Genomic DNA, 114,391 nt, shown 5'->3' with positions numbered 1-114,391 from the left:
TAAACAGTTCAAGTGAACACGAACTGTAAACAAACTAAGGAATAGTAAGGAGTCGTGTACACTCGTTAAAACTAATCTGTTTTCCGAAATGTGGACATGCCTCGTAATAAGAGGTCTACCGAAAGCACTGGTTAGGTACTTCCCTAGAGGGCAATAATATAATAGCTGATCAACTAACAGCAGATAACTGAAGTTAACAGAACTGAAATTATGCGAATCATTGCTACTCTATTTCCCTCCATCAACATACAATAAGTGACCTGAAATAGCCTAAAACATATTATTATAACTCCTTTCCACCAGTGATAAAGTCAAAATTAGTGAGAAGTCAGAACAGTTAGAATACATTAAACAGCTAACTGTTTTTCGTCACTGTTAACGTTTCTCACATTTCTCACATTTCTCAATGGTCACCTAGCTAAAATGGGAAATACAGATGATATCTGACTTACGGCAACCAGTCTCATCTGAAGCGTCCCGACAATCTTGTCGACCATCACACCTCATTTGTTGTTCAATGCATTCACCAGAAGAACACTGATATTGACCAGGACGACAACGAGGAGCTGTTGCAAAATAATTTCATTGGCAAATAAACATACTTCAGTTAATTTTCACCATGAACACTTCATCATCAAAATCATTCAACATGAACACATGCAAAACAATCACTGAGGCATAAATCTTCTCTCAGTATTAGATCGGTGGATCAATGCTACAAATTCCCTATAGAATAGTCTCTTATTTCAAACAGTGGTTACATACATGTGCTCAGCCTTTAAGTCGATTGGTTACTACACATTCACCAACACAACCATTGCATTTTGACGGTTATCACTAACTGCTGCATTTTCTCGCACATATTCTACCATGTGATCTAGTTCTGAACACAATAATATCACACAGTTCTGGAAATAAATGACAATTTGAAAGGTGGGATTTCTCTGGAAAACACAATCCTCGTTATCGTCACCATTCTGCATATCTCTGTCTCTATCATCATCAGGATTGTCGTCCTGACCATCACTGTCTTTTCTTATTCTACTTACTCTTCTACGATGTCATTGCCCGAGTCACCATTGTCCTTATCGACGTCATCAACGACACCTGAGCAATGTCACATGACGAGCGTATTCTAGAGAACATCTTTTCTTGTTGCCGTTAATTGAAGAATCCCGTCATTCCGATATCCAGTGATTAGTGAATTGTGAGCGTTGAGTGAGATCACTCCAGCTCTGAGAATAAGTTTCGTCCACAATCTCGACTATACAGCTACCTACAGATACACGCAGAGACATATGAACATTTGCAAGATCAGGTGGACCTGTTCATCATTGACTGGACGATTTTCATACTGACCGAGGGAGCCGGTGACAACTCAACCATCCCACAATGAACGAATAATCTTCTCAGTGTTGTGTGGTCTGAACAGTGTGATTTCAACGTCTCAACGAGTTGAGACGTCGCAGTATCATTCGGTTGCTAATTGGGATATAACAACTTTCCAACCGTACGCGATACACCCACACTCCACCCACAATGCTAGTTAAGCAGTAGAATAAATCAGAAGACCAATTATTAAAATTGTCGTCTCCTGTAAACAGTTCAAGTGAACACGAACTGTAAACAAACTAAGGAATAGTAAGGAGTCGTGTACACTCGTTAAAACTAATCTGTTTTCCGAAATGTGGACATGCCTCGTAATAAGAGGTCTACCGAAAGCACTGGTTAGGTACTTCCCTAGAGGGCAATAATATAATAGCTGATCAACTAACAGCAGATAACTGAAGTTAACAGAACTGAAATTATGCGAATCATTGCTACTCTATTTCCCTCCATCAACATACAATAAGTGACCTGAAATAGCCTAAAACATATTATTATAACTCCTTTCCACCAGTGATAAAGTCAAAATTAGTGAGAAGTCAGAACAGTTAGAATACATTAAACAGCTAACTGTTTTTCGTCACTGTTAACGTTTCTCACATTTCTCACATTTCTCAATGGTCACCTAGCTAAAATGGGAAATACAGATGATATCTGACTTACGGCAACCAGTCTCATCTGAAGCGTCCCGACAATCTTGTCGACCATCACACCTCATTTGTTGTTCAATGCATTCACCAGAAGAACACTGATATTGACCAGGACGACAACGAGGAGCTGTTGCAAAATAATTTCATTGGCAAATAAACATACTTCAGTTAATTTTCACCATGAACACTTCATCATCAAAATCATTCAACATGAACACATGCAAAACAATCACTGAGGCATAAATCTTCTCTCAGTATTAGATCGGTGGATCAATGCTACAAATTCCCTATAGAATAGTCTCTTATTTCAAACAGTGGTTACATACATGTGCTCAGCCTTTAAGTCGATTGGTTACTACACATTCACCAACACAACCATTGCATTTTGACGGTTATCACTAACTGCTGCATTTTCTCGCACATATTCTACCATGTGATCTAGTTCTGAACACAATAATATCACACAGTTCTGGAAATAAATGACAATTTGAAAGGTGGGATTTCTCTGGAAAACACAATCCTCGTTATCGTCACCATTCTGCATATCTCTGTCTCTATCATCATCAGGATTGTCGTCCTGACCATCACTGTCTTTTCTTATTCTACTTACTCTTCTACGATGTCATTGCCCGAGTCACCATTGTCCTTATCGACGTCATCAACGACACCTGAGCAATGTCACATGACGAGCGTATTCTAGAGAACATCTTTTCTTGTTGCCGTTAATTGAAGAATCCCGTCATTCCGATATCCAGTGATTAGTGAATTGTGAGCGTTGAGTGAGATCACTCCAGCTCTGAGAATAAGTTTCGTCCACAATCTCGACTATACAGCTACCTACAGATACACGCAGAGACATATGAACATTTGCAAGATCAGGTGGACCTGTTCATCATTGACTGGACGATTTTCATACTGACCGAGGGAGCCGGTGACAACTCAACCATCCCACAATGAACGAATAATCTTCTCAGTGTTGTGTGGTCTGAACAGTGTGATTTCAACGTCTCAACGAGTTGAGACGTCGCAGTATCATTCGGTTGCTAATTGGGATATAACAACTTTCCAACCGTACGCGATACACCCACACTCCACCCACAATGCTAGTTAAGCAGTAGAATAAATCAGAAGACCAATTATTAAAATTGTCGTCTCCTGTAAACAGTTCAAGTGAACACGAACTGTAAACAAACTAAGGAATAGTAAGGAGTCGTGTACACTCGTTAAAACTAATCTGTTTTCCGAAATGTGGACATGCCTCGTAATAAGAGGTCTACCGAAAGCACTGGTTAGGTACTTCCCTAGAGGGCAATAATATAATAGCTGATCAACTAACAGCAGATAACTGAAGTTAACAGAACTGAAATTATGCGAATCATTGCTACTCTATTTCCCTCCATCAACATACAATAAGTGACCTGAAATAGCCTAAAACATATTATTATAACTCCTTTCCACCAGTGATAAAGTCAAAATTAGTGAGAAGTCAGAACAGTTAGAATACATTAAACAGCTAACTGTTTTTCGTCACTGTTAACGTTTCTCACATTTCTCACATTTCTCAATGGTCACCTAGCTAAAATGGGAAATACAGATGATATCTGACTTACGGCAACCAGTCTCATCTGAAGCGTCCCGACAATCTTGTCGACCATCACATCTCATTTGTTGTTCAATGCATTCACCAGAAGAACACTGATATTGACCAGGACGACAACGAGGAGCTGTTGCAAAATAATTTCATTGGCAAATAAACATACTTCAGTTAATTTTCACCATGAACACTTCATCATCAAAATCATTCAACATGAACACATGCAAAACAATCACTGAGGCATAAATCTTCTCTCAGTATTAGATCGGTGGATCAATGCTACAAATTCCTATAGAATAGTCTCTTATTTCAAACAGTGGTTACATACATGTGCTCAGCCTTTAAGTCGATTGGTTACTACACATTCACCAACACAACCATTGCATTTTGACGGTTATCACTAACTGCTGCATTTTCTCGCACATATTCTACCATGTGATCTAGTTCTGAACACAATAATATCACACAGTTCTGGAAATAAATGACAATTTGAAAGGTGGGATTTCTCTGGAAAACACAATCCTCGTTATCGTCACCATTCTGCATATCTCTGTCTCTATCATCATCAGGATTGTCGTCCTGACCATCACTGTCTTTTCTTATTCTACTTACTCTTCTACGATGTCATTGCCCGAGTCACCATTGTCCTTATCGACGTCATCAACGACACCTGAGCAATGTCACATGACGAGCGTATTCTAGAGAACATCTTTTCTTGTTGCCGTTAATTGAAGAATCCCGTCATTCCGATATCCAGTGATTAGTGAATTGTGAGCGTTGAGTGAGATCACTCCAGCTCTGAGAATAAGTTTCGTCCACAATCTCGACTATACAGCTACCTACAGATACACGCAGAGACATATGAACATTTGCAAGATCAGGTGGACCTGTTCATCATTGACTGGACGATTTTCATACTGACCGAGGGAGCCGGTGACAACTCAACCATCCCACAATGAACGAATAATCTTCTCAGTGTTGTGTGGTCTGAACAGTGTGATTTCAACGTCTCAACGAGTTGAGACGTCGCAGTATCATTCGGTTGCTAATTGGGATATAACAACTTTCCAACCGTACGCGATACACCCACACTCCACCCACAATGCTAGTTAAGCAGTAGAATAAATCAGAAGACCAATTATTAAAATTGTCGTCTCCTGTAAACAGTTCAAGTGAACACGAACTGTAAACAAACTAAGGAATAGTAAGGAGTCGTGTACACTCGTTAAAACTAATCTGTTTTCCGAAATGTGGACATGCCTCGTAATAAGAGGTCTACCGAAAGCACTGGTTAGGTACTTCCCTAGAGGGCAATAATATAATAGCTGATCAACTAACAGCAGATAACTGAAGTTAACAGAACTGAAATTATGCGAATCATTGCTACTCTATTTCCCTCCATCAACATACAATAAGTGACCTGAAATAGCCTAAAACATATTATTATAACTCCTTTCCACCAGTGATAAAGTCAAAATTAGTGAGAAGTCAGAACAGTTAGAATACATTAAACAGCTAACTGTTTTTCGTCACTGTTAACGTTTCTCACATTTCTCACATTTCTCAATGGTCACCTAGCTAAAATGGGAAATACAGATGATATCTGACTTACGGCAACCAGTCTCATCTGAAGCGTCCCGACAATCTTGTCGACCATCACACCTCATTTGTTGTTCAATGCATTCACCAGAAGAACACTGATATTGACCAGGACGACAACGAGGAGCTGTTGCAAAATAATTTCATTGGCAAATAAACATACTTCAGTTAATTTTCACCATGAACACTTCATCATCAAAATCATTCAACATGAACACATGCAAAACAATCACTGAGGCATAAATCTTCTCTCAGTATTAGATCGGTGGATCAATGCTACAAATTCCCTATAGAATAGTCTCTTATTTCAAACAGTGGTTACATACATGTGCTCAGCCTTTAAGTCGATTGGTTACTACACATTCACCAACACAACCATTGCATTTTGACGGTTATCACTAACTGCTGCATTTTCTCGCACATATTCTACCATGTGATCTAGTTCTGAACACAATAATATCACACAGTTCTGGAAATAAATGACAATTTGAAAGGTGGGATTTCTCTGGAAAACACAATCCTCGTTATCGTCACCATTCTGCATATCTCTGTCTCTATCATCATCAGGATTGTCGTCCTGACCATCACTGTCTTTTCTTATTCTACTTACTCTTCTACGATGTCATTGCCCGAGTCACCATTGTCCTTATCGACGTCATCAACGACACCTGAGCAATGTCACATGACGAGCGTATTCTAGAGAACATCTTTTCTTGTTGCCGTTAATTGAAGAATCCCGTCATTCCGATATCCAGTGATTAGTGAATTGTGAGCGTTGAGTGAGATCACTCCAGCTCTGAGAATAAGTTTCGTCCACAATCTCGACTATACAGCTACCTACAGATACACGCAGAGACATATGAACATTTGCAAGATCAGGTGGACCTGTTCATCATTGACTGGACGATTTTCATACTGACCGAGGGAGCCGGTGACAACTCAACCATCCCACAATGAACGAATAATCTTCTCAGTGTTGTGTGGTCTGAACAGTGTGATTTCAACGTCTCAACGAGTTGAGACGTCGCAGTATCATTCGGTTGCTAATTGGGATATAACAACTTTCCAACCGTACGCGATACACCCACACTCCACCCACAATGCTAGTTAAGCAGTAGAATAAATCAGAAGACCAATTATTAAAATTGTCGTCTCCTGTAAACAGTTCAAGTGAACACGAACTGTAAACAAACTAAGGAATAGTAAGGAGTCGTGTACACTCGTTAAAACTAATCTGTTTTCCGAAATGTGGACATGCCTCGTAATAAGAGGTCTACCGAAAGCACTGGTTAGGTACTTCCCTAGAGGGCAATAATATAATAGCTGATCAACTAACAGCAGATAACTGAAGTTAACAGAACTGAAATTATGCGAATCATTGCTACTCTATTTCCCTCCATCAACATACAATAAGTGACCTGAAATAGCCTAAAACATATTATTATAACTCCTTTCCACCAGTGATAAAGTCAAAATTAGTGAGAAGTCAGAACAGTTAGAATACATTAAACAGCTAACTGTTTTTCGTCACTGTTAACGTTTCTCACATTTCTCACATTTCTCAATGGTCACCTAGCTAAAATGGGAAATACAGATGATATCTGACTTACGGCAACCAGTCTCATCTGAAGCGTCCCGACAATCTTGTCGACCATCACACCTCATTTGTTGTTCAATGCATTCACCAGAAGAACACTGATATTGACCAGGACGACAACGAGGAGCTGTTGCAAAATAATTTCATTGGCAAATAAACATACTTCAGTTAATTTTCACCATGAACACTTCATCATCAAAATCATTCAACATGAACACATGCAAAACAATCACTGAGGCATAAATCTTCTCTCAGTATTAGATCGGTGGATCAATGCTACAAATTCCCTATAGAATAGTCTCTTATTTCAAACAGTGGTTACATACATGTGCTCAGCCTTTAAGTCGATTGGTTACTACACATTCACCAACACAACCATTGCATTTTGACGGTTATCACTAACTGCTGCATTTTCTCGCACATATTCTACCATGTGATCTAGTTCTGAACACAATAATATCACACAGTTCTGGAAATAAATGACAATTTGAAAGGTGGGATTTCTCTGGAAAACACAATCCTCGTTATCGTCACCATTCTGCATATCTCTGTCTCTATCATCATCAGGATTGTCGTCCTGACCATCACTGTCTTTTCTTATTCTACTTACTCTTCTACGATGTCATTGCCCGAGTCACCATTGTCCTTATCGACGTCATCAACGACACCTGAGCAATGTCACATGACGAGCGTATTCTAGAGAACATCTTTTCTTGTTGCCGTTAATTGAAGAATCCCGTCATTCCGATATCCAGTGATTAGTGAATTGTGAGCGTTGAGTGAGATCACTCCAGCTCTGAGAATAAGTTTCGTCCACAATCTCGACTATACAGCTACCTACAGATACACGCAGAGACATATGAACATTTGCAAGATCAGGTGGACCTGTTCATCATTGACTGGACGATTTTCATACTGACCGAGGGAGCCGGTGACAACTCAACCATCCCACAATGAACGAATAATCTTCTCAGTGTTGTGTGGTCTGAACAGTGTGATTTCAACGTCTCAACGAGTTGAGACGTCGCAGTATCATTCGGTTGCTAATTGGGATATAACAACTTTCCAACCGTACGCGATACACCCACACTCCACCCACAATGCTAGTTAAGCAGTAGAATAAATCAGAAGACCAATTATTAAAATTGTCGTCTCCTGTAAACAGTTCAAGTGAACACGAACTGTAAACAAACTAAGGAATAGTAAGGAGTCGTGTACACTCGTTAAAACTAATCTGTTTTCCGAAATGTGGACATGCCTCGTAATAAGAGGTCTACCGAAAGCACTGGTTAGGTACTTCCCTAGAGGGCAATAATATAATAGCTGATCAACTAACAGCAGATAACTGAAGTTAACAGAACTGAAATTATGCGAATCATTGCTACTCTATTTCCCTCCATCAACATACAATAAGTGACCTGAAATAGCCTAAAACATATTATTATAACTCCTTTCCACCAGTGATAAAGTCAAAATTAGTGAGAAGTCAGAACAGTTAGAATACATTAAACAGCTAACTGTTTTTCGTCACTGTTAACGTTTCTCACATTTCTCACATTTCTCAATGGTCACCTAGCTAAAATGGGAAATACAGATGATATCTGACTTACGGCAACCAGTCTCATCTGAAGCGTCCCGACAATCTTGTCGACCATCACACCTCATTTGTTGTTCAATGCATTCACCAGAAGAACACTGATATTGACCAGGACGACAACGAGGAGCTGTTGCAAAATAATTTCATTGGCAAATAAACATACTTCAGTTAATTTTCACCATGAACACTTCATCATCAAAATCATTCAACATGAACACATGCAAAACAATCACTGAGGCATAAATCTTCTCTCAGTATTAGATCGGTGGATCAATGCTACAAATTCCCTATAGAATAGTCTCTTATTTCAAACAGTGGTTACATACATGTGCTCAGCCTTTAAGTCGATTGGTTACTACACATTCACCAACACAACCATTGCATTTTGACGGTTATCACTAACTGCTGCATTTTCTCGCACATATTCTACCATGTGATCTAGTTCTGAACACAATAATATCACACAGTTCTGGAAATAAATGACAATTTGAAAGGTGGGATTTCTCTGGAAAACACAATCCTCGTTATCGTCACCATTCTGCATATCTCTGTCTCTATCATCATCAGGATTGTCGTCCTGACCATCACTGTCTTTTCTTATTCTACTTACTCTTCTACGATGTCATTGCCCGAGTCACCATTGTCCTTATCGACGTCATCAACGACACCTGAGCAATGTCACATGACGAGCGTATTCTAGAGAACATCTTTTCTTGTTGCCGTTAATTGAAGAATCCCGTCATTCCGATATCCAGTGATTAGTGAATTGTGAGCGTTGAGTGAGATCACTCCAGCTCTGAGAATAAGTTTCGTCCACAATCTCGACTATACAGCTACCTACAGATACACGCAGAGACATATGAACATTTGCAAGATCAGGTGGACCTGTTCATCATTGACTGGACGATTTTCATACTGACCGAGGGAGCCGGTGACAACTCAACCATCCCACAATGAACGAATAATCTTCTCAGTGTTGTGTGGTCTGAACAGTGTGATTTCAACGTCTCAACGAGTTGAGACGTCGCAGTATCATTCGGTTGCTAATTGGGATATAACAACTTTCCAACCGTACGCGATACACCCACACTCCACCCACAATGCTAGTTAAGCAGTAGAATAAATCAGAAGACCAATTATTAAAATTGTCGTCTCCTGTAAACAGTTCAAGTGAACACGAACTGTAAACAAACTAAGGAATAGTAAGGAGTCGTGTACACTCGTTAAAACTAATCTGTTTTCCGAAATGTGGACATGCCTCGTAATAAGAGGTCTACCGAAAGCACTGGTTAGGTACTTCCCTAGAGGGCAATAATATAATAGCTGATCAACTAACAGCAGATAACTGAAGTTAACAGAACTGAAATTATGCGAATCATTGCTACTCTATTTCCCTCCATCAACATACAATAAGTGACCTGAAATAGCCTAAAACATATTATTATAACTCCTTTCCACCAGTGATAAAGTCAAAATTAGTGAGAAGTCAGAACAGTTAGAATACATTAAACAGCTAACTGTTTTTCGTCACTGTTAACGTTTCTCACATTTCTCACATTTCTCAATGGTCACCTAGCTAAAATGGGAAATACAGATGATATCTGACTTACGGCAACCAGTCTCATCTGAAGCGTCCCGACAATCTTGTCGACCATCACACCTCATTTGTTGTTCAATGCATTCACCAGAAGAACACTGATATTGACCAGGACGACAACGAGGAGCTGTTGCAAAATAATTTCATTGGCAAATAAACATACTTCAGTTAATTTTCACCATGAACACTTCATCATCAAAATCATTCAACATGAACACATGCAAAACAATCACTGAGGCATAAATCTTCTCTCAGTATTAGATCGGTGGATCAATGCTACAAATTCCCTATAGAATAGTCTCTTATTTCAAACAGTGGTTACATACATGTGCTCAGCCTTTAAGTCGATTGGTTACTACACATTCACCAACACAACCATTGCATTTTGACGGTTATCACTAACTGCTGCATTTTCTCGCACATATTCTACCATGTGATCTAGTTCTGAACACAATAATATCACACAGTTCTGGAAATAAATGACAATTTGAAAGGTGGGATTTCTCTGGAAAACACAATCCTCGTTATCGTCACCATTCTGCATATCTCTGTCTCTATCATCATCAGGATTGTCGTCCTGACCATCACTGTCTTTTCTTATTCTACTTACTCTTCTACGATGTCATTGCCCGAGTCACCATTGTCCTTATCGACGTCATCAACGACACCTGAGCAATGTCACATGACGAGCGTATTCTAGAGAACATCTTTTCTTGTTGCCGTTAATTGAAGAATCCCGTCATTCCGATATCCAGTGATTAGTGAATTGTGAGCGTTGAGTGAGATCACTCCAGCTCTGAGAATAAGTTTCGTCCACAATCTCGACTATACAGCTACCTACAGATACACGCAGAGACATATGAACATTTGCAAGATCAGGTGGACCTGTTCATCATTGACTGGACGATTTTCATACTGACCGAGGGAGCCGGTGACAACTCAACCATCCCACAATGAACGAATAATCTTCTCAGTGTTGTGTGGTCTGAACAGTGTGATTTCAACGTCTCAACGAGTTGAGACGTCGCAGTATCATTCGGTTGCTAATTGGGATATAACAACTTTCCAACCGTACGCGATACACCCACACTCCACCCACAATGCTAGTTAAGCAGTAGAATAAATCAGAAGACCAATTATTAAAATTGTCGTCTCCTGTAAACAGTTCAAGTGAACACGAACTGTAAACAAACTAAGGAATAGTAAGGAGTCGTGTACACTCGTTAAAACTAATCTGTTTTCCGAAATGTGGACATGCCTCGTAATAAGAGGTCTACCGAAAGCACTGGTTAGGTACTTCCCTAGAGGGCAATAATATAATAGCTGATCAACTAACAGCAGATAACTGAAGTTAACAGAACTGAAATTATGCGAATCATTGCTACTCTATTTCCCTCCATCAACATACAATAAGTGACCTGAAATAGCCTAAAACATATTATTATAACTCCTTTCCACCAGTGATAAAGTCAAAATTAGTGAGAAGTCAGAACAGTTAGAATACATTAAACAGCTAACTGTTTTTCGTCACTGTTAACGTTTCTCACATTTCTCACATTTCTCAATGGTCACCTAGCTAAAATGGGAAATACAGATGATATCTGACTTACGGCAACCAGTCTCATCTGAAGCGTCCCGACAATCTTGTCGACCATCACACCTCATTTGTTGTTCAATGCATTCACCAGAAGAACACTGATATTGACCAGGACGACAACGAGGAGCTGTTGCAAAATAATTTCATTGGCAAATAAACATACTTCAGTTAATTTTCACCATGAACACTTCATCATCAAAATCATTCAACATGAACACATGCAAAACAATCACTGAGGCATAAATCTTCTCTCAGTATTAGATCGGTGGATCAATGCTACAAATTCCCTATAGAATAGTCTCTTATTTCAAACAGTGGTTACATACATGTGCTCAGCCTTTAAGTCGATTGGTTACTACACATTCACCAACACAACCATTGCATTTTGACGGTTATCACTAACTGCTGCATTTTCTCGCACATATTCTACCATGTGATCTAGTTCTGAACACAATAATATCACACAGTTCTGGAAATAAATGACAATTTGAAAGGTGGGATTTCTCTGGAAAACACAATCCTCGTTATCGTCACCATTCTGCATATCTCTGTCTCTATCATCATCAGGATTGTCGTCCTGACCATCACTGTCTTTTCTTATTCTACTTACTCTTCTACGATGTCATTGCCCGAGTCACCATTGTCCTTATCGACGTCATCAACGACACCTGAGCAATGTCACATGACGAGCGTATTCTAGAGAACATCTTTTCTTGTTGCCGTTAATTGAAGAATCCCGTCATTCCGATATCCAGTGATTAGTGAATTGTGAGCGTTGAGTGAGATCACTCCAGCTCTGAGAATAAGTTTCGTCCACAATCTCGACTATACAGCTACCTACAGATACACGCAGAGACATATGAACATTTGCAAGATCAGGTGGACCTGTTCATCATTGACTGGACGATTTTCATACTGACCGAGGGAGCCGGTGACAACTCAACCATCCCACAATGAACGAATAATCTTCTCAGTGTTGTGTGGTCTGAACAGTGTGATTTCAACGTCTCAACGAGTTGAGACGTCGCAGTATCATTCGGTTGCTAATTGGGATATAACAACTTTCCAACCGTACGCGATACACCCACACTCCACCCACAATGCTAGTTAAGCAGTAGAATAAATCAGAAGACCAATTATTAAAATTGTCGTCTCCTGTAAACAGTTCAAGTGAACACGAACTGTAAACAAACTAAGGAATAGTAAGGAGTCGTGTACACTCGTTAAAACTAATCTGTTTTCCGAAATGTGGACATGCCTCGTAATAAGAGGTCTACCGAAAGCACTGGTTAGGTACTTCCCTAGAGGGCAATAATATAATAGCTGATCAACTAACAGCAGATAACTGAAGTTAACAGAACTGAAATTATGCGAATCATTGCTACTCTATTTCCCTCCATCAACATACAATAAGTGACCTGAAATAGCCTAAAACATATTATTATAACTCCTTTCCACCAGTGATAAAGTCAAAATTAGTGAGAAGTCAGAACAGTTAGAATACATTAAACAGCTAACTGTTTTTCGTCACTGTTAACGTTTCTCACATTTCTCACATTTCTCAATGGTCACCTAGCTAAAATGGGAAATACAGATGATATCTGACTTACGGCAACCAGTCTCATCTGAAGCGTCCCGACAATCTTGTCGACCATCACACCTCATTTGTTGTTCAATGCATTCACCAGAAGAACACTGATATTGACCAGGACGACAACGAGGAGCTGTTGCAAAATAATTTCATTGGCAAATAAACATACTTCAGTTAATTTTCACCATGAACACTTCATCATCAAAATCATTCAACATGAACACATGCAAAACAATCACTGAGGCATAAATCTTCTCTCAGTATTAGATCGGTGGATCAATGCTACAAATTCCCTATAGAATAGTCTCTTATTTCAAACAGTGGTTACATACATGTGCTCAGCCTTTAAGTCGATTGGTTACTACACATTCACCAACACAACCATTGCATTTTGACGGTTATCACTAACTGCTGCATTTTCTCGCACATATTCTACCATGTGATCTAGTTCTGAACACAATAATATCACACAGTTCTGGAAATAAATGACAATTTGAAAGGTGGGATTTCTCTGGAAAACACAATCCTCGTTATCGTCACCATTCTGCATATCTCTGTCTCTATCATCATCAGGATTGTCGTCCTGACCATCACTGTCTTTTCTTATTCTACTTACTCTTCTACGATGTCATTGCCCGAGTCACCATTGTCCTTATCGACGTCATCAACGACACCTGAGCAATGTCACATGACGAGCGTATTCTAGAGAACATCTTTTCTTGTTGCCGTTAATTGAAGAATCCCGTCATTCCGATATCCAGTGATTAGTGAATTGTGAGCGTTGAGTGAGATCACTCCAGCTCTGAGAATAAGTTTCGTCCACAATCTCGACTATACAGCTACCTACAGATACACGCAGAGACATATGAACATTTGCAAGATCAGGTGGACCTGTTCATCATTGACTGGACGATTTTCATACTGACCGAGGGAGCCGGTGACAACTCAACCATCCCACAATGAACGAATAATCTTCTCAGTGTTGTGTGGTCTGAACAGTGTGATTTCAACGTCTCAACGAGTTGAGACGTCGCAGTATCATTCGGTTGCTAATTGGGATATAACAACTTTCCAACCGTACGCGATACACCCACACTCCACCCACAATGCTAGTTAAGCAGTAGAATAAATCAGAAGACCAATTATTAAAATTGTCGTCTCCTGTAAACAGTTCAAGTGAACACGAACTGTAAACAAACTAAGGAATAGTAAGGAGTCGTGTACACTCGTTAAAACTAATCTGTTTTCCGAAATGTGGACATGCCTCGTAATAAGAGGTCTACCGAAAGCACTGGTTAGGTACTTCCCTAGAGGGCAATAATATAATAGCTGATCAACTAACAGCAGATAACTGAAGTTAACAGAACTGAAATTATGCGAATCATTGCTACTCTATTTCCCTCCATCAACATACAATAAGTGACCTGAAATAGCCTAAAACATATTATTATAACTCCTTTCCACCAGTGATAAAGTCAAAATTAGTGAGAAGTCAGAACAGTTAGAATACATTAAACAGCTAACTGTTTTTCGTCACTGTTAACGTTTCTCACATTTCTCACATTTCTCAATGGTCACCTAGCTAAAATGGGAAATACAGATGATATCTGACTTACGGCAACCAGTCTCATCTGAAGCGTCCCGACAATCTTGTCGACCATCACACCTCATTTGTTGTTCAATGCATTCACCAGAAGAACACTGATATTGACCAGGACGACAACGAGGAGCTGTTGCAAAATAATTTCATTGGCAAATAAACATACTTCAGTTAATTTTCACCATGAACACTTCATCATCAAAATCATTCAACATGAACACATGCAAAACAATCACTGAGGCATAAATCTTCTCTCAGTATTAGATCGGTGGATCAATGCTACAAATTCCCTATAGAATAGTCTCTTATTTCAAACAGTGGTTACATACATGTGCTCAGCCTTTAAGTCGATTGGTTACTACACATTCACCAACACAACCATTGCATTTTGACGGTTATCACTAACTGCTGCATTTTCTCGCACATATTCTACCATGTGATCTAGTTCTGAACACAATAATATCACACAGTTCTGGAAATAAATGACAATTTGAAAGGTGGGATTTCTCTGGAAAACACAATCCTCGTTATCGTCACCATTCTGCATATCTCTGTCTCTATCATCATCAGGATTGTCGTCCTGACCATCACTGTCTTTTCTTATTCTACTTACTCTTCTACGATGTCATTGCCCGAGTCACCATTGTCCTTATCGACGTCATCAACGACACCTGAGCAATGTCACATGACGAGCGTATTCTAGAGAACATCTTTTCTTGTTGCCGTTAATTGAAGAATCCCGTCATTCCGATATCCAGTGATTAGTGAATTGTGAGCGTTGAGTGAGATCACTCCAGCTCTGAGAATAAGTTTCGTCCACAATCTCGACTATACAGCTACCTACAGATACACGCAGAGACATATGAACATTTGCAAGATCAGGTGGACCTGTTCATCATTGACTGGACGATTTTCATACTGACCGAGGGAGCCGGTGACAACTCAACCATCCCACAATGAACGAATAATCTTCTCAGTGTTGTGTGGTCTGAACAGTGTGATTTCAACGTCTCAACGAGTTGAGACGTCGCAGTATCATTCGGTTGCTAATTGGGATATAACAACTTTCCAACCGTACGCGATACACCCACACTCCACCCACAATGCTAGTTAAGCAGTAGAATAAATCAGAAGACCAATTATTAAAATTGTCGTCTCCTGTAAACAGTTCAAGTGAACACGAACTGTAAACAAACTAAGGAATAGTAAGGAGTCGTGTACACTCGTTAAAACTAATCTGTTTTCCGAAATGTGGACATGCCTCGTAATAAGAGGTCTACCGAAAGCACTGGTTAGGTACTTCCCTAGAGGGCAATAATATAATAGCTGATCAACTAACAGCAGATAACTGAAGTTAACAGAACTGAAATTATGCGAATCATTGCTACTCTATTTCCCTCCATCAACATACAATAAGTGACCTGAAATAGCCTAAAACATATTATTATAACTCCTTTCCACCAGTGATAAAGTCAAAATTAGTGAGAAGTCAGAACAGTTAGAATACATTAAACAGCTAACTGTTTTTCGTCACTGTTAACGTTTCTCACATTTCTCACATTTCTCAATGGTCACCTAGCTAAAATGGGAAATACAGATGATATCTGACTTACGGCAACCAGTCTCATCTGAAGCGTCCCGACAATCTTGTCGACCATCACACCTCATTTGTTGTTCAATGCATTCACCAGAAGAACACTGATATTGACCAGGACGACAACGAGGAGCTGTTGCAAAATAATTTCATTGGCAAATAAACATACTTCAGTTAATTTTCACCATGAACACTTCATCATCAAAATCATTCAACATGAACACATGCAAAACAATCACTGAGGCATAAATCTTCTCTCAGTATTAGATCGGTGGATCAATGCTACAAATTCCCTATAGAATAGTCTCTTATTTCAAACAGTGGTTACATACATGTGCTCAGCCTTTAAGTCGATTGGTTACTACACATTCACCAACACAACCATTGCATTTTGACGGTTATCACTAACTGCTGCATTTTCTCGCACATATTCTACCATGTGATCTAGTTCTGAACACAATAATATCACACAGTTCTGGAAATAAATGACAATTTGAAAGGTGGGATTTCTCTGGAAAACACAATCCTCGTTATCGTCACCATTCTGCATATCTCTGTCTCTATCATCATCAGGATTGTCGTCCTGACCATCACTGTCTTTTCTTATTCTACTTACTCTTCTACGATGTCATTGCCCGAGTCACCATTGTCCTTATCGACGTCATCAACGACACCTGAGCAATGTCACATGACGAGCGTATTCTAGAGAACATCTTTTCTTGTTGCCGTTAATTGAAGAATCCCGTCATTCCGATATCCAGTGATTAGTGAATTGTGAGCGTTGAGTGAGATCACTCCAGCTCTGAGAATAAGTTTCGTCCACAATCTCGACTATACAGCTACCTACAGATACACGCAGAGACATATGAACATTTGCAAGATCAGGTGGACCTGTTCATCATTGACTGGACGATTTTCATACTGACCGAGGGAGCCGGTGACAACTCAACCATCCCACAATGAACGAATAATCTTCTCAGTGTTGTGTGGTCTGAACAGTGTGATTTCAACGTCTCAACGAGTTGAGACGTCGCAGTATCATTCGGTTGCTAATTGGGATATAACAACTTTCCAACCGTACGCGATACACCCACACTCCACCCACAATGCTAGTTAAGCAGTAGAATAAATCAGAAGACCAATTATTAAAATTGTCGTCTCCTGTAAACAGTTCAAGTGAACACGAACTGTAAACAAACTAAGGAATAGTAAGGAGTCGTGTACACTCGTTAAAACTAATCTGTTTTCCGAAATGTGGACATGCCTCGTAATAAGAGGTCTACCGAAAGCACTGGTTAGGTACTTCCCTAGAGGGCAATAATATAATAGCTGATCAACTAACAGCAGATAACTGAAGTTAACAGAACTGAAATTATGCGAATCATTGCTACTCTATTTCCCTCCATCAACATACAATAAGTGACCTGAAATAGCCTAAAACATATTATTATAACTCCTTTCCACCAGTGATAAAGTCAAAATTAGTGAGAAGTCAGAACAGTTAGAATACATTAAACAGCTAACTGTTTTTCGTCACTGTTAACGTTTCTCACATTTCTCACATTTCTCAATGGTCACCTAGCTAAAATGGGAAATACAGATGATATCTGACTTACGGCAACCAGTCTCATCTGAAGCGTCCCGACAATCTTGTCGACCATCACACCTCATTTGTTGTTCAATGCATTCACCAGAAGAACACTGATATTGACCAGGACGACAACGAGGAGCTGTTGCAAAATAATTTCATTGGCAAATAAACATACTTCAGTTAATTTTCACCATGAACACTTCATCATCAAAATCATTCAACATGAACACATGCAAAACAATCACTGAGGCATAAATCTTCTCTCAGTATTAGATCGGTGGATCAATGCTACAAATTCCCTATAGAATAGTCTCTTATTTCAAACAGTGGTTACATACATGTGCTCAGCCTTTAAGTCGATTGGTTACTACACATTCACCAACACAACCATTGCATTTTGACGGTTATCACTAACTGCTGCATTTTCTCGCACATATTCTACCATGTGATCTAGTTCTGAACACAATAATATCACACAGTTCTGGAAATAAATGACAATTTGAAAGGTGGGATTTCTCTGGAAAACACAATCCTCGTTATCGTCACCATTCTGCATATCTCTGTCTGTTGTGGACGATAGATCCGGAAACTCATATTTTTATATTTTATTTTATCGATAATCTTATCAATTAAATGTTAGATATTTTTTATTGGGGTCAATTGATGAACTATCGATTAAATGCGCAAAAAGTTCAATTGATGAACTCGTTGATTATTGTTTAAAAATTTTCTATGACAATATCGGTTGTAAATAATTGTATAAATACGCTTGATTGTGTGCTAGACTTGACTTGACTTGACTTGTTATCTACTGTTTGTCTGTAGAATACACTTTCTACACCTTACCCAGACTTATTCATCAAGTTAGCAGAGTTGAGGACAACGAACTAGAATAGCTATCGAGTCGCTGAATCATTGATCCTTCGTTCGTTCGAGTAAGACGCATCAGTAATAGCATTCAAGGAATAACGAAACATAACAAATTAGCGACGGTGGTTTTTCAATTATGGACCCTGCCAAACTTGAACTGTAACTTGAGCAGCAGCTGAAATTGATGCAAGTGTTGATGGAGACCTAGGTTACGCCTCCTTTACAGTCAAACACGTCTAGTCCAACCACGGCACCATCAGTAGATGGCATCGCAAATAGCATAGCTGAATTTCATTACGATCCTGATGCTAATGTTACTTTTGAGATGTGGTTCAGGCGTTATGAAGATCTATTTAAATTTGATTTCGCCAATCAAGATGATGCTTGGAAAGTGCGGCTGCTACTTCGTAAATTGGTTGCAACTGAGCTAGACAAGCATTGCAATCTGATCCTGCCTTTAAACCCACGTGACCGATCATTTGCAGACACAGTTCAAACATTAAGCCAACATTTTGGCGATAACTCGTCACTGTTTAATACTCGTTATCGATGCTTGAAGCTAACTATGAACGAAGATGATGATTTTCTTACGCATGCGGGCGTCGTCAACCGTGAATGCGAACGCTTCCGGTTAAAGTCCTTAACTGAAGATCAGTTTAAAGCCCTGATCCTTATTTGCAGCCTACAGTACCAAAAGTTCAGTGACTTACGAACAAGGCTACTAAGTCGTTTGGATCAAGAGCCGAAACTCACCCTGAGTGATATAGCTAATGAATATCAACGTCTCATTAATCTTCAACGAGACACTTCTATGGTCCAGAGTGGTGGGTCTAGCCGATCTGAAGTACGAGCGGTGCAACAGACACCTCACAAAAACAAATACGTCCCCGCTTCATCCAGTCCATCTCACTCCAGCTCTAGACGACAGACTAAAGCAACTCCTCCTGCTCCTTGCTGGCAATGTGGTGCATGGCACTACGTTCGAAACTGCTCATTTAATCAACATCGATGCAAGAAGTGTGAGGTTATTGGTCATAAGGATGGGTTTTGTCTGAGGAAGAAGACTCCAAGTCAATCCAGAAATACCAAAAAAACCTTTTCTAGATCCCGCACCAATTCATTGAGCTTAGTATCTTTGTTTCAAAGCTCACCACCAAGTCAGAGAAAATTTATTACTGTTAACATTAATGTGCATTCATCTAGATTGCAAATAGATACAGCATCAGATGTCACTATCCTCTCTCGTAAGACTTGGATCAAAATGGGCAGCCCAAACTTGCAGCATACAACGCAAAAGCCTCGTACTGCGTGTGGCAATTACCTTAACCTGCTAGGAAAAATGGAATGTACAGTTACTTTCCGTGATTTGGCATTTGTTGGGGTATGCTACATAACGCCAGCTGATCTAAATTTGCTCGGGTTAGATTGGTTCGATCACTTAAATTTAGCTGATGTCCCGTTGAATACCATATGCAACCTGGTATCACAACCCCAACTGCGACAACAACCACATGACTTGGAATCATATACGAGGACCCTAATGACGCAGTTTTCAACTATTTTCCAACCTGGATTGGGTCGCTGCTCTGTCATGAAAGCAACACTTCGATTGAAAACTGGGGCTAAGCCTGTTTTTGGCCCAAAGAGACCTGTCCCTTATGGAACATTACAAACAGTAGATGAAGAATTGAACCGCCTTCAACAACAAGGAGTTATCACTCCCGTTTCCTACTCTGCATGGGCAGCACCTATCGTGGTTATTAAGAAGGCCAACGGCACGATGCGTATATGTGCTGACTTTTCAACAGGTCTCAACGCAGCTCTGGAACAACATCACTATCCCCTGCCTGTTCCCGCAGACCTATTTACAATGCTGAATGGGGGAAGATTTTTCGCTAAGCTGGATCTAGCTGATGCTTATTTGCAAGTGGAAGTAGATGAAGCATCAAGAGAGCTGTTAACTATCAATATTCATCGTGGTTTGTTCCAGTATAACCGTCTACCTTTCGGGGTCAGAACTGCACCATCTATTTCCCAACAACTGATGGATAACATCCTATCAGGTATCTCGGGAGTCGCGGCTTATTTGGATGACATTTTAATTATAGCAACGACATTGGAACAGCTACGAGAACGCACGACATTGGTACTGCAACGCATCAGTGACAACGGGTTCCGGTTACGCCCAGAGAAATGCCAGTTTTGCTTGCAGTCGGTAAAGTACTTGGGGTTCATTTTCGATGCCGACGGCCGCAAGCCGGATCCTGAGAATATCCGAGCTATCAAACTGATGCCCACTCCCACTAATGTCTCGGCACTACGTTCCTTCCTGGGACTTGTCAGCTATTACTCAGCGTTCATTCCATCGATGCATGATATTCGCGCTCCACTCAATAGCTTACTGCAGAAGAACAGTTCTTGGAACTGGACTAAACAGTGTGACACTGCTTTTTGTAAACTCAAGTCCATTATTAGTTCGGAATTGCTGTTGACACACTACGATCCAGCCATGCCGATCATCGTAGCTACAGACGCTTCAGCGTATGGCCTAGGCGCTGTTATCTCCCATCAGTTCCCGGATGCATCGGAAAAAGCCGTTATGCATGCATCCCGCACACTAACCCTAGCAGAAAAAAAATACAGTCAGATGGAAGAAGAAGCGCTTGCGCTTGTGTTTGCTGTGCGCCGTTTCCACAAGTTCCTGTACTGTCGGAGATTCACGCTTCTCACAGATCACAAGCCTTTACTCGCAATATTCGGGTCGAAATCTGTCATTCCAGCTCATTCAGCAAATCGTCTTCAGAGATGGGCTTTAGCACTTTTGGGGTATGATTTCGAGATCTACTACCGACGCACTCAACAATTCGGTCAGGCGGATGCCTTATCACGGCTCACTAGTGACCAGTTGGCGGCTGAGGAAAACACGGTAATCGCATCTCTGCTAGCGGAAGACCACGCCGAATGTTATCTGACAACCGCAATACGAACTTTACCGGTATCTGCAAAGGATATACAAAATGCTTCTAAGAGCGACCCCATCATAAACAGAACTATGAGCTATGTCACCAACGGTTGGCCGTCTAAGAAGTTTGATGGTGATATAAAACAGCTGTATCAGCGGCGGGATTCTCTATGCATTGTAAACGACTGCTTAATGTTCGGAGATAGAGTGGTTGTGCCAGAATCCCTTCGTGCAAAAGTGCTGAAACAGTTCCACCTTGGTCATCCGGGGATTAGACAAATGAAATCCATAGCCAGGAGTCATGCATATTGGCCGCTAATGGATCAACATATAACAGAATTGGTTGGGAAATGTATGTGATGTCAGCAAGCGGCAAAAATGAACGCCAAAGTTCCACCAGTTTCATGGCCACAACCTGATCATCCTTGGTCCAGAATACACGTCGACTTTGCAGGCCCGATTAACGGAACCATGTATCTAGTTGTAGTCGACGCCCTTTCGAAATGGCCTGAAATCAACCCTATCATACCGCCAACGTCAACTAAAACAATACAGATCCTCACAGAATTTTTCTCCCGAAATGGTATACCAGACGCTATTGTATCTGACAACGGTTCACAGTTCACCTCAAGCCAATTCCAGTCATTCTGTCAACGACTAGCCATAAAACACTTACGCTCGCCACCATACCACCCGCAGTCGAATGGGCAAGCAGAAAGGTTTGTGGATACGTTTAAAAGTGCCTTGGCTAAAACAAAAGGGGAGGGGACGCCAGCAGAAGCGTTGCAAAATTTCTTATACGTGTATCGAACAACACCAAATAAGACGTTGCCGGAGCGAAAGTCCCCAGCAGAGATCCTAATGGGAAGAAGACTGAAGACGATCCACAGCCTGATGAATCCAAGTAATGCAACTACACCAGTACGGACAAAGTTTGAAAAGCGATCCACGTACGAAGTGGGAGGTCCTGTGTTTGCCCGTGATTACAGACCGACTCATAGTCCATGGACAGAAGCGCGAGTGGTCAGAAGAGTTGGCCGACTCATGTACGAAGTTGAGGTAGGCAGTGACAGGTGGCAACGCCATCGGAGTCAGTTACGCAAACGGTTAGCCCCAGACCGCCCATCAACAGAATCAAATATTTCTCTTGACATCCTGCAAGACACATTCAACTTACCGGCAACCCCACCACAAAAAAAACCTCAAAAACAAACTGAAACACGTCCCAGACGGTGGCCTATCCGAGAACGCCGAGCAACAGACAGGATGCAGGTTGACCCCAGTAAAGCCCGCTACCAAAAAGCGGAGGAGTGTTGGGGACGATAGATCCGGAAACTCATATTTTTATATTTTATTTTATCGATAATCTTATCAATTAAATGTTAGATATTTTTTATTGGGGTCAATTGATGAACTATCGATTAAATGCGCAAAAAGTTCAATTGATGAACTCGTTGATTATTGTTTAAAAATTTTCTATGACAATATCGGTTGTAAATAATTGTATAAATACGCTTGATTGTGTGCTAGACTTGACTTGACTTGACTTGTTATCTACTGTTTGTCTGTAGAATACACTTTCTACACCTTACCCAGACTTATTCATCAAGTTAGCAGAGTTGAGGACAACGAACTAGAATAGCTATCGAGTCGCTGAATCATTGATCCTTCGTTCGTTCGAGTAAGACGCATCAGTAATAGCATTCAAGGAATAACGAAACATAACACTCTACCATCATCAGGATTGTCGTCCTGACCATCACTGTCTTTTCTTATTCTACTTACTCTTCTACGATGTCATTGCCCGAGTCACCATTGTCCTTATCGACGTCATCAACGACACCTGAGCAATGTCACATGACGAGCGTATTCTAGAGAACATCTTTTCTTGTTGCCGTTAATTGAAGAATCCCGTCATTCCGATATCCAGTGATTAGTGAATTGTGAGCGTTGAGTGAGATCACTCCAGCTCTGAGAATAAGTTTCGTCCACAATCTCGACTATACAGCTACCTACAGATACACGCAGAGACATATGAACATTTGCAAGATCAGGTGGACCTGTTCATCATTGACTGGACGATTTTCATACTGACCGAGGGAGCCGGTGACAACTCAACCATCCCACAATGAACGAATAATCTTCTCAGTGTTGTGTGGTCTGAACAGTGTGATTTCAACGTCTCGACGAGTTGAGACGTCGCAGTATCATTCGGTTGCTAATTGGGATATAACAACTTTCCAACCGTACGCGATACACCCACACTCCACCCACAATGCTAGTTAAGCAGTAGAATAAATCAGAAGACCAATTATTAAAATTGTCGTCTCCTGTAAACAGTTCAAGTGAACACGAACTGTAAACAAACTAAGGAATAGTAAGGAGTCGTGTACACTCGTTAAAACTAATCTGTTTTCCGAAATGTGGACATGCCTCGTAATAAGAGGTCTACCGAAAGCACTGGTTAGGTACTTCCCTAGAGGGCAATAATATAATAGCTGATCAACTAACAGCAGATAACTGAAGTTAACAGAACTGAAATTATGCGAATCATTGCTACTCTATTTCCCTCCATCAACATACAATAAGTGACCTGAAATAGCCTAAAACATATTATTATAACTCCTTTCCACCAGTGATAAAGTCAAAATTAGTGAGAAGTCAGAACAGTTAGAATACATTAAACAGCTAACTGTTTTTCGTCACTGTTAACGTTTCTCACATTTCTCACATTTCTCAATGGTCACCTAGCTAAAATGGGAAATACAGATGATATCTGACTTACGGCAACCAGTCTCATCTGAAGCGTCCCGACAATCTTGTCGACCATCACACCTCATTTGTTGTTCAATGCATTCACCAGAAGAACACTGATATTGACCAGGACGACAACGAGGAGCTGTTGCAAAATAATTTCATTGGCAAATAAACATACTTCAGTTAATTTTCACCATGAACACTTCATCATCAAAATCATTCAACATGAACACATGCAAAACAATCACTGAGGCATAAATCTTCTCTCAGTATTAGATCGGTGGATCAATGCTACAAATTCCCTATAGAATAGTCTCTTATTTCAAACAGTGGTTACATACATGTGCTCAGCCTTTAAGTCGATTGGTTACTACACATTCACCAACACAACCATTGCATTTTGACGGTTATCACTAACTGCTGCATTTTCTCGCACATTTTCTTTCGATATTTTCTAAACATTTTGTAATTCCTGGTTTATATCCCTTTTTTGGTGTATTTGTGCGCATATGGTCTCTGTATGATTTTTGAGTAGTCTTTTGTTTATTGAAATTTTATTTTTGTTGCTCTGTTGGTGTTTTTATAAGTCTCTTTTCATTAGGAATTTTTACACGAATATTAGCGATTTAGTAAATGGTTGTAACTAGACGTTGATCTTCCTGTAGATTTACATTTAACGGGTGAGTATTTCTATGTGTGTTATATATTTTGACTAAACACCTCATTTATATCAGTAAGATTCAATAACTCATTATCAGGAGAACCTCAAAGCTTCGGAAAAAGATAACCAACGTTTTAATTCTTTTTTCTATGGAAATTTTACTACATGTGAAAACTAGGTTTGGTAATTGGTAAATTTTATTCCAAAATCCTAGATATTTCATGATGCATGAACTTGCGTTCAATTTCTCTATAATAGGATATATCTTTTTACTTAATTTCCATACAGCAAAATTCCATTACTTGTTTAATAACACACTCTTCTATAGAAAAACATATTTCTGAACTTACGGCAACCAATTTCATCTGAGCCGTCTCGACAATGTTGTGTACCGTCACATCGCATTTCAGGAGTAATACACTCACCCGAAGAACAAAGAATGCTAGGTGGTTGGCAAACTGAAACCAAAGTATTTAAAAATATATGCAATAAACTCCCGAAATCAATGCTAACTTCATATGCACCACATATATAAACTGAAAATATTATTCTTTTGAAATATTTCTAATCATATAAATCTGAAACTTACTTTCTCTTTCATAAATGCTAATGTTTGTATTTGTTTCTTGTTTTCTAGGTATATTACACATCTAATTACTATTATGCAACTGTCATTCAATTAATTGAGCGATATTTAAAATTGTGAAAAATAGTTACATTATTAACATCTTGAGTTGTTTGGAGCAATTCATTATAATGCTTAATTTAATAGTTGAGTTCATGAGTCAAATAAAGCTAGACCACCACGGAAAACGTGGAAGCACTGGACGGCCGTTTCGTTCTAGTATGGGACTCTTCAGTACAATGGAAGATGGTCGTGCGATTTCGGGGATTAGTTGATATTAGACACTAATACCATTGGATGCCGGCTCAGTGGTCCAGTAGGTTAAGCGTTCGTGTGCAAAACTGAAGGCCCTGGGTTCGAATCCTGCGAGCGGGATCGTGGATGCGCACTACTGAGGAGTATCACAGTAGGATGAAATGGCCATTCAGTGCTTCCAGGTTTCCAACGGTGGTCTAACATCAATCGGTTCATGATCTCAATCAAAAACTTAATAATCTCCACAACCCCTATACTGATAACATACCAAAATGGCTGCAGAAACAAATGAATTTCAATGGTCAAATATGATCACAGGATAGACATAACTCATCTCCCATTGCAAAACATTTGATTAAGACTGGTCATAAGGTTGATATCAAGTCAGCATTTGTAGTGTTGTACAAAAGCGTTCAAGGACGTGTACTAAGATTTATTGAAGCCTTGGCTATACGGAAACTGAAACCCCATTTATGCGTTTAAAAACAATTTGTCCTTACTTATAACCTACCTTGGTAATACTGATTTATTATCCAAAGTGGTAATCACATTTATTGTGTACTTTATTATTATTATTTATCTTTGTTACGGCCCACCTTTAACATGTTCGGTTGACCTTTTAATTTTCATATAAAAATGTCTTAACAAGTATACATGTGATCAAAATATTCGAAATGTATTGCGCAAATATATCACATAATTCAGATAAAATTCGTCTTCTCATTCCATTATCGAAACTAAACTGTGCCACTAAAGAAAAAGTGAAAGTTATTGAGGAAATTTTCCAAAATGTACGTAGTTACCAAAAAAGCATTTTTGATAATCAGCTGTTAAATGCACATTGAACTAACCACAATTAATTTCATCAGATCCATCGGGACATTGAGTTTGCCCGTCACATCTCTGAGATTGTTGTATACAATTTCCGTCATAACACATGAAGTATCCTAATCCACATCGATCGGTAACTACATTGATTATTGCAGTTCTAGGGCTTTCATCGGGAAAGTAACATCTGTAAGATAAAACAATGAAAGACGTAAACTATGGTAGTCAGTCAACCAAATACAACAATAGAAAAAACTATTTTTCTATTATTACTAAGAATTTATGAAATAAATTAATCAACTTACTCAATTCTTGTATCATTGGCTTCTACTGAAAGTCCATATGGTGCCTTAATAAGCAGAATACCTGGAGATCTCTCAATGATAAATCGAGGATCGGACTCTACATCTTGACCACTATGTACAAAACGTGCATGTGGCATTCTGGTCCCTGGTAAAATAGTTTGACATTTAAGTGAAAAAGGTTCTGATGGTTTAACTACAATACGAGTTGGAATCACAGTAAGTCCAGCATCTACAAAGAAAAATGAAATTCTGAATTACGATTAAAATATGAGATAAATATGTATAAAAAGTAGAGACAAGTTTGCAAAGATTATATACATGATAAAAGCTAATTATTCTTATTATGAATGATCAAGTTTATAAATTCCTTGGCTAAATGAAATTTAAAACTAATTACATAATCATAAACTTTAAATAAACTATCATTATCTGTAAAACAAAAATGGAACACATTTGACGGATAAATAGATATATATATAAAAAAATAAATAAGTACTCACTGCAAAAACTGCTACCCTCATCTGACTTATCAAGACAGTCAGCTTTACCATCACATATTGAAGAAGTTTGAATACATTGTCGAGTTCTACATTGTGACTGACTAGCAGTACAAATATCCATTATGTATAATGTAACTTCTTTATAATTGAGTCCTGGTAACATACAACTGAAATCATTAAGATTATGAGTATTTATTTGTTTAGAAACAAATATACATATATAAACTGTGGAAAGAATTTTACTGGTGACAGTTCTCAAAATATGCTCCTGTTGAGAATATAGATATACCATAAGTATTTAGTTGTTAAATTGAGCCAAATATTCAAAAAGGATTTTTGAATATAACATAAAAAACACCTAAATCACACTGAATCCCCTGTTCATGAATTAAATAAGAAAGTATGGAGCTCTGTACATTCATCATTTTGTTAATTAAGTTTATGTAGCAAAAAAACACAACTTTAACTAGTATACTTTTCGATTGAAATCATGAGTCAATTGAGGCTAGACCAGCATGGAAAACCTGGAAGCACTGGATGGCCGTTTCGTCCCAGTATGGGACTCGCCAGCAGTGCGCATCCACGATCCCGCACCTCGTGAGCCGGTGTTATTGTTAGACATTAACACCATTGGATGCCGGCCCAGTGGTCTAGTTGGTTAAGCTCTTGGCGCGAGACTGATAGGTCTTGGGTTAGAGTCTCGCCGGCTGCGGGATCGTGGGTGCGCACTGCTGAGGAGTCCCATGCTAGGACGAAACGGCAGTCCAGTGCTCCCAGGTTTCCCATGGTGATCTAGCTTCAATTGACTCATGATTTCAATTCAAACTTAACAGTCTCCAAAACAGCTAAACTGATAGTATACTTTTCGTTATTCAGTATTATACTAACTTTACCTTGGCTTATGAAGTGAAAAACCTAGCTTAATATCCTGTCAGTTTTTGAAATGTGAAAATACGTAAATAATCATTCTTAAAACGTCTTGGTAAATTTTATCTACTAAGAATATATGAACGACGTATAAGAGGTACAAATTAAACGAAAACTATTGTATTCTGAGGTCAAGAGTAAAATAAAACTTGGTTCAGTTTTCCATTTTTTAAAACCAAATTAACTTATAAAAAATTATCAGAATGAGTTTTGTGGAGATCTTAGTAAATTTCACAGGTTGAAATCATGAGTCAGTTGAAGCTAGACCACTATTGAAAACCTGGAAGCACTGGACGGCCGTTTTGTCCTAGTATGGGATCCTCAGCAGTGCTCATCCACGAACCCGCCCCCGCGGGATTCGAACCCAGGACCTACTGGCTTCGCTCGCGAGCACTTAACCATTAGACCACTGAGCCGGCTTCGCGCGCGAAGCCAGTAGGTCCTGGGTTCGAATCCCGCAGGGGCGGGTTCGTGGATGAGCACTGCTGAGGATCCCATACTAGGACAAAACGGCCGTCCAGTGCTTCCAGGTTTTCAATAGTGGTCTAGCTTCAACTGACTCATGATTTCAACCTGTGAAATTTATAAAAAATCATAACAATTCCCTTCTTGGATAAAATACTTTATTATATCTAATAAAAACAGTGACCTCAATATCATCCTGGATCAGTTCAGTGGTTGTCGTTAATCCATCTGATTCACATTGGAATCAAACTCAAAGTTTCATTTCCTCGATGTCTTTTTAAATAGAAGACAAGATGGCACATTGAAAGATTGTTTATACCGACAACCAACTTAGAACGGATGATACACGAATTTTCACAGCTGAGTCCCATTAGGCAGAAAGGCAAACTTAATTCAATCCTTATCATAAAGGTATAGGTGAACATGTTCGGAGGATAAAATAAACGAGGAACTACTCAACTTCCAACAAATATTCCTCAAAAACTATGATCCAACCAGGTTTATTAAACGTAACATGAAACCGAAATAACAATCTATAAGGATTCATACAGATTCTAGGAGAACTGAACATTGAGTTCAAAGAAGGAACCACTGTAGAAATTTTGAATGGTCGTCTAACGAAGTCCTTGAGGAAACTTTTTTATGCCACTAGGCTTCATACCATCCTTTCTAGCCCTTTCATCATTCATGGGTGTATCAAGGGTAAAGCACGCATTAGGTCAGTTCAATGTGCGTTTATAAATTCACTTGCTCATGTGGAGCAGGTTACACAGGACACATAAATCAAGTGCTTTACAGGCACATCTCCGAATATTATCCCTCATGGCTTTCGAAAGGCGAAAATAAATCAATAAACAGTTCAATATTAAAACTTCTTGTGAACTCGGGTCACATGGCACCATCTCACAAATCTTTTAAAATCATCTATACAGTCAGACGATTCGTTTCGAAAAAGGCACAATTTAATGAATCATGCAGTGTAGAGGAGCTAGCAATCAATCATTTAAAACATGAACTCTGTGAAAGAGATACACACAGGCTATTATTCTTCCGTGACACTAACAATTAATTTTCAGAAATGGTCATTTGATTTTATTAAATCCTCATGTTTTTAATCCCATTAATTTTGATTTTAGTTATTAGTTATTATCATCTTTATGTTCTTAATTTGTACTTCCCCATTCTCATATTCGTCAAGTGGCAACTATCCTTATCACATTCGATTTCACAATATTATAACCCTCGTTATTTCAATTTTGAAACGTTTAACTACTAATAAGTAGTATAAAGTTGTAAACATTCTCAGGACACTGCTCGAGAACAATTTTTAAATCATTGAACTGAAAATTGTTTTAGCATGCATCGACCTCTCTTAGATCACTAACAAAAATCAGACAGCACGGAATAGCTCTACTGACATTCATAGGTAACTCTTTCAACTGTGAAATTGAGTCACATGAGTTTGGTCCCAATCAGTAATATCAATTCCTTTACCTTTGAAATTACTCCATGCTGATGAGTCCCAACCAACAAGTCATGGTTCCCCTATAAACTATCTGAGACCATTTAAAACCATAAAGTGATGCGCATGATGTTTGGATATTTTGATTAGTCACCATACTGCAACTTTTTAGACAGAATTAGATCAACACTGGTATTGGTTATTCTTCAGTTATTAATCAAAGCAAGATAATTAGTTGAAATACAACCAGAGTAGATGAAAACCACTTCCAGTTATTTAAATAGAATAATAAATAAATAAATGACAATACCCTTGATATTTACTGTTAGTCAGATTTTAACATAATCTGAACAACCTAGTTTATCCAACTTCATCCATTCAGAGTGAATATACCTGTATGAAACATAAATTATTATCCGGTCTATGACTTTTAAGATAGTTAACTAAATAAATTTCCTTTAAATCATTAAAACAGTTTATAAAAGTTAGGTGAGAGTATAATTTATGGAGGAACCAATCGGATATAAGATAACGAGGTTTAGATTTTGGTACGAAATTCATTCGTCCATCTGGCCAAATACTATTTTGGCATTATAGCTGATGTCAGTTCGTGATGAAAACCCTAAACAAATCCTTAACCTTAACCATCAACTGTAAATCATAATTCGAATTCCTCACACTGATTTATAACCTTCATTTAGTCTTAGTTAGTAGGTGGACATCCTCAAGGTCACTTTGGCGTCGCTCAATGGTCGTCCATAAATTATAGTCTCACCTGTAGTTGAAAGTTATATTACAAGTTTTTTTTAACTAGTTAACTTCAGTGTTCAATATATCCTAACTCTATGATACTCGATATACAGATTCTCACAATACTTTAATCAACGAATAAAACTTATTATAGACAATTTCACATGTTTTTTTCTACATTTATGATTAAATGAACTGATGATAAGCATATAATTATCTCAAAACTAGGATATTTTCATATAATATATAGAGTAGTCAATAAGGTATCAAATGATATTTCATACAATACAGATAATTCTTAAACTGGTGAAATCATGTTTCAGTTTATCTGTTAATATGAAGTTTGTGCTGATGATGTCATTTGGGAGAACGATGAAAGCTCCACGACCAAACCATCCAGTTCAGAGAACAAAACTGCATCAAAATCATCCACCTGAGCTACAAATCTTCCCCACCATCTCAAAGTTGATTATTATTATCTTAATAACTAGAATTCAACTTATTATAGAAGGGAGTATTTCACAATCTTTTCCTCTCCACCAACGATGTATGGAGTCAAGTAAATATACTATTTGACTGATGAATCCCTAATTTTTACATAACTACTTGAGTTAAACATTACGAAGCAATCATTCTGAGTGATTATGTTAGAGACATGATTTAATAATTCCCATTTCATTTGTTTTTGACGAAGAAAACTTTCTTTTCGACGATTTCATTTACTTAAGATGTATGATCGTATTTATGGTTAATTTTATTTGCTAAAACAGTATTCTAAAGTAAAATGAAAAGGTGTCAATTATTTTTAAAAAAATTTGAAGCGCTATGTTGTCAAGACTTGAAAATCAGATATTGAAAGGAAATTATGTATTGATCAGCTAATGAAAAAGTGATAAACTAAAAATAATTGTCCACTTGATAGCCATTAACAACAGAATAATTAATTGTAATAATTGACAAATAATAGTTATGAAAATAGTTTGAAAGGAGTAGAAATAATACAATAAAGATGAGAAAGATAGATAATGGAAGATAGGACAGAGGTCAAGACATTGGAAGAGTGAGGGACTGAACACACTGTTGTTGTACGCAAAGGTTAGGAGTAAACTAATGGATATCAAGAACCTCTGTTATACATAAGTTTTTCATTTCCATTCCCTGTGAACCGACTATTCTGACCGTATTTATGATTTAAAAGGAGGCTTCTGGTGAAACAGAATGGCCGGAATTGACTAGATGCTCCAAGATTGAGCTTTTGACTAGTTTCCGTTATCTTTGGAGAGCCAGGGAGAGTAAGGTTCGGAGATGTGTTTCGGAAGAGCTCGCTTTGTGTGGTTAATATAACCTGCTCTACGTGACTGAGTAAACTGATAGACACACATTGATTTGGCACAAAGCGAGAGCTTGCTCTTCTCACAACTTTGAACCACTGACCTATTAGAAAATGCGAAGTCCAGTCGAACAGAAAGTTTTGCTGAGATCTTGGAAATCTTTTTTCAGAATTTCTTCTGCAGTTTCTCTCTTAAACTGAATGTTTATGCAGAGAGGCTTCTTTTGTGCTATGGAAACTGTTACATGCCGTTTCTTTGGCTTTAAATTTTTCTCAATGAATCTAGGTGGATATCCGTTCTTGCTCAGTATCTGCCGGTTTGTCAAACTTGATGTTGACTGAATATTCGGTGCAGATACATCTAATCCTCGAACAGAGAGAACGGGTCAGGTTTCTCTTTTATATCAGTCGGACCCTACTTTAAAAATTCGTGTACTGACCATTCCATCTTGGCTTTCCATATCACGATCTTTGTAGAGAACCGTCAGGTTCTTTTTTTACCAAAACATCCAAGAAGTGAAATCCTGAATCAGACTCTAATTTCATTGTCAACCTAACTGGTTGAGGATAGTTACTGAACCCGTCTAGGGTGTTGTTGACATAATTATCTTCGTTGCAAATAATGAAATTGTTATCCAAGTACCTGTTGCATGGATAAATGCTGTCAATTATTGGTCTAAGTATGGTACATGGCCTCCCTAAATTGCCTAAGAAAGAAAATCTTCTGCGTCCTATACTGGAAATGAATGACACACCATATCATGCCATCGACAAATGGCTAACTGAAATTCTAAGGCCAGTCAGAAATCAACTCAACAGATACACCACCACTGATTCATTCGATTTTTTCGATCCGATATCAAGTGTCAACGTAACCAGAAAGAAGATGACGTCACTATACATTGCCTCTTTTTTCACAGATGTACTTCTAACGGAAGAAATCTGTCTACTCTATGATTATTTTGAAAACAACAAACTCGATGTCGATGTCCTTTGGACACCGTGGTCACGCTCTCGGGTCACTAGGACCAACTCTGACCTAACTTTTTCAGGTAACTCTAGAAGAACCCTTCCACGGCGTGAGCAACCGGGAAATGGTAACCACCCCCATACCTCTAACAGCACTCAAGATCACTGTATCCATAATCAAATCGGCCAGCAGGCCTCCTTGTCTAAGAGCCCAAAATCTCGTACGATTGATGTATTCTGTGTCTCCGAAACACGCATACATGATCCGTAGGAATTCGAGATGATTAAGATAGACGTCATTTCTACCTACGCTCCCTAATATCTGCACGGATTCCAAGGGCTTGTTTGGCTTTTGTCAACTTACGTCACCACCTATGGCGAAGGTGAGATATTCATCTATTAATTAAGGGACGAGTATACTACGCAGCTGTTCGTTCTGTTCTACTTTACGGCTACGAAACAATGCCACTAAGGGTAAAGAATACTCGTAAGTTACTAGTGGTTCATTACACTTGTCTTGGAAATATTGCTTGCATCTGCTGGGATTGCCGGGTAAGTAATGGTGAGATTAGACTCAGAGTATTAGGGAATGATGGTAAATCAGTTAGTGAGGTTGTAAATCATCATCCACTGAGATGGTTGGGCCACGTGCTACGTATACCTGAACACCGATTACCATGATGCGCGATGGTGACTAGTGTTGGAGACGGATGGAAGGAGGTTAGAAGTGGTCAAACCATAGCGTGGCATCAGTTCATAAAGTCACTAACTTCTGGTCTGAGCCATGTTGTTAGATGCAGACTACTTGGTTTGGATCCATGCGATTATCGTAATCAGTAGTTGTAGACTGGGTGATATGGCTCAGAATCGATCACAATGGCGTAGGTGTATACACTCTTCGTTTTCCCTTAAACCGTGAAATTAAAGCTACTTTATTCCCTTCTTTTTATGAACTAAATCTTTCTTCGTGCATCATATCTTATATGCAATCCTTTTTTGTATATTATCATCATTCAAGTAACTACTTCTATGAATTTGGTGTTCATTTTTTGTGCTAGTGACGTATGGGCACTTGGACCTATGCATATATGTGCCTGATACAAAGTTGTAGATGATTGACTGACTCCAATACACGATGTTTAAGAACTACTTCTTCAATGCACTCTCAACGTCCAATTTAAATTTAACAATGGATCCTATCGAGTTACTGAAGTGGTCACCACTCCTCCCACTTTTAACTAACTATTTTATTGCTAATTTCAAAAACTATATATATGATTCATACGAATCACTCGATCGCTATTTACGGTCACAAAATAATTTTTTGTTCAGAAGAAATCCAAACAACTGCTCACACTGTCTACCAGCGTCAAGTGACGGCAACTTGTTTGGGCTTCAATATCAAATAATACATTCAAAAATGATAGATACTCTAATTATCTTCACCTATGAATCACTCCCATAAATATTTAGTATTAGTTCAATAGTTGAATTCATGGCTCGATCTAAGCTAGACCACCATTAAAAACCTGAAAGCACTGAACGGTACATCAACGATCCCACACTTTGAGATTAGTTCAATAAGCAATTTTCAATTTCTTATAACATCTATTTACCAAATATTATTTTATTAATGTTAATTTAATCACTGATTTTGAAAAATACATACTAATATATTAAAGTAGATTCATTACGCAAAGGTCATTGAAAGGAAATATACCTATCATCGATTTTCAATTCCTAAATGCTTAAATAAGCATGTTTGTTTAGTTATAACTATTGTACAGTTAATCTTACATTACTACTATGGGGGTTGTGGAGATTATTAGGTTTTTGATTGAGATCATGAACCGATTGATGTTAGACCACCTTTGGATCATCATTGGATGCCATCTCAGTAGTCTAGTAGGTTAGGCGTTCGCGCGTGAGACCGAAGGCCCTGGGTTCGAATCCCACTCGCGGGATCGTGGATGCGCATTGCTAGGGAGTTGCACAATAGGACGAAATGGCCGTCCAGTGCTTCCAGGTTTCCAAAGGTGGCCTAACATCAATCGTTTCATGGTCTCAATCAATAATCTTACACTGATATATCACATAAAAGAAATTGTAGACCTGATAAATATTGAAAAACATACTATAAATAAATTTATATTAGATATTATCATTGTATCACTATTCAATTATCATCATAAACGCAATTATAATCAAGTTGAAACAAAATAGAAATATATGAAACACATATGCCTTGATATTCTGTGGTAGATAAACAAATTCAAATGAAATAAAATGATATTTTAAGATAGGGAAATCTGTTACCTATTGATTACGCAATACAGCGAATATATTGAATTTCTATGGGGAAAGTATTCGTATTTTTGCAGACATTATATTTGATTAACGAAAAGAGATCAGTACAGAGATATTTCCTCTGTGTTTAAAAGTGCATATAAAAGATTTATATAACACTTTATATTTATGATGAGAATATGATAATAAGAAAAGAAAGGAAAAAAAGAGAAAAGAAAAGAATCTATTAACCATTTGATTAGTTTAACACCAAAATAGCAATAAATCAATAAATACACATTAATTAAATAAACCATAATTTCATTGAATGAAATTACAATTACATTTCTATCATTAGTTACTTATTCAAGCATCCTATATCGAATTCATAAATATCATTCTAATAGAGTTTTCAGAAACTATTTCATTCTATCCCATATTATAAACATTATGATATTTAAACAAAGGATAATGTTAACAATAAATTGTCAAAAAAAGTACTTCAGTTTTCAATAGATGTTAATGACTAGACTAATGTCTACTTCTTATGTATTCACATACTTCTAAAATATATATATTTGGATTAATAAAATAAAAATATGGGATCCATGGATCCGTATCACTCTGGTACGATCAATTTTTTAATGATTCATTTAAATAACACCTTTATTCACTGAGTTAACTTCAATACTTGTTTGGATAACAAAACAGATGACAATTTTATTGATCTGTATTTCCGATGATGTTAAATCGTTATATGATGTGTGCTACTTATATCGAGATAAATAGTATATAACGCCAATCAAAAATAGAAGACTTGTCAGTAAAAGGTTGATAAGAGGAAAGAATTGGAACAGAGAATAATGAGTATGGAAATGAAAGAATAATGAAGTCTGAGACCATTAATGAACATTGTTCAAATAAAGTATGATTTTTACATAACTATAATTTTGTGTTAATATATAATCGTTTCTCCGCATCGATATTCTCATTCACAATAATTACACAATACTAAAAATCTTAGAAGAATAACAATAAAATATGATCTTTATTACACAAGTTGAAATCATGAGCCAATTGAAGCTAGACCACCATGGAAAACCTGGAAGCAGTGGACGGCCGTTTCGTCCTAGTATGGGACTCCTCAGCAGTGCGCATCCACGAACCCGCCCCCCGCGGGATTCGAACCCAGGACCTACTGGCTTCGCTCGCGAGCACTTAACCATTAGACCACTGAGCCGGCATCCAACGGTGTTAATGTCTAACTTGTGAAATTTCTAAAAATCTCCACAAAACCCATTCTGATAATAATGATCTTTATTAGTTGGTATTTAATAATGTTCAAAATGAATTTGAAACTGTTATTTGTGAAATTAAGAATCTCAGTAATTCTCTCAACCGTTTTTTTTGTAGTTGACATTTGTTTTACTGGAACAATTTTTCCTTCTTATATGTGAAAATTCTATTTGAAATAATATAAGCAATTGAAATTTAAAATAATTTCAACGTTTCGTCCATCAAACTTGTCTGAACTTCTTCAGGGTAATCATCAAAATCATCAAGGAAATATATAACGTTTTAATAATCAAATCAGATCAAATATATACTGTGCTAATCAAATCATATTTGTATGCTGATTTTTAGTGAATAGGATAACATGAGTAAGTTAAATGCGAAACATGTGAAAAGTTCACGATGTGAAAATAAATGACTGAAACGAATTGTGTATGTGTGTATGTATGTGTAAGATTGAGTTATTAATGAATGATATTCCGTGTTGATATGCTGTTATGTAAAGGAAAACTAAAAGTGTAAATTGAAGGTTGAAAAAAAAAGTTTCTGAATCATTGAAGTGCAAGTAAAGATGAGAATCATCAGCCTGATAATAAATTCGTTGAAAAGAGATCCCTTCACTGAACTTCGTGTTTTTTAATTGTTAATCTTTAAATGGGAATTATCTGTCATCAAAAACATAATTGTATTGCTAAAAATAAATCAGATTAATTTCAGGGACCAAAATACTTGAGAAAGATCTTAACACTCACAAAGAAAGATTGGCAGCAAAACTCCTGTATATATAGGCGAACAAGAACAGGCTGAACCGATAGGATGGTCCTCAACTAACGATTACTTGGCAACTATTCGTTGACCCTATCTTTATTCAACCTGTTTATTTTACATGCATCGTTATTTTGACTGAAATTAATGTGAGCTATTTTTTAGCAATACAATTATGTAATTGATGATTCTCATCTTTACTTGCACTTCAATGATTCAGAAACTTTTTTTTTCAACCTTCAATTTACACTTTTAGTTTTCCTTTACATAACAGCATATCAACACGGAATATCATTCATTAATAACTCAATCTTACACATACATACACACATACACAATTCGTTTCAGTCATTTATTTTCACATCGTGAACTTTTCACATGTTTCGCATTTAACTTACTCATGTTATCCTATTCACTAAAAATCAGCATACAAATATGATTTGATTAGCACAGTATATATTTGATCTGATTTGATTATTAAAACGTTATATATTTCCTTGATGATTTTGATGATTACCCTGAAGAAGTTCAGACAAGTTTGATGGACGAAACGTTGAAATTATTTTAAATTTCAATTGCTTATATTATTTCAAATAGAATTTTTACATAGAATGACTTCTGTATACTCAATGCCTAATTTTTGTCAAACTATTCATTTTAATATTGACGAATATTCATATAAATATTTCTTTGTTGTTTTAATCAAGTAATTTTATGTTATATAACCATTATTTCATAATTTAATGATACTTATGAGACTATACTATATTCTTTGAACATTGAATGAAATCTCATTTGTTTTTCAACATTTTTATTTATACTTCACGGATTAAAATCATGAGTCAATTGAAGCTAGACCATCATGGAAAACCTGGAAGCACTGGATGGCACGTTTCGCCCTAGTATGAGACTCCTCATCAGCACGCATCTACGATCCTGCACCCCGCTAGATTCGAACACAGGACCCATCAGTCTCGCGCCAGGCGCTTAACCAACTAGACCACTGAGCCGGCATCCAACAGTGTTCAACCAGGTCTGTTGTGGGATATAAACTCACTGAAGACAATGGTGTACGGTGGCACAATTTCTTGTATTGGTTGAAGTTAGACATTAACACCGTTGGATACTGTCTCAGTGGTCTAGTTGGTTAGGCGCCTGTCGTGAGACCGATTGTTCCTGGGTTCGAATCTTGCGCAGTGCGGGATCGTGGATGCGCACTGCTGAGGAGTCCCATACTAGGGCAAAACGGGCCATCCAGTGCTTTTAGGTTTTCCATGGTGATCTAGCTTCAATTGACTCATGATTTCAACCAGTGGAATTTCTAAAATCTCCACAAATCCCTTCTGATTTTATTTATATATTAGAAAGAATTTATCGATTGTAATAAGTTTTTTTTAATTTTCACTTACCGAATACGTAAACCATTATAAACACTTGATAAACCATCTGTAGCTTTTATAATTAATCGTTGTTCATTTGGTTTTATAATTGTAAATCGATTATCTGATTCAATAGGTGCACCATTACCAAATATGGCAATAGGTGATAAACCGGTACGTATAGATAAACATTCAATTTCAAATGGATGAAATGCTGGGATATATATGATATTAGGTCGCATTATTAAATCCACTCCTAATTGAAAATAATTAAACAAAAGAAAAAAAATTTTTTTGAGTAAAATATAAATAATCTAACTGAAGATGTGATTAATATGATAGAGCATAATCTTATGTAATTTTATTATAAGGTTCAGTTTAGATAGGAGTAATGGTATAACTGATAAGTGAGTATATGAAACATTCTCTTAAAAGAAATATCGCATTCAACATCTAAAATGTAGATAATCAACGTTTGTGTTGCATATTTTGTTTTCATTCGAAATTGTTGATTACTTTCTGATTGTGTCATCTATTATAATGCAAATAGATCTACTGATTTCTTCATTGAATACTGGATATGTTATAGGTCGAAGAATAAGAAAATGGAATTACCTGTTTTACTGCGAGAAAATGATTTCCATAAAACTCAAGGAGATTTTTCTCATTCTAATTCAAAATGATGGGAATACGAGTCAAAAATGCTTTGATAGTTTTGTCCGGAATTACAAATGAAAGCGTTGTATAATGTAGGTTATGATATATTGAACCTCATCAAATAATAAGCAAAGTTAATAGAACTAGCAAATGACTGATAACAGATGTTACCGTTTTACATACATTTTAATGTAAACTTAATCATTCCGATATAACCATCATTTACAGATGGATTTATCAATTACATTTTGATTTCATTAATTACTCATGAGAATTTCTAACAATTTAGGATGGATGCGCACTGCTGAGGAGGGCGAAACGGCCGTCCACTGCTTCCAGGTTTTCCATGGTGATCCAGTTTCAATTGACTCATGATCTCAACTATTGAAATTTAACATTTATTTTAACGTTTCTACATTGAACTCCTTTCGTAAATCATTGGTTCACATCTAAATTTCAAAATGATACTTTTCTAGATTATTGCTTTGTAATCATTCGTTATTATTATAAATGTAAACTAAAATTTCATGACAGGATAATGATATTTCTTTTCTTTTCACATAGTTTCTATTGAATCACTTTTGTAATTCATACAAATTTGGTAAACTTATGACTGTTATGTTATATGCAATCTTATGACTGTACATATACTGTATTATATTACCGCAATAATCTCAATGTTTCTGATGACCGAATGACTTGTTTATGATTGAAAAAAATAAGAAAGAGTGACATGTTTTGGAATTTTTGATGTTTATATACCTAAATGTGCATGAGCTAATTTTTACTTATCTTCTTTGTAGAGTATAGAAATAATGGAGTTAGTTGTTTTTTTTAAAGGTTAAATTGTTTTTATAAGCTACTCCTTAGAATGATAGTCTTTTATGTTGATTTGACATGAACTGAGTTGTTTGTATTTCATAAATCCGTTTATGACTGACCTTATTATTGGACAGTAACACTGATTGATATAAAAAAATATATTGCTTGAAATTTGAAAAAGTTTTTAAACATTATGATACCGTTTCTTAATGAAATTCAATACATGATTATAATAAATGTAACTGTGGATACCAAGAGACATACACATATTTTATGGCCATAACGACTAATACGTTTAGTAAAATGTTGTATACTTCTTGTTTTCAATATGGCGTCTGTGATACATATATATATAATGTTGAAACAAGATAATCATGGGAATACAATGAATATCCCTATAAAAATGTTAAGAAGACTTAGAATATATTACAGTTACTTAAAAGTATTAAGTCAAAGCAATAATCTCATGAAATGATATTTTCAGATTCCCCTATTTAAAACAGCAATTATGTATGTATATGTAAGTAATACTGAGCAAATATGCTAATAGGATCAACCAAACACGTGGACTTATTCTTAAATCAGGACTTGAAAGAGAGTGATGTATTACTAGCAATGATGGAAATGAGTATTTTAATCAACTACACACTAGTGCTCGTTACTTGCTTAATTTTAAATATAATTCGTTGTTATGATTTACTTCTAAAGACCACATAAATATTTGCTAACAGGAATTTAGGTGACTTCATTGAGGTCTAAACAGTTTGTTAATACAATTTGTTTCAGATAACACAGCACTTAAAGCACCCTCATTCTAAGCTAAAAATATTCCTTAAAACCTTAGATGATTTTGATTAAATATTATAAAGTACTTGATCTTGAAACGTGGTTATCATCATAGTAGATGAATGAGATGAGTATAAACGTAAGCGAGGACAGATTTTTACCTGATATAATTTCTCTGCTGGTTTTGTTTGTTACCTTTTCAGTCCTACATTTGTAAGCATGGTTCTATGTTGAATAGTTTTATCATTATTACTAAAAACGTTGATTCTAATCACAATTCATGAGTGTTATTCACACACGTCTATCATTTACAACTTGACAAAAATGATAATGACTGTGTTCAACTTATCGATTGAACATTTTTCAGGTTCGATAAATCATATCCTTTAATGGTCACTTCTTTATTTAAAATTATGTAGTCAAGATGCACATAGAGACTAACTAAATCCTAAACTTTATTCACTTAATCATTGACCTATAATTTATCACATATATATGATCACATATTTTCGAATATAAAATCATTGAAAACATTCCCTTAGTTAAATAAATTCGTTTGGAACTTAATGTATTATTTAAATTAATTCAAGAGATGTTCCATAAAGTTACCAACATGAAATATCTTGTTTTCACCGGAGATGTGAAAGTTGGGAGCTGCTGGTTGAAATGGTTTATTATAGAAATAAATGTGAGGTGACTATGGGTTTCTTTAAAAAAACTATCGGCTAATTGTAAATATTTTGTTGATGAGAACTTAATTATTCCAAATATCGATCAATATTTGTTAACAATGCCTTCCGATGTGATAAAAACCCTCTTGTCTTGTATCAACTATGAGTGCCCAAGTAGATGTGACAGAATAAAATTTATATTTATCGTCTTAAGACTATCGTAAAATAAGGGTAATGGAAAGGGCATGAAATACATTTAGATATTATCACTTGTACTAGTGATCAAGAAATGTTTATTCTCACTTTTCGAATAGCTACGTTATGTGTTATGTACTCCAGTGAGAGCAATTGTCTAGAAAATAAACTACTCAACAACCATAAATTGGGTCTCTATAAGACTTAAATACCAAGGTAGAACGTTTTTCTTTAGATGACGGCCTGACATGGCTATTAAAAAAAAACAAAGTAATGTCACATGGCTTCCTAGTCATCACATAACGTATGGAAATTGATCGATTGTATTGACCGTTTGAGGAGAAGATTACTAAAGCTACCAAATGTTATTCACAACAGACTATTATTACTAACTCTTTAACAGAAACAGCGTAAAAAACAAAACAACTTTTTAGGGCCTTATCTATCAAAAATTATAAACGGAGACGGATCATGGCTAGCAACGGAACCCAGGATGCACGTTTAGTCCTATTTGTAGCTCGTCAGTTGGATGTACCTGCTGAGGAGTCCCATACTAGGACGAAACGGCCGTCCAGTGCTTCCAGGTTTTCCATGGTGGTCTAGCTTCAATCGACTCATGATTTCAACCTGTGAAATTTCTATAACTCTCCACAAAACCCATTCTGATACAGTAAATCATTAGAAGTGACAATTGGTGATCATAGTCTACGTTTCATGAAATTTCAGTGTTATCATCATAGCAAAATTACTCTTGACGTTTCATATAAATGACTGAGTACATCAATTACACACATATTAAAAACTGCCGTGTGGATACTGATTTATAATCTCAGCTGACGGAGTAATGTAGTCTACTTTGTATCTGCGAAGATAATTAACCTATGTTTCACTTGATCGTATATATTCCTTTCCTATTTTGTGATCTTTAAAGAAATGTTCAACACCCAGTATGTTTGATCATATCTAACAGTGGATGTTAAGTCGTATGTTACATCTTATTTTAGCCTCCTTTAATTGAATGGGATTCGAATCTTATTGTTCAGAAAGAAATTTGAAACCATTGATTTTTTCGTCTAAACTTTAACCCATTTTTCTCAGAGCAGCTGAGTTCAGATAGTCATTAACTTGTTAATCTGGTATAAAGCTGTAAGTAAGGGTTTTAGTTTTTCTATTATTGATGTCAATGGACTACAATTGATTATTCTTTACTGTTATGTATACGATCTGAGCGGATTGTCTCGATATGATCACTTACTTACAGGTTTTAATAAAATAAGATTACTGTTTAAAAATTTTTATTTCTTCTAGTTTAATTTAATGACCCTCCATAAAATTATTTTAAATGTCTGGGAAAAATTATTATGGATAGATACAAAGAAATTAACATCGAGAATTCATCATTATGCACCAAGCTAAAAAAAATAGTTTTTTTGTTAAAAAAAAAATGTACCATTTCTTGGATGTTGTTCGTTCAGTTCATTGAAACCTTGTAGTTCTAAATAAATAATTATGATTATCATTCATGTTTATAATGAGTTCAATAGTAAATTCACTTTGTATTGTTTGGCTTGTATCTTCCCATTGAGGTTTAAGACTGCGATTGATCAGTCTGTCATTGGCAATGTGCATACTGTGCATACAAGTCAAACATTACCAAGTGAATTTCAGCTCACCCATTACAGAAGCAAGTGGCTATCAGGACTCAGTAGTTGAGTGGATAACGCGATGGCGTTTGAAGTGAACGGTACTGGGTTCGAGTCCCAAAGTGAACATAAACTCTGAGATGCAGGTACATTCAGCTGACGAGTCCCAAATAGGACGAAACGCATGTTCTGGATTCCACTGCTAGCCACTAGCCATCTTTGCTTACAAAAGGAGTTCAGTAGTATTTCCAACTTTTCACTTATGATAATTGAAAAAAATGTTCATCTGTGTAGTATATTACATTCAAATGATAGAGTATTTTATGTTTACAATTGATTGATCACTGAGCTGTGATCAATGTCATGTATGTCAGGTCCTTCTTAGTGCAGATAGTTCAATGGTAACGTCTCTGACAATGTAGCTGGATAACATAGGAACGAACCCGCCTGGCAGTATCAGCTCCTTCAAGATTGCAGGTACACCTTGCTGAAGATTGTCAAGTAGCACGAAACTTAGGTTTACCTATTGAATAACCCCAACTACCATTTTATTTCAACATAGTGTTTGATTTCAATATATATATCTTATCAATATAATTAATTAGATTAGCACTTAAGTTTGGTGATAGCTTAACATGAGTAAAACAATGAACTAAACAATTAGTGTAGTAAGAAACAACTAATTTCTTTTTTCACGTGAAATTTAGGTAATAATAATTGCTAACTTTTGAGGAATTCAAGACTCTTTTCAAGTGGCTATGCAGAAACATTTAATTCCTGGTAAAATAAATCCAGGATTTTTGAATAAAGTTTTATTAAGGCTTACCTGTACCATCGTCAATAGATATCGTACTGTTAAAGGTAAGTACCATACTGTCAAGTCGGGCAACACACTGATACCGACCAACATCATCTGGGGTAAATCTCTGTATATGGATATCTGCTTGTCGTCCAATAAGCACGCCATCTTTAAACCACTCATATGATACTAATGGGGGTGTAGGAGAAACAATGCATTGTAGGTGTACAGCATCATTATATCTGAAATATGTAGGTGACTGAATAATTCGAATTGTATAGAGTCTGTCAGGTTCTGGAATTTCTGTTGATGTCCCGGAAACAACCAATTCTACACTCTAATAGATTGGAGAGAGAAAATCAATCACGAATGTCAGCTAAAGCATTATTAATTTCAACCTTTTTCATAATGCTAACATTAAATATCCTTTATTAAACCAGTAATCAATCAAAGTAGTCTAGCAAGTAATATGCCACTGTCCTTTTGACTCTCAATAGCTTTCCAGATTGAAAATTAAACGAGCCTTCTAAACTCTTCAAACTAAATCCATATCATAGTTTTATATCTATTTCGATAAAATTATTTGTTCAAACTTTATTCAACTCATGATAACTTGTGACTCTGTTCACCACGATGTGGTAGTTAGATGGTCCCAAATACTGCTACTTTGTTATCAAGACTATCGCCTGAATTCCATAATTGGAAAAATAATTTCTGAGTATTTGGTTTGAAATTTGTTATCAGTTCAGCTATTAGGTAGATGGTAATGGTAATTACGGAATATGATTAATTGATAGGAATTCCGTACTGTTTTAAGCATAAAATTGAGTTTCTGACATTTGGTTATTTAAAATTGCCAAAACAATTATCTCTAAATATTATTAGGGAAATTAAATTTTAGTGAACGTACTTGACGTAAAATAATTTGATTCGGTAGTAAGATTTGGCATGTGTATCTACCTTGATGATGAGGTTGGAAACGTTCAAATACTATATTACTAGAATCGGAAACCACCATTCCATCTGGACCAAGCCAATTAATTCTAGCAGCTGAATTTGGTGGTCTTGGAGAACACTCCAATTCTAATCGTGCATTTAAATAAAGGGGACCAGAAATTTCTCGAATTACAACAGAATAAGTTGGTTCTACTTCACCATTTCGACCTGTAATAAAATTCAATAGTTTTAATAATTACATTTAAAATTTTTAAGGTTTTCTTTTCGCGTTTTTGATACTTAGAACTACATTTTAGCTTGTTATTTCTTCATTAAAATCTTACAGATGATATTGAGTTCATCAAAAGGGGGTTAATTGTACTAGCAACGTTACCGTTGTCTGTCGTATTTTTGAAGAACATGACAGTGGACTTGGGTGAAATGAAAAAAATAATAAGTAGAAATACGTGTAAATCTTCGTGAAATTAAACAGGTAATGTAGCTTACCGATTTTTTACATTAAGTTATGTGTTTCATTTAACTATTCCTGTTAAATTAAATTGAATTATAATCATTGACTGTTAGGTACATGAAAAACTGATTAAACAACTTCATATGATCATATATTTTCCAATTCTTACCATCCATAGTAATATAAGTACTCAGATCTCTCTGATAGCCAGAATTCAATCCAGTGATACGAACTGAATACCGTCCAAAATCTGAAGGACTTTGAAACTTGATACGTAAATCTGGCCCCATCGAATCAAGAATTGGATTCATTTCTGTGTCTAGCCACTGGTATATAAAAGTTTCACGAGTAGTAAGATTTGGTTTAGATGAATCAACTGGTACTATACGGCGATGTGTAAAACCTCCAATATTTAAGTCCTCCTCTATGGTTGTAATCTGGAAACGTAGTGCTGAAGAAGAACAAAATGTTAGGAATCATGGACTGTAGAGTTTTACTGTTGAATACCAGTCTATAAAAAATAAATTCTTTTCATACATTATTGAAAATTCACCTATATTATCAGTGAAATCTAATAGTGATCTTGAAGTATACATTTAAAGTACACTGATTAACAGTTGTAATGAATTACGAATAACTATGATAAACAAAAGTCTAGATCAAATAAATAATCAAGTATGAATCCTCAGCTACAAAATACCTTTCTGTAGTTGAATAATGATATTATGATAGCAATAGTAAATATTTAGGTCTTAGCTAGTTCATTACTAATAGAAACTTCATTTCTCAGTACAAAAGTAGAAAATCATTAAAAACTAGAAATTACTGAAAGCACGAGTTTGGAGAAATCTTGCGATTCAGTGTAGTTTCCCTTTTCCGGTACCCATTTTTGTTTCCGAATATTTATTGAACCACGCGACTCTTGCTACATTTTTTGGGGTTTTGCTTATCTTCCTTTTCCACAGTAAATTTATCAACGTACTTAGCAATGAATAAATGTTTCAAGTCGAATACAATTCGCTTACAATTTACTAAACTTTCTTTTCTGCTTTAGAAGTAAGACGTCTTTCTTATGCCCCATAAAATATAATTGTACATATTTGAACAAACTAAACGTTGAGAATATAAACAGTATCATCAATCTTACGTGCTGTTGTTACAATTAGGCTATTCTCGACTTGTAATCTCCCTTCTTCAACTGGACTAGCCACACATCGGTAAATACCTTCATCTCGTTGTCTTGTTATATAGTCTCTTTGAAGAAATGCGGAATTAGATATTAAACGACCATCTGGACCAAACCATTGAAAGTTATACTGAGATGGCTTTGCACTGACCACTTGACATTCTTGCAAAATATCACCTGTTTCTAAAACTTCTAATACGTTTCCACGAATTCCTGGAAATATTACACCGGCACCTATTCGATAAAAGTAATACCAAAGATTTGACATTATTACAGACTAATATTTCGATATGTTTATAAACAGAATAACTTGAGATACTTATAAAGTAGTTGTCTATTTCAGAATATTACTGATACTGCAGTAAACAAATGGGCACTGGGAATACTAGTAACTGTTAGTTTACGAAACGTTTTTAACGTCCGCTTGGTAAAATCTGACCAAAATAACACAGTTCAAGGTATTTGTGTATTTTAAAAAAGTTCATCCGATTTTTAAATAATACTGATGACTAAAATTCACAAAAATTCTTAAACAACTTTAAGTGAATGAAGCAAACCATCTGTGGCATCAATGAAGATTCAGTCAGTCAGTCAGTAACAACGTAGAACTTCGTACGTACGTACATCAGTTCGAGTTGCCACACCACATTAGCACAGAGATGCAGTTGTCGACTCAAATTCCGTAGTGGTAGAGGCAGTAAGACCATAAGCAGTAATCGGAAACATTAGGGTTTGAAGATGTTATTCAAGGAGTATAATACAGTGAAATAAATTTGGAAAGAAAATAAGGGACATGAAGAATTCAGAGGATTAAAATTTGAGAGAACACAAAGAGTGGATGCACTTGCGCCATTGCAAACGATTTTGAGCCATATCATTCAGGGTCTCTAACCATCGGTTGCTATCAATGAAGATTAAACACGATGTATATGTCAACAACCACAGATTTATTTCGAGTAATTTTTTTCTATGGTAATAACTTAACCTAGAGGAAAAGTAAATAAGTTGAACTGTAGTTTTCCAACTAAAAATTAAGTGAGGAGACAAGAGCGATTAAATCAAAATCCCTGATAGTCTCGTTAGATTAACAATTTTGCATTTGTCGTTTCTATGTTTATAATATTTAAATGAAATTAGAAAAAGATTATCTTCCTTTAAAGCTTACGACAAATCGTGAATATGACAACATTAAGTAAGCAACTTATCTAATCTACAAGATATTATATAATCGAAATCTAGACTATGAGGAAGAAATTGAAAATTTGTCGAATTATTTACCACATCAGAAAATCATAAAAGCAATTGAATATTACCGATTAATTACAGATGACATGACCATGAGATTAGTCTGAACAATTTAAGAAATCAACAAGTCGTAGAATTTCCGTAATCTTTTGGCAGGAGAAACTAAAGTACGTGATTTAGACAAGCTATACAATATTACCGTAAGCAAGTAGTATATTAGAAGCAAATATGATTATAAAAGTATCTGAAATTAATGAACAAAATTATGTTTCGATATCTACTTCTATTTTATGTCTATACGTTTCACTTAAGCTAAAAAAATCAGATAAGTTTATTGTTTTTAACATGTATCCAGCTTTATTACTTTACTCATGTATTATCAGAACAGGTTTTTATGGTGATTTTAGCAATTTAATAGTTGAATTCATGAGTTAATTAAAGCTAGACCACCATGAAAAACCTGGAAGTAATGAATGACCGTTTCGTCCCAGTATGGGACTCCTCAGCAGTGCGCACTCACGACAATGGTTAACGGTAGTGAAATTTCATGGATTGGTTGAAGTTAGACAATAATACCATTGGATCTCAACTCAGTGATCTACAAGTTAAGCGTTCGTGCGCAAGACCGACAGGTCCTGGGTTCAAATCTCGCGGGGGCGGGATCATGGATGTGCACTGCTGAGGAGCCCCGTACTAGGATGAAACAGCTGTCCAGTACTTCCAGGTTTTCATGGTGGTCTAGCTTTAATTCACCCATGAATTCAACAATATATATATATATATATATATATATATATATATATATATATATATATATATTGAACAATATTGTTTGAAAGATATGTTCTTCAATATTCTAAATCTTTTAATTACTGAATTTGAAAAATACGAATAATCATACCAAAGTTGAGCGTACCACGACAGAACACTGGAACTAATGTATCTAAAACAACAATAGGGCACGTGTTGAATTCAAATTTAACAATAACAATCCTTATTAAAAGTTGTATGTCAGCTTATTAGCCAGAAGCATTTTGGTCTTGTGTATGTGATGTACTTAGGGTAGTACCTGCACTAGTATGTTCTTTTAACGAAAAGGCTTTTCCAACTTTGAATTCAGCGAATCTTTTTAACTAGTTCTATCAAACTATTTCACAACAAAAAATACACAGAAAAGGTTTAATTTCAAAAATATGAAAGCGTTAATTATGTGCACAGTTATCCCCATGAGATAAGTTTTTTTTAAAAAAATTGTATAATTAATCAATCAAAAAATGTTTTATTAAATATTGAACGACCGATTGACGATTGTGTTATATCCGGTACGAGAATAAATGAATGGTATCGCTAGTAATCATTTATGGACAAATATCATATGTATATTCTTATTGTATGACTATTAAGTAACTATATTATATGTATATTAATATTCCTTTCATTATAGGCTTTTATTTCATCTATTGATTATTATCATACGATTTACCATTCTTGAAATATTCATAATCTATTAGTAACAGTTTCTCAAAATCACAGTCACTTTTGGCATGATTATGTACAAATGTTTCTATTTAATGTTGTGATATGGTTTGATTTTAGTTGTATATATCCCAAGAATGCTTGAAAGATATGATTGGTATGGAGAAGGTTGATATTGGCGTTCTGGACTAAAGCGACTAAATTAACAGAGTGGCTATTATTCTCAGTAGACCAATAAAAACCCTAAGCTGCTTGTAGAGGTTCATGCGTCATTAGTCTGGGTGTTTAGTTCAACGTATCGTAATTGGCAATCGTATTTCACCATAATCGTATAACTAAAGATATAACAGATTGCCAAAGGTCTACACTGTAAGTTTTAGCTTTGGAAATAACTACAGAAATGGAAAAAAAGTGCTAATTTTTATAATATCAACCCCAAAATATGAACTGCTATAACTTTAGCAGTTTTTACAATGAATACTGTACTGATTCCGATACATAATCCAATATGTCATCATATATTCATATGTAAAGGTATTGGATACAAAATAAGGGCTTGATTATACCTTGAGGATACCATATACATTTGGTCTATATGTGGTTGACTGATTAAAATCATTGATTTGTACTAAACTATTTTTCATTATTCATATGTTAACTGGAATCAATATTTTTCATCATAAGGCATTGTTATCTTAATCAAATGATAAGGCTACTTATATGAATCATTTTTCCCTTAGAAACTGTTTAAATGTTACTGTATACACTTTTTATAATACTGTACATTTCAGTTAATAATCAGTTTGACATTCAATGATACCTCTCATTATATATTGATTGGATTGTGTTATGAACATTAATTCTAATTAATTCTCTAATAAAATGTTTGACCTTTTTCATTAAAATTTATGCATAGTAAAGTCGTATTTTTTAGAAATAATATTCGTCTACTAATACAGTTTGTTATAATATGTGGATTGATTAATACGGTTATTTTACTATCAGTATCATTAATCAATTCACCGACATGAAGATGATTTGGTTGTTTGTCCTTCCTTATTTTGTTTAACCGGTTTCAATATTATTTGCTTGGTCCATTATTTAAAGTCTAATCATATCAATATTAAACTGATCATCCCATTTCTTCAACAAGTTTCTTATTCCAATTCATGAGTTAGTGATATATTTATGCAAAATCAACGACTAATCATATTTTGTTGATATCATGACCCGAACTAATTTTGGCAACTACTGAAACCTGGAACTGGTGGACGACCGTTTCTTCCTAGTATGTAAATCTTCAGTAGTGGGCATACACATCTCCGCACGCAGGAATCGAAACAAAGACCTCGGGTCCGACGAGAGAACGCTCAACGTATAGACAACTGTGTTGGCATTCAATGCTGTATGTTTAACATGAATCATTCCATAATATTGCGCGATTTTCTTCCATTGTTTCTGGTGGGACAAGATTGAACTCTACCGATCACAGCTTCTTACTTAAACCGATTTGTGATGTCAGTAAAATTCAATGTCCTCCACAAATTTATACTGCTAATCTCGTTTAATTCAGCTACTTTTAACCTATGATTAGTTTTAAAATTTCTGCTGATACTGTGGTGTACGCTACTTATGTTGACAGATATAAGTAGTACGTAATAACAATCAGATGCGAGGACCCTGAAAGATGGCTAGGAAGATCAAGTTGAACAAGAAAAACAGAGACGGGAATAGAAAGAAATTGTGACTCGGATAGATCATACAGAATGTGAAGGACAAATGATGAAATTTTTCAAATGAAGCATTTGATACATGGTTTCCAGATTTTACCAATAGATTCTGTAATTCTCTGCTAAGAAAAAAATTTGGTTATCCGCACCTGTGTTTTCGTTCATTAAAATACAATTTTTTACTTCTTTAGAATTCTACGTTTTTATGCCTTTTCTCTATATAGCGAACTAAACATTAAAGTTGGTTACCGTTTCATACAAAAAAGAGGAGGTTTAAGCATTAATATGTATACATATGCAGTCGTTAGAAAATAAATGGTCAGTGGGAGAATTATAAGCCGAAATAGGGGGACGCTTGGTACATTATATATGTCATAGACAATTTAAAAACATTTATGAAAATCCATCAGAAAAATAAACCTAAGAAATACCATAAGAAGCATTTAAACTATCTTTCATTACTGCTTTTATTAAAACGGAATTTTTCCACCTGTTTCCCTATGGCAATTTGAACGTTTTGTTCGAAGCGTCTACTAGATAATTTGGTCCTGAATTTGTAGACTAGTGATGACTACAGTGACTGTTTCACTTAGGTTGGATAGTGATCTCAATAACATCTAACATTCATCATAATCCACATACTGTGAAGAATATCAGAGTTCAGCTTTTTGTGGCCCTTTATCTGACTCCAATTAGATTGTATAAATGATTGCTGTCGAAATATGCATCCTGACTATTCTCGTATATATTTATCGACTTAATCCATGTTAGTGAATAACGGAATTAAATAAGTCAAATACGAGAACGGACTTTTGTAATACGTATATTTCGTACAATTTTTGATCGAGACAAACGAACGAAGAAACGAAGCGAAGACAGCGAAGAGAAGAGAGCGGAGCGAAATGATGCGCGGTGGAGAAGACATGTGAGCCAACCCCATTTAACGAAGAGTTAATCGAATTTACAGTGGAACAAAAATAAGTTACAAACATGTGAATTGCATAAGTTGTACACATACACATACACTCAAATAAAAACAGTCAGGGTTAATAAGTGAATAATTAACATGGTCAAAACGTGACTCAAGATGAATGGATAAATTGGCCTGTCCAGAAGCTAGAATAAGCTATATGGGCTTAACATAATAACCGACATTACAAGCTGATCCATTAATAACCACAAATGTCCACTTGAGGAAATAAACCAGCTGATCAACAATCTATTATTTGAATCCAAATAGATCATAGCACCCAACAGGAAGTGTTATCGTTTGGATCACTACGATATCATAAGGAATAACAATTTTTAAGTGAGCCTTATCATGTTTTATTATTTCCATTACCACTCATCAAAAAAAATTACCGCCATTATATCTAAATGATTCCAACTCAAACTTAAAAATGGTAAGTCTTGGACACCGAAAGTAGTTAGACTAAGAAACATATTAACTTCGATCAGTTGACGTATAAATATCGGGAAAGTAAGCATGTTAGTAATGAACTTAGTATAATAATATATTATACCCGGGTGGATATAAAAGTTGGTACAGAATGATGAGATCATAAAATTTTCTATTGAAAGTGTTATGAATTTTTTTCGCTCTACGACTATCACCTATTGTAGCCAACAGATTGAACAGGTATATTATCATTGTTTCTGATTACTACATTACTTAGTTTTAAAGGGGCGGGACAGATCCAAGTTTCTCTTAGTTTTGTCATTCATACTAAATTTTATGTAAATTGACCTCTGAGGTTGTTTTTTTTAGATGCAATGTAACCACATAGTTGGTCAATCGAATGTCATAGTGAATGTTTCTAGCAAACAAACTGTATATCAATCATACAATACCATGAATTCCACAGAACTCAGATACACAACTCTTTGTGGTGACTATCAGACGTATAACTTGTTTATCGAATCATTTATTTAAATCCCAAGAATAAAGAGTCATTGTATCACCTTATAATGGGTTTACAAGGTGATCTACTTTCTAAGATTTAAGTACACTGGTTAGGCCGTAGTTTGGTCTGAATACAAAGTGAATGAGGAAGTTTCATTACTTATACTGTATCAAACATTTTATTAGTTAGGAATGCTTAGCTTCTTTGAAAAACGTTTTCAGAAACTAAACAGCAATGAAAATGTGTATAGCCTTTATCAAAAGCAAAGAAATCTCAAAGACATTAACATTCCTTTCACCCTGAGTTCGTTATTTACTAAGATAATACATTTCACTTCATAAACCACTGTTATTATCTATTGTAGATTTTTCTGTGTATTACATGAGATTTACGACTAACCTATTAGTCACTTTTCACTATCTGGTAGAAACTAGGCACAGAATAAAAGTTTTCAGTTTCAGTTAAATCCTCATTATTGTTAAATCCATATTCTTCCGTCTGCTTGTCATGCAAATAAACAAGATGAATTTGATTAATATCAAGTATAAAACAGTAACAAACCATACAATCAACAATTCAATTTTATGTAACTTTGTAGCAATACTGTGGTGTATGCTACTTATGTCGATATATGTAGTATATAACACTAGTCAGAAGTGGAATGCCTAGCAGCAGGAAGTTTGGAAGATGTGATCAAAGAGAACGGAAAAAGAGAGTAATTGTTATAACAATGAAAGAATGATGAAGTTTTAACACACTTAATGAAGGATTTGCAAATGAAGTACTAAGCGTATGATTTCTACATTTTACGGAAAATCTCTTTAATTTTGGATTAAGATACATTTGTTTGTCCCCGCTTGTGTTCTCATACATTACAATACCTTTGATTCTCAGTTAAAAAAGGGTAGTTTGGAAGATTATGTCACGATTAGAAATTTAAAAACAGTATTCAACTATCAAATTATTTTCCTTGTAATATTTCCACTGTCATTCTTTATTCATTAGAAATTATTTTATTCACTATACAACTGAAGCGATCGTGATAAAAAAACTCAAACCGGATCTATGTATTCAAAAGGAGACAGTAATACACTTATTACTACCCTGGTAATCCTTTTTTTGGTCATTAGTCTTATTTTGTTAATGTTCAGTTTGTGTTATATTCCTCTTCCATTGCTGAATTCTTAAACCACCCCTTCACTCATACATTTCCACTCACTTGATTCTCTTAAATTATGTGAACTCTTCAAATTCTATTCAATTACGTAACCTATCTTATCAGTTTTCTAATTCCATGAACCTTATGTAAACTCTTCATTACCTCTAAAATTTGTCACACAATTTATATTATCTTTCTCTCTCTCTAAACTCCACTCAAATATTGTACCACCCATCCCCATTGTTTCCTTGATTATAACACCAAACAACCTCTGACCTGTTCTTGCACATCACAGAATCTTATTACGTAGTGATTTTAATGTTTTGTGATTACTATTCCTAGTCTATTTACCCACGTTTGTTTGACCTTCTATTGCCAACGTTTAACAATTGTCAGAATGGGTTTTGTGGAGATTTTTTAGAAATTTCACAGATTGAAATCATGAGTCAGTTGAAGCTAGACCACCATTGAAAACCTGGAAGCACTGGACGGCCGTTTCGTCCTAGTATGGGACTCCTCATGATTTCAATCTGTGAAATTTCTAAAAAATCTCCACAAAACCCATTCTGATAATAATCAACTGCTCACTAGTGACTGACTTCAGGAAAAACTCCCGAAGTTCTAGTGAGAAGCCGTTACCAGTGGAGTTCAACCAGGTCTGTTGTGAGATAGGAACTCACTGAAGACAATGGTGTACGGTGGCGCAACTTCGTGGATTGGTTGTAGTTAGACATTAACACCGTTGGATGCCGGCTCAGTGGTCTAGTGGTTAAGTGCTCGCGCGCGAAGCCAGTAGGTCCCGGGTTCGAGCCCCGCGTGGTGCGGGTTCGTGGATGCGCACTGCTGAGTCCCATACTAGGACGAAACGGCCGTCCAGTGCTTCCAGGTTTTCAATGGTGGTCTAGCTTCAACTGACTCATGATTTCAATCTGTGAAGTTTAACAATTGATAAGAGTTTTGTTATTGTATTTTATTATTCTTACTATTATCAGTTCACCTGTCTTCCTACTATAAACTTGTACTTTTACCTATTATGTGTAGAGACTTATTCTATTTCATTGTGATTGTTGACCCATATTGCCTTGATTGGTTTAACATTTTCGTATAAATATTCATGTATATTAGAGTAAAGCCTGATGACGATCTAATTGAAAACAATTGTTCGCTTATATGTGTTGTTCTAATTTTCACAATGGGAATCTTTAATATAGAATAAATAGACATTACTGAAAATTTATTAAAAATATAATTACATACAAGTACTTCAGGAAAGCAGCATGTTTTTACAATAGGTTATTCCTGTCTCACTAACTTATTAGTGGCTCGTGAAAGCTGGTGCGCTCCTAAAGACCAAAAGTTACCTAAAGACGTAACCTACAATGACTTCAGCAAAGCCTTTGACAAAGTTGCGCACAACCGGCTGTTATATAAGCTAAAAAAATGTCGGGGTTGAATGCAATCTATTGATGTGGATAAAAGACTTCCTAGTTGGGCGCAACAAAAAGTATGGGTGGACTCAAAGTTGTCTAGCTGGGGAACTGCGCTTAATGAAGTGCCTCAGGGTACTGTTTTGGGGCCACTGTTATTCCTTTTGTATGTAAATGACCTTCCTCGTCTCCTATCATCACCAGTCTCGCTATCTGCTGACGGTGTCAAGATTTGGGGAACGATACAATGTAAGGGTGATAACTTAGAACTCCGAAATGACCGGAAGAAATTATCTGAAGGATCTCAAACCTGGTAGTTGCCTATAAATACTTTTAAGTGTATTGTGATGCATATTGGTCACCAAGGTACAGATACATACATGATGAATAATACTAAGCTACCTGTTGTCCAGACGTAAAATGACTTCGGAGTCATCGTTAGCCAAGACGAAAAGATTACTGCATACTGCCGTGCGATAGCCGCCAAAGGCTTAAGAACCCTCTGGTCAATACGTAGAACGCTAAAACTTTTTTGACTTTGTATGCAGTGTTCATGGGTACTAAACTTGAGTACTGCATACAAGCGGCTAGCCCCTGCTTAAAAAAAGACGGTAAGCTTTTGGAAAATGTTGAGAGAACAGCAACTAAACTGATTCTCGGAATAGCGAAGCTCCCGTATGATACTCGACTGGCCAAGCTAAAACTATTCCCGTTGTCATATCGAAGAACTAGAGGCGACTTAATTACAGTTTTCAAATTGCTTAGTGATAAATTTGCATCTGATATGCCCTCATTTTTGTTGTCTTCCAAAACAGAGAATTTACGAGAACACTCCATAAAAGTTCACAAGCCCAGAACAAATTATTTGTCAGCTGACTATCGACTTTTCCATCGAATTATCAACGAGTGGAATTCATCACTTCAGCACGTGGTTGAGACTCCATCCGACAACTCTTTCAAAAGAAAGTTGGATCAATTGAGAGACCATCATTGTCAGGACTAACACATGTCATCAAGCCTCCTGTCCTTTCCAAACTGAAACTATAACTGATTCTGAACAAATATTTTATCTTATAGTAACTACTAAGTATATTAAGTTAAATGTCACTCAATGCATTTAATATCACGATACATAATTAATTCTATCTAGTTCTGGTAGGCTTTTCATAATACTGTAGTCTACTTTGAGAATAACACAAATATGACGTTGTAGAAAATGTGTATTATCTAAATATTTATTGAAATAAAGTTTAAAACTAGTTTTATTTGTTCACAAAAGACATACGTAGGTTATGGCATGGTTAAAAAGGATGATAAACTTATAGTTTTTGGAAGGTACGCCACAAGTTTCTCAGTTCTTTTGGGCTATACGTAATTTGTCTGTGCTATGAACTAAAAGAAGCGTGTGAGATATGTTGATCAGGTGGCAAATAATTAGCTCAGATGCTATAGCTGGATCGAGATACTGAGTCAATGAACCGAATCCAAACAATAATAAACGTACTTTTATGATAGCAAAAGATAAAATAAAAGATAAAATTGATGTTACTACATTAGATTTATGGAGAATAGAAGATGAAGAAAAACTTACGTGGAATAACATTTATTTTTGTTGCTGAACTGGTAGACATTTGTCTTTTGTCAAATTCGTATGAAACACGGCAGACATATATGCCTGATTCATGTACTTTGATGTGGCCCAATTCTAATTTCCATTGAGTTCCAACTAATGTACCATTTGGATTACGCCATTCGTATCGAAATGGACCAGCACCATCAGGTTTCTCATCACTACTTACATTGCATAAAATTCGAACCAAAATTCCTTCTTCGACATCTTGAGTTATGACGGAATCAGCTACATAATAAAATGGGACAAATCTAAAAATTTAATACGTTGTTATAAATTAATATTATTTTAAAACCATTTCGGTACTTACTTTATCCTAAATAATAGGTATTAGTTATTTATTCTTTTGTTGTTTTGTTAGCTTTACTGATAATAAGTAACAATAGAAAGGAACTTCAGTGTATAACAATATCTTTAGTTACATCATTCGAATAAAGATGAGAGGAAAGACTACTCTTCAAAGTGAATAATATTTGAAATTAAATTTCTTTTTAGGTATTAGCTTTAAAACCTTCAGAATAGCCTATGATATTTTGTACGTGGCGACTTCAGAAATAGTTTCGCATCAATCCAATATATCATTTCATATTACAGCGCGATCAGTAGATGAAGATGCTTTTTTATCGTGATTTACACAAGTTATTTCCTATCATCTAGATAATTCACAGAATTAAACTGATTAGCTCTGTGAAATGTGGATAAATGTTTGGATAAGCTAAATCGAATAGTTGAGGTGTATGCTACTTATATCGACAGACATAGGTAGTGTGTTACACCAGTCAAAAGTTGAACAGTTGACAGAAGAAGGCTAAGAAGAAAACAGGAAAATGAAAAGGAAAGAATTGTGAATTGGAAGAATCAGACAGAATGTAAAGGATAATTGATGAAAGATTTACAAATGAAGCACTCAATGTATAGTTCTTATATTTTACGAAAATTTCTGTAACTTTATGATAAACGATAAATTGTTTGTCCCCACCTAGGTATTCGTTTACTACAATATTACAGAAATATATTCCCATGAAAAGACTTGACTGTCAAAACTATCGATTGATTTAAGATATAACTTCACAATCTAACTTGAATCACTTCATATAAACTTCAGGCATTACAAGTTCAACACTAACACGTTTGATTAAAGAAGTCAGTTCAATCAGAAACGACGTAGTGCTTTATACGTACGCATATCAGTTCGAGTTGCCACACCAAATTAGCACAGAGATACAATTGCTGATTCAAATCCCATAGTGATGGAGGTAGTAAAAGTATAGGCAGTAATCGGAAAGATTAAGCTTTGAAGATGTTATTCAAAGAGTATAATACAGTGAAATAAATCTGGAAAGAGAAAAAAAGAGACAAGGAGAATTCAGAAGGTTACAATTCGGGAGAACACAAAGAGTGGATGCACCTGAGCCATTGCAAACGATTTTGAGCCATGTCATTCAACGTTTCTAACCATTGGCTGCTATAGTGTCGTGGACCCTTACTAGTTAGTCTACACCTACCAACGTGGCTCAGTCCACTTGTCAGTGACTTCATGAATTTGTGCCATGCTTTGGTCTGGCCGCCCCTAGCTTTTTTCCAAGCTATTTCTACACCATGAAACGTCGCAAGTCGGTGCATTCAGTGGTTGGGCATACATAACACATGTCCCAGCCATCTCAACTGATGAAGTTCCACTACTTCATCAATTGATTTGTTATCCTTACCTAGTACCCGTTTCCTAACAACTGCATTACTTACTCGGTGGTCCTAGGATACACGAGAAATGTTTCAAAGACACCTATGATGAAACAACGTAAACATTGGATAGAATTTCCATTAAAGATTCCATAGAAATAGTTCGTCAAACTGTTGTAATAAAAGCAGTTGTTATCAAAATACACTTTAATAAAATTCATAAGAAATTAAGACAATACTAATCTTACAGGAAATTAGATTCAGAAAACTTCAAAATACAAAAAACAAAACAATAGCACAATAGTTATAATTGTACCTCAGAAAAAAATAGTAAAGTTAAGCAAAAATAAGAAAAAAACTTCTACGAAATATATAAGAAAGGTTATGAACATAAATCATCTGTTAGAACACATTTTTGACAAGTAATTTTACATATTGGCTAGTGTATCCTAATTATTGTTACTAACAGTAATATATTAATCTGCTACATCTTTTTACCGGTTTATATTCATTAAAATAAACTAATCAGGAGAACAAATTTTACGGACATCTTTATTTCTTGTAGCAATAATGATGAAATAGTGAAAAAAAATGTCAAAAATGTAGGTAAACCAATCAAAATTACTGAAGGAAAAATATTGTTTTGCCAAGATGTTGAATCTTCGTGAGTTTTATTTTAAGCATACTTGTTGTGAAATTAATTTGTAATGTATAAAGCGAAATATCAGTTTGATTTGAATCTGTTAGATTGTGTTTTGGACTTGATGTAAATGTGATAGTATCACTAGGCTATGAGTTTTTACGGTTTAAGTATTAGGCATTTATGATGAAATGGTAGAATTATAATCAATCAACAACTATTCTCACTACATGCATGGTTCAACCATATTTATTTGTAACTCGTTGAGAATCTGTTTGAAGATCTATCAAGGCCAGTCTTCCGGACAAATACAATAATTTATTCATTAAAAACTAGAAAAAGACATTCATTATTTAAACATCTTATTAATTTATGCTTCAGAATACCGTATTCAATCATAATCGCCTTCTAGAGCAAAGATGGATAGTGGCTAGTAGTGAAATCAAGGACGCGCGTTTTGTCCTATTTGAGACTCGTCTGTTGGATGTGCCTGCATCCCAGAGTCCCGGAATGAACATCCACTCTGAACTGCAGATGCATCCAGCTGACGAGTCCCGAATGGAACGAAACGCGCGTCCTGAACTCTACTGCTAGCCACTATCCATCTTTCCTTAGAAAGCTTGTGACTTAAGGCTATATCGAGGCATTTCGCACAGGATGAACATATGCTAACAAGAGTCTGATCGATTGCAGTCCTAAATAAAAATCGGAAGATACAAGTAAAACTACACCAATTGAACATAATCGCCTTTGTTTTGTTGTCCTGACTACTGACATGTACAAAAGGATACACAACAGTGCAATAAGGTTATAGAAACTTATTAATTCTTCTAGCTGAATCCTTTACTTTTAACATGAACAATCATGACTTCGGGTATTTAAGTTATGTTGTTTGGTGATACATAAATAATTTATAATATCCGCCAAAAAGAACCATTATCCATTCAAACCAGTTATAACTGGGTAATATTTACGAAAAGTCAATATTTTTTTTGTATATCTTCTTTTGGATGACTAACTGTTTTATCTTCTCAAGTGTATTCTGTTAGGGTTTGGCAATCAGTTCTGCTATTAACATTATTGATTCACTCACTTTATTTGCATTTAATGGCATTATTGTTCCACGAAGATACCATAATATATACATTTCTCTTAATAATTTATTTAAGTCATTTTAATGATGGTTAAAATGTGTATTAACAGTTTATTTACGTAATATGGTAAGTGAAGCTAAACTATTCATAAACTTATTGTGGTGTGTGATACTTATATTGACATAAGTAGTAGATAACGCGAAACAGGAATATAATGTCTGGTAGCAGAAGATTGAGAAAATCAAGAAGGGAAGAATGGGACTAGATAGCGATTGGTATGGAAATGCAGGAACAATGAAGTCTAAGACAATTAATGAATGTTATGCAAATGACGTATTAGAGTATGGCTTTTTTATTTTACTTATGCTAAATATAATTCTTCTGTCCTCACCTTTTTTCTCTATTACTACATTATCACTTCAGTTAAAGGAACCTATACGTTCATCTTAATTTTCACATTTGGGAAACAGTCAATTGTATTCATTATTGTAATGCATGAATTCAACTTCTAAGAATTAGTTTCTGTCTAAACTTTTGAAAAGCTTCTCACTATGTTATCTATACCATTAATTATATAATTCTTCTTTTGAATCAATGTTTATCATAGAGACGTATGAGAAAAGAACCTTTTAAGGAACCTCTACTGTAGAAAGTTCCTTTAATTATTAAATTACTATAGTATCAGGGACCTGAATATTTTATAGTTAATTTGTTTCCTGAGGAGTAAATATCTAAATCTTTTGATCTGGTTGCTTCAAAGTTAACCGAATAGTTGAAATTTTCACTCAATACAATATGTATTAGTATCAGAAAGGGTTTTGTGGAGATTGTAGTAATTTCAACAGTTGAGATCATGAGTCAATTGAAGCTAGACCACCATGGCAGACCTGGAAGCACTGGACGGTCGTTTCGTCCTATTGTGGGACTTCTCAGCAATGCGTATCCACGAACCCGCCCCGCGTGATTCGAACCCAGGACCTATCAGTCTCCATGGTGGTCTAGCTTCAATTGACTCATGATCTCAACTGTTTAAATTACTACAACTTCCACAAAACCCATTCTAATACTAATCAACATACGCTCATTAGTGACTGGCTTCAAGAGGCATTTCCTGGAGTTCTAGTGTGAAGCAGTGACCAGTAGAGTTCAACCAGGTCAGTTGTGAGGTAGTAACGCACTGATGACAATGGTGGATGTGTCGCTCGATTTCGTGGATTAGTTGAAGTAAGACATTAACACCGTTGGATGCCGGCTCAGTGGTCTAGTTGGTTAAGCGCCTGGCGCGAGACTGATAGGTCCTGTGTTTGGATCCCGCAAGGCGGGGTCGTGGATGCGTACTGCTGAGAAGTCCCACAACAGAACAAAACGGTCGTCCATTGCTTTCAGGTTTTCCATGGTGGTCTAGCTTCGACTGACTCATAGTCTCAACTGTTGAAATTACAATTCGTATTCCACTTTATTAGTACATCGTACATATTTATATCAAATATTATTAAAAATCACTATGATTTCTTTCATTTTTTTGTCTTAGAAACAGTAATAAGTGTTTAATGACCGTTTGTAACTGAATAGAGCAACTTTTCATTTATCAAGATAATGTATGATTTCAACGAAATTTTAAGAAAAATAAACGTAAACTACTACAAACAAGAGAATAAATCTTCATTTATATTTTTTTCTATTGCAATTCACTGATTATATAACTTAGATGTCAAAATTATTAAAGTAATCAACAGCCCAAATAGTTTCCATAGAATTGACTGTCAAAAGGTTATGTAACATTTAAGATTTTATCTAGTCATTAATTTTGTCTATTTTAACAGTAAAAAAGTAATAATAATAATAGTAATTCATTTGAAACACTACGTACTATTCTGAAATGATGATATTACTATTATTACTATTATTGCCATTATTAATAGTAGTAGTATTATTGCGATAGAAAAACCCACAGTGCTACTTATTGGACAAACTAATCTACAACTAAGCAATTTTCATAATACTCTGTAAATTACATAATGGTAAGAATTTTTTTTCTTGGTTTTGCAGACAAAACCATTACACATTTTGGCCAACTTTGGGTCTGAATGTAAGAAAAAACAAAACAAAAATTAGATGCCTTGCATATATACACAATTATATAAATGAAAGGAGAAATATCTTAACAAAATGTATTACGCGCATATTTTTAAAGATTTTTATACAGATGGTCTGTGGAACAGACTTAAAAATGATTATAATAGACTGAAGGAAATTTGAAATTAGAGCAAAATATTTTTTAAGCGATTTTCTTTAAACCTTTATGAGGATTTAAAATTCAGTCGTTTATATTTAAAAACCTTAGTCCATAGACAATATTACATTATACATTCTTTATTGATAATCATATTGTGGTATGTGCTATTGATGTCGACAGTTATAAGTAGTATGTATCATCAATCGAAATTGAAATACCTGATAGCACAAGGTTAAAACGATCGAATAACAGAGAATGACAACAGAGATTGATTGATGTGGTAACGATAGAACAATGAGATCTTAGACGATTGACTGATATTTTACAAATGAATTATTTACTGTATGATTTTCAGATTTTACTAAGATGTTTTATAATTCTGTGTTTAAATACATTCGATTGTCCCCCACTTATGTTCTCGTTCACTACGCTATAACTATCTCATTAAGAAGTCATATTTTAATTATTTTGATTCAAATGTACTTTTTAAATAACAAAAAAATTTTTTCATGATTGTAGATTTTAATAAACCAATTCAATATTTAATAAAATAAAATTTGTAGTTATATAAACAACATCAACAGCCACGACAACAACAGCAACAACAACGACGACAACAACAAGAACGACAAAAATATTCATGATTGTTTTAATAAAATCTTGTTTTGATCATCAATTAGATAATAAAAACTGTTTTGTTTGTTTGTACTATTGGTTAAATGAGATTATTCGAAAGTTTATTTTTGTTTTCATTTAAACAATTCATTTTTATAAGTTGAAATGACCTTATATTATATTTCATTTATTGTTTAATAATATTACATAAATGTTGTATATATATATATATTTTAAGGTATTAGAAAAAAACTATTGAAAGTTTAAATGGCCTATAGTTATAGTTATGTTATTAAAAATTATAATTGTAGTGAACGATGACAAAAGTGGGGGACAATCGAATGTATTTTAATATAAGATTACAGAATATTGTAGTAAAACCTGAGAATTATACAGTAAATAAGTCATTTGTAAAATGTGAATCAATTTACTAAGACTTGATTGTTCCTTCGTTTTCACATCAAACATTCTATGTTCTCGTTCTCTTTTCTTCGATCTTTTCAACATTGTGCTGTCAGGCATTTCACTTTCGATTGATGATACATACTACTTATAACTGCCGATATCAGTAGCACACACCATATAATCTTTAAGGATAAATATCTTTTCTTATATCTCAATGAATAGAAAAATTGTATTTCTGACGTTTCGTGACTTAGTGTAAGCATCTTCTTCAGAGTGGATGGTATTATTTATACTTGTGTTAATTTAATGTCGGTTATTTATTTACCCTAAAGAAGTGGCTTACATGAAGTCATGAAACGTCAGAAATACAATTTTTCTATTCATTGGAATATAACAAAAAATGGTATATTTATTATTAACTCTCTAACCAATGCTTAATTTATTTGAAACTATCAAGTCCAACCTTGTTATGGATACCTGCGATTTTACAGTATCTCAAGATTGTAAACAACAAACTAAGGCGACTTGAGTAGTATTATAGTGAATTAGAACACAAGTGGGTACAATCGAATGTATTTAAACATAGAATTATAAAACATCTTAGTAAAATCTGAAAATCATACAGTAAATAATTCATTTGTAAAATATCAGTCAATCGTCTAAGATCTCATTGTTCTATCGTTACCACATCAATCAATCTCTGTTGTCATTCTCTGTTATTCGATCGTTTTAACCTTGTGCTATCAGGTATTTCAATTTCGATTGATGATACATACTACTTATAACTGTCGACATCAATAGCACATACCACAATATGATTATCAATAAAGAATGTATAATGTAATATTGTCTATGGACTAAGGTTTTTATGAACTCCTCCTGTAGCTCTTCTAAAGTTACTGCCGATCCCAAGCCCGGGTAAAGGAGGAGGGTTGGGCATGGGGTTAGCGTCCCCATCCCGTAGAAAACTAACTCGCTAAAAAAACGCTAACCAGAAAAAAATTATTCAAACCGTTTAAACTCTGCCCTGGGAGTCAGAAGGTCTTCATTTAGAAGAATTATGACGCCTCATGATGGAAGCCGAATTCCTTCGGAAGTTACGAGGCCGATGCCCCTTCTGACAACCAGAGCAAAAATTTTCGTAGGTACATGGAACGTTCGAACAATGTGGGAGACCGGAAAGACCAGTCAAATAGCAACGGAAATGAGGAGATACAACTTGGCAGTACTGGGAATCAGCGAAACCCACTGGACCCAAGCTGGACAGAAAAGGCTAGCTACGGGAGAGATGCTGCTATACTCCGGTCACGAAGAGGAAAATGCTCCACACACTCAGGGAGTTGCTCTTATGCTGTCCAAAGTAGCACGAAATGCACTTGTAGGATGGGAATCCCACGGATCCAGAATCATCAAAGCATCATTCAAAACAAAGAAGGAGGAGATCTTAATGAATATTATCCAATGTTATGCACCCACCAATGATAGCAACGACGACATTAAAGATCAATTCTACGAGCGGCTGCAGTCAATCATAGAGAAATGCTCAAGAAAGGACCTCACCATTCTGATGGGAGATTTAAATACCAAGGTCGGAATAGACAACACTGGATATGAAGATATTATGGGACGACATGGACTGGGACAGAGAAACGAAAATGGAAAAAGATTTGCAAATTTGTGTGCATTCAACAAATTAGTCATAAGAGGCACAATACTCCCACACAAACGTATACACAAGGCTACATGGATCTCACCGGACCACACTACAGAGAACCAGATAGATCATATTTGCATCTACAAAAAATTCCGAAGGACAATGAAAGATGTGAGAACCAGGAGAGGAGCTGACATAGCTTCAGATCACCACCTAGTTGTAGCCAATTTAAAACTGAAGCTAAAAAAGAACTGGACAAGTGGACTAACAGCAATACAAAGGTTCAATACAGCCTTCCTTCGAGATACTGACAAACTCAATGAATTCAAGATAGCTCTCAACAACAGGTTCCAAGCCTTACAAGATCTACTGAAGAAAGAAGAAACTATTATGGAGGACAACTGGAAAGGCATCAAAAAAGCATTAACTTCAACGTGTCAAGAGGTTCTGGGCCTAAAGAAACACCATCATAAGGAATGGATCTCTACAGAAACACTGGACAAGATCAAAGAAAGGAAGAACAAGAAGGCAGCAATTAACAATAGCCGAACACGAGCAGAGAAAGTCCAAGCACAAACTGAATACATAGAAGCAAACAAACAAGTGAAGAGGAGCATTGGAACCGACAAGAAGAAGTACGTGGAAGAATTACCAACGACGGCAGAAAAAGCAGCTAGAGAAGGAAATGTGAAACAGCTTTACGATACAACGAAGAAACTAGCAGGGAAATACAGTAAACCAGAGAGACCGGTCAAAGACAAAGAAATTCAAGAACAGCGGAAGAGATGGGTAGAATACTTTGAGGAACTCCTGAATAGGCCAGCTCCAATGAATCCACCGGACATCGAAGCAGTACACACAGATCTTCCTATAGATGTCAACCCACCAACGACGGAAGAAATTAGAATGGCCGTCAGACAAATCAAGAACGGGAAAGCAGCGGGACCCGACAACATACCAGCTGAGGCACTGAAGTCAGACATCGAAGTAACTACAAACATGCTTTACCTCCTATTCAAAAAGATTTGGGAGTAGGAACAAGTGCCGATGAACTGGAAAGAAGGGCACCTCGTCAAGATTCCAAAGAAAGGAGATCTGAGCAAATGTGAAAACTACAGAGGCATTACACTACTGTCAATACCAGGGAAGGTCTTCAACAGAGTGTTGCTGAACCGGATGAAAGATGCGGCAGACGCCCAACTTCAAGATCAACAAGCTGGATTCCGTAAGGATCGATCGTGCACAGACCAAATTGCAACACTACGGATCATCGTCGAACAATCAGTTGAGTGGAACTCATCACTTTACATCAACTTCATTGATTATGAAAAGGCATTCGACAGTGTAGATAGGAAGACATTATGGAAACTTCTTCGACACTACGGAGTTCCTGAGAAGATTGTCAATATTATCCGGAATTCATACGACGGACTACAGTGCAAAGTAGTGCATGGAGGACAGCTGACAGATGCATTCCAAGTAAGGACCGGAGTCAGACAAGGCTGTTTACTCTCTCCCTTCCTCTTTCTTCTGGTGGTCGACTGGATTATGAAGACCTCAACATCTGAAGGAAAACACGGAATACAATGGACAGCTCAGAATCAATTAGACGATTTGGACTTCGCAGATGACCTAGCCCTCCTATCACATACACATGAACAAATGCAGATAAAGACAACCAGTGTAGCAGCAGTCTCTGCATCAGTAGGCCTCAGCATACACAAAGGGAAAACCTAGGTCCTCAAACAAACTTCAAGAAGACTTTTACTTGAAGTTCGTGCTGATGATGTTGCTCAGAAGAACGACAAAAGCTCGACAATCAAACTATCCAGCTCAAAGAACAAAACTTCACCAATCAAATTTACAATTTTTAAAATTTTTTAAAAACAATCAAGTTTTCGCATATATATTTTGAAGGGTATGGGGTTTTCCGGCTAGAATTTCAGAAGAGTATCTTCAGCGGCTAATAAGTGAAGTCACTGCCTTCCATTCACTATACCTATATTGTAACTTACCATATTGTCTTATAGTGAGCTCAAATAGTTACCAAATGTTAACCTCTGTTTAATCGTCATTTCTATTTCTGTTATACATTGTGTAATAATCTGTCTAATCATATCAAAATAAAATGTAACATAAAGCAAATGGGTCTGTACAGAAATCCAAAAAGTTCCTAATTACTCAGTGGTCTGACAAATTAGAAAATCCCAGTTGACACCTTTAAGTGCATTATAAAACACATCGCTTTAAGTACCAATAACGATAACCTAAAATTACTATTTGTCAGAGCTATACCTGATACTATTAGTAAAAGCTTATTGTTAATACTAACAGCTTTCAGTCACTTAGAAACTATGTTACGTATAAACTTAGTATTGTATAGAAATAGTTTCGGTCTAAACCAAATTGTTGGAGTGCGCCTGGAAAACCATAACTGGGTGGATCCCTCAATTCTCAAAGCTTTCATTTTGCGTAAGATTACATAAACTAAATCTCTTATTCATACCCTACAGAAGAATTAGAGATAACCTAGTCACAGCCTTCAGATTACATAACACTGACTACCCATCTAACATCCTCACTTAAATCTAATGTTTTAGAGTATCATACTTATTCACTTACTTAAAAAGGTTCACAAAGTCAGAGCCAACTATTTATCATCCAACTATCAACATTTTGTCTAGTGAAGCTTTCCTTCAATAGACGACTATAGCTTCTTTAGAAGGCATATTCTAAAGTAGGTTAAATCATCTAAGTGAAATTAATCACTAGAATTAACATAGACACCTTACCTTTCGATATAGGATGGATATACATTAATTTACAGACATGCTTCTTCAGACATTTTTTTCTATCTAATTTGAATATACAAATAAAAATGAGGGGATTCTCAATTCAATGTTAAATTTATAATGACTATATTGATTTTACCTGGAATGTATTTTACTGTAAATGTAAACTTTCGACTGTCGTTTAACTTATTACAGATTATTATTTATTTATTGACAGTTATAAAGTGATAAATAATATAGTTTTCCTTAGTATAAATGAATTTTGTCAGTAGAATAAATGAACTACAATAAACGTCATAAACATGCAAATTTATTTATGTTAATGAATGAAAATAAATATGAACCATCTTGTTACCGGTAATTTGTTTGAATAGTTTATTAGAAATGCAGTATCCAGTATGGAGCTAAATAGATTGTTGAATTGTATTGAAATTATGAACTAATATAGGTTAGAACACTGGTAAAACTAGGGAGCGCTGAGTGGCCGTTTCATCTTAGTGCTCATCCATGACTTCGCGCGTGAGAATCGGACCTAGGAGACTCGGTTTTTCTAAAGGACGCTTAACCTCTGTGGTGATGGACGAAGTGGTCATCTAATGCTTAAAGGTTTTTAATGATGGTCTAACTTATCTCGGCTCATGATTTCCAAAAATGCGATGATTGTATCAGGCGAAACTGCATTTTGCCTATCTGTTAAAAAAAGCTTGAATTCTACGTCAATTAAACTCTTATTGCATTCTAATGACCTAACAACATATAGCGTATCGGCTTCGAATATCCTACATTATGTCAAGTCCTTAAAATATAATCAGAATTCATCTGAACCTGAATCTTCACTGTTTTTTTAAATAGCTTAGAAACGTGTGGTTTAACCTAAAATCATTATGTCTAGCGATTAAAACTAAATGACATTGGTATCCAGCTTATCACAATGAGCAGCGGTAGACATTGTATAAGCTTATTTATGTGTTATATTACATGCATTCGAACCATACAATTGTTAGATAGAGAGCATTCAGAAGTTATTTTGTTTAAAAATAGGCTTTGGTTAAGTAGATATTTGATCCATGTTGAACAAAATATTTAATTGAGTAGACCACTAAAATCATTTAATATTTTTCTCACTAATGTACAAATCAGTAGCTGACGTTTCTAACTGAGATTATTAACCTTTTCACTCAATACTTAGTCAATTTCACGTACTTGCCTTTATATGTCTGAATGTCACATACTACATTTAACTTTTTATTACTAATCCTGAAAACGGATGCTATGTAAAAAAATTGTAACAATTAATAGAATACATGATATTTACCGGTAACTTATTTACAACGATCAAATCCACTCCTACTATAATTGTTAAAACGTATATGAAGCGATCCAGAATATTTCGTGATACTGTAGTGAATGAGAACTCAAGTGGGGACAGCCAACTTATAGTTCAGTGCAAAGTTACAGAATATCTTGGTAAAATATCAGAACCACACATTAAATGCTTCATTTGAAAATCCTCTATCAACTGTCTTAAATTTTACTGTTCCTGTCCTCTTCGATACCATCTTACCAACCTTATACTGCCAGCCATTCAACTTTTGATTGTTACATACTACTTATATCTGTCGACATAAGTAGCACACACCACAGTAATAGTTTGGGCCCAGTTTTTCGTCCACTGAGGATGAAAGTAATTTTCAAAACACTTCTGATTTAGTTTTATGTGAAACTTTTAACATATTCAAGTGTTTTTGGTGATGCGAAATCTGAGGAGTTATGATAAATTCACATGGTAAAGTTTACTATAAAATCAGATCATTATTTTCTAAGGATTTAAAATTCATGAAATAGTGATACGTAGCTGTGGCGTTTGTATGAACTAGTGATTCTTTAGTACTTGATGGGTGCCCGATTTCAAACTTCAACTTTAATAAGTTTGTTTGTGCTCACCTTGTTCTCTCTCACTTAAACTGAGTTATTTCGGGGATTCCTAATTAATACAATTATTCGAATACTTTTAAATATCACAGTAACGCAAAAGAATTTAGCTCATTATGAAGCCATTAAAGTAAATTACATCATTTATTGATAATCTAGAATAACATGAAGTAATAGGTGGAATTGTACTGTACAAACACACTTAAATTGTTCAAAGAATAAAATTCGAAACATAAGTTTAAACTAATTTGTGTTTAATAGGCTAAGATAGTTGAACATTTCAAGCAAACATACTACAACAGAAATTAGTTACGATCGTGGCTCTGGTCATACTGATAATAATAAATATTAGAAAAGTTAAGAATAACATTAAGAGGCTCTTCTTGAAAAGTTTCTGTTATCACTGAAATAATACACTTTCAGGTAAAAAAGTGTGTCACTTTAAGAAGTGCCACATTAACCATACAAATAAGTTATGTTCCATTAAAAATACAACAATTAACAATTTCATTTAACGAGTTTGTGTAGATTACGTATCTCAACTTATATAATTTTACTCAAATGATAGTTTCTAATCCTTATATTTGTTATTTTTTCAAAATCTTTGTTTCCCTTTAACCGCTAGAATGATTCCAAAATAATTTAGTTTCCCATGATCAATTATTTCGAATGAAATATCATTAAATGACCTTCCATGGTTCTTATGATTAACGAGAAAGTGTAAATAAACCAGATGTAACTCATCAGATAGTATCATTACGTTTTCACGAATACAAAAATGTATATTATAGCTCAACTGAAGATTAGATATAACATGAAAGGTCGGACGCAGACGTAAAGGAGAGGATCGGCAAAGCAACGACCGCATTCCTAAATTTGAAAAACATATGGAACACAAAACAACTGTCAACCACTATCAAAGTCAGAATCTTTAATGAGAACGTCAAGACAGTTCTACTGTATAGAGCCGAATCTTGGAGAACTATTACAACTATCACCAAAAATGTACAAGTATTTATAAACAATTGTCTACGTAAGGTACTGAATGTCCGTTAGCCTGATACCGTCAGCAACAGCCCACTTTGGGAGAGAACATACCAACTTCCAGCTGAGGAGGAAGTTAGTCAAACAGGAAATCATTGCACTGTATTACGAGGCAAGTTCTAACTAGGAATCTTGAAGAGGAAGTCTAAAGAACACACTACGTCAGGAAATGGAAGCAGATATGACAAGAATGAATAACAACTGGAAAGAACTGGAAAGCATTGTTACGTCCAAGTTTTGCTCGTTCCAGTTATTGAAGTACGGACTATCGATCTACTTGCAAATTACGAAACCAAATTGGCAACAGAACCAAAACTCCAATTCAGATACCAAATTTGTTTGCGATTCACAAATAGTCAACCAAACGTCTTTCTAACAACAATAATTATAGCAATTACAAAACAAATCTTCAATTTTGTAGGTTCCCGGAGCAAAACTACCAAATACCAAACCAACGACAAAGGGAAACCAAAATGTCCGAAATAATGATGTAAACAAACAAGTTCAAAAGTTAAATAAAACGAATACATCCAAAAACACAGTAAATTATTAATATACAATAAAAAGGTTTTAATCCGTCAAATGTCTTCAGTTCTCCTGTAATAGAATTGCCCAGAACAGTGTCGGGTGGGCGGTCTATGTTCCTCCACGATGTGTGAGTAAGAGGAATAGATATAGATTTGTTTAACTATTAAATTTGGTCATAGGAATGAATTAAACTTACAGATGTGGTCTATTTTCTATGGATTCATATCAGAATTATTTATGGTAGACTTTTTACCTTTCATAGGAATCACTGAATATAATAGAATTTTATTTAGTGTAAATTCACTTGTTCTAGTTTAGTATGCCTAATTATAGTGATTTGTACATTAGAATCGATTACATCTTGATGATACAAAACAAGAGAAAGAATTAAGCTTCTGATATTTTTCTTAATAATTAGGATAATTTATCATTATACTGATTATTACATAGAAAGACAGTTTCTACAGGAATTCGTAGAATCTTCAAGAAATTGTATTTGTGCACGTTTAATTCACTTTCTTTGAGACAATCAATACTTACTGTTTACTTAATAATAAGTCTGCAATCGCTGAAAATATGTAAAAGCTATAAATCCTATAGTAATAATAATTATCTAATCGTTATAACCGACAATTCAAATAATCAACTTATTTTAATGATAAAATGATTTTGAGTTTTCAATAAAGATAATCTAGTTGTAAAAACTATATCCGTGATATTCGCATAATTTCTAACATAATGGATATATTGAGGCAATCCATATATGATGTGCATATGCCAATCAAGATTAATCAAAATTCAGTAGAAAATATCAACCACGGAATGATTCAAATTGCACTTTTAATCTGTTTATAAGTCCTGTTTAAATGGTAAACACTAGTTTATAATGAAAGAAAATGCAATTGTTTGCTTCCGTTCAAGAACTTTTTCATTCTATTGAGGTAAATTATCAACCTTAATCAACATAATTAAATTCAAATTAATGTTGATTACTTGAAATTGTGATATATAGACTTTATAATAGTTCTTAATGTATATTATCTAATAATTCGAGATAACTTAATAGCATGATTCACTTCACTTGTCTTAAGGCTACTAAAATCCATTCTTCCCCAAATTGTACGTTTTCTAATGATAGATATTTAGAACGTTGATAAGTAAAATAACAGAGTAAAATGAAATTAAAACTCTATATACGTTGACAACAAAATCAACCTTAGTTTTTAAACTGTCATTCTATAAATAAATTTATCCTGTATTACTCCCCCAGTTACTTATGAAATAAATAACAATAAACCTGCAATATTTTGATTATAGTGCTTGTCGATTATATTTGAGTAATGTTCAATGCAACCAATCAGTTCACAATACAAAATATAATGCTTCATTGGTTTAAAAAATTTGATAAATTATGCTTCATCATAACATAAACACTTAGATGTCGGAAAAGCTAAACACTAGATTCATATGTCTTTTAAGTATTAAGATTTGAATAATGCCTTTGTGAAAAGATAACAAGTGAATTAACAAATTTGGAGAAGTACATATACGATTTCAACATTTAAAGTTCACAGCTATTAGGAAGTCGGTTTGACATAAGAATTGTCTTCTTCTCAAATAAATAATGTAGAGAAAAAATAGAGATTACCAAAATATTCCTGTATAAAAAGCCTAGTTGGTTTGAATTAATGAATACTCAGTGAGTTTTAACCGTATAGAATCATATTAAAAATAAACTCTAGAATCCTTAGTTTATCAAAAACTGTGATGTGTGGAGTGTCTAAAACAGAGTGACATGATTTTCAAATAAAATATTTGAAAAAAAGAGTTTCTCTCGAAATTTTCAGTAAAAATAATCAAACGTTAATTTCTCGGTAAGTGGAAGGGTTTAGTGAAAAACTGAAGTAAAAAGACGTATTAGAAAACTGCTTTCTAATCCCTGAACAAATTGTGTGACCTTCCACAAATAGATTAAAAGACTGTCCAGAACTTTATAATGATTTAGAGGATTTCTACAAGGATCACATCAGTTGGAAAAACAATAGTCTGGACGGAACTCACTACAATGTTTGTGAACACTTAAATAGTACTGAAGACACAAAAACGTATTTACAGGAACATTAAAAAAGTCAAATTACTCACCTTTGCGAACACTGATAAATGTGGATTCAGTTGCGACGATAGGAGTCCCATTTACATATTGAGTAGCAATGCATTTATACTCACCCTCATCACTTTTCTGAATGCCTCTTATATGAAAGTAGGCATCAGTGGCTATTAGATCACGATTATTAACCTCCCATTGGTAGTGTATGTAATCATTTTTGGAGCCACCGGTAGCATTACAATAGAATGCAACATTCTGCCCCTCATAGATTACCTGAATACGTTGTGAGTAAGTTTGGAGCAAAAATAATATGCATAGAAAATTTGTTGCTCTATAGAGACCGAACATCCGTCAAACAGCCAAGTGTGTGATTTATTGAATATCCAGACAGGTTCATTGTAATAAACTGTTGCGTTTCGAATTAAATTTGGATTACGAATTTATTTCTTAATCGCATCTTTATTTTCATACTTTAATGAAAATTTTCAACGGTGGATTCATTGTCATAGTTTTGTTTAAACGCATCAAATCATAAACATCAAAATGCGTAGTTTTTTAAATTTGTTGATTCACTGCGAAAATAACAGTAAGTTTCATTTGTTATCACTACCTAGGATGTTAGTTTGTAGAGTATAAAGTTTTATGAGTCGTGATTGTGACGGCCTGGAAACAAGTTTTCATACATAGTATTGTGTTTCAAGAAGGAGAAAAGGCCATACGTTTTAAAAGGCATATGAAAGTGACTGTACTGGCTTTTTTGAAGCAAAACTTACGACAGCTGATCATTTTAAAACCAATGACGTTTCAAATTTTTTGGATGGCATCGATATGCTGCCTTAACTCTAAAGTAAACTCGTTCACTCTCAACACGAGTTCTAAGAACTCACTTTTAACAATTGTTAAAAGTGAACCACACAACTTTAAAGTGAGTCACTAATGTTTAATTATTGTTTTCTATTGAAGCCCGCTAGCCCTCGGCTACAAATGTAGGTAGACTCGTAGGTTTTGTATCCGTAGACTTTATTACAATCGAAGATATGGTCTAGCACATGGTATTTAAAGACCATTTCCTCTAAATAACCGACGTGAAGGTGAAAAAGCGACATTTTCCCTTTATTTCTCCTTTGTTCCTCTTTATTTCCACTTTTTTGGTAGCTTGAGTTGGAGGAACATCAGTCCTAAGTTTGTCCTCAGTAATAAGGACTGTAATTTGGCGAACCTATGTTAATTCTGACAGATTGCCTTCTAATAAAGATTCAGCTTTTACTCAAAAATATTAACTGATGGGCTGATACCACTTGTTCGGATAAGGCGTTCTAGTTATTGACTACTCGACGAGAAAAATGGGTCCTCTTTTTAGATTTATTAAATCGTGCTTTATGAACCTTCTTACCATGACCTCGGAGATTATTAGTGCTGGAGGGAGCAAAAAGATAGGACATTTTAACAACTAAACCATAATTAAAGATACGAAATCCCAGTATAAAGTCACCTCGCGTCGTCGGATACGACAAGTGGAAAGGTTTAAGCGCTCATCGTAAGGGATTTTAGAAAGACCCTTCACTAATTTTGTTTCCATAGGCTGAACACGCTCAAGTGAGTTAGCATCCTTTATTAGACATAAACTAGCTGCTTGTACACAGTACTCTAAACGTAATCCTACATAGTTGGGATATAAAATTCGAAACATTTTTTCGTTAAAGCATCAGAATGCTCGGCGAAGTGACCATAACTCACGATAAGCTTTGGCAGCAGCTGCGCTGCAATGCGCAGTTGTTTTTTCAATTTATGACTTTTTATTACTCCTAAGTCTTTATGTTCCCGAACGCGTTGAAGAGATATACCGTCAATAGTATAATGGTAACTATTACCGTGTTCATGAGCACACTCTTCCTAGAATTAACTCTTAAACCCCAACCTCGAGCCCATCTAACTAATTCATCTAAGTCAGCTTGGAGATCAAAATGTTTAAGAATCATATACAATCCAGGAGGGCGGTAGATGAGAACGGGAAGGAACAAATCATGCATTATCCACAAAATAATCTATGAGAAGTTGATTTCTTTAACGTACAGCCTTTGAACGTTTACCACTTATTTTTTTATACGAGTGATCTAACCAGGACCCCAGGTTACCTTTCTTGTTGTTTGCTGACGCTATGAAGGACCATATACAATAACGGTGATAGAATTTGACCACACTTAAAATATGGAATTAAAGCACTAATCTCTTGTTTTACCGCTCGTGCATCACTAGTGTTACTTGTTGCCCGTATTATTACAAACCATCCATCTTTTTATACTTACTACTTCAGACAGGAAAATCAAATTGGCTGTTATTTTCTTATAAACCTTTATATCTTACATGTTCACCTAACGCCATTCCTTAACATGTTTTTTTATGAAACTTTGAATAGTTTGTTAATGTACACTTCGCTACTCTGTGCACGCTATCTGGTCATGCTATATCATTGCAGAAGTGCCTAATTTTTCAGAAATAGTTGCCCGGTAGATGTTTATAATCCTGAATGAACCTCCTTAGTTTTGGTCAACTTAGTAACTTAAAAGACGTACTCATTCACCAGCATCTCACGGTCCACATTTTATTTCTTCAAACCGTTTCTAATTTGTGGATATAAGTCATCATGTACCCCCCTCCGAATTTCTGTCTTCATGCAAGCCTCTTATTTTGCAGAAGCCTCTATCTTGTTCTCTTCCACCTCCGATCGGTTAATTATTTACATAATAAGACTATACAAATGAAGCAGAAGCATGGTTCAAGATGCTAGAATTTGATGGAATCAGCTTTATGAGTAATCCTACGCTGTTTGGACCATGATTCAGATCGCAAAGTCACTTAAATACAATGTCACTGGTAAGCTGAGGTCATGAGTTGAAAAAGTGTTCTGCAAAAAAACACCATCAAACCGACACCTCACCTAGTGGCTTCATCAGAAAATGGATCCAGCAAATATGTCTAAGCTGAAACTTGTCTTATTAATCAGCACAGATAGTTCCTAAATTCTTGCAAAGTTACTCGTTTTTACAGTAGTCAAAGGTTTCAGAAATATTTGAATGCCATGTTGACCCACTCCAAAACATTTTTCATCGGTGTGTTTCAGCAATTAAATCAGTTATATGGTCACAGTTATTATTGAACTTAGGCTATTTCAGTTTTCTGTAGTATTAATAAAATTCTAGGCTACAGTGCAGTAAAGATTCTTACTTGCTTTATGGATATCACTAGGTGCTAATATTTTCTATCAGACTAATGGAATATGTCACTTCATATATTTATGACAGATAAGCAGCTAGATATATACAATTCGACTTCAGCTTGTAAATTCATTTGTGATATATTCTTATTTAAAACGTTTTGCTGCAAACTGATAACCTGGATATATGGGCCTAAAAAGATTACTCAGGGCAATGCATACGCTTGTTTAGCATAAAGAAGTTGTAAAACTGCCTTATAAATTAATTTATTGATTATCTAGTTCATCTTAACTTACCTGTTTATGTTTAAAACACGCAATTGTTGCTTGTATCCAAATTTTGGATAACGTTTGATATATGTTGTGTACAAAGTTCAAAACAAAGTCTCTTTAATTAAGAATACAAATGGGATAGACTATCCAACTGAACCCACATTCCATTGTGTTTTTAAAAGTAGGACAGATAGTTGCTAGCGTTTCTGATGGTTTTTCACCAGTAACTCATCCAGATAGTTTTGATGCTTTGACAAACGCTAATCTAACGCAACGTAAGATAGATGGTGGTGAACTTTATAGTCAGCTGATAATGCTATACATGGACGAGAACTCAACATTTCTAACTTACATCCTACACCAAAATCAAGATTTTCCAAACTCTTAGCAAATCGGCCACATTGTCCAATTTTCATAATGATGGCAATAAAAGGGACGAAAGCGAACTGAGAAAGTATTTAATCATGTTTGTTTCGATATTCAATATAAACCTACAATGTCCAAAACAACACCAGCCCCAAACCACTATATTTCGGGAAAGAGTTCAAGTGTTCAAGTATAATCTCAAAGATCGATTGGCTTATTTGCTAGGTCATGATCATATTCACTGACCTACGTGACACATGTTCCAACCACCTCAGTTATTGAAGATTCACTACCTCATCAATCGATTTGCCATGCTTACTTATTATCCTATTTCTCATCCAAGCATTGGTAAGTCAGTGGTCCCAAAATACAGAAGCAATGCTTCGAAGATACCTATCATCGAATACTAGTAACCTACGTATATCCTCTGTTCTAGATGGCCATGTTTCACATCCATAACTGATGGGCATTAAACTCGTTCTTGGGTTGGCAGATGGATATCTCTCCTACGCCACAAGTTATCCAAGTGGTCAAAAGTCGGTCGAGCCTTCTGAATCAACGTCCATATTTTGCCATCCTATTGTGTGCTAACCCGAAATTTATAAAATTAGGTTTTACTGTATTTTTTCTACTTCCTTAAAACACTATGTATTTAACAATATGATCTCCTGATCAAAACCATCTGGTTGACCCTCATTTTGCTCATAATAAAATCGTCAAAAGTGTTTTTAGTCTACTCGTCGCCTTCTCAAGTTTTAATGGCTTGGCTAAACAATCGTTCTAGGGTTTCATACTTGATAAGGTTAGGGTGAACCTTGAGATCGCATACTTCATGGATGATTGTAGCATGCTGAGTAGTGGTATTATGAAATACTAATATCGTTTTCGTTTAATAGTTTCCAAGAGATGTGTTTAACTTTTTTTTAAACAGCAACAATAGTAACAACTACTCTTTAGCCTTACAGTATGAATCTTTCACCTACATGATTTTCATGTGGATGTTCTTTCAGTTTCCCAACGTTTTATGAGAAGTTCGGTACTGATTTCTGAAACAATTACAAACCTGTGTTAAAGTTGTTTACTTAGCCTACAGATGATTATTATTTAATCTTTAAACAGCTATATTGAGTAAAATGTTCCATCATAACGAATTTCAAAAGCACCAACTTCTCTTCTCAAATCACCGACAGGTTTATCACATTACGAATTTCAAACACTTTATAGAAGATTCACCAAAACTTAAAATAAAACATGGGTGATTAAACCTATTTGTTTATCGATCTGATTATCCATAGGTAATCGAACATCAGTCAGGGTTTTGTTAAAACTTACTTTTTAGGTTCTTAGTAAGATATAAAAAATTGCTTGTGCAAATTGAAACGATAAATTTTATCAAAACTGACTCATTAAAATTTTAGTCTGTGTAGGTCTCTGTAACATGGTCCTTCTAACTTTCCAGCTTCTATTATTTAGCTGATCATAGTGAAGCGTGATTGCTTTGCAGTTTTTCCATCATCTTAAATTAGTGAGTGTCCTTTCAGTTCTGTCATTACAATGAGGAAGAAAGAGATTATTTTCACTAAAGGGGACCCAGTGTTGTCTACAGTGAACCTACATGTTCCTTTGTCGACTTAATTTATAAATAGTAATGACGAGTTCGTGATATATTTATTAGTTTCGTCAAATCCAAATGAAAGTTTTGAGGGCTTGGTCATTAAAATCACTGTACCTTTCGGTTTTACAGACAGCATTTTACTGTCTTTCTGATAGATTAATTCACTTCATATCTGACAGCCTGTTACAAAATGAATATCCAAGTCTTTCGCATTAACCTTTGAACTAAACAGATATGAAATTATCGCATGTGCCTTTTTAAGATCCAGTTTTCTCATTTTAACAATATTTATTTAAATAAGAGATGCGTACTAGGATACCATTTTAGGATCTAAATCTCATACAGATTTTCATACTTGATTCCTAAGTTTTGTGTAGAAAACGTAAACGTGCTGAAAAATAAAAATGTTTAGTACATTGATAGTGCACTTCATTCGTTATAGTTAATAAGTTATCACCGTAATGAGTTTAGAATTACTAGAATATAAAGTGATTTCGATGTTAGAAAGTTGTCAAAGTGCTAAATAGCAATATTGAGTAGGTTTTTCTTTAGGTTTTAATGAAATTTTAACAATATGAAGAAAGTTCAACGGAAATAAAATATCAGTTTTCTGTGTTCATAAATTCATTTTGTCTTTCCGAATGACTTTTATTACTTGTCTAACTGGTTACTTCTTTCTTGTTATAGATTGGGGCTTCTTATTGCACAAATTTAAAAATGATGGTAACAGATCATACGAAGGAGCAAATTTCTACTATGTATCAAATGGCAATCAGTGATTCTTGGTTACTTGCAAAACATGATATAACCATAAATTTATCAACTTTTTCTCAGTGCATGTGCCTTGGAGATATTTTTGACTCGTCTACCAATGAACTTATCGTTGCTGATTTTAGTCAATACTTCGAAAATATTCATTCTAACTTAGGAGGTTTTGAATTCAAAATCAAGATATTTAAGGGGACTAAACTCATCAATGAATTGCCATACCTTGAAGCTCCTTCTGGAATTATTCCATTTAAGTGTAAAGGGAACGACAAACATTGTCTAGGTGCGTAACACTGAGCTATGTTCTGATTTTTGAATACATGTTTAAGACTTTCTATATCTCGGACGGTTAAGTTCCAAAATTTTAGTATAGAGGAATAACCTTAACTGAATTTTCTTTCAGGAGTTAGGATGAGTATTCTAACCTATTTTAAAAATATTCCAGGAGGTTCCCTGTGTTTATAATATTCTGCTTATAGTAAAAATACCAAATACAGTATTTTTCAGTAATACAACTTAAACCTGTCTTGTTTCGTAGAGTTAACGTGATAAATTTAAGAGGAGATAACAACGAATCCGTTTGCTACTATCTTAGAAGTCATACATAACTGTAGTGTTTACATGAATTAGGTCACCGATAAGATAAGATTATGTGGTTACCAATTAGAATAAATGGAGATAACGTAATGTGAGGGAAGTTGTTAGCGAGTTATAGATTGGATTGAAGCATATTCCGTGGAGGGTTGTGTTTGGACACGTTGATTGGCTGTTTCTTAGTCAACCAGCATTAGCGGATGCTTGGAAAGGACTCTAGAATATTCTTATGTAAAAATTATAAATATACTACAATTTTTCTTATTGGGATTCCTACTTCCATTTGAAATATGATTATGTTCATGTTCAAGCGTGTTCTGATTTGGGAACTTGTCGAGCGAAGTCCAATAATACTAAGCAATAAAAGTATCTGGGACTTAATAAGAGATATCGTCACAGAAGTAATGAAATACGTTTGGTAACTATAATAAAGTTTGCCCGGAGATTATGTAATCCTCAAAAGTATATGAATTTAAAGTGAGTGCGAAACGGATTGTTCTTAGAAGTTTCACATTACGCGTAGACTCACGTTAGACAACCATTGTAAAACAGGAAACGTTTGGCAGCTATTTTATCCTATTTTAATACTCTGAAGAAATGTACATCCACGACCACGTAAGAATTCACGACGGTCGGATGCTGCTGTGAGCAATTGATTTTCATATAACCGAGTTGACATCCGACGGTCTACATTTCTATCAATTCAAGAATTGTTATTCTTTTTTTCAAAATAAATTTGTGTTACTTAGTTGTTTTTATTCTTATACTCTAAAACAATCTATTTAGCACTCAACTATATCTTAATTTATAACACTCCACAGATCACATAATCTCGGATTAGGTTATATTGTTACCTCTCTTACCCTACGTTGACTATAATCATGCTAATCATAAATTTCACTCTGGGCAAACTACTACTAATATATTTAGCAATAAATCAATAGTTCACTGTCAACTATGGGATTGACTTCTTTTCAGAATACACTAATTCTTTCCAAAATTAACCTACAGTAGGAATTTCAGTTCAATTGTTTTTGGTTTCCATCATACGACATGAAGTACCCCAACTTTTAAAATGTTTAATGAATCAAAAATGGTAATATCATCTTTTTTTCTAAACATTCCTTTTAGATCAGTTAGTTGCATACTTTAAGAGAGGCGGCCAAACCAAAACGTGGCATCAGTGCTTGAAGTCACTAACTTCTAGTCTGAGCCATGTTGGTAGGTGCAGACTGCTTGGTCGGGGTCCGCGTGACTATCGTAACCACTGGTTGGAGACTCTTGGTGACATGGCTCAGAATCGATCACAATGGCGTCAGTATATACACTCTCTGTCTTCCCTTAAACTAAGAGATTAAAATCGCTTCATATCTTTCTTTCTATGAACTAATTCTTTCTTCCTGTACTGTATCCTTACTGCAATCTTTCTTTTATATATTACCACAACTGAATTAATTACTCCTATAAATCCGGTGTTGATCTTGTTGTGTCAATGAGGTATGGCAACTTGGACCAATGGATATATGTGCCTGGTCCTACGTTGTAGCTGACTGACTGACTGATACTTTAATAGATTCGAAATTTATTAATTTCAAGTTCCCTAGTTTATTTAACTTTAAATTGGATATTTAGTTTGGTTGACATTGTCTTATGTAACTAATTACTTCAATGAATTCGGTGTTCATCTTGTTGTGCTAATGAGGTATGACAACTTGAACCGATGCATATATGTGCCTTGTCCTACGCTGTAGTTCATTGACTGATCTAACTAATCGCTACATATCACTTTTTTTTTTAAAATTATGTCTGTCCTACTTATTATGTGTATGAAATTATTATTAGTAGTTTTTCATTACTTTATTAAACTCATGTATTTTTATGTTGAAATGTATAAGATTTAGCTATTGCTGCTGGACCATTTATTTATGTCTACTGTAAATTATCATCATATTATAAATACACTCTACCTTCATTGGAACCTAATTTGGATGAACTCAAACTATGGGAACAAGCTAGAGAGGTAAATATTAAAAAATAATAATAATTTTTCACTATTTTTCACATATATTTATGCTTTATGATCAATAAAATTTTTAAAAATGTGCAAAGGAAGTTTGATTCTATTTCTAAATTTTAAATTTCATAGTGGTCTAGCTTCAATTGACTCATGATCTCAACTATTGAAATTATTATAATATCCACAAAAACCCCTGATACTGATCAGTATCTGCTCACTAGTGACTGACTCCAAGAGGTTTTTCCTGGAGTTCTAGTGAGAAGCAGTGACCAATTGAGTTCAACCGGGTCTGTTCTGAGATAATAAATCACTGATGACAATGGTGGATGTGTCACTCGATTTCGTGGATTTGTTGAAGTTAGACATTGACACGTTTGGATGCCGGCCGGCTCATTGGTCTAGAAACTAAGCGTTCGCGCACGAAACCGACAGGTTCTGGGTTCGAATCCCACGAGGCGGGATCGTGGATGCACACTACTGAGGAGTTCCACAATAGGATAAAATGGCCGTCCAGTGGTTCCAGGTTTTTCATGGTGATCTAGCTTCAATTGACTCATGATCTGAACTATTGAGATTATTAAATTTCATATGATTGTTATATTTTATACAATAAAATATATCCAGCATTATTCTGTATAGAATATTGGGCTAATAATTTTTGCCAACTAAATAACTATGAACACTTCACTTCTACCTGAAGTTCATGTTGACCATGTGGTTGAGAATAATGAAAACTCGATGACAAAATCATCCAGTTCAAAGAATAAAACTCCATCAAAATCATCCACCTCAGCTACAAATCTTCACCATCTCACATTTCTGTAATATAAAAAATCTACCTTTACTTTATGCCGGTTGTTCTATTTTGAATTTCAGAGTTCATAAGTGAAAATGTTTCTGAGAATTATAAATAACAGAATCATCAACTCTAATTGATTGTATTTTAACTAACAACTTGTAAGATCAATCAATGAGATCTCGAAACAGTGAACCTTTTAAATGTTACTAAAGAATTGAAAACATTTTATTTGTAATTTGGTTGAAAGATTTGATTTCGGATGGATATTGTTACTTTATCTCTTAAATAAGTATTTTTTACTCTCATTGGCTTACTACTTTCTAGGTGAGAATTTATATAACTGGCAAATTAGTTAGTTGAAATAAGTCTTGTCTGAGTAACTTACAAATTTTCCACCTCACTTTTCACATAGCTACTTTGTGAAATCATTTATTGTTTAACAATCAATTTCCTATTGTTTACAGGGTAATTTGACACCAGAGGAATTACGTGAAAAACTTAAGCAGATTGGGTATGTTCCTATAATTTTTCCTTATATTTAATGTTAGATAACTGAATGAAATCAAGTAAATATTTGTGGTAATTAGTTTGATGTAATGCAATTTATTTACAGGTACATGTAAGTGTAGTCGGTATTGATTTGTATTTTTTATTTGAGATTTTTTATACTACCAGGTTGCCCAAACCAGAATAGAAAAGTCAGGATTCAAACCTACTCCCTAATGTGTCAAAGTTGAATGATGCAACCACTAAGTCACCACTTTACAACTACTTGTGTTATCACTTTCAAACACCAAGAGTTTATTAGCGTGACTTAACTAAATGAAAATGACTACTCACAATTTGACAGACTTCACAAACTCTTTTAGTTCTCCGTGAATAATATTGGTGTTTTACAAATTGCCGGATTTATAATGTCTTCAAGGGATCTCAAAACTAATTAACCCTGCTATCCGTTTATCACGCTAAACTAATTTCACGGAACTAATTTCTAAGTAAAGTTGAAAATAGTGTGAGTACTGGAACTACAGTTCTGAAGATTTTTTTTTGAGCAGTTAAAAAAAGTTTTGATGGATGCTATTTCGGAGAAGTGAGTTTTCAGAACCTAAAAGTGACTGCGTCACATCTAGATATAGTAGGATAGTCTTATCTAACCTTGTGCTCATTTAAAAACGAAGAGGTATAGCATTTGTAGTAATGAAAAACATAGTTAAAAATGGACTTCATTTACAGTAAAGATAATACCATGATCAGCTGATTTACATGCTCATAGTAACGTATGTTATATTCTTAATAAAGCAGAAAAAACTTAACGCTCGTTTAATGAACCATTTAAAAAGGTTACTCTATGGGCTTCGGATCTCATGAATATAATATTCAATCAATATCAATATTAAATGTTTTATTATTTCAGATTTTGAAAAAAATTATTGTGATTGAATTTGTTTAAAAAAGTAATCTTTTATTATTATTTTTGTTTTACTTTTAAACTCAAGATCTGAAATGCATAAGCTAACTTCAAGATCTATACGGTATCTACAATTACCCGGCGACCTATTACACGAATTTTTCAACACTTATCAAATGATTCCACTTCAAAAGCAAGTAGGAGAAGCTATCTTTTATGCAATCATTTTCCATGTTTTATATTGTTATATTCAGTATTTGTGATGGAAATGTTTCCGTATTGTATTACTTATTAATTTAGCATTTCTGAACTTATTTCTGCAGACTGTAGCAACGTGTTTGACTAAAATGAGTAAACAACACAGTGGACCTAATTCCTGGGACTGTTTAATCGTTGGCACAGAATCATGTTTTGTTTATATTTACGATTGTGTATCACACAATAATTTATGTGAGGTAAGTAAATTTCATCATATTTTTTAACATGTTGATTTTAAGAATTTGATTGATGTTTTAATAATCCATTTTATGAGTTAAAAGCAGTTAAAAAAGCACCACGAATGAGAAAGAATTAGACCTATTGAAGTTAAGCATGTTTCGGTAGATATGAAGAACAAACATTTCATTTATTTCACTGTACTCTTTGCTCTTAAAAACCTTTACTCATTTACTCTGGTTTACTTTGTAGAAGAAATATGATAAAAGCATAACATTATAAAATTTTGTTGCCTGAAATTCATATTCCTTAGTTAACTAGTTCAGTATGAATACACTTGTTAAGTAAAATTTATATGACAGTGTTGATCATAAGAGATGTTTTCGGATTAATATAATAAACCTTTTCTGTCAATGTAATAGAGATGTAATATGGAGATTATAACAAGTTTATTATATCACATAATTTATTATGGGCTACAAGCTACTTAAAATATAAAAAGATTTAAAATATAACTTTCACAGTAGCTTAAAATCTACTAGAAAACTACTGAAAATCAAAGAAGATTAGGTAGCTAGTTTCCTATCATCTTTGATAACCGATAACTTTAAATGTACATTTCCAATTTCAATAAAGTTATGATATATCGAGATCATAGTTTAGTATTATATTTATAATGCTGAACAAAAGCTAAGCTTAGTAAATGGAGATTTGAACACTACATGTTATAAACAAACTATTGTTTAAAACTAATTATTCAAATATTTGTCTTTATTTGCTCGTTGTACTTAATTACAAAGCTCACGGGTCTTAATATCATCCCCGTTCAACGACAAAACCTATATTTTGATTATAATACAAATTAACATATTTAGGTTGTATTTGGCTGAAAAAAGTGACATTAACATCCAGGGATGCCAGTTCATTGGTCTAGATGTTAAGCGTTCGTGTGCGAAACCGATAAATCCTAAGTTCAAATTCCATGACGGGGATCGTGGATGCGCACTGCTGAGGAGTCCTATACTAGGACGAAACGGTCATCCAGTGATTCCAGGTTTTCCATGGCGGTTTTGCCTCAAATGACTCATGAATCCAACTATTAAGATAAATAATATACAATTTTTCCTATTGATAAATAATAATAGAACAAAAATAACGGACGTAACGGAAAAATATGGACTCATTTATTTATTGGCTTTAACTGTTTGTAATCTAAAATTAATAATCCTCATTATTTTCGCAGGAAAAAGCCAGTGTATATAAATAATATTGTCACGGTTCGACTTGATAATTTCAAATAAGTTAAGCTTTGAATGGATTGTTAATCTTACTGTGACTGAGCTATGAGTATCATGATTTGGCTCTGAATTATGTAACATTAAACAAATGGTTAATAAAACTAGGGTTTGATATAATGGGGAATTTTTAAACAGTTATAATATGTAGTCATAAACAAAAAATGTTATAAGAGTGCAGTATGGAAACTGGAATTATTAGAGCAATGCAAAAGTGACAACAATATTCCTTTGAAATATATAAATTCAGTTTACGGCTTTGATAGTAAGGACTTCTACAAAACGTCATTAGTCCTAAATGGTTTGTTTCTTGATAATTTTGGATAATTGTAAATCTGACAATCATCTCCACAATCAAGTAGATAACGGACGATCACTCTACTAACGACATTTTAACCTCTTAGTCTCAATTTTTAAAGAATGGTCTCGGACATAAAAACATCAACTCTCCTTTCTACTTTTTAAATATATGTGCTCTGGCACGTGTGGTTAACATTTTGAGGCTGGAAGTGAATAGAACACACATTGAGGAAATTATCAAACTGCATCACGAAGCATCTGCTAACTTGCAATCCTGAAGGGAAACGTAAAAGCGGAAGGCTAAAGAACACACTGAACCAAGAATTGGAAGCAGAAATGAAAAAGATCAATAGCAACTGGGAAGAACTGGAAAGGATTACCCAGGACAGATTTAGATGGAGAATGCTAGTGAGCGGTCTATTTTCCTCCATAAGAGGTAACAGGTGTAAGTAAGTAAGCAAGCTCTGGCACGTACATGCAAATTCAAATGCACGATCAGCAATTTGTCTAATGTGTTGAAACGAGTTTTTTTCTGTTCTGGATAACTCATTTTCAATGCAGTCATTAGTCTAAAATCAATCTTCTCAGATGTTTTCGTTATCTGTACATCAAATTCTTCTTGATTTAATGAAATCAATGAATACATTGCAATTAATATAAAATTTCGAATCGGTTCATTTTTGTCATACTGAACTTACTGAACTGATAAAAATAAATAAAGCGCATTAGATGTGTTGAATAATTTTCGGATGAAATTTTTCTATGGGTTTTCTTATTCATTATCAACTGTTTCAGTAACATGATAGTTATCTCTTGTGTAGCCACACTGAAAATGACGGTTAAATGTTCTACATAAATATACATATATAATCATACTAATGCATTCAAATCTGGTCTTGAAATGGTTTGGTTTGATAACTTCTCTTATCAATATTCTCGACTAAAATAATACCTATATCGTGCGATTCTATGAAATGTCATCATACAAAAAAGAAACGTTTCTTCTCTGAAGCCTCATTATTCCAGAAGTATTATTATAAGCAACAACAAAATAACCTCGGAAGCCTTTAATTATATATATCGTCTTTATTTTATGTATCTTAGGTTGCGTTACCATCTGTTCCAGTTCATTTAAACGCAATAGGATCCTTCGATATTGACTATCATATTTTAGTGACATGTCGTAACGGAATAATTTACTCCATAAAACGGTAAATAATTTTTACAACATTTATGTTTCTGTTTTTGTAAAGATTTTGGTTTATTTCAAGTGTAAATGAAATTCAAAGCTGTAAGAACCGTGAAATTGTCACTTATTGTTATTCAATCTGTCATTACACAAATTTACTTGTTAAAACAGGCTTATTTTTTTTAAGACATAGGTAAAAATAATATTAACTCATCCAATAAAACGAACTTCGAGTTAAATAAAATAACGGAACTCAAAATCCAAACTAATCAAGTTATTGCTTACTTTTTACAACCAGTGATGATTAATCATAGATATGAGTTCGAAGAGTGTATATGTCATTATCAGGAACTATAATTCTTTTAAGACTATTACTGTTTAAACTGGATGCAGATAAGCCAATAATATACGAAATATTAATCGATCAAGTTAAGGTACTATTCTTTTTTATAAACAACTGAGTAATAGACGTAGTGGATGGTTATGAACATTCATTTTATTCTTGTTTCAACTAACTACCACCGAGTTGTCGGCAGCATTCATGGAAAGAAGCTGTAACAAATTATGAGTGTGATTTCCAATATATCGCCGTTTGTCCTTTTCGAATATTTGGTTTTATATCAATTTATTTGCAGCTGTGTTATGCATAAAGAGATTATAGTCAACTATAGTCATTCAGACCAGTCTCATTCACTGATTATTTCAGTCATCCACCGAGCTACCAAGTCCGGATAGCCTATAACTTGTATGGAGGTATTGTTAAAATTTTATGACTTCATTAAAGTAATGGATAACTCATTGGAATTCTAGGTGAAAAACACTGCAATTTAATCTGTGTGGACAATACTGAGATGTAGGTACATCCAATTGACAACTCCCAGATATGACGGGACCCGCACCCTGGATTACACTGTTAGCCACACACCAAATATATTAGAAACTCTTGGTTCACTTCACTGGATTATAGAACTCAACCAAAATCTCTACACTTTTTGGACTGTTTAACAGTATGAAAACGAATCTCTCAAAACTGTTTACTAGACTTATTCCTGAATTTTTAAACAACATCCAACCCTAAACTTTAAAAGTTGTCGATAATACCAAACAAATAGATCAAGTCGAACAAAACGTAATCTGAAATCATGAAACCCAATGGAAACTTGAACTATCCTGTGACATGATTTAACCCTAATTAGTGTTGCTCATTTTGTAACTTAGCTTTGCCATAACATCTCGTCTACTAGTGGTATTACTTGTATGTCAAAATTACTTTATTTACTAGTAATCAGGTTTTTACATGAATATATTGTTCCTTTTGCCTAGGTATCTCTCCCTCGGGTCCCGATAAAGTAGTTTACACCTTCATATCTTTTACTGCTGACACAGCTACTAGTATTTTATTTCTGTTTTTATTCTTCAAGTGGAGAAGCCAACGCTAAGGTTTATGTTGAAACTGGGTCACAGATTATCGGTTTACTTCGTACAGAAAAAGCTGTTATAGTTGCTTGTATGGATCAAACAGTTAAAGGATTTTCACTGGAGGTAAATAACTAGAATGAATCAGTAGCGCCTTATACTATTTAATAAATGTTTACAAAATATCTGTGCATTGTCATTTAAAGTTTTAACGTTTGATGTTACAATGCCCCATCATTTCACGCCGACGATTATCGAGCTAAATGAACGGGAATCTAGGAAAACAGTTTTTTTATTTTCTCAAGCTTTAAATGACAGTATTTCAATGAATTTTGTGATTCAACTCCAGACAACTGTGGTCGAGTTAAACACATACCGGGATCCTCAAAAAAAATTGAAATGGAAATTCCTGACACTCACTATCTTTAATACTGTAGTCACAGGATTTGAGGCATTCTTACAAGTGGATTTTAAAAAAATCGAGTTTCATGACACCACAAGTATTATTCATCATCGGATGAGCCATCTGTAATACTACATCTAGTCAACTGTACATTCGTATATCATTTTTTTGATAGATCAATCAGTATTCAGTTATCTCATAGATTGAAGTTTGTAAATTTCTAGTGCTTTCTGTAATATTATTTTAATTTAAGCAAAATGTATCGTTCGTTTTCGGGATTTCCAAGCATAACTTATGCTCTAGGTTAGAGTTCTGCATGGATTTTTTCAATCGAATTTCTTGATAATTTGTTTGGGGAAACTCAATTTGAGGAAGAAATAAAGACAACTTAGTGAATAAAAGTTCTTTTCCACAATCTTATTCACTTTAACTGTACAACAATATTTATAGTTAATTGCATTACTTAAAATAATGATCTATGGTAAGAAAAAAAGAGAGGTGTTGTGTTATTTTAAAAATTGGTGCAAATTGATATAATTTATGAACAATCTTCTTAATCTAATCACAGAACCATAGACGATCACTTGCACATCACCTTTTCTGAACTGTTCAGTTTTTCTATTTAATACACAAAATAACCTTGCTAACTTTGGAATGACGAATAAATTGGTTATATTAAATAAAATATTGTGCCTTTGAAAATTTCTTCCACACACACACACACACTAACTCACGTATCAGTCATGTTTCATTACCCACTAATGAAATCTTTGCTACATATTTTTATTTAAGAAATCTCTTATTCACTTCCTCTTCCTCTAAGAAAATGCATATGTGACAGCAATCTACTATCTGACTTTGTTACAGAACTTAGAAATCTAAGTGAAATAAAGCAACTGCAAGTCATTGGGCTACCACCCTTATTATTCTTATTTGAAAGAATTCAGTTTCAGATTTAATCTTAAGTTGATCCAATGTTTATTATAGATAATTTATGAATTAACCGCTTTTTTCTTTTTGTTACTATTCAATCCATTTTTATACAATTTTCTAGGGTCGACCAATTTGGAGAGTAAGACATTCGTGTGAAATTTTAACAATAACTCCAATGAATTTTAATAGTTCAAACAATAGAAATCATGAAATTTATTATATCATATGTTTATCAGATGGTTCAGTCCAGATCTACTGTGATCAACATTTATGTGACAAATGCATCATATGGGTTCCTTCTACTCAGAATACTAGCCCTGAGGATAATAATAGTAATCCTCCAAACAATATTACATCTGGTAATTCAGGTACTATTAAGGTGACAGAAACTGAACAGAACAACAATCAATCACGTAAACTAATTGGTTATCACTTAGCGAAACCTGATCCAATTGTCGCTTGCTGTTTTGGGAAATATGACAGAGAAATCAATACACTAATACTTGTATCTCAAGGTTTGTCAATCATTTTCAATGATAAACTCCACTGTTTGTACATTTCACTATTCAATTAATTAGTTGAAAATTGTAGAATGCACATTTTTCTATTAATATAAATGTTCATAACTTATCAGTTTCATTGAAATCATGAATCGATCTAATTTAGACCATCTTTGAAACAACTTCCACAACCCCCTTACTGACATGTATCAAAAAGCTATAACTTGAAATTTGAGGCTAACATAAACCTTAAAGTATCAAGTTTATAAATAGTATTCATTGACATTAAAATAATAATGTAACGCAAGTTCATATAATTTGTTAACTGCTGCCACTGAAACAGTGAAATTGCATTGATGATATTTGCTTTCAAATTATATTTCTTACAACTTGAAACTAAGTTTCGGAGAATGATAACATTTGATTAACTTTCAGATAGTTTTCCATGCTGCACTATCATGCTGATAATGTTTACTGTCAACTAATTAAAATTATACTGAAAATTCTGTGATCGAGGTTACCAAACACAATTCTTAAGACATACTCATTTTTTTCAGTTTCCTCTCACCATTTATACAGTCTAATTACATTAATGAAACGTTTTTACAGGCTACATCGAAAATACTCACCTTCTACTGGTTAATTATTACTATTTTAAATAAATCTCTTGATGTAAATGATTACTAATGAGGAAAATTTACTTATATACATTGAAGTATTTCAAAGCCTTATCTATACTACAGGTTCCACCTTATTATTATCATTATTATTATTATTATTATTATTATTATTATTATTATCTGAACACATAAACATTGGTACAAGGAGGCACCAAACAGATATGCGCCACGCAAGTCACTTGATTTGTAAGTGAGCTGTTATACTGCCTGGGTGCCCAGACCGAAGTAAACAGGTTCTACCTGCCTGTAACTCAATCATTTTGTATTGGTTATTTAGATCTTCCCATCGATGTTTAGGACTACAATTGGTCCATCTCTTATTGGTATATGTGCATCCCGTGTAAATCGCCCCGATATTGTCTTAAATCACAAGCATTATAGGCTGAGATGATAGTGGCTAACAGTAGAATCCAGTTGAGATGGATGGGACATGTGTTACGTATGCCCAACCACCGACTGCCTCGACGTGCGATGTTCAATGGTATAGAAGTAGGTTGGAAGGAAGCTAAAGGCGGCCAGAACAAAACATGGCACAAGCCCATGAAGTTACTGACAAGTGAACTGAGCCATGTTGGTAGGTGTAGACTACCTGGTTGGGGACCACGAGATGATAGTAACTGATGGTTAGAGGCCCTGAATGACATGGCTCAAAATCGTTTGCAATGGCGCAGGTACATCCACTCTTTGTGTTCTCCCAAATTCTAATCTCCTGAATCCTCCTTGTCTCTATTTTTCTCTTTCCAAATTTATTTCACTGGATTATACTCTTTAAATAACATCTTCAAACCCTAATGTTTCCGATTACTGCGTATATTCTTACTACATCTACCACTATGGAGTTTGAGTAGACAACTGCATCTCTATGCTAATGTGATGTGGCAACTCGAACTGATGTATGTACGTATGAAGTTCTACGTTTTTACTGACTGACTGACTGAGAATCCAGGACGCGCGTTTCGAAGAGTGCAGTACCGGTTTAGAGTCCTGGAATGAAAGTCAACCCTGAGATGAAAGTATATCCAGCTGACGAGCCCCAAATAGGATGAAACGTGCGTCCTGCACTCCATTGCTAGCCATCATCTATCTATGCTTAGAATACCTGTAACTAACTTATGGATAAATGTTTTAATTGCAACGTAAAACTGAATTTATTTATTTATTCATTTTTTCGTTTAGCTGGGCACATGTTAATCTTAATTGCTAAACGTACAGCTAATTTTATTCCGATGGATGTGATTACCTCTCGTACAATCGGTAAACTTGATAATTTGAATATCCCTAAAAAATCAAATTTATATATGGATTTAACAACTCGTGAACAATTAAATGCACCGCGTGAGTATTCTCACTTTTTTAAATGGTAATCAATAAAACAAAAAGAACAAGATTCACAGAATTAAATGAATTCATTAAATTTCAGAGGTTCTGATCAGCTGGAAACAATCTAGATTTACATCACTAATGTTATTACAAAATCACTTATCATATACTTTAATCAATGAAGTTTTGCTTGAAATGACTTAAGAAACAAGAGGAAACAGCATGTTTAAAATAGTAGTTAGTATTGATCAGTTGATATTTATATACTGAGAATGAAGTCATAAAAAAGAGGAGGTGAAGTTCTAAGTGATCATGAAGAGACAATGAATAGAAACAAATTGTTTCCAAATGAGTAGTAACCAAAATACATATTTAACGTAACATTGAAATTAACGTCTTTAGTGATTGTCGGTGAAATTTTTGATGTTTATTTAGAAACCATATTGAAGCGATAATGTAACTGATAAGGCTTAAAATAATGTAACTATTTTACCATGGCAACGATAGGTTTACAATACTTTCTTTATACAAACATCATGTTGAAAGCTCTTGATGTCTACAACTTCTGCAAAACGGAGTAAAAAAGACATACATTGTCTGTGAATTATTTTGAATGCTTCTGAAAAATCCACCTTGTGTTTCCTCTATCCATTAAAATCATTTAATGTTTGTGAAAACTTTACTTCCTTTTAGTCACATCTGACGCGGAATATGTTCCAAAAACCTTGTAGACGCCCTTCGTTATGGTATTACTTATATAAATTTAAGCTGTTTGCAGCTGGTGAGAAGCCTTTTCATATTGTGAATTCATGTTATCCTGTAAATTTTGTTCTTCTTGCTTTATTTTAATTTATCAAGAGATCAGGATTTTAGGAATGGAATTATTACTTAGTATTTTTTCTGTGTATATGTCTATAATAAATAACTCGATTAACATAACTATTTGTGAAGTATTAATGTGATGCAGATATGAAATAACGAAATTTCTTATTTCCGGGAAAGATATGAATGAAGTGAACTTTTTGCTGCTGTATTGTACAATACTCAAGATTATTTGCTGTGTTTAAATAAACATGTACGGTTTATGAATATTAAGAAAAATGTTAATATCAGTTATAGTAATCGTTGTATTTCAGAGAACACATTTACCTTTTTTGGCAGCTTTAAATTATTATTAACGACACTTGACAGAAAAAGTACTTCCCAATAATAATTAATATTAATTAAATTAAATCAATTTTTTAGAGAATGACGGCACTTCACTCTTTATCAACTTTGACCCGGTGTAGTTATAGTGAACAGAACACGAGTGAGGACAATCGAATGTATTTAGCACAAAATTACAGGACTTGTTAAAAAATCTAACAATCATAAAGTAAATGCTTTATTTGCAAAATGTCCATCAATTGCCTCAAAATGACTCAGACTTCATTGTTCTTGCATTTTCATACAAATTGCATCCTGTTTCCATTCTTTAATGTTCGATCCTCTCGTCTCTTTGCTGCCAAACCTTCTGTTCACGACTAACATCGTATACTACTTATGTCAATATTATAAGTAGCACACACCACATCATGAGGCAAGGTAGTATTCTTCTTTTAATTGTTCATCATACTGATGATTATTGTTTCCTATCAAATTCCCCAGTGTTTATTCAATTATTCCTCATCAAAATATTTCAGATTTTACTCTTTCTCTGTATTTAAAATAATTTATTAAAATACGTAGATATCTTTACTAAAGTTCTGTTGTGTTTTGTTCGAGTTTCTCTTTATAACTTCTAAACATTAGTTTACTCTGGAAAAACGTAGTATATGAATATATATTGTAGGTATAATGGACGCTACTGACAACATTGCTTGTAAGTAGTATGCAGCGGAATTTGCAACGATCGTCAGACGGAGAAAAGAAAGTTAGTTTAGCAAAAGCTTGAAGTAGCTAAAACACTTGGAGATCAAACGAGAAGACGGTTCACATTGCAAAACACACCAAAAGATGAAAATAGATGTTTGAAGGCTATGTATATGTATTATGTAAATTTTTCGTAACTTCTCATGATCATTATAGATTCATTCAGCTTATTGCCTACTGTTACTCATGGGGTTTAAAATAAGATTTGAATGCTCTGTAAATACATTGAAACATTAAATTAGTGATAATAATTAAACAATTAACGACGGTGTCGTATTTGTTACAGTATTTTTCATGTATTTTGTTTTCCTTTTCGATTTTTTTTCACTCTTCAGGTGCTAAATATAATAAACTGTAACATTACCTAAATGTACTTCTGTTTGCTGATATAATTTTCTAAAGATAAGTTATTATAGACCAATTAGTTATATGGTTAACCTACACATCTTCAAATTAGGTGACTGATAATGTTTGTTCATTATTAACGGAGTTGTGTACTATACATTGTTTTATGTCGAATGTTTATGTTAATTTTTTTTCCAGAAATGTATCGTCAATTTGTGAATGATTTACGCTTTGTAAAGCGATCAATTTCATCCACCTTTCTTAATATGTTAGAAAATCATTCTAATCCTATTCCGATTTCTGGTTATGGTGAACAAATTAAATTAAATGTCCAGGTAAGTTTCTTCACTATTGAATTGTGTCCTCTAATAAACTTTTAAAAAGAATTGTACTTTGATTAAAACCTAATACATCAAAATCATTCCTCAAGTAAACATATCTTTATAGTGTTATTGTTAATTCGAATCATTTTGTAAGACATATTATTTTGTAGTTGGGTTATTGACGCTATCATGAGTAATAAATTGTGATACTGTAGCAGCTTCTCTGTTAGTGCACACCTACATTATTTGTTCAAATTTCTGAACAGATAGATTAATTTCATAGTTTTGAATAATTTTTTACATATATATTTGTCATTGTCAATTATTCCATTGTAACCGTGATTGTTTTTATATGGGCGTATGTGTGAATATGTCTACTAATATCCTTCCCTATCCCACATAACTGTTTAGCATGTTTTTTCTGTTTAACGATAAACGTTAGGTTACGTTTGGTTATTTCAGTCAATCCATTTCGCATGCATTTTCCTTTATCTCTTATCTTTTGTATGGATGACTGAATTCTGAAATATATGTCCATCAAATACTTTCGTATTCGACTTTTTATATCTACGTTGTCGTTAACGGGATTTATTGACAGAATATATATGCAATCAAATATGGCATATATTTCATTAACATCAAGATCATTCAATCGTTATGCAGTCAACAATAACCGTAAAAATACTGATGATTAAACTGTTCAGCTATTATCGAAGTGTCGGTGTCATCTTACGGGTCAGAAAATATAACGTTTGTGAGAGTTGGTGGGCTCTAAACGGTATTATGTAAAGTTAGTGAGAAAATAGTAGCATATTACATATAAGCCATAAAAAATGCTTTTGTGGGTGAAGTTATTTAGCATATTAGGGGAGTACTGTTTTTAGTCAGATGGTGATAAAAGAACACAACCACATTGAGATGATGTTGTTCACCTGAATGTCATTTGTTTAATTGCCAGTGGTTAACTAGATGCACAGTTTTTTATATAAATTAATATTCAGTATTGTTTAGACTGCCACGGTACATTATGACATTGAATAAACGTCTATCATAAATAGGTTTGGTGATATTTGGAATAGCATATCTTTCACTTACTGCGTAACAATACACAGAATTGACTATCAGTGTTTGCTTCCTACTTTTCTAGACGTTTATAGCTAGATATTTTTTAGAGTAGGAAAATCCGCGAAATATTTCATTTTTAATTATTTGTATCTCCGTTGTTTTAACGCATAATTAACAATTTTTAGGTTCAGGGTCTTGGACCTGAATTTAATTTGATTTGTGAGATAGTTCAAATAAAAAGCAATACAATGTCAACTTTGAAGGGTTTGTATATTTTAATATTATTCAATGCTTCAGTTTATCAAGTGAATCCGGTTTTGATTCCAGTAAGTTGGACTTTTATTTAAATGGTTACAGCTGGATTTCAAATAAATTTTAAATAATATCACATACATTTTAATAATTTTGGTACATCGAAAGTTTGAGACACTGATTTCTTAGGCGATATGTAAGCTTTTGCAATATTCATCTCTTTAACCGAACACGAGAATAAAAGAAGAAATATTTTGGAAGCTTTATTACCGAGTCAGATTTAGTTATGAATATCAGGGGATATTTATACGATTACCGGTAATTATGCTGTCCTAGAAACGTTAAGAAAACATAATTATGATAATAATCGTTTAGATTATTAACCAATCATACTAGGAAAGAACTTAAATGAGTTGGCTTCTAAACGTTCTTAAGAATTTTTCACTAAAACTGATCGGATATATGTAAAGTCAGGCATTCTTCAGCTTTCACATAACATATATGATCAGTCTTAGATGTCCCTTAACATTTTGTAGATTAAAAGTTGAGATTCTTAGGTATTTCAAAAATTTAGTTTATATTAAACAAACCTTGATTAGTACTTGAATCAGGTTTGAGACACTTAAATCTTTGGTTGACTTTAGAAGGAGTATAGAATACCTAATGTTTAATAGTTTCAAGTTATGATGGACAACTACTTTTTATTACTATTTTGACTAAAAATGTTTTTTTTTCTGTATCAACTAATCGACTGAATTGTTCTGTTTGAAATTTATGCCACTCGATTTTTAAAGAAGGCCAAGAGATTGGACAAAACGATCATGCTTTTAATTACCATTATATTGTATTCAACATTTTTTGGATCAAGACTTTAGCAGACCTTTGTCTTAACTGTAAATTATTTGTAATGCAAGGTGAACTGAAGCTCCTGAAAATAGATGTTCCTAATGTCAGATAATCAATCAAATGCTGTACAAGAAGGGCAGTGAAATGTTACTGCTGACAAGTTGTTTACCGTTAGCAACAACCATCTTTTTATCTTACAAAAACAGAATTTTTGCTAATTAATTTACCCACTGTGGCCCATTTTAGCATCAATTACTGGTCTATGTATCTATATTTATCTCATTTTTATTAGAGTTGCACAGTTTGACTAAATAAATTTATAGTAACAAAACGAAAATAATCACGCGTCTATTCTATACACGATATGTGATCTATTTATCAAAACCGAGATTTGATAGGGAGTTAGATGATTCAGCCCAATCTATTTAAAACGTAATTAAATCCCCACTGTTTGTGATCTTTGTTAATAACTACTTATTCTGGTGTTTTGTTATTAATCATCTCAGTTGGCTACAATTTATCCTTGTTTCAAATACCGTTACACTTCTTCCATCACTTTGATTCATGAAACATTAAATGAAGAAGAAATAAAGGTTTGCAATCAAAATTTTGTACGGTTTATAATATTTTATCCTTTTCTTATTGATATTATATATTTTGATAACTCGTAAGTAATAAATAATATGTGAAAGGCACAACTTTGATTCAGGATTGTAACTATACTTTCACATGTTATCATTGTTTCTTCGATGAAATTAACTGGATATGTTACATTGACATTACTGCTAATAGATTTTTAACTGTTTGTATGAGTATTTAAGTGTACAGCCTTAAGATTAGTTTTTTTAATACAATTTTATTGTAATAAAAAGACGAAGATTATCAGAACTATGTGATATATTAGCGCAATACATTTCGAACAATCTGATCACGCATATACTTGTTAAAACCATTTATATTTAAAAATAAAAGGTCAACTAGACTGGGAATGGGGTAAGAGGAGACAAAGATAATAATAAGGGTAATGATAATAATGTGAACACAATTTGAAGCCTAATCACGCCATAGTGATCAGATTGTTCGAAGCGTATTGCGCTAATATATCACATAGTTCTGATAATCTTCATCTTCTTATTACATGGTCGAAATTTATCAAAGGGACTAATTGCTTTAAATTTTATTGTAATTTATTGTTGGGAAATAAATTTAATGATAGTGCATATAATGCGTTAGGTGTATATGATTCGATAATATGCTATTAACTATACTTCAAACGTAACCTTCATATTGGATAGGTTATCATGTCTACTTTTTATTTTACAAAAGCAATACATCATTATAATCTCAAATAATAATAATATGGCTCAAGTCTGATTCATCTAAGGATTTTTCATAAATTCACACTACGGTATGTTTGAAATAAAATTAACATGGAATAGTGTACTTTGTTATTTCAGATTTTTGGTTATAGGTTGGTTATTAATACTAATGCTTAGATTATTAAAAGAAGTCTTCAAAATAAGAACTTCGAAATAGGTGACTTAAATATGAAGTGTTTAGCTTGAAAGTTTTTCTAAGGGAGTCTAATTTCTTTCCATCTGGAAACTTTATCTGATTATATATCATTGTCATATTCTATCAACGTTTAGGTAATATGATCACAAACTAAACTTAACCATTTTATTTGCACTCGCCTGTAAACCCAGCTTAGTACTCTGAAGTATTTTTTTATTTTAGAAGATATCTTTCAAATTAAGTAGTTTAACCACTTATTTAACGGTCTGTAACGGAATGTAACGCTTTGATTGTCTAGTTTCAAAGTAGCTCACTATCACAGTCCACCATATGAATGTTCCTATTAAGAGTTTTAAGGATAGCAACTATAATCTTAAGCATGACATGAAGTTTAAAACTTGCGAAACTTATTCAGATACATTACAAAACCTTCAACTGTTTATCTTGGCCTCTTGATTCATATTGTTCGATGCGATAGTAGACCTTTTATCAATAGAATTTAGAAAGGTAATAGCATTTCATCCTTACCTTGAAACACTGCATGTCTGCAACTTCAAGTTCTTACAATCGGTCTGGAGTATTAAGCTCAGTAGCTAAAATAATTTTATCATACTTGATGTATTACTGTAAGTTGTGTGAACTGGTATTTTGTATATAATGTAGGCATCTTCTAATCCGCTTGCATCAGTATATCTAGAAATATATTCGCAAAGGTATTTAGCGTCCATCAATCACTTTTACAAAATTTCAGTGCAAAATCCTTTTATATTTTATATTTTTAACCACTATTATAGTCAAATATCTAGCACTTCTTAGCTTAAGTCCATTTTTGAAATGACTTAACTTTAGCCTTGAGTTGTCGATATAGGCCACGTGCAAAAGACATTTTATTGACCATTGTATTCACGATTTTTGAGCCTTTAGTATCTCTAATGCTTCTTGTTTTATACTACAGGTTCTTGTTATCAATAAGCAAAGTTCTAATCCAATAATTTCTTCTTCAGTGAAAATGCCAATCAGTGAACTATCGATGGGATAATTTAATGTATAATTTAATGATGTTAAACTGTTAGAATTGTACAGATATCCCACTCTTGTTAATAAATTTTTATAGCTAGTAACTTTTTTCTGAAGCCCGAGATACAGGCAGGAAAGTTAAATGTTACTTGTTCACATAATATCATAAATACCTTCGTTACTTCAGAACTTGACAATCTAAACACACAAAAGGTAGGCAATTAGTTTATAAGAATAGTAATGATATTTTGAAATACCAACAGATTTATATTCTGTTGAAATAAAACGTCATGAATATTCAGGTAGTGATATAGACGCAAAAGTATGCGGTTAGTTATCCCTCTTCCCCTAGTATCGATAAGTCTCAACTGCATTCCGTTGTAATCGTGACGTGGTCCAAAGTGGGGATACACTTTTATCAGTTATGTTTCCATCTACGGATTTAAATTTCATTAAAATCTTCTTGTCAATTAGCACTCTGCGTGTTGCTTCTACTTCAACGTTCATTATGACATTCCAAGTTTCATCTGCAGAACACATGACCATAAAAACAGTCAGCAACAATACTATTCAGCACTGAGCTGGTGTGGTTAAGCGTGGACACTAATTTTAATAAAGTTTAGTCAAAATAACACAGGCGTCTTACTTTCTGAAATAACTTTCATTGATTCACTCATTTACAAATGACGTAGAAGGCCTTTGAAATTTTGTCATATAGTAAATTCATTTCATCAATCTTTCAAACAATGTCAACAAAGAAACGTTCCCTTTCATAATTATATTGAATCGTTGTTACTTAGTTGCTTTAAAATCTAATGAAAGTAATGAATCCTTCAGCAGACCAGCACCTGTAGTTTCTTGACCAGACATATATTCGCTATTTAACTGAAATATTTTACCGCGATACTAGATGTTTCTCAGGTACCGAACCTTTAACCATCCAATTTGGTACTGTCTTACTTGCTTATTATTCGAAATCTTGTTCGGGCATCCATTTTGCCACAGGAACGTTGTAGTGAATAGGAGCATTGAAATAATATTGAATCCTGTCCTAACTATAATATCCGTCTTCCAAAATATGACTCCACCAGATACGACTCATCTTAAGAATATTGTGATGGAACACGATAGCCTGATGGGTTGTTTGCACACAACAGTGGTCCCTTTGTTCATTATTCCGCAGCTAATTTGACTACCGAACACGTTACTTTCAACCATGTTCATAGAGTTCTCTCTCAAAGAAGTTTCATACATCACACAGAAGAACGTAGTATGTCATAATCAAACAGACCTAAGTTTGTTAGGTAGTTTCTGCATTCAGATCAAATATTTAAAGTCTAGTCTCTGCATTGCTTCTTGTCTGGATTTATTCGATATCCATATTCGCTCTCTCAAGAGAACCATATTAGAATCAAAATTAATCAGATACTCTTTGGCTCTTATTATCATTATTACACATTGGTGAATGTTACTAGGCTAACTACAACGACCGGTTATGAAAGTTCTACATTATATCCTTCATGTTCCTAATTGTAGTTCTGTTATTCAGGTACCAACTTTTAAATTTTTCTGCCACGTTTTTTTAATTGTTATATTCTCTGTCAACGTACATGTTGACCTGGCTTGTACATGCGTTGCGTTATGTCATCACTATGCCATTTGAATTTAGCAAGTATTTGAACCACTTTTAACACTTCCCATTGAACCCATTAGAGTCGTTGTTGTTATGCGTATTTGGGTTTGTTGATTGAACTATCATATTAGTTGCCTAGAAAGATGTCTAACGTAGTTAAGATAGTAAAGTCGCCGCATCAAGATATTAGCATACTGCACTGGTATAATAACAAAACTATCACTTAGTTGTTAGTCAAACAAGCGTTTAAAACCAAAACTATCGAGCCTTCTACGGAAATGAACACTAAGTGTACAAATGTATCTGGATTGCAGTTTGGAATTTATTTACACAACTCGGATTCGTTTACGCTACAATCTGATATTTCCGAATCACCGAAAACAACAACACCTATTTCCCACTGTTTGATCACCAATCAACACTATAACTAGTTATTCATAACAGTTTATGCATATCGTCTTAAATCATTGTCATAACTTGACATCCGCGTGATATGATTGATAAAAGTTATGGAACTACTAACACAAACTTTGTCAATAAGTTGACTTATAACTAACATTGTATAGTAATGTTTTCTCGTGGTTATCTTTATATATTAAGGGTGTTTTCTGTGTTTCTTTGACAGCTGCTCATTTAGCAGGCATCTAGGAACGTTGTCAGCTTGACTGAAAGTTTAACGACATAATCGTTTACACGAATCAGTATTAGCAGTCAAAAAAATCTTCAAACTGAAGACATCACGGTAGAACTTGCCGCAACACAGACAAAGGTCCATTCGGTTAGCATGGACACGAGTTGGGAGTTGTACTCCCGTCGGTTACAACTTATGCTCTCCTCGATAATCACATGAGCGACAGTCACTGTTTATCATCTTGTAAAGAATAATTAAGCTTAAACCGTACAACACCATGTCACTTATATTTGTGGCACGTTAGCTTTGTTGATTTCAACAGCTCACAATCACTCAAGTTCATACAAAATGATCTTCATATTATCCTGGACTTGATACTTGCAACTGACCTGCATACACTATCAATCAGTATGTATAAATAAAAATATTTGGTTCATTGCACCTCAAAACACTGAATCCAGAGCGTGTCTCTCACAGATTCACTCGCATTCAACGAACTGTCGTCAGCTATCTGTCCTAAACTCATACAATTATCAGTATTTTCACGCATTAAATGAATTTCGGTAGCATTACTAAATCTTTCTACGGCTAAGCAACAACAAGGTCGAAAAAATCTGCCCGTGACTAGATGAACAGTATTAAACTTGATTAACTAACTGGAGCACTAGTTGAGTTTCTCCCTCTCCATAGTCGTACTTATGTTCCTTTAGTTAGCCTAATAATGCAAATGCAATTTAAAACCAACACATATGAAGAGCAAACCGACACAAACATTACTTGACTTTCCAACTTGAACGAAAGACAATACTTATATAAGGAATTCCAAAATATTGATTGTTTTTCTACTCTTGAGTAAATATACCTGTAATGCCCATATGCTAAGCTACTAACCAAAAGTAATTGATTTGTCAAAAGTTCTCTACATAAAAGTCATTCCTCATTATTATAATCCAAAATTCTTAAACTCTTAGATAATCTACCTGTGTATTTTCATTTTAAGCATGTTGAGAATTAATCCAGGCATTTTTCATTTGTGTTTCAGTTCGTAACCGCACGATTTTTGAAGATGATCCTATAATTACTGCGATTTACATTCAACGTGTAACACGTAGAGAAGGTCAGAAATGGCGTAAGCGGTAACAAGTGACCAGTATGACATGGTTGAGCCTTGCAGGCGTGGTCATCCTTGTGTAACTCATACCTTTTCACATTAAACATACCATTTTATCCTCAGGCGAAATATGTTCTTTAGACTTATCAAACAGTACTGTAGGGCCAGTGAAATGTCACTGAGCCTTAGCCAAATCATCCGGCAGTTGGATCACTGAATGTCGAACAGATCGTCGCTCCCTGCCAGGGTCATGTACAACAAACGCGCATTAGTTAAATATATGCCATGGACTGGCCCATGCGGCAGTGGTCTTACTTTCGCTTGTATCTACCTTAACTAATATATTTCTGTAATAACGTCCTCTGTGTTGTACAGTCTTCAAGGCATCTATAGTACCTTGTTACGTCAATGGGGGTAGTCCACGTAAGGTGCTGACCATGAGGTGTGACTTCGATGTTAGCTAGTTTGTCACACCATTCACGTCTAACTCGAGTAGGCCTGCAATCATTTCGACATAGATCGTCTACGTTGGTGATCTACACTGGTGAGCAAGACTTCGAATAACGCAGTCTATCACTATGATCTTTATTTTTGCATTCTATACTTATTCTTTTTCATTTTTATCATCGTCTATGTTAATCTGTTACTGTGAACTTTCGTTGCTTCATGTCAATGTTGATTAGCATTTAAACCTAAATAATTCGTTCAATCGACAGAACTAACCAATCAACTACGATTATAATCGGCTATCGTGGTTCTTTAACAAGCATTAGCAGCATGCAAATGCTCCTGTGTAATATGTCTGTTAAAATATCAACCACTCGTGAGTATAGCCACAAGGCAACACGAACGCATATCTCTTTGTACCTTATCCACTGGTATAAATAAGACAAGATTAACTATCGACTATAAATTCATCTTTCTGCTTAACCACTATCCACTAGAATGTTCTGCTTTTTTTACCACTACCTGCCTAATTTCCAATTGCTGAGTTCCATGGCCAAACAGAGGATACGAATGCTAGAAATTCACGTCTACAACGCTGTGTTAATCGAAAAATTTAATCAACAGTACCTCGTACATAATCCAGATTCAAACTACTGCCTACTTCATTACTTAAAGGCAAGGGTAACCCAGGCGAGTTTCATAATTTCATTAGATTATTTCGTACTATATTTATGATGCGTGATAACATTTCGTAGTTGCTTTCACGTAAACTAGTCATATATTCTGTCACTGCTGTCAAGTTTTAGTCGAAATCATGTACATTTATGACTCGTTAGTCGACATACTGTGGTAAAACATATTGCATGTACACGAGCACGCTTAGTCCATGTCCCAAGTACACATGTTGTCGTATTTAATATGTCACTTAACGCTAGGTAATATGCTCTTTGCATCAGCCTTTTACGAAATGGCCACGTTACCTGGACCCTCTAAACCTTAGTTACATTGGTGGTTACCATTTTAATTAATGTTTATTATACCCCTTGTATTTGCTATTAATTCACACGGTAAATCATGGCTCGACTTCCTTATTACACGACAGTCATTTTAATTCTATTTTCGGTTTATTTACATGCGATACGGGTTTGGAAAATATCTAAACGTCCTCGAAAATTCTCCACGAACCCAACCATAGTTTTCGTATATGTTTTTATTCACACATCCAACTGTTACGCTAATCATACCTAAGCGAACGTTCAGTGCAACTGTCAGTAAACGTAAGAACGATGTTATTTAGACTTGACATCGTAACACATCTGAACTATTGTAGTTGTTCTACTTCGATGTCGTACTTCATTTTATGAAGTATTGTTTCCTCGTGGCTGTTATTTAACAGATGATTCCGGTACATCAATCGGCTGTTCAACTACTCGACGATTTACAACCTGTCCAGTTCAATTGGTGGTCTGACGACAATATCATTCGCGCGAATCATCAGTTTATGCAGTCGAGCGAATCTCCTGCAAACTGAAAACGATATTGTCGCCTCTATCCCAACACTGACAGCGTTTTTCATGGGTATCATTGACATGAGTCCAGAGTGACACTCTTGGTTTCTTATGTTCTTTTCGATATTTTTCTGTTCACCAATCGAACAAACACGCAGCATTCACCGTTTATCATCTTTTAGAGACTTCATCGTGCCACCTTTGCTGTGGATTTGTAGCCTTCAACCCTTACTGACTGTAACAGCAGTCATCGACTTTTCAAACTGTGACTACAAGTTGGTCAATAGCTTCGCACAACGAAATCACGACCACTCTTCACTGTTATACTTCTGTACTTACGGTTAGTCTGTTAGATATAGATATAACTAGAATTCGACACTAATTAATAGCTGTCGACGACACTGTCCGACTTACAACTTTAAACTAATGACAGTACAAATATGGGCATCGATTGATAATACACTTATCCTACTATCGCTATAGCACCATTACTCTTGCGACGGACTTAACGTTTGTCATCGGAGGAACTGAATTACTTTTCAAGGCTATATATTTCAGCGCGACTTGATAGAACAATTAAACGCTTTGTTCTTTTCATTATTTCTATGGTTAATCGCTTTACGTTTAACCAACGTCCTACTAACATATTATGACTCGCTGTTTCCCGACCAGTTTCTGCCGCCTCCTTTCCATTTGTTTTACAGATAAGCAATACCTGGAGAATTTATAATATTCGTCTGGCACTCTCCGGCGCGCGACTGCTCCCAACATGTTTGGTACCGATTCAAACGGCCGCTGAATCTGGTGGGGGAGTATTGTAGGGCCAGTGAAATGTCACTGAGCCTTAGCCAAATCATCCGGCAGTTGGATCACTGAATGTCGAACAGATCGTCGCTCCCTGCCAAGGTCATGTACAACAAACGCGCATTAGTTAAATATATGCCATGGACTGGCCCATGCGGCAGTGGTCTTACTTTCGCTTGTATCTACCTTAACTAATATATTTCTGTAATAACGTCCTCTGTGTTGTACAGTCTTCAAGGCATCTATAGTACCTTGTTACGTCAATGGGGGTAGTCCACGTAAGGTGCTGACCATGAGGTGTGACTTCGATGTTAGCTAGTTTGTCACACCATTCACGTCTAACTCGAGTAGGCCTGCAATCATTTTCGACATAGATCGTCTACGTTGGTGATCTACAGTACATTGCTGATCGTCACAACAGAACGCGTCAGCATGTACAATGACATAACCTCCACGTAAGATCCTATGACAAACCTTAAACTTTGGCTTTAGATCTATCGTTATAACGGCAAATACAAATGTACTAATATCGAACATGTACCGTAGGTCTACAGACCAATTAGCCAAACAAATGCTAGCACCCAATTATTCGGTCTATAATTATTCTATCAACTCAAATAATCAGTCTTAATTACACTAAGTAGATAAATTGATAGCGGACACAGCATAGTTACGGATTCGAGAAAGTAAAGATCCCTATCAATTCAGGAATATTATTTTATCTTTTCTGGATGAATAATTCAAGGTGAGATTTAACTTTATTGAAATGTTAATATGATATTAATATTATTATATTATATTGCTAATTACTTGTTGACACACTGACTGTTTCCAGTTCTGGGGAGGGGGTGCTTCAGTCAACCATCAGACAATGCACAGCTGTAGTAATTTCAAACAACACAATAAAAAGGGAGAAGAGAATCAATTCTGCAACCGCCATAACCATACTTTTAATTAACAACGTAGGTGTCGTTCGCACTGATCATAGACATTCGATGGAAATATATAGGAAATGGAGGCTGAAACAAAAAGCAATTACAGACAGTTTCACCTAGAATCGAAAGATAAATGGAACATACAGCTGAAGAAATCAAGAACAACAGGTTGACTTTTAAAATTAATCATCAAGTTGCTTTGCCAAACTGTGTGTAGAGATTTTTCGTACAAACTCAAACAAAACTTCCAGATGAAACATTACAGTGTATATGATAACACTAGTGACGTCAGGACCAGTGTTGAAGGCTTACGAAACCATTTTTTCATAGATTTCGTTTTACCACCACAGTTCACTCCCCTTCTTCAGGGAAGCGTGGACCCTTCAACATGACCATTTGGAAGGTTGATATCAACGAGGCTGTCGTTAATAAACGCTCCTCTGATAGCTTACTACGTCAAGCATCATCTAATCATTATTTCCTACCTAAAAGACATAAGTGGTGAATGATGAACTTATCCAAAAATAAACATCTTTATGCTTTGTATTCATCTTCGTTTTTTCAATTTTGTCATTCATCCTGGAATAGGAAGAAATAAAGTTGCGAGTGCGTACTCAGTACACTCACGCTTACGCAAGCAATCAACTCGTGAGAAGAAAAAGACAAATATGCGTTCGTATGTCACAAAGCAAAAAAGTGGATACCAAAAAGCACAATAAGAATATGCTAATCTTCTTTCGATGAAAATATGTATAACCACGACCCGAAAATGGATATTTTGCAACTTTTGCTCTTATTACAATAAAAATTAAAGGCATAACTGATGATCTGTGGGACGAGAAAAAGAGACAGTAGAAACAAATGTGAAACTTGACTACACGCTCTAGTCAATTAAGTCTTTGAGAGTCTGACGGTTCTTCAAGAAAAAGTCATTTTATCCCGACTAATATATACTGGTAGACTTTCGTTTCGATTTTCAATCATATGGGATCCGGTCGCTGTAGTGAGCAATGTGTGGTCGATTGTTTGGTAGAAAAATTGATGAACACAGAGTCGCCTTATGAATAAGAGGCTTGGGTTTCATACTTGCTTGTGACATGATATTTATGATCACCTCAAAGGACTTAGTTGGATCCTTGAATGGCAGAATCCAGGAGTCTGCATAGTGAGTCACGATGTAAGAAAATGTATGTAGCAAATCGTAACACTTCTTGAATGAAGATAACAGTCGATGGAGTTCGAGTGGGAGAAGATTCAGCTGGACGCATTGGGTTTCTGTGTCGGCTCTGCAGTGACCTACTTTTATCAAGAGGACGCGATTGGTGTAATGGAACCAATTTTAATGCACCTGGTAATGGTTGGACAGTGATGGCCATCGTAGGATTTGAAAATCCTTTCGAGAGTAGGCTCCTAATGGCAGTGATGAACCTTGCATTAGTACAATGTGTATCCTCACCCACACGTCTTGGTTCAAGCCACTGATCTTCTTTTCTAGATTTAGTAACCAATCGTGTGACCGAGGATATTGTTTGTCTAAGTACTCCCCTACAGTTAACAAATAGTGATCATGCTGGTTTGCTGTTCATGCTTACAGCTTGTTACATAATATACGATGAGGTTAACCCTCACCTAAACGTTCGGAGATTAAAAATGTTAGCCATTCAGGAGTGCGTTGCATCAACGTCCTGGTCAGTAAATACTAGTTTATCTATTGAGGAAGCATGGTCTAAACACGAAGGTACGCTTAGTTTACTTACATCCCCGTTTACACAATGCCTAATATCACGTAGACCAAATAATAGTTCACTATAGATAACCAAACGAGTCATGAAACCTCGTAGACATAGGAAAGGACACTGGAGTATACTTACGTTTACAGGCTCTGAACAGTAAAAATCCACCAATTCGAAAACTAAGAACGCTTGAAAAGTGTCAATAGGTAAGGCTAGATATTAATATGAAGACACAATTGATTAGGGGGTGTTAAAAAAGTCCCAAAAGCTTGTTCTTGCATATAAAAAAGCGAGCTTCGAGAAGTGGTGTGATCTCACAACTTTTGATAAAGAAAAATCCGTTGATACTGACAAGATGTGATGTTGGAAAGTCTGAAGCCTCGTCAAAATATTTTAGTGAAGTGTCGTTCACCATTGATAGTGAAAAACCAGCAATCAGTCATAATAATGGCTCATTGTCGACAGATCTTGTGGTTCTTGGGAAAGGAGTCTCCTCACGGTTGCTTGAAAATCTCAAACCATATAAGTCCCATGGATATTCATAGGATATTCATTATAGGGTTAGGAAACCCCTTGTGGACTTGATGGCTGGACTTCTGGCAATATTTTCGATTACTTTTGGGCGTTCGAACTGCCAGGAGTTTAAAAAGACGCAAATATCAGCCCGATTTATAAAGTGGGGTATACATACTTCGTTGGTAACTATTGACCTGTTTGTTTAACCAGTGTAATCACCAAACTAGTGTAAAAGGTTATTTGGATGGCAACTCTAGACTATGTGGAGAGGGATTATCTTTTAGGGAAAGCCTTTCATGCTTGGCAAACCATCTAGTAGCAAGAAAAGATTAGGCTACGACGAAAGATAGGACTGTTTAGGTAGATCTAATTTTCACAGATCTAAGTAAAGTCGTTGACTAGGTCTGTCACCTAGGTCTTAAATGAAAACGGGAAAGTTTCGGACCCATTATAAAATCGTAGACAGGATAAGAGGCGTTATCAGTTATGGGAGACAACGGGTACAGGTAAACGGGGTTACATCTTAATGTGAATATGTAAAAAGTGGAGATTCTCTACTATTTTACTTTATGTAAGTGGCTTCACGACTGTAGCAGTAACCTGTTTTACTATTCGCAGATGAAATCACGAGTTGGAAACCTATATACAGCAATTCATGTTAGGTTATATTACAGAACGACCTAGATACATTGGTTAGACAGATGTATAGGTTTTCATTACACGTAGGCACTAGCAAGTGTTTCGATATAAATAAACAACCCCAGAAGTACAAAATAATTGGAATGGTGTTACCCAGGGTAATAGACTATGAAGATCTAGGAACCATAAGAACCAACTACCTCAAAAGCACGTGTAGCTGTAAGGCTTCGCTGCCGCCAATCTTACAATCTCGTGTGCTGTTCATAAGTCATTGAAATCTTTTGACAAACAAATGGAAAGTTGCCACGAGCATTCGATGTCCGACTACGTCTTCATATGTAACACCTTTATAACCGAAATATGCCAATCCAGTCAAATCCAAAGTCGGAGACGAAGGAGTTCAGAAATATATTTGGGAGACTATCGATATCTCGAGAAGCGTTTGGTCAAAGCCGACAAACAGTTGTAATGAAAGCGCAGCACGACGTATCCACGCGTTATCTTGTGCGGATGCATGACCAAGCACCTCCAGCCAGCGTATGTCCAGTAAAACTCTTGACGTCAGCCCCAATGATGAAGACCTACAAAGCTATTTATTTACCGCTTCAGTTCACTCCTCTTCACCAGTGTGGTAGTGGTTATCCCATGACGTGATCAGTTAGAAGTTTTAACCCAAAGAGCCTGCCGTTGGTAGTATTTCCTCACGTAGTACAATATAACAATAAAAAACGTACTATGAAAATTTCTATCCGTCGTGTTCTGCGTCAGCGCCTCATCTTTTCCAGATGTCCTAAAACAGAATAAAAAGAAAGTTAATGTGCATAATGGGACGAAATCGTACGTGCAAAAAAAGAAAAAAAACTGATAGATATGCGCATAGATAACACGCGACAGCGTAAAAATGTTCCGCACGATGACCTGTTTTTGAAGTCTTTTAGGAAGAATAATAAACACATACTTGAACATACCAAAAAAAATGACACAACAATACAAACAGATGAGAAGTGTCTCACGTGCAGTATTCGCTTGAGTGTTTCGGAAACCTGACCCTTCTTCCAGAGTGCGTTGTTTTGGGCCGTTTGTCAGATACCAAAGAGGTCTTGTCGTGATTGTTGACTATCTGAGGTGTCGTAATTATGAGGTTCATGCCATTCGGATGTACTGAAAGAAAATCAATATTATTAGGGTTCCATTCTAAATAGACGGCGTTTAAACTGTTAATGCTGACGTTACCATTACTTCCATTTTTATCGATGATATAGTATTTAGGTTTGCAGTGAAGGACTTTGAAGAGTCTTTTGTACGCCACCTTGAAAGGTCGTAGCAATCAATCGTGACGTACGAAAAACGTGTTTGTTATGTCATAAAGCAGGTTGAATGAAAACACCAGCTGACTGCGGTCGAGTAGGAACAGGTTTGACTGGACGCATGACGTTTGTTAGCCTGCTCGTATAGGAGTCTAGATCCATATTCATTCAAGAAGATGAGGCGTCTATAGATTTTCCTAGAAGTTGGCGTGTCGTTTCGTGAACGAGTTGATCTACAATGTACCTGACGTCAGCTCTCACTGCATTGCTAACACAGAGTAAAACAAGTGGAAGTGTAGACCCACCGTGGTTCAAATGGTTGTGGACGGAATAGAAGAAGCTTTCGCTTAACAGGCTTCCGTGTCTAGTAGCAGGGGATCACCAAATCCTCCAGGCAGAAACCTAGGTATGTTAACAATAAAACAGGAAAAGAAATTGGTAATCATAGTGTGATGCTGTCCTTCGTCCTTAAGAATAGGTCAAGTTGCCTCTTGAAGGACTCCTGAAAAGTCGCTTGGACTAGTTTGGCCGGCAGCGAATTCCAGCTTTTGACAACTCTTAAGGAGTAGAAGTTATGTCTACATTCCGTTTTGCTATGTTATGTCTCCAGTTTCTGGGTGTTACCCCTTAGGTTATTGTTCGAACTAAGCTTAAGTAGGTGTTTGAGAGGATGTTCAGAAGTGTTAAGAATACTATAAGTCATTAATAAATCGCCTCTAAGACGCCTATACTCTAATGGGTAAAGATCTAGTGAATGGAGGCGTTCTTCGTAAGGTTTAAATTTGAGTCCTCGAACTGATTTCGTGGCTCGCCGTTGGATACGCTCCAAAGTGACCTTATCCTTTTGGAGTGAGGGGGGAAGTACTATGTTTCCGTACTCCAAATGGGGACGGATGAAACTATTGAAGATTATATGGAAAGTTCTTCCGTCAAACTGTCCAAAAATGCGCTTCAACGTTACCATTTGCATTTGAGAGTGTTGTGTTTAATCACTTTAGATTTCTAGCAGCTTACATAGGGGCGTTCTAACTCCACGTCTTTTTTCATGCCATGCAAACAAAATCGTTCTACTATGAACTCGGTGATTACTCGAACAGTTAGATGGGAATCCTTGTGCAACGTATTGAAGACGTTGCATCAATAATGATTTGGCACGATTGGGTAATCCCTACCTAGAGAATTGTCATGCAGTGAACGTCTCTTGTTTAATCCCATATATTTGAGTCGTAGTTTCAGAGTGGTATAAGAAAACTGGTACAGAAGATCAGCCCTCGGTAAAAACTTACCAGGACGTTGAATGTACGTAATTGCTTGACCGTAGTCATTCTGGATAATCTAGAACCACCGTCATTTTGCGTTCCAGAGGGCGAATATTTCAAGAATCAATAGTGCGCCCGAGAAAATCCGTGAAGTCGGGTTCGATCCGATATTTCTGCATGTTAACAGTAATGCTGCGTTTGTGCAGTCGTTCGTAAACATGG

The 114,391-nt window shown here is 35.1% G+C and overlaps 3 protein-coding genes across 4 annotated transcripts; 2 read left to right on the top strand and 1 right to left on the bottom strand.

Moving 5' to 3' along the window:
* Window positions 1–18,575: 18,575 nt before the first annotated feature.
* MS3_00001215 (uncharacterized protein) lies at window positions 18,576–23,674 on the top strand. Its single transcript, XM_051208696.1, has one exon. It carries the CDS (start codon window positions 19,189–19,191, stop codon window positions 22,183–22,185), a length of 2,997 nt encoding a protein of 998 aa, XP_051071971.1. The 5' UTR covers window positions 18,576–19,188; the 3' UTR covers window positions 22,186–23,674.
* Window positions 23,675–24,887: 1,213 nt separating this feature from the next.
* On the bottom strand, window positions 24,888–75,250 carry LRP2_1 (Low-density lipoprotein receptor- protein 2). 2 transcript variants are annotated; one of them, XM_051208698.1, is made up of 12 exons: window positions 74,883–75,250; window positions 58,082–58,348; window positions 47,511–47,783; window positions 46,533–46,814; window positions 45,866–46,119; window positions 44,983–45,292; window positions 39,413–39,638; window positions 35,976–36,124; window positions 27,757–27,923; window positions 27,257–27,485; window positions 26,975–27,138; window positions 24,888–25,701 (listed from the first exon to the last, which is right to left on the bottom strand). In XM_051208698.1, the coding sequence occupies exons 1-8, from the start codon at window positions 75,193–75,195 to the stop codon at window positions 36,115–36,117; spliced, it is 1,935 nt and encodes a 644-aa protein (XP_051071970.1). In that variant the 5' UTR covers window positions 75,196–75,250; the 3' UTR covers window positions 24,888–25,701; window positions 26,975–27,138; window positions 27,257–27,485; window positions 27,757–27,923; window positions 35,976–36,114. The 2 variants fall into 2 exon arrangements, with proteins under 2 accessions (XP_051071970.1, XP_051071969.1); XM_051208697.1 differs by lacking the exon at window positions 35,976–36,124.
* Window positions 75,251–75,392: 142 nt separating this feature from the next.
* Window positions 75,393–101,668, top strand: BBS1 (Bardet-Biedl syndrome 1 protein; the record flags this gene model as incomplete). Its single annotated transcript, XM_012939529.2, has 15 exons — window positions 75,393–75,433; window positions 75,470–75,772; window positions 81,003–81,366; window positions 83,573–83,697; window positions 84,958–85,004; window positions 85,990–86,098; window positions 86,225–86,356; window positions 89,036–89,142; window positions 90,542–90,662; window positions 91,994–92,387; window positions 94,229–94,387; window positions 96,827–96,963; window positions 98,202–98,342; window positions 99,621–99,707; window positions 101,585–101,668. Exons 2-15 carry the CDS (start codon window positions 75,581–75,583, stop codon window positions 101,666–101,668), a joined length of 2,199 nt encoding a protein of 732 aa, XP_012794983.2. The 5' UTR covers window positions 75,393–75,433; window positions 75,470–75,580.
* Window positions 101,669–114,391: the final 12,723 nt, after the last annotated feature.

Source organism: Schistosoma haematobium, chromosome ZW (assembly GCF_000699445.3).
Source record: "Schistosoma haematobium chromosome ZW, whole genome shotgun sequence".
Classification (NCBI taxonomy): Eukaryota; Metazoa; Platyhelminthes; class Trematoda; order Strigeidida; family Schistosomatidae; genus Schistosoma; species Schistosoma haematobium.
This window is presented reverse-complemented; position numbering and strand designations above follow the sequence as displayed.

What these genes read in the sequence shown, in the direction of transcription:
- LRP2_1 (XM_051208697.1), bottom strand. Translation starts at nt 75,195, where the DNA reads ATGTTCGGTCTCTATAGAGCAACAAATTTTCTATGCATATTATTTTTG. An exon ending in ATCTATTGACGATGGTACAG is followed by an intron (nt 39,639 to 44,982) that starts GTAAGCCTTAAT and finishes ATTTTCAATTAG; the next exon opens with GAGTGGATTTAATAATGCGA. An exon ending in GCCAATGATACAAGAATTGA is followed by an intron (nt 27,139 to 27,256) that starts GTAAGTTGATTA and finishes TTTATCTTACAG; the next exon opens with ATGTTACTTTCCCGATGAAA.
- MS3_00001215 (XM_051208696.1), top strand. Translation starts at nt 19,189, where the DNA reads ATGTGGTTCAGGCGTTATGAAGATCTATTTAAATTTGATTTCGCCAAT.